This window comes from Phocoena phocoena, chromosome 1 (assembly GCF_963924675.1).
Source record: "Phocoena phocoena chromosome 1, mPhoPho1.1, whole genome shotgun sequence".
NCBI lineage: Eukaryota > Metazoa > Chordata > Mammalia > Artiodactyla > Phocoenidae > Phocoena > Phocoena phocoena.
The window spans coordinates 106,840,825-106,970,505 of NC_089219.1; the positions used below are offsets into that span (position 1 = coordinate 106,840,825).

Below are 129,681 nucleotides of genomic sequence, written 5' to 3' on the forward strand. Positions count from 1 at the left end.
ACTCTCAACCACTGCGCCACCAGGGAAGCCCAAAGCTGGTTCTTTGAGATAAACAAAATTGATAAACCATTAGCCAGACTCATCAAGAAAAAAAGGGAGAAGACTCAAATCAATAGAATTAGAAATGAAAAAGAAGTAATAACTGACACTGCAGAAATACAAAAGATCATGAGAGATTACTACAAGCAACTCTATGCCAATAAAATGGACAACCTGGAAGAAATGGACAAATTCTTAGAAAGGCACAACCTGCCAAGACTGTATCAGGAAGAAATATAAAATATGAACAGACAGATCACAAGTACTGAAAATGAAACTGTGATTAAAAATCTTCCAACAAACAAAAGCCCAGGACCAGATGGCTTCACAGGCGAATTCTATCAAACATTTAGAGAAGAGCTAACACCTATCCTTCTCAAACTCTTCCAAAATATAGCAGAGGGAGGAACACGCCCAAACTCATTCTATGAGAACACCATCACCTTGATACCAAAACCAGACAAGGATGTCACAAAGAAAGAAAACTACAGGCCAATATCACTGATGAACATAGATGCATAAATCCTCAACAAAATACTACCAAACAGAATCCAACAGCACATTAAAAGGATCATACACCATGATCAAGTGGGGTTTATTCCAGGAATGCAAGGATTCTTCAATACACGCAAATCAATGTGATAAACCATATTAACAAATTGAAGGAGAAAAACCATATGATCATCTCAATAGCTGCAGAGAAAGCTTTCGACAAAATTCAACACCCATTTATGATAAAAACCCTGCAGAAAGTAGGCATAGAGGGAACTTTCCTCAACATAATAAAGGCCATATATGACAAACCCACAGCCAACATCATCCTCAATAGTGAAAAACTGAAAGCATTTCCACTAAGATCAGGAACAAGACAAGGATGCCCATTCTCACCACTCTTATTCAACATAGTTTTGGAAGTTTTAGCCACAGCAATCCAAGAAGAAAAGGAAATAAAAGGAATCCAAATCGAACAGGAAGAAGTAAAGCCATCACTGTTTGCAGATGACATGATACTATACATAGAGAATCCTAAAGATGCTACCAGAAAACTACTAGAGCTAATCAATGAATTTGGTAAAGTAGCAGGATACAAAATTAATGCACAGAAATCTCTGGCATTCCTATACACTAATGATGAAGTATCTGAAAGTGAAATCAAGAAAACTCTCATTTACCATTGCAACAAAAAGAATAAAATATCTAGGAATAAACCGACCTAAGGAGAAAAAAGACCTGTATGCAGAAAATTATAAGACACTGATGAAAGAAATTAAAGATGATACAAATAGATGGAGAGATATACCATGTTCTTGGATTGGAAGAATCAACATTGTGAAAATCACTCTACTCCCCAAAGCAATCTACAGATTCAATGCAATCCCTATCAAACTACCACTGGCATTTTTCACAGAACTAGAACAAAAAATTTCACAATTTGTATGGAAACACAAAAGACCCCAAATAGCCAAAGCAATCTTGAGAATGAAAAACAGAGCTGGAGGAATCAGGCTCCCTGACTTCAGACTATAATACAAAGCTACAGTAATCAAGACAGTATGGTACTGGCACAAAAACAGAAAGATAGATCAATGGAACAGGATAGAAAGCCCAGAGATAAACCCACGCACATATGGTCACCTTATCTTTGATAAAGGAGGCAGGAATGTACAGTGGAGAAAGGACAGCCTCTTCAATAAGTGGTGCTGGGAAAACTGGACAGGTACATGTATAAGTATGAGATTAGATCACTCCCTAACACCATACACAGAAATAAGCTCAAAATGGATCAAAGACCTAAATGTAAGGCCAGAACCTATCAAACTCTTAGAGGAAAACATAGGCAGAACACTCTATGACATAAATCACAGCAAGATCCTTTTTGACCCACCTCCTAGAGAAATGGAAAAACAAAAATAAACAAATGGGACCTAATGAAACTTCAAAGCTTTTGCACAGCAAAGGAAACCATAAACAAGACCAAAAGGCAACCCTCAGAATGGGAGAAAATATTTGCAAATGAAGCAACTGACAAAGGATTAATCTCCAAAATTTATAAGCAGCTCATGCAGCTCAATAATAAAAAAACAAACAACCCAATCCAGAAATGGGTAGAAGACCTAAATAGACATTTCTCCAAAGAAGATATACAGATTGCCAACAAACACATGAAACAAAGCTCAACATCATTAATCATTAGAGAAATGCAAATCAAAACTACAATGAGATATCATCTCACACCAGTCAGAATGGCCATCATCAAAAAATCTAGAAACAATAAATGCTGGAGAGGGTGTGGAGAAAAGGGAACACTCTTGCACTGCTGGTGGGAATGTGAATTGATAGAGCCACTACGGAGAACAGTATGGAGATTCCTTAAGAAACTACAAATAGAACTACCATATGACCCAGCAATCCCACTACTGGGCATATACCCTGAGAAAACCATAATTCAAAAAGAGTCATGCACCAAGATGTTCATTGCAGCTCTATTTACAATAGCCAGGAGATGGAAACAACCTGGGTGTCCATCATCGGATGAATGGATAAAGAAGATGTGGCACATATATACAATGGAATATTACTCAGCCATAAAAAGAAACGAAATTGAGCTATTTGTAATGAGGTGGATAGACCTAGACTCTGTCATACAGAGTGAAGTAAGAGTCAGAAAGAGAAAGACAAATACCGTATGCTAACACATATATATGGAATTTAAGAAAAAAAATGTTATGAAGAACCTAGGGGTAAGATAGGAATAAAGACACAGACCTACTAGAGAATGGACTTGAGGATATGGGGAGTGGGAAGGGTGAGCTGTGACAAAGCGAGAGAGAGGCATGGACATATATACACTACCAAACGTAAGGTAGATAGCTAGTGGAAAGCAGCCGCATAGCACAGGGAGATCAGCTCGGTGCTTTGTGATCACCTAGAGGGGTGGGATAGGGAGGGTGGGAGGAAGGGAGACGCAAGAGGGAAGTGATATGGGAACATATGTATATGTGTAACTGATTCACTTTGTTATAAAGGAAAAACTAACACACCATTGTAAAGCAATATACTCCAATAAACATTTAAAAAAACAAAAGAAAATGTGGCACATGTTCCTCTTTCGGCTAGCACCATAACTAGATGAATTGATGAAATAGCAGAGGATATTGAGGCGCAATTTTTAGAGAGGACAAATGAGTCACATGGTACACAATCCAGGTTGACGAGTCTACCAATGTTGACAAGATTACATGTTTGTTTTGTGCAGTATATTTTTCAGGAGGATGGGCATGAGGATAAGTTATGTGCACTTTTGTTGCCAACCAACACCACAGCTACAGAACTAGTCAAGTCTTTGAATGATTACATATCAGGAAAACTGAATTGGTCATTTTGTCTCAGAATATGCATGGACAGAGCGGCTGCTGTGACTGGACTGCTTTCTGGTTTCACTACTTGGGTCAAAGAGGTTGCTTCTGAATGGGAGTCTACGCACTGTGTCATCCATAGAGAAATGCTGACTAGCCGGAAAACGTCGCCTGAATTTAACGTTTTGCAGGATGTGATTAAAATTATCAACCCCATTAAATACATGCCCTTAACTCACATCTGTTGGCGCAGCTCTGTGAGGAGATGGACACAGAGCACACACGTCTTCTCTGATACACAGAAGTGAGATGGCTTTCTAAAGGTAGATCACTGGCCAGGGTTTCTGAGTTACAAGCGTCGCTCCAGAGATTTCTTTTAGAAAAACAGTCACCACTGGCAGCACATTTCAGTGACACAGAATGGGTTGCAAAACTTGCTTCCTTGTGTGACATATTCAACCTGCTCAACGAACTCAATCTGTCACTTCAGGGGAGAATGACAACTATGTTCAAGTTGGCAGATAAAGTGGCTGCATTCAAAGCCAAACTGGAATTACGGGGGTGACGAGTGAACATTGGGATTTTTGACATGTTTCAAACATTAGCAGAGATTTTGAAAGACACTGAGCCAGAGCCTTCTTTCTCCCAGCTGGTGCATGATCACCTATCTCAGCTTTCAAAAGAGTTTAAGCATTACTTCCCAACCACAAAAGACCCCTGAACTGGGAAGGAGTGGACACGATCCATTTGTGAATAAGCCAGGTGAATCAACATTGTCCGTGCTAGAAGAGGACCAACTGCTTGAGACTGCAAATGACGGTGGCCTTAAAAATATGTTAGAGACAGGGCTTCCCTGGTGGCGCAGTGGTTGAGGGTCCACCTGCCGATGCAGGGGAAACGGGTTCGTGCCCCGGTCCGGGAAGATCCCAAATGTCGCGGAGCGGATGGGCCCATGAGCCGTGGCCGCTGAGCCTGCGCGTCCGGAGCCTGTGCTCCGCAACGGGAGAGGCCACAACAGTGAGAGGCCCGCGTACCGCAAAAAAAAAAAGAAAAAAAAATATATGTTAGAGACAACTTCAAATCTCCGTATGTTCTTGGATTAAAGTCAAGGCGGAATGTCCTGAGATTGCCACAAAAGCACTGAAAAGCCTGCTTCCATTTCCAACATCCTATCTTTGTGAAGCAGGGTTTTCTGTAGTGACAGCAACCAAAACGAGATTACAGAGTAGACTGGACATAAGCCACCCACTTCGGGTGTCACTGTCTCCCATCACCCCCAGATGGGACCATCTAGTTGCAGGAAAACAAGCTCAGGGCTCCCACTGATTCTGCATTATGGTGAGTTGTATAATTATTTCATTATATATTACAGTGTAATAATAATAGAAATAAAGTGCACAATAAATATAATGCTCTCAAATCATCCCGAAATCATCCTCCCTGCCAACCACCCCCACCCGAGTCCGTGGAAAAATTGTCTTCCAGGAAACCAGTCCCTGGTGCCAAAAAGGTTGGGGACGCTGCCTTAGAGCAACAGCAAGGCATGCAGCACTGAATGCACAGGAGGCACAAATGAAATGGAGCAGGGCCCTATGGTCCTCCCCCCAGCACCATGTCCTCTGACTGCCTTTTGTTTGTAGAAAAAATTAGTCAAAGTTGAGCCTGTATATACTCACTTGCAAATTTGCAGTTAGAGAAAATTTGAGTCAATGTTTAAAATTTTTTACAAGTAATTTCACAACAACACAAAACATTTTGCCAAGTTTAAAAGTAATTAATTATAAAACGTAAAGTAGTAGAGCATTAAAATAAAATTACATTTTAAAAAATTAAGTTTTAAAAGTAATTCTTGTATTGTTCTGAAATTGTAAAACTGATTCAGTAGAGACAGATTAATATTCAGTTTATAGAAGTACTTAAGAGTTTTCCTATAACTAGGTATCTCTAGTACATTCAAAATTATCCAATTTACAAATTAATTTATAAGTTAAACTTCCAATAGGTAAAATGGTTGCATTAAAACACTTTTCAGAATTTTATTTTTAAAAGTACTATTATAGTATAATCCACATTTATAACTGAAAACTTTTATGAAGATATCAGTCTTTAAAAAGTTACAGGCCCAGGGGCTTCCCTGGTGGCGCAGTGGTTGAGAGTCCGCCTGCCGATGCAGGGGACACGGGTTCGTGCCCCAGTCTGGGAAGATCCCACATGACGCGGAGCAGCTGGGCCCGTGAGCCATGGCTGCTGAGCCTGAGTGTCCAGAGCCTGTGCTCCGCAACAGGAGAGGTCACAGCAGTGAGAGGTCCACGTACCGCAAAAAAAAAAAAAAAGTTACAGGTCCAAAGAATATTGATACTAATATTAATTAGGGTTGTCTAAACAGCAAAATTAAAAATTCAATAGCATAAACAAAATAGCAATTTACTTATCTCTCATGTAAGAGTCCAAGATTAATAGATCCAGATTAGAAGATCCAGTCATTTAGGGCCCCAATCTGATAGTGGACCTACTTCAATACATAGTTCCCAAACATCTCTCTGTTATCATTATTCTAGGCTATAGGAAACAAGAGTGGACAGAAGTCCAGGGAAAACCATTGCCTTTTAAATGGGTTAGACAGAACTTAGTGAGAACTTAATCATATGGCCACGTGCAGCTGCAAGGGAAACTGGGAAATACTGTTGCTATTTGGGCAGCTCCATCCCAGCTACAGTCCTATAATGCTGTAATAGGAGGAAAACAGATTTTAATGAAGAGTTAGCATTGTCTGACACCCCTCTAGCCACTAGAATTCTCTGTTCATCCTTCTCCTGTTATGCTCATCCCCACCCCAAGGGAGACAACTCCAAATTCCATCCAGGTGCTACATCCAGCTCAGATTCTGGGATCTCTGGGTGACTTGCAATCATCTCCCTCAGACTCAGATTGGCTTTTTGTGGTCCAGCAACTCATTAACTCAAAGGAAGTCACTAACTTCTCCAACAGCCAATAAACCATGGTCTAATAGAAACAGGATGATTATATGAGAACTTCTTGTTCTTTAGTATTCAGTGGCCCTTCTGCTGCCATAGATCTTGGGGAGGGATAAGACAAGAGATTAATATTTTTGAAATCTGAAGGGAGATGAGTTTAGGCAACTGGAAAAAAAAAAACCCTGTTTTTTCTTTCTAAGAGAAAGTAGCATTAGACAGAAGAAAAGATATTTGGTGACAAATGACATTCTATTTCATGGTATTTGACGGTGAGGACACAAGTTAAATAGGGGATTTCTGGAGCAAAGTGAGAAGAGAATCCAGAACAAAAGTAAATAGTAGCTTTTTTTTTTTAAAGAAAAATACGAACTTTTTCATTAGCTTGTCTTAAGAAGACTATTGAGAGATTAATGACATTTTGATAATAAGAACCATATCAAAAAGACAGAACCACACCAAAAAAACCCACTTTAATTACTGAGAAATATATATAACTCCATCCTTAAGCTTCTTTCCCTTTATTCTCCCATTAGGGTATGTTGATGTCCTGTATTCCCCACTGTGTGCATGTGTGTGTGTGTTCATATAATTCAGACCACATTTTGAGCAGGAGTCTTACTGATGGAGCCAAATGATTTCCAGAACCAAAGATCTATTTTTATTTTTATAATTTTTTTTTTTTTGCAGTACACTGGCCTCTCACTGTTGTGGCCTCTCCCGTTGCGGAGCACAGGCTCCGGACGCGCAGGCTCAGCGGCCATGGCTCACGGACCCAGCCGCTCCGCGGCATCTGGGATCTTCCCGGACCGGGGCACAAACCCGTGTCCCCTGCATCGGCAGGCGGACTCTCAACAACTGCGCCACCAGGGAAGCCCCCAAAGATCTATTTTTAAACATATTTTAAAGTAGTTGAAATAAGGAAAGCTATGCTCAGCTAAAAGCAGTTCAGCTACAGTGTAAACTGTAAAGGCAGGAGTTAAGCAAAGGATAAGGATGCAATAGAGAGATGAGAAATGGACAAAGGACTTGTGGATAAATAAGATGTAAATATATCCTCATAAAGGAGCAGTATATATAGTGTTTGAAGCCAAGGCCTGAAGCCAGACTGTCAGGTGTACCTCCCTGTCTTTTCACTTACTTGCAGAAGATGTGTTTGATAGTACTTTCTGCATAGGATTGCTGAGAGGAATTCCTGTGTCCCTTCCTATTCTGCCTTTCGCACCATTAAAAGGTAAACCCTTGAGAAATAACCATTGGTCTGGGAAGGATACTTCTGGGGTGAAGTCAGTAAGTCAAACCCAGGGCTGGGGACTTCCCTGGTGGCACAGTGGTTAAGAATCTGCCTGCCAATGCAGGGGACATGGGTTCAAGCCCTGGTCCAGGAGGATCCCACATGCCGCAGAGCAACTAAGCCCATGCACCACAACTACTGAGCCTGTGCTCTGGAACCCATGAGCCACAACTACTGAGCCCACGTGCCCCAACTACTGAAGCTTGCGTGCCTAGAGCCCATGCTCCGCCACAAAGAGAAGCCACCACAATGAGAAGACCACACCACAACGAAGAGTAGCCCCTGCTCACCACAACTAGAGAAAGCCCTCACACAGCAACAAAGACCCAATGCAGCCAAAAAGAAATTATTTAATTAATTAATTAAAAAAAAAAAAACCCAGGGCTGGCATTATTGGCAATAAATCATCTTCAGCAAAGTTGACTCAGGCATTAGTAAAAGTGAAACTGATAGGTGGTGTTTTGGTGGGCTCCAAGGAGCTCCAGTCCCTTACATCTCAACGCAGAAAGAATTCAGTGAGAGGTAAAGTGATCGATAAGAAGTGATTTATTAGAATAGGATGCTTGTAAAGCTTATAAGCGGGCAGGCCAGAGGGGGCCATGCCCTGAGAATTTAGTAGGCTACAGTTTTATAATCAAAGGAAAAGTAGGGAGGGGGAAAAGACCACCTTGTTCCTCATTCTTTAGTAGACATCATGCTTGCATCATCAGCTCCTCCTCCAGGCTGGGCAGGGGAATTTTCTTGTGCCTATATGGTCAAGCTATGACTGTCGTGGCACTATGGAAAAATTATTTCAGGTCTCAGTACAATGAGTGTCTTTCATTTTGAAATGTCATCTTTCCATAAATTATTGTTTTTTAAGTGTGCAGAGAGCATGTCCTAGGGGTCATTAACTTACTGAGCTCACTGGGCAGGATGTGGGTCTCATACCACCACTGTTTTATTGTTTTGGGACATGTTTTGTCTTATGCTTCTGCTGCATGGATTTTGTTGCTGAACAGGCCTGCTTGGTTTTGTGGTTAAGCAAACCTGCTTTCTTGAATGATCATTAACTTACAGGGGTCACCCATACTTTTTTCTTTACTTACAATCCCCTAGTGGGGTTAACTATTTAATTAACTAATTTGTCCCTTTACTCTGTCCCTAACATAAGGGGCACAAAGATGCATAGCTTCAGGCACAACGCGTACCTCTCCCAGAACTCCTTACACCTGTCAAAACAGATTCCTGGGTTGAATGAGCCCTGATTCTGACCCAATGTGTGAAATCTTATATCCATTACATTGGTCTTTCATGCATGATTTTGTATTTGAAGAATTTGTTACATTTCTAAAGTGGATATTTTGTGTTTGTAATCACACAGGTAGCTTTGTGAGGAAAGCGCTTTTTACAGTATTTTTATTTTTTTGAAATTATCTGTTTGTGTTTCAGCCTTCTCTACTAAACTATAAGCTCCTCTAAGTAGGAAACTTAATCCCCTCACTCCCCACTGTACCCCAGCACCCAGCTCAGTGCATGGGTATTTTAAAGTAAATTTCTTCCCGTAGCACGGAACCAAAGATTCGATTTGTGGGGTTGGGGGTTGGCTTGGAGATGTGGACGAGGGGCCGGGATGTGTTCTGACAGATCTCCTGAAAGACAGATGTTCTCCGCTTAAGCTTTTGAGCAAGACTTGCTTCGGGGTTGTTGGTGACAGTTTCCCTTCACCAGTAGGAGTCTGTCACTATAAGACAACACCAGGAAGTTAAAAGTGAATGGGAAGGACGGGTGATGGAGATTCTGGCCCCTAGGGTCTCCCCTGAGAGTAGCTGAGAGTGTGGGCGACTGCAGGTGAAAAACAGAGAGGTCGTAGGGTTAATTATTTCTGCCCAGAGCAGGTTTGGCCCACATTTTCTCCCCTCTGTGGGGTAATGGGTGCTGCGGAGTGGGCGGTGTGTTGGCTGAAAGGAGGTGGAGCTGAACAGCCCCTCCACATTGGCTATTGCTGCTGTTTGTACTTTGTTGCTTTATATTTCTTTGCAAAGAATGGAGGGACATCCCTGGTGGTACAGTGGTTAAAAATCCGTCTGCCAGTGCAGGGGACACAGGTTCAATCCCGGGAAGATCCCACATGCCGAAGAGCACCAGAGCCCGTGCGCCACAACTATTGAGCCTGCGCTCTAGAGCCTGAGAGCAACAACTACTGAAACCCATGTGGCTAGAGGCTTCAGTTTACTTTCACGTAGTAAAGTTCTAAAGTGTATATGTGATATAATGTAAAATGAGGCATATTTAATACATTTTTATATAAAATATAAAATTAATAAATAATATTTAATACATTTTTATATAAATATAAAATTAAGTAATAAACACCCTTAGATGAATAGGTGCTTTTAATTCTTAAATATATCAACCCTCCCCACCACCATCAAAAACACAACTGAATGGATACAAAAATACTTAAAAGAGTAACTGTAGAGCAGTGGCTGTCAGCTTTAGCTGCAACACTGAACAATCTCCTGGGGAACTTTAACAAACTGTAACACATACTGATATCAGTCCATCCAGATTCTGATTTTATTGGCCTGGGTGCCAATAAAGCTCTCCACTAGCTATTTCTAATGCGCAGCCAACATGGAAACCTTTGCCCTTCAGCTTCTACCCCAGCTTTCCCAGGAGATAAATGAGGATGACATTGCATCTTTAAAACAAAATCGATAACAGTTCATTGAACAAACATTTCTGAAGCTCAAACTGTGTTAGATGGTGTGGAGATACAGAGTTATATAACCTCCTGCCACTGCCCTCAGGCACTCTGCAGTTTAGCTAAGGATGTGTGGAGAAAAAACTTCTGAGGTGGATGGGATAAATTCTGGTGCCCTGAGCTTTCCTGGGCCACCACACGACCTCTTACCAGCAGATCTCAACCTTGTCTACACATTAGAGAAGGAGCAATTAAAACAGGGTCTCTGGGAGTAGGGACCAGGCATTAGTATTTTAGAGTTCCCCAGGCAAGTCCAGTGTGAAGACAATGCTGAGAACAGTCCTAAAACAGCTCTGTCCCTCAGGATTCTGAGAGTTTGTCAAAGGAACAGAAGCTCCACACTGTTCTCACTCCTGCCACTGACGGGGAGTCATTTTTCTCCTTTCTTCTGCCCTTACTATTGTCTCCAATCCCTTCAGTTCCAATTACACTACCCTACATCCCTGGTTCTCTTTTCTCATATGAACTTCCTACTCAATGAGAATAATGTGCTTAGGCAGGAAATACAATCAAGGTACATCTCTAGAGGGCAGATTATTCACTGATGGTAGGAAATACTAAAGTGCAGGAGCAGAAGCTTCTTTTTCCACTCACTGACCCAGTACTGCTCTGCCCTCACTCTCTTTTATATAGCAGTGAGTTGACAGTGATGAACCCTACATAGGGTACAATCAGGTGTTTAGAAGGGCTTGAAGGTTTTTGTTGACACACAATAACACTTTGTTGTCTTAGTTACTTGAAAAATAGTACAAATATATGATTATTGTCACAGAGGTAAGATCTGTGATTCATTTAACTCAGTGACCCCAACACACCTGCTGTGGAAACCATGGTTCTACTCCTTGTATTAAACTTTGAACCCTTGGAAAACAGGGACAGACTTGTCATTTTTAGCATTAATATAGTGTTTTTATTATAAAGGGACTTCAGAAATATCTACTGACTGAATGAATGAAGTCAAATTTAATAGTTAGGAATGTGTCTACCCCTGCCCCCTCACATCTTGGTTTCAAAGGACCCTACCACTCATTAATGTAATTAAAAAAAATAACTGCTATGTACACACAACACGTTTAAATAAATTTGAATTTTAGAACTGTGTTAGATTTACAGAATTACTAGGAAGATAGTACAGAGTTCCCATATACCCCATGCCCAGATTTTTTTTGAATTTTATTTTATTTACTTTTTATACAGCAGTTTCTTATTGGTTATCCATTTTATACATATTAGTGTATATATGTAAGACCTAATCTCTCAGTTCATCACACCACCACCACCCCACCCCACCCGCCACTTTTCCCCCTTGGTGTCCATACGTTTGTTCTCTACATCTGTTTCTCTGTTTCTGCCCTGCAAACCGGTTCATCTGTACCATTTTTCTAGGTTCCACATATAGGCGTTAATATACGATATTTGTTTTTCTCTTTCTGACTTACTTCACTCTGTATGAAAGTCTCTAGATCCATCCAAATCTCTACAAATGACCCAATTCTTTCCTATTTATGGCTAATATTCCACTGTATATATGTACCACATCTTCTTTATCCATTCGTCTGTCAGTGGGCGTTTAGGTTGCTTCCATGACCTGGCTATTGCAAATAGTGCTGCAATAAACATTGGGGTGCATGTGGGTTTTTTTGGGTTTTTTTTTTGCGGTATGCGGGCCTCTCATTATTGTAGCCTCTCCCATTGCAGAGCACAGGCTCTGGACATGCAGGCTCAGCGGCCATGGCTCACGGGCCCAGCCACTCCACTGCATATGGGATCTTCCCGGACCAGGGCATGAACCTGTGTTCCCTGCACCGGCAGGCGGACTCTCAACCACTGCACCACCAGGGAAGCCCAACATGTGTCTTTTTGAATTATGGTTTTCTTTGGGTATATGCCCAGTAGTGGGATTGCTGGATCATATGGTAATTCTATTTTTAGTTTTTAAGGAACCTCCATACTGTTCTCCATAATGGCTGTATCAATTTACATTCCCACCAGCAGTACAAGAGAGTTCCCTTTTCTCCACACCCTCTCCAGCATTTATTGTTTGTAGATTTTCTGATGATGCCCATTCTAATGGGTGTGAGGTGATACCTCGTTGTAGTTTTGATTTGCATTTCTCTAATAATTCATGATGTTGAGCATCTTTTCATGGGCCTCTTGCTGATCTGTATGTCTTCTTTGGAGAAATGTCTATTTAGGTCTTCTGCCCATTTTTGGATTGGGTTCATTTTTTAAATATTGAGCTGCATGAGCTGCTTATATATTTTGGAGATTAATCCTTTGTTCGCTAATTTGTTTGTAAATATTTTCTCCCATTCTGAAGGTTGTCTTTTCGTCTTGTCTGTAGTTTCCTTTGCTTTGCAAAAGCTTTTAAGTTTCATTAGGTCCCATTTGTTCATTTTTGTTTTTATTTCCATTACTCTAGGAGGTGGATCAAAAAAGATCTTGCTGTGATTTTTGTCAAAGAGTGTTCTTCCTATGTTTTCCTCTAAGAGTTCTATCGGGTCCAGTCTTACATTTAGGTCTCCAGCACATCTGAGGTTATTTTTCTGTATGGTGTTAGGGAGTGTTCTAATTTCATTCTTTTACATGTAGCTGTCCAGTTTTCTCAGCACTGCTTATTGAAGAGACTGTCTTTTCTCCATTGTATATCCTTGCCTCCTTTGTCATAGATTAGTTGACCATAGGTGCATGGGTTTATCTCTAGGCTTTCTATCTTGTTTCATGATCTATATATGTTTTTGTGCCAGTTCCAAATTGATTAGATTACTGTAGCTTTATAGTATAGTCTGGAGTCAGGGAGTCTGATTCCTCCAGCGCCGTTTTTTTCCCTCAAGACTGCTTTGGCTATTTGGGGTCTTTTGTGTCTCCATACAAATTTTAAGATTTTTTTCTTCTAGTTCTGTAAAAAATGCCATTGGTGATTTGATAGGGATTGCACTGAAACTGTAGATTGCTTTGTGTAGTATAGTCATTTTCACAATATTGATTCTTCCAATCCAAGAACACGGTATATCTCTCCATCTGTTTGTACCATCGTTAATTTCCTTCATCAGTGTCTAATAGTTATCTGCATACAGGTCTTTTCTCTCCCTAGGTAGGTTTATTCCTAGGTATTTTATTCTTTTTGTTGCAGTGGTAAATGGGAGTGTTTCCTTAATTTCTTCTTCATATTTTTCATCATTAGTGTATAGGAATGCAAGAGATTTCTGTGCATTAATTTTGTACCCTGCTACTTTACCAAATTCATTGATTAGCTCTAGTATGTTTCTGGTGGCATCTTTAGGATTCTCTATGTATAGTATCACGTCATCTGCAAACAGTGACAGTTTTACTTCTTTTCCAATTTTACTCCTTTAATTTCTTTTTCTTCTGATTATCATGGCCAGGTCTTCCAAAAGTATGTTGAATAATAGTGGCAAGAGTGGACAACCTTACCTTGTTCCTGATCTTAGAGGAAATGCTTTCAGTTTTTCACCATTGAGAATGATGTTTCCTGTGGGTTTGTTGCACATGACCTTTATTATTTTGAAGTAGGTTCCCTCTATTCCCACTTTCTGGAGAATTTTTATCATAAATGTGTTTTGAATTTTGTCAAAAGCTTTTTCTGCATCTATTGAGATGATCATACGGTTTTTATTCTTCAGTTTGTTAATATGGTGTATCACATTGATTTGCATATATTGAAGAATCCTTGGATCCCTGGGATAGATCCCACTTGATCATGGTGTATGATCCTTTTAATGTGTTGTTGGATTCTGTTTGCTAGTATTTTGTTGAGCATTTTTGCATCTATATTCATCAGTGATATTGGTCTGTAATTTTCTTTTTTTGTAGTATCTTTGTCTGGTTTTGGTGTCAGGGTGATGGTGGCCTCATAGAATAAGTTTGGGAGTGTTCCTTCCTGTGCAATTTTTTGCAAGAGTTTGAGAAGGATGGGTGTTAGCTCTTCTCTAAATGTTTGATAGAATTCACCTGTGAAGCCGTCTGGTCCTGTACTCTTGTTTGTTGGAAGATTTTTAATCACAGTTTCAATTTCCTTACTGTGATTGGTCTGTTCATATTTTCTATTTCTTCCTGGTTCAGTCTTGGAAGGTTATACCTTTCCAAGAATTCGTCCATTTCTTCCAGGTTGTCCATTTTATTATCAGAGTTGCATGTAGTAGTCTCTTAGGATGCTTTGTATTTCTAAAGTGTCTGCTTCTCTTTTTTCGTTTCTAATTTTATTGATTTGAGTCCTCTCCCTTTTTTTCTTGATGAGTCTGGCTAAAGGTTTATCAGTTTGTTTATCTTCTCAAAGAACCAGGTTTTAGTTTTATTGACCTTTGGTATTTTCTTTGTTTCTGTTTCATTTATTTCTCCTCTAATCTTTATGATTTCATTCCTTCTACTAACTTTGAGTTTTGTTTGTTCTTCTTTCTCTAATTCCTTTAGGTGTAAGGTTAGATTGTGTATTTGAGATTTTTCTTGTTTCTTGAGGTAGGCTTGTATTGCTATAACTTCCCTCTTAGAACTGCTTTTGCTGCATCCCATAGGTTTTCGATTGTCGTGTTTTCGTTATTTGTCTCTAGGTATTTTTTGATTTCCTCTTTGATTTCTTCAGTGATCTCTTGGTTATTTAGTAACATTTTGTTTACCGTCCATGTGTTTGTGTTTTTTACGTGTTTTTCCCGGTAATTGAGTTCTAATCTCATAATGTTGTGGTCAGAAAAGATGCTTGATATGATTTCAATTTTCTTAAATTTACTGAGGCTTGATTTGTGACCCAAGATGTGATATACCCTGGAGAATGTTCCATGTGCACTTGAGAAGTAAGTGCAATCTGCTGCTTTTGGATGGAATGTCCTATAAATTTCAATTAAATCTATCTGGTCTATTGTGTCATTTAAACCTTGTATTTCCTCATTAATTTTGTTTGGATGATCTGTCCATTGGTGTAAGTGAGGTGTTAAAGTCCCCCACTGTTATTGTGTTACTGTCGATTTCCTCTTTTATAACTGTTAGCAGTTGCCTTATGTATTGAGGTGCTCCTATTTTGGGTGAATATATATTTATAATTGTTATAATTTCTTCTTGGATAGATCCCTTGATTATTATGTAGTGCCTTTCCTTGTCTCTTGTAACATTCTTTATTTTATAGTCCACTTTATCTGATATAAGTATTGCTACTCCAGTTTTTTTTTTTGATTTCCATTTACATGGAATATCTCTTTCCATCCCTTCACTTTCAGTATGTATGTGTCCTTAGGTCAGAAGTGGGTCTTTTGTAGGCAGCATATATATGGGTCTTGTTTTTGTATCCATTCAGTGAGCCTGTGTCTTTTGGGTGGAGCACTTAATCCATTCATGTTTAAGGTAATTATTGATATGTATGTTCCTATTATCATGTTCTTAATTGTTATGGGCTTATTTTTATAGGTCCTTTTCTTGTCTTGTGGTTCCCACTTAGAGAAGTTCCTTTAGCATTTGTTGTAGAGCTGGTTAGGTGGTGCTGAATTCTCTTAGATTTTGCTTGTCTGTAAAGCTTTTGATTTTCCATCAAATCTGAATGTGATCCTTGCCAGGCAGAGTAATCTTGGTTGTAGGTTCTTCCCTTTCATCACTTTAAATATATCATGCCACTCCCTTCTGGCTTGTAGAGTTTCTGCTGAGAAATCAGCTGTTAACCTTATGGGAGTTCCCTTGTATGTTATTTGTTGTTTTTCCCTTGTTGCTTTCAATAATTTTTCTTTGTCTTTAATTTTGTCAATTTGATTACTATGTGTCTTGGTGTGTTTCTCCTTGGGTTTTCCTACCTGGGACTCTCTGTCCTTCCTGGACTTGGGTGGCTATTTCCTTTCCCATATTAGAGAAGTTTTCGACTATAATCTCTTCAAACCTTTTCTCGGGTCCTTTCTCTCTCTCTCCTCCTTGTGGAATCCCTATAATGCGAATGTTGTTGTGTTTAATGTGTTCCCAGAGGTCTCTTAGGCTGTCTTCATTTCTCTTCATTCTTATTTTTTATTCTGTTCCATGGCAGTGAATTCCACCATTCTGTCTTCCTGATCACTTATCCGTTCCTCTGCTTCAGTTTTTCTGCTATTGATTCCTTCTAGTGTATTTTTCATTTCAGTTATTGTATTGTTCATCTCTGTTTGTTTGTTCTTTAATTCTTCTCGGTGCTTGTTAAACATTTCTTGCATCTTGTTCATCTTTGCCTCCATTCATTTTCCGAGGTCCTGGATCATCTTCACTATCATTATTCCCAATTCTTTTTCTGGAAGGTTGCCTACCTTCACTTCATTTAGTTGTTTTTCTGGGGTTTTATCTTGTTCCTTCATCTGGTACATAGCCCTCTGCCTTTTCATCTTGTCTTTCTGTGAATGTGGGTTTTGTTCCACACGCTGTAGGACTGTAGTTCTTCTTGCTTCTGCTGTCTGCCCTCTGGTGGATGAGACTATCTAAGAGGCTTGTGCAAGTTTCCTGATGGGAGGGACTGGTGGTGGATAGAGATGGGTGTTGCTCTGGTGGGCAGAGCTCAGTACAACTTTAATCTGCTTGTCTGCTGATGGATGGGGCTGTGTTCCCTCCCTGTTTGTTGTTTGGCCTGTGGCGACCCAACACTGGAGCCTACCCGGCTCTTTGGTGGGGCTAATGGCAGACTCTGGGAGGGCTCACACCAAGGAGTACTTCCAGAAATTCTGCTGCCAGTGTCCTTGTCCACACGGTGAACCACAGCCACCCCCGCCTCTGCAGGAGACCCTCCACACTAGCAGGTAGGTCTGGTTCAGTCTCCTACGGGGTCACTGCTTCTTCCCCTGGATCCTACTGCACACACTACTTTGTATGTGCCCTCCAAGAATGGAGTCTCTGTTTCCCCCAGTCCTGTCGAAGTCCTGCAATCAAATCCTGCTAGCCTTCAAAGTTTGATTCTCTAGGAATTCCTCCTCCCATTGCCAGATCCCCAGGTTGGGAAGCCTGATGTGGGGCTCAGAACCTTCACTCCAGTGGGTGGACTTCTGTGATATAAGTGTTCTCCAGTTTGTGAGTCACCCACCCAGCAGTTATGGGATTTGATTTTATTGTGATTGCGCCCCTCCTACCATCTCACTGCAGCTTCTCCTTTGTCTTGGATGTGGGGTATCTTTTTTGGTGAGTTCCAGTGTCTTCCTGTCGATGATTTTTCAGCAGTTAGTTGTGATTCTGGTGCTCTCGTAAGAGGGAGTGAGCGCAAGTCCTTCTACTCCACCATCTTGAACCATCTCCCAGATATTATTAACAGCTTACATTAGTATGATAAATTTGTCCTAATTAATGAACCAATATTGATATATTATTGTTAATTGAAGTCCATGCTTTATTCAGATTTACTTAGGTTTTTTCCTAATGGCCTTTTCCTGTTCCAGGTGTTCCCATCCAGGACAACACATTACACGTAGTTGTCATGTCTCCTTAGGCTCCTCTTGGATGTGACAATTTCTCAGACTTTCCTTGTTTTTGATGACATTGACAGTTTTGAGGATTACTGGTTAAGTATTTTATAGAATGCCCCTCAACTGGGATTTTTCTGACGTTTTCATCATGGTTAGACTGGGGTTATGAATTTTGGGGAGGAAGACCCTAGAGGCAAAGTGCTATTCTTATCACATCATATCAATGGTACATGCTATCAAACTGATCACATTGACTTATGTTAACCTTAACGACCTGGCAAACAGGGTTTACTGTAAAGCTGCTTTCTTTTTCTCCCTTGTCATACTATACTCTTTGTTTTGTTTTTTGTGGTACATGGGCCTCCCTCATTGCAGAGCACAGGCTCCGGACACACAGGCTCAGCGGCCATGGCTCAGGGGCCTAGCCACTCTGTGGCATGTGGGATCCTCCCAGACCAGGGCACGAACCCGTGCCCCCTGCATCGGCAGGTGGACTCTCAACCACTGCACCACCAGGGAATCCCATACTATACTCTTTGGAAGAAAGTTACTATGCACAGTCCACACTTAAGGACAAAGTTGGCTATTCTAGGCCTTTTTTCTTTCCACATAAATTTTAGAATCAGTTTGTCAATATCTACAAAATAGCTAGCTGGGATGTTGGTTGGGATTGCGTTGAATCTACAGATCAAGCTGGGAAGACTAACATTTTAACAATACTGAGTCTTCCAATCTATGAGCACAGCATATCTTTCCATTTATTTATATCTTTGTTTTTCTTCTTCTCTGTTTTATGGTATCTGCATATAAGTCTCATACATATTTTGTTAGATTTTTCCTAAGCACTTAATTTGGGGAGTGTTATTATAAATAGTACTGCATTTCAAAGTCCAAGTTTTCATTTCTGGTATATAGGAAAGTAAGTGACTTTTATATATTAACCTTGTATCCTGCAACACTGCTATAATTGCTTATTAGTTTCAGGAATTTTTTTTTTAATTCTTTGGGATTTTCTACCTAGACAGTCATATCATCTGTGAATAAAAATCATTTATTTATTCCTTACCAGGCTGTATACTTTTATTTCCATTTCTTATCTTATTACATTAGTTAGGATTTCTAGTACAGTGTTGAATAGAAGTGGTAAGACAGGATGTCCTTAACTTGTTCTCAGTGTTATAGGGACATTGTCCATTTTCTCGCTATTAGGTATGCTGTTAGCTGCAGGTATTTTGTAGATGTTCTTTATCAAATTGAAGATATTTCCCTCTATTCCTAGTTTGCTAAAGTTTTTTATCATGAAGGTGTTATATAAACAACGTTTCTACAAAAATAAAGAAAAAAATCATACCTCCTTAATAAATCAATTCGTTTTTCCTATTTTCTAGTTTTATTGACTTTAAATAAATAAAATAGGGCTTCCCTGGTGGCGCAGTGGTTGAAAGTCCGCCTGCCGATGCAGGGGACACGGGTTCGTGCCCCGGTCTGAGAAGATCCCACATGCCATTGAGCCACTGGGCCCATGAGCCACAGCCACTGAGCCTGTGCACCCGAAGCCTGTGCTCCTCAACAGGAGAGGCCACAGCGGTGAGAGGCCTGCGTACCGCAAAAATAAATAAATAAATAAAAATTAAAAATAAATAAAATATACTTGTATAACAGGGGAGAGATTATACAGTGTGTAATTATATAAACATGGGTAGACATAGGTATACAATTGCCCCAGGCACACATAATATTATATAGTTGGTGATTAGAATGTGACCTTAATTTTGTAATATTACTTTTTCCACTTAAATTTATATCATAGGCCATTTTCAATATTCATTCCTACACAGATTTCAAAATCATAGTTTTAAGTGTCTCCAAATTCAATCTCTTTAATTCACTCATTAATTCATTTCAAAGTATTTATTAACCATTCACTATACATCAGGTACTATGTTGATGACAGAGATACAAAAAATAAAACCCATTATTACTTTCGGGTACCTCACAGTCATAGAAACAAATTCAGAATATCGTGTGTTCTAAGTTGCCTTGATGGCAATATGAGCAGAAAGATTTGGCAGCTTGGAGGTTGAATGCGGCATTTAACTCTGTGGAGAGGACAAGAAATATTTCACCAAAGAAGTGAAATTTGATGTGACTCTTGAATAGTAGATAGGAATTTTCCAAATGAAGATGCAGTACTGTAGTGTTACAAAAGTTTAAAGATTTGAAAGAGTCTGGAAAGTTTCAACAACAATTTAATGACTCAGAAGCTTGAAATTAATTGAGGAGAGCACTAAATGAAGATACAAAGGTGGATTGGGATAGATTGTGAAATATGGTGAATTTCAAAATAAGAAATTTGGTTTTCGAAATGGAATCAGTCAAAGCCATTAAGTAGTGGGGTGAAAGGATGAGCTGTGAATTTAGCAGGATACTTAAGGAGAGGCATGGAGACAAATTCTGCATCATATTGAGATAACATAACTTGCCTATTGGGGGGACATTTTACAATAAGTGGTTTCTAATTCATTGCTATTTTAAATAATACAAAATGAATATCTTTATGCATTTGTTTTTATATTATTTTTCAGTTTTCCTTACAACAAATTCTTGTGAATAAGATAAAAACATCTCATTTAGCTGTTTTTGAAATGAATTTTTATGTATTTCATAGTTTGTTATGCATTTTGTGAAATTTACTTCCTTTTTCTATATATATCTTTCTCAATATAATTCAACATACATCTATTAAGTATCTACTAAGGGCTATTTATAATTTTATATGCTGTGGGGAAGATCATGCATACAAGTCAAGGGACTTACAATCTAGCTGGGGAGATAAAGAATAGACTCTAAGACATTATGGAGGTCTTTGAATCCTAAGCTGAAAAATATAAACTAGAGAAAATGGGGCAGTATCCAAAATTTTAATTAGGGCAGAGATACAACGATACCCTAGAAAGAATACTTTGGTTGAAATAGATAGGTAGATTAGAAAAGACTTGTGAAAACATTATTAGTAACCAAAGGGAATGAGATCTTGACGTATGGGGCAGAGAAATTCGAATGATCTATTCAGGATTCTGAAACTGAAAATTTCTTCTCTAAAAATGGAAGGAAAATCATCTATAATGTGGGCAAAACCAATACACACTCTCCTTTGTGGCCATTTAATGTTCAGTAACATCCAAATATCTTTTTCTGGAATAAAAAGAGAAGAGGGGGTCCAAGTTGGTTAAGGTAATTTTCCATAATCAAAACAATTTTTAAAACTTCTAATAGAGTTGAAAAGTCATTGTTTATGATATCTCAGTGACAGACTAATATAACAATCTGGGTAGCTATGGCGCTATTTTATGTGATCACTACAACACCCCCATGAGGTAGTTGTTAGAAGTTTTTGAGGAAGCAAAGAAGATAACCTTGATGGGGAAGGAAGAGTGAACTGGGGTTTAATGTCAGCTAGAGCAATGCTTCTCAGCTTTCAGATGCATCTGAATCACTTGAGGGTTTTGCTAAAACGTAGATTCTGATGCAGTAGGTCTCGGATGGGGCCTGAGAGTCTGCATTTCTACCAGTCTCCCAAGTGATGTCCCTACAGCTAGTCCACAGATCATACTTTAGGTAGGAAGGATCTGGAGCAGTGGTTCTCAAATTACAGTGTATTTTGTGGGGCATTAAATGGTTCTGAGACCAATGCCAATGTGTGTGTATGTGCGTGGGCAGGGGGTGGTACGCAGATACCAGCAAACAATTCTCAAACACTAGCAGGATATTCAAGAATTCAACTCAGTTCTGATGCTTACCTACCCAGATATAACATCAGATTCCACGAATTGAGGGATCAGTCCTACAGGACTGCCCCCTCGAACCCACTTCAGACACCAGTCATAAGCCCTGGTTATTACCTGGGCTTCTGACCAACCAGCTATAGATTGGAGGTTCCAACAACCCCCTCCTTGGATTTGGACTTCAGATGCCATTCTCAAGGCCAGGTTGTTACCTATGCTTCTAACCAACTGACTATAAAGCAGAAATTCCAACAACCCCTTCCTTGGGTTTGATTAATTTGCTAAAGCAACTCACAAAACACAGGAAACCCATTTACTCACTAGATTACTGGTTTCTTATAAAAGAATATAACTCAGGAACAACCAAATGGAAGAGATGCACAGGGGAAAGCACACTGAGCTTCCATGCCCTCTCAGGCACACCGCTCTCCCCTAATCTCTTCAGTTCACCATCCCGGGAGCTCACTGTACCCCACACTTTTGGATTTTTATGGAGACTTTATGAAATAGGCATGAATGATTGATTAAATCACTGGGCATTGCTATTGATTCAACTTCCAGCCCCTGTCACCTCCCCAGGGGTCAGGGGATAGGTAACTGAAAGTTACAACCCTCTTATTACAGGGTTTGCTCCATTGGTAACCAGCCCCCATCCTTAGTTGCTTTCTAAAAGTCAGCATATTAACATAACAAAGGGCACTTTTTATCACTCTCAACAGTTAAGAAATTAGGAGAGTATTGGGAGCTCTGAGCCAGGAACTGTGGAGAAAGACCAAATATATATGAGAAATATATTTTGACCATCTGGATAACCAAATATATATTTCCTATAAATCACAATATTGCAGGCATTTAACTTATTTCTTTTTTATGTTATAAATAATGCTGTCATTAACATCCATTAACATAAATCTTTGTCTACAATGCTGTATCTTTCTTTAAAAGGTTAAGTTGCAAGGGTTTCATATTCTTGTCACATTGCTGTCCAGAAAACACTGTACTAAGATCTCATTTCACCTCATTTTTGCTAACACTGAGTAAGTCTTTTAAGTTAGTAAAAACGAGGTAAAATGGGAACACATAGTGGACAGGATGTAAGTTAGTAGTGTTTCCTGGAGGACAATGTGGCAAGTGTATGAAACCCTTGAAACTTCCCAAGGCTTTGAAATATATATACTATTTAAAAGACTATTACTCAGATGGGCAGTTCTCACTTGGAGTCTTATGTCATGGCAACCAGGTGACAGCTGGGACTGGACGTGTGCTATGACCCCTCTGCTCACATACTTAGAACATCAGCTGGGATAATTAACCTTCTGCCGGCTGGCTGCACATCTCTCTATCCCAAACATGCTCTTCACGTGGCTAGCTCAGGATTCCTCACAGGATGATGATCTCAGAGTGGCTGGACTTCTTACGTGGCTGCTGACTTCCACCAGAGCAAGCTTTCTAAGAGACCCAGACAGAAGCTGCAAGACTACCTATCACTTAGTCTTGGAAGCCATTCAGTATCATTCCAACTGCATGCTGTTGGTCAAAAGCAAGCCATGAAGACAACTTAGATTCAAGGGAAAAGACTGTATGAGGGCACAAATACTGGGAGATGTGAAGGGTTGTGGGGAGGGGACTTTTTTTTAATTGGCATTTCTTTCAGAAAACATTTTCAAATGTTTGTTGGCTGTTTATAAACCATGACCTTAATTCTCAAGTTGCTATGAATGCTTTTTATTTACTGCAGGAAGAACCTGAAGAAGGAAGGGCCAGTATTTACAAGTCAGTGGTCATCAACACTTCTAAGGAGATGATGTGCTTCAGTGACTATCCCGTCCCAGATCACTATCCTAACTACATGCACAACTCCCAGGTCCTGGAGTATTTCAGGATGTATGCCAAAGAATTTGACCTTCTAAAGTACATTCGATTTAAGGTAGGGAATTTCGTGGGTATCTCTGTGTTCTGAGTTGTTTGTCAAGTAAATGAATAACTGGTCTTATTTACCAGTGCTTAGATTGGTTTGATATGCTCATGTATCTATCCTATCCAGACAGATTCTACTCTATGTCTTCTCTATGTCTGAAAATATTCATGGAAAGGTCCCTCTTCTATGTATTTTGACTGCAGATCCAGGAAGCCCCCTTCATTTCATTGCCTTCATTCTATATCATTTGATTACAATAAAACAATGAGGGGAACTGACAGGTATGGGAACTTTAAAACCTTCTGTTTCCACAACTTGCTGCTTAGCCCTTTTATACTTTCTGAAGTACTTTCCAGTGCATTATTTATGTGACCACAACAACCCAGTGAAGTAGGTTTTGAAAACTTATGAGGGAACAAATAAGTTAAGTCTGGCGTAGAGCGAGGAACACTGAATTGGGAAGCAAAACCTTGAGTTCTAGTCTTTGCTCTACCACTAACCAACTTGTGACTTCAGACAAGTAAGTTCCTCAACGCTGATGTGTCTTCAGTTTATTTGTAAAACAAGATGACTGTACTAGATCACTTCACTGGTTCCTTCCTGCTGTAAAGTCTTCTGTGATATTCCTATCATTCTAAACCATGACTATAAAAGAATCAATACTCTGACAGCTGGAAAAAAGCCCAAATCTTCTACCTTCTGAGCATTCTACTAAATCATGACTCTTTCTCTTTAACAACAAAATTAAAATGGCAATATCCAGTGACGACTTCCAAAGTCAGTCATTTACAGCCTAGTGGTGCTTCTCTTCACTTCTTTAAATGCTTATTGAACAGGTTTGTTACGATACTAAGCACTGAAGACACAAAAACAAAAAATTAGTGATTTCACAGTCTACTTAAGGAGACAGAAAAATGAAATTTAATTGTAAAAATAATTATTAAAAATAAAGAGTTACAGAGTGATAAAGGCCACTGAAATCTATTCATTGCAGCTCAGAGTGGGGACACTTAACCCATCAGGGCATGAGGCATCAGGCACCAGGGAAATTTTCTTAGAGGAGATAATACCAAGCTAAATGTTGAAGGGTGAGTATCTCCAAATGAGGAAAGAATAAAAGGATGATCCAGGCAGAAGCACGAGCCTGTGTAAAAGTAAGAACGTGATAGAGAAGAACAATAAATAGTATAGGATGGCTCGGGTATACAAGAGTGGTATCTATATTAGTCAACCAAGACATTATGGTCATAAACCCAGAAGCACATAGAACACATTCTTAATGTTTCCTTAACCTGGGTAGAGTAACCCATATTTATTATTATTTTTTAAAGCTAAAAATTGTGCCACTGACTATCCCACCTCACACCTTCTTTCTTTATAGTTACTTGTAAAATGGGCATTTATGGGAGTCAGAGAGGTTCATTTACAGAAAATATGAGCCACTGAGATGTTTCTCTACTCTGTTAGGAAAGGGAGCCCTCTAGCTCAGTCACAAGTTTAAGGCCAGACAGTGAGAACGGGACTTGAGGTAAGAAGGCATCAGAGGGTCTCAGGATGTCTCGGGGTATGGGGAGGAATAGGCATTTCGTGCATGGAGTGTCTCAGAAGCACAAGAGAAGCCCAAACTTTATTCCAGTATCACATTGCCCTAGGTATGGTCCACGAGAACTAGTAATTTGCACTTTTCTAGAAGCAGAGGAAAGTGCAACATTAGTCTGCCAACTCTGTTTTATTTAGCTTTGCCTCATGGAAGTTTTCTCACTCTGACCACAGCCCCAAACAAAAAAGTTCTGATTTGTGGAGTATGAAAATCAAATACCCGTGCATGAGGTCTGTTATGTGGTAGCAGCCCTTTGTTTACCCTCAAGAAGAGTCCTGTCAGGGAAGGTGTCCACTATTTAGGCTGTGGTTATAGTACCCTGTGGCTACCCCTTTTCTTTACAGACCACCGTGTGCAGTGTGAAGAAGCAGCCTGATTTCTCCACTTCAGGCCAATAGGAGGTGGTCACGGAATCTGAAGGGAAAAAGGAGGTGAATGTCTTCGATGGAGTTATGGTTTGCACTGGCCATCACACCAATGCTCACTTACCCTTGGAAAGCTTCCCTGGTAAGCAGCCTACAAGGAAGGAAGACACTGGAACTATGCCTGTGACCTGATCCCTAAAGAATGGGAGGATTGTTGTCTGAGTGATTCCTACCTTGGGATGAAATAAGGCTTATCCTAATTCTGCATATTCTCCTGAAAGATGTTGGGGTAACTTGTATTAATGCTATTTAGGACGCAGAGATAACAGTAATTTGGGGGACTAGAGGAAAATTAGAAGGCTCTATATTTAGTTTCACAATGATTTTTGTTTTCCTAGGGATGATAAGAGTTGATCTGCATTAGGTTGAATGAAGGCTTTTTTAGCAACTGAAGTAACAAACAGAAATATTGAGTTTCTAAGGAAGAAAATAAAGAAAGCTTAAAGAAAGAGTTTAATTACAGTCTTTGGCCCGGATTTTCATTCTGAGGGGAAAAAACTACTCTATGCATACTCTAGAGTATGTAAAAACATATATACTCTCATTGGAATGGAAGTAGGTATTTAGAGAAGATGAAAAGAGGGGGTGGGGGATGGGCAAAATAGGTGAAGGGGATTAAGAGATACAAACTACCAGTTATAAAATAAATCAGTCACAGGGTTGTAATATACAGCACAAGGAATATAGTCAAAAGACTGTAACATTGTAATAACTTTGTATGTTGCATAATCTATAAAAATATCAAGTTCCTATGTTGTACATCTGAAACTGCTATAATATTATAAGTCAACTACACTTCAATTTAAAAAAATAGAGGATGAAAAGGCAAAAGAGAATGGAGATTTTCTGAAGCAGTTTGGATTTGTGAGTCCACAGGTCCAAAATACTACCAGATCCTGAATTAAGCAGACTACTTATGAAAAGGAAATCACAAGGCTCCACTCTGAGATGATGGGAAAAGAAAACAGGCAAAAATATTCAGAAAGGCAACAGTGCACCTGAGTAAAAGGAGAACATACAGAGAATATATGCATAAACCCTACACACACCAAAAAAAAAATGAATGATTTAACAAATGATATCAGATAAACCAACACCCAGGAATTATTTTCCCTTCTCTTGCAGGAATTGAGAAGTTCAAAGGACAGTACTTCCATAGTCGAGATTATAAGAATCCAGAGAGTTTCACTGGAAAGAGAGTCATTATAATTGGCATTGGGAATTCTGGAGGCGATCTGGCTGTGGAAATTGGCCACACAGCCAAGCAGGTTTGAATTAGTAAATTATTTACTTTGCTTCACCAAGGAAGCTGCAGGTGGACCCAACAGAGTATATGGATACCTGCACACAGCCCATCAGTGCCAATGGCAAATGCAGGGCTTTGTTTCACTGCCTCAGTTGGCAACATTTTGATTGATGATGTGATGGAGCCAAGGTTACAAGTTAGATTCCCATTATTCACTTGGCCTCAAACTAAGGAATTTGGTCATGATCACAAACTTTGCTCATAATCTCACTCAGCTGTCTCTTCAGAGTGTGCCTCTGGCTTTTAAGAAGACCAGGTGATTGCTGGGAGAGCTTGTTAGAATGCAGCATTCAGAGTGTGGATCACCTGTTGGCCAGTAGAAGTGATAATGCTCTTATCTGAAGGAAAGTGTACTCAGTCATTGAAAACTTTTCACTCCTAGGATGGTGGGGGAATTGTCTTCTTTACTCCCCAAATGGAAAAAAGAAGCAATCTAATCCTTCTAAAGACAACAATTCCACTACAGGGCATATACCGTGAGAAAACCATAGTTCAAAAAGAGTCATGTACCACAATGTTCATTGCAGCACTATTTACAATAGCCAGGACATGGAAGCAACCTAGGTGTCTATCGACAGATGAACGGATAAAGAAGATGTGGCACATATATACAATGGAATATTACTCACCATAAAGAGAAATGAAATTGAGTCATTTGTAGTGAGATGGATGGACCTAGGGTCTGACATACAGAGTGAAGTAAGTCAGAAAGAGAAAAACAAATACCATATGCTAACTCATATAGATGGAATCTAAAAAATAAAAAATGGTACTAATGAACCAAGTTGCAGGGCAGGAATAAAGATGTAGACATAGTGGACTTGAGTACACCGGGTGGGAGGGGGAAGCTGGGGCGAAGTGAGAGTAACATTGACATATACACACTACCGAATGTAAAACAGATAGCTAGTGGGAAGCAGCAGCATATCACAGGGAGACCAGCTCCGTGCTTTGTGACCACCTAGAGGAATGGGATAGGGAGGATGGGAGGGAGGCTCAAGACGGAGGGGATATGGGGACATACTTATGCATATGGCTGATTCACTTTTGTGTACAACAGAAACTAACACAGTATTGTGAAGCAATTATACTCCAATAAAGATCTATTAAAAATAAATAAATAAATGAAAGTATCTTCTAAAAAAAAAAGACATGTTCTCAGAACGAGGAAACAGTTCAACAAACAGTACCAATGAATTAATAAAGAATTGCACCACTGGATAACGTACACATTTTTATACATTCCTATCTATCTACCTATCTAATTTATAGTGATTTTTTGTTTGTTTGGTTGGGGTTTTTTTGATGAATTGGCTGCCTCTCACAGGCAGGAAATGGACCTCTTCCTCCATAATGTTTTTAGTTAAGAGAAGTAAAAGTTATGGTTGTACTGTGAGAAATAATTTGCAAATCAACTCTCAAAATGCGTTTCATGAGCCTCTTAAGACCTGTGATTAACCACGAATGAAGCATTTCAGTGATTTCTCATTGACTTATGAACATACATAGTAATTCCCAAGGCTAAAATGAAAAGAACACATGGCAAAGCACAGAAGGCTATTTCTTGAGTGTTGAATTTGTCTCATGTTTTAAGAGGGACACACCAGGATAGTTACTAGAGTGTGCCCAGAGAAGGGTAACTAATGTGGCAGAAAATGTGAAACCTGTTATATGGGGAACTGTTAAGGCTTTAAGGCTGATAATGAGAAGACGTAAAGAAGTTATGATGGTTGTTCTCAAATGGTTCAAACGCTGTCATTTGTTAATACTAGACTCCTTGGCCCTAGAAGGCAGAGCTAAGTCCACTGGTGCCAGTTGCATGGAGCCAGGTTCTGGGGTCAATGAAAAGAATAATGTTCCAGCAAGTAGAGCAGCCAAACAATTAAATCATCTCCTCAGGTGATGAGATCCCCATCACCAGAGATATTTAAGGAGGAATGAGATAACCACTTGAGAGTACTTGTAGAGAAGGATTGTATTAGGTAAGATATATTCCCATTCTAAAATTACACATTCCAGAATTTTGTGGAATAACACTTTAGAGTTGGGTGTGGCTAAAGTTTTCTACATGGCATAGTGCCTTTAAATCCGGGCATAAAGCTAGTCATTTAAATTGAGAGTTGTCTATGTCAACTTAAATACTATTCTACCTTTGTCTAGCCATGTCCTTGGTGTTAAATTCCTGCTACTGGAACTGTTCACTGGTGCTTAAATTTATCTGTTAAGATTGGGTATTATGAGTTGCCCTTGACCTTACCCCTCACTCTCAGTAAATAAAAATTTTAGAAGGTAAGGCTTATCTTCCATGGAACTGTAGGCATACAACAGGACTGAGAGTTTACTTTTACTTCCTTCTCCCTGTGGTATAAAGCCTCTTTGTTATTAAGAGTACAAGTACAGGTGTGTTTCCCATATTCCCCCCGCCCTTTTACTTTGTACCTCATTTTCCGTATACTTTTAAGGCCATTTATCATTTCCTCATGTCCATATTTCATTTCCCAATTGAAAGACTATGTTAGGGAGGAGGCAGGTATTGGTTGGAAAGCAGATTAGGAGAAATATCTTCCAAAGACAAAGTAGAAAAGAGTAAACTACTGAGGTTAATATGATTATATTCTGGTGGTGGTAGGGTAAGGTGATCAAGCGAAGGTGTAACCTCCTTGGTACAACTAGCCTGTATTCCTTTGAATTCTCCATAGCATGGTAATTGTTAATAGGATTAGTGTTCATACTGAGGTAATTTTAATTTTACACTTAAAATTTTGCTTTTTCTCTTTAGGGATAAAGACATTGCCCTCACAAAATGAAATGATAAAAGAAATAGCTAAGGTTCGAGAGGATATGGCCAAAAGGTAAGAATTCTCCTAGGAAGATAGGTGGTTATTTTTTCCCACTTCTTTCTTAATAAGAGCAATGTTGTACTGTATTTATTGTCCTCGTGTCTGTTTAAGGATTTAGAGTATATTTTGAAGGAAAAGGAAATAATAGTTTGTGACAATAGAATAGAGAAATACCACCAAGTGGTTTGAATATGGATGGGAAAGGAGAGAAAAGCTTAAGAAAATTCTATGTTTAGGGCCTAAAAGAAAAGTCAAGTAGTAAAAAGCACATGGTGAGAAAACCAGGCATATTATTTTGGCAAGGATTACTTGAAGGGCTATTAGAGCTGCCAGAGGAAGGAAGGGCAGCGATAAATTAATGAGAGGTAGATATGGTTAAGTTACAAATCTGTAGGTAGAGTTACAAATCTGCAGGTAGATTTACAAATCTGCAGAGGCCACTTTGCTGGCTGTCATGTGACAACATACTCAGGTCACATTGGCTCTTGGTATGAGTAATCTGTAGGATCTGGGAAGGTGGTACCATCAGCCAGTATTTTAGTGCTTGGGTGGACACATTTAGCAATCTGAATTTCAGAACTTGTGCTTATTCACTTGGTGATCTTTATTGAACAATGTTGATATTGATGAAGTTCCTTAATTTTTGTGGAAAAGTCAGAGGCACAATCATCCCATGCCCAAAGATGTGGTTTTCTTCAATTGATTATACCAGCATAACTCTCCCTTCTGCAAGGAGGAGAAAGACATTTTTTTATTTAACCCTGATACCCTTTCTAGGTGCTCTCCTATTTTCCTCCTTCCTTTCACTGCCAAACTCCTACAATAAATATTCTACATTATATATATTGACTTGTAATACTTTCCTCTTTGTTCTCAGCTTATCTATTTCTTCCACATCCTTCAAGGACTTATCATAGCTCTATTTTAACTACACTCTTCTACATTTTTATTTAGCAGTCTAAAACCACATGATTTACCAAAAGTCTTACATTTTTCTCTGTTTCATATGCATCTATCTTATCTAGTCCAGTGGATTATAAGGCCCTTAAGGATAGAGACAGTGTCTTTCTTCTCTATTTTCTGCAGCTCCTAGCCCAATATTGAGCCAAAAGCAGATACTAAGAAAGCATTGATTGATTGATTGATTGACTGAATTCTTAATAGGCCAGGGTTTCCCTCTTCTCCGCTTCAGGTATGTGGACAGTGAACCGCATAACATTCAGGGAGACTAATTCGAAGATGTCAGTTATGTAATAAATTAGGATTGATGATAACAAAATATAGAGGGTATTCTGCTTATAACAGTTCTTCTTATGTCAGACATTGTAGTTATGAAAAACAAAGCAAATAAAATGAAAACCAGGGACTCCAGTTGACGTCCAAGTGCTGCTGTTGATTCTGTTTTCTCACTCATAGAACTTTTGCTCTGTTCTTGTCTTTCCAAGAAGTAAACTAAGTGTTAGTTGTTGGGCACACTGAATTTCATGAAGAAAGCTACTGGATGTACCGGCCAAGTGCGTTCATAAATAATCTACGGTGTAATACTGTTTGGGATTGCTGCCTATTGCTTAACCAAAGAATAAATTTGAACATCTGAAAGAACAACATTAGAAATTTTTATCTCTCCCAAGGTACAATAAGTACGAGAACCAGAAATGTGAGAATGACAACTTCCTCTTAATCATATAACTATTTGTACAATTCCCTGCTATTTTGCCTAATTACACCTGTGGAAATACTTTTTGAGTATTAGAAGGTCTTTTTTCTTCCATAGTCCTTGTGATACTGGGGATTTATCCTCTATTAAAATGGACCTACTATCTTTTACTCTGCAGAATATTCTGGTTCAAAAGTAAATTGAAAGCCGCTTCTTTTTCATTTCCTTCTTTTAACATATAAATTTGCCTCTTTCAGCATGGAAGTTTTTTGAATGAACAGTCTTTTGATAATATAATTCCTAGTTATCACTAATAAGTACCCCAGTTTCCTCTTTAAATAAAAGGCATGTAATTCTCAGTTCACTGATGCTCTCATTTTACTTATAATATGAAAGGTTACCAAAAAAAAAAAATCATTGGTTAAATTCTAAACCAAGGTAACAGTAGGATGTGAATAGGAAAGTGAACTCTAAACAACTCAAGATACAAAGCCCTACTTACGGATGAATGTGTATTAATATTCATCAATTTACAACATCTCGCTTCTGTAATTATATTGAGAGGTTATATCATTTTCCCAATTATATTATAGAAGAAAAAAAAATGCTTTCTTGTAGTGCCAGAAAGTAAGGAAGTGCTCAAAAAGCAAACTGATGAGGGTATGTCACAGGGACACAGGAACCAACTGAAAGTGGTTCCAAAGGCCAAAGCTGGAACAATTTGAACAACAATATAAATAACCTAGTATTGGACTATAATATAAAGTATAAAAAATACCCATGAGTCCATACTGATATAAATAAGTGATAGAATAATAAGAGGGGTAGAATAGAGAAAACTCCCATACGGAAGAATTTCAAACAACTTACATAAATATTCTGCCCTCCAGGAGTTGGAGCATAACTCTCCATTCCTTAAGTGTAGGCTGCATAGAGTGACTTCCTTCCAAGGAGAATGTGTGAAATCTCGGCTTCTGTACCCCGGTGCTGAATAGAAATGTGGAGAGAGAATTTCGGAGGAAAGAGAAATAGTAGCTTTATTTCTTTGCCAGGCAGAGGGAACACAGCAGGCTAGCGCCTCAAAAACTGTGCCCCACCCACCCCAAACCCACCTCCGGAGAGGATGGTGAGAAGTTTTATAGTAATTGTTCAAAGAGGGCGTGATCAGCTTGGGGACATTCTTCTGATGGGTTGGTGGTGAGATAAGTAGGAGTCAGCATCATCAACCTTCAGGTTCTAACTGGTGTGGGGTCTATGTGCTTGTGGGCAGCATACCATCGTTAATCCTTAACTTCTTCCACGTGGAGGGGGTTTCAAGTATCTGCAAAACAGCTCAACTATATCTTTGTGTGTATCTGTTGGATGGAAAACCAGGACCTTGCCCCAAGGCTTCACTATTGTTTCTCTTGACTGTTTCTCCCTGGTCTCACATACCCTCCCTTCCCTAATTAGCAACTGCTTGAATCTGCCCGTTGGAAGGTCAAGGAGCCTGAATGAAGGCTATTTCCTGTAATCGAAGAAATGGGGGACACAGAAAGGCTTTGTGCCCAGGAGCCCCACAGGGCCCTGCTCAGTATCAAACCCAGCTGGCAACAGCAGCCACCAAGCAACAGTGATATATTTGCACTGCACTTGGCTCAGATTACCTGAGAAAATAGAGTAGTCGTAAAATAGGAGAGAACAATCATAGGATTTAAGCTTTTCCAGGATGTCACTTAAGTCAATGAGTGTGAACTCACTTGAAGAAATCTCTCAATAAGGGGTTGATTGTTGGCAAAAATAAATGGTAGGGGGCTTCCCTGGTGGTGCAGTGGTTGGGAGTCCACCTGCCGATGCAGGGGGCACGGGTTCGTGCCCCGGTCCGGGAGGATACCGCGTGCCGCGGAGCGGCTGGGCCCGTGGGCCATGACCGCTAGGTCTGCGCGTCTGGAGCCTGTGCTCCGCAGCGGCAGAGGCCACAGCAGTGAGAGGCCCGCGTACCGCAAAAAAATAAATAAATGGTAAGTACAGAAGCTATTCCGTGTGGCAAGAGTATGAAGAAAAAGAGTATTCTCATAAATGATTGGAAATATGAATTGGTAAAGCATCTTTTCAAGGAAATAGGGCAGGCATTAGCAAAATTAGATATGTATGTACAAGTATATTTCTAAACTGAGCAATTGCCTTTACAGGAATAGCTATTAGAGAAATACACAAGCAGTGATGGAAAATAGTTGGCCCTCAGTATCCATGGGTTGGTCATCCAAAAATTCAACAAACCATGGATTAAAATATTCAGAAAAAATTTTCCAGAAAGTTCCAAAAGCAAAACTTACATTTGTCGGGCGTATTTATTTGCTTTACCAAGTCCAAGCTCGCTCTGCTCGCCTCATGACAGGCCAATAAATCAGAGACAAGGTGTCGAGGCATGGAATATGACTTTATTTGGAAAGCCCGCCAAATTAGAAAATGGCAGACTAGTGTCTCAAAATAACTATCTTATCGGGGTTTGGATGCCCATTTCTTTTATAGAATCAGAGAGGGAGAAGCTGTGAGGAAGTAAAAAGACCATCAGTCTTGCAAAACATCTGGAATGGCCAGCCTCAGGGAGGGGATGTGTTAATTTCTTCTTTCTTGCAGCCATTCACAGCTGGGTAGAGTTCCCTGAGTCAGGCCATTATGTATGATTATAATAACAAAAGCAACGAAAAGCAAAGGCTAAAGTCAAAGAAACAGATCCAACATGGAGTCAAAATTGGCTCTTCCCTGTTACATTTGCCTAGAATTTACATAGTATTAGGTGTTTAACTTAAGTAATTTAGAGATGATTTAAAGTATACAGGAAGATATGCATAGGTTACATGCAAACACTACACCATTTTATATAACGAATTTGAGCATCTGCAGTATGAACGGGGGTCCTGGAACCAATCCCCGGAGTATACCAAGATATTACTGGATTAGATATAGACACGTAGATGTCCCCTGCAGTATTTTGTGTATAAATAAACACTGGAGTCAATTTCATGTCCATCAACAGGAGAACATTTATTTATAATAATCCATTCATACCCTGAACGGGTCTGCAGTTATTTAAAAGAATAAGGCAGATGATAAAAATGCTGAGAGTGATGGACTGATAAAAGCTAACATGTATTGAGTATTTACTATGTGCTAGGCACTGGGCTTAATGCTTTACCTGCACTTCTCATTTAAAACCTAGGACAACCCACGTAGGAAGAACTCCTATTTGTCCCATTTTTAAGTGAGAAATTGAGCTACAGAAAATTCCAGAAACTTTGTTAAAGTCACTCTGATACCCAGTCAGGTTTGCACCTACAGCTTAAAAGACCAGAGTGCTCTCTTTTCTTGTTCTCTGTTATAGGGATTTCACAGCCTGACTGATTTGTTCTCATGTTGGAAAAAAACGATGTCAGATACAGAATATCAACTTCAGACAGGCTACCTCAGAATTTTGTCCAGAGAAAAACAAGGTCACTGTGCAACCTACAAAATTTTAAACATCTTCCTCTTTTCATAAGGAAATGACTGTTACTTTCTTATTCCAATCATAGAATTGCCCATGCTAACAGTATTCAACATGGAGCAAACCCTGCTTCCTCCCATCTTCCCACAAATCACCCAACTAAAGCCCAAATCCTATAATAGGATTACACCTGACCACACCTTGAAACCACATCCCCTTAACAACAAGTTCCTCTGGGGAGTTTATTTTTAACCTATCAAAAATATTATTCCTTTTCTTGTCTGACACCTTTGTTCCTCTCAAGACTGAGGAGTATCAAAGAAAATGGGGCACTGAAATTGAGCAGGACCCTGTGGGTCTCTCCCATGTACAAAAGCCTTTCCATGTCCCCCATTTCTTGTTTGTAGGAAAAAGGTTTCAGCCTCCTCACGGAGTTCCCAAGCGCAGATTCAAATAGTTACTAATGAGAGGACTGAGGAAATGCAGAAACAAAGGAAAGGCTGTCAAGAAACAATAATGCAGCCACGGGGCAGGGTGCAGTTTCCTCCTCAAATATACATAACTATCTGATACAGGTCTCTTGAGGTCTTCTACAGGAACTAGGGACCCACCCGGGTCGGGAGGATGGTAAATTCACAGTGGGTGCAAGAACCTGGACCCCCGATTGGTTGGAACCAGAGGCTGATTGAGATTCCTAGAACACCACCCTGTCACCTCGCCACCAACCAGTCAGAGGAAGGTCACACACTCTACAGCCACCCCCGCACCCCAAATTTTGCCTATAAAAACTCTTCCCTGAAACTGATCTCTGAGAAGCAGCAGTGAGTGGGGGGCGTGAAGCAAGATCTTAATTCCCTGCCCAGGAATTGCACCTGGGTAGCCTGGATGAAAACTAGGAATCTTAGCCACCACGCCCCCTGGCTCTTGCCCCCAGTGAAAAATGAATTTCTCATGGAGGTATAAGTGTAGAAACAGGTACAAAGTTTATTATTCGAGACATAGCACAACAACAAGTGGGAGAGCACACAGAGAAACTGTTTAGTGAAGATAGAAGCAAGGCAGAGATGCCCACCCAGAGAGGAAGGGTGTGGGCGTGGGCGTCCTCCCTAATGAGGAGGAGCGCAGTAAAGAGGCCGTTAAGTCATTTATATACTGCAGTTCTTCCAGGTCTTTGTTTACCTTTGGCCAATTATCTGGTTTCTTTTTCCACACCTGACCTGCCCTAGGACGCTCCCCAACACACGTGAGCAACTTTTTTTCCAAGATGGATTACAGCCCAGAGGCCTTAGCATTACATGGCTTTAGCATCACATATTATGGGGTGGTGCCCCCTCCTTTTTGACCCCCCAAGGTGCAATGTTTCCCTTGCCCCAAGGATGGGAAATGGATGACCACTTGATCTTTTAATAGGGTTTAGTCCCACTCTGTCCCTGCCATAAAAACATCCAGTGTCTGGTTATTTACCCTATTTCTATTGCTAGAATTTTTTGTTTTGTTTTTTTTTGTGGTACGTGGGCCTCTCACTGTTATGGCCTCTCCCGTTGCAAAGCACAGGCTCCGGACGCGCAAGCTCAGCAGCCATGGCTCACGGGCCCAGCCGCTCCACGGCACGTAGGATCTTCCCAGACTGGGGCACGAACCCGTGTCCCCTGCATCGGCAGGCGGACTCTCAACCACTGCGCCACCAGGGAAGCCCTGTTGCTGGTTTTTATATTGAGGTACAGATCTCGAAATATAGACAGGAGTCAGGTCATAAATATGTAGTCCTGGAGCCCGTTTGTCTCTTGCTTCAGTAAATGTAAACTGGGGACTGGTAATGAATGTCGGGCCTGGAGCCCATCTTCTTCTCACCCCAGGAGGTGTAAACAGGAGGGCACTTTTAAACGTGTAGCCTGGAGCCCATCTATCTCCTGCCTCACAACCTATCAGGGAGTTTGGGTCTTTTGAGCAGGAGTCCCCTTTCTCCGTGCGTGGCCCTGCAATATACCTTCCTCCAGCATTTCCTTTTGTTTGGCCTCACCGCGCCTTCAGCACAGGACCTTGTGTCACATAACCTGGCAGGCCATGAGCCGCCCTGGGTACTTGCAGTGCGACGTGTGCGGCCGGATCCCCCGGCAAAGCCTCCAGCACCCAGCGATTCTACCCTTGGACCTGTGGTCCCAGGGAGGGGACATCCCACGAAGTCCCAGGGGCTGTTCTGAGGGTCTTCAGAGCTCCCAGGGCAGCGGGAAGAGGACACTTGGAAAGAAGAGGAAAGGAACCTTTTTTTTTTTTTCCTCGCGGGAATTTTACCTCAGGGCAGAAAACTCTAGAAATGCCGGCAGAGCAGGTGGATTTGGGGGAGCCCTAAAAGCCCTTCCCTGTAGCTCACCCCGAATGGATTTCATCTCATTCCACGACAAACCTGAAGAGACGGCCGAGGGCAGACGAGTCAGGCGCCTCCTGGCGTCGCGGAGGAAGCGGGCTCGGGGCGGAGTGACGAGAGCGCCCGGCGGAAGGCCGCTCCTGGGCTCGCGGGGCTGTGCGCAGCCAGGCTCAGTGGCGGGAGCGGAAGAATCCCTGGCAGAGGGTTCCATGGTGTAATGGTGAGCACTCTGGACTCTGAATCCAGCGATCCGAGTTCAAATCTCGGTGGGACCTTTCTCTTTAGGCAGCGCCCAGCCGTCTTTTACTCGGTCTCCTCCCGAAAGCGAACTCGCGCCTCAGAGGCGCGCTGCGTGGACGCGCTTTCCCGCCCCCGCGTCCTCCTCAGTCCTGCTCTCGGACCCGACCGTCTGGGTCACGAGAAGGAGGCTCCCCGGACCCGCGACCCTCCTGCCGCCGCCCACGCCTCGCAGCCGCGTCCCCCGCGCTCTGCCGCCTCCTCCTGAAGAGGAGCTCCACGCGGCGCGCCCCACGCGGCCGCCATGGCGGGCAGGTGGGGGGACGAGTCCGCGGCGTCCCCGCTGCACCCTGGCGACTCTGCCCGTCGCTGGCCACCGGAGGCCCCGGCCCCGCCGCCCAGGGGCGCAGCGACCGAGCCGGTGGCACCCCCTCGTCGGGTCACCCTGGGTCTCGGGGGCAAAAGGCAGAGGCTGCGCCCACTGACTCCTGCCCCGCAAGGGGGGTTCGCACCGCACGTCTTGTAACTAACTGCGCGCTGGTCCCTGTGAGTAAAGGGTCGCGGTGCGGGGCTGTGACGTCGCTGAGCAGCCAGGGTGACAGCGTCTTGGCTTTCGGGTCGAGGGTTCCAGACCTGGATGGCAAGTACTGTATTGTATTCAGGTGCCCTATTTATTATTCCGAATATTGGATCCTATCCCAGTTTATTACCATTTTATTCAGAATTTCTCGCTCCTAAGTCTCCGTTGGACACGGAAAGCCGCTGTTAGGCTAAGATTTGAACCTTCACTCCAGGAAACCTCGTCCTTTCGTCCCAAGCTCAGCCAGAAGGAGGAGGAAGGCCAAGGATTCCGGTGTCTGAGGAGACCAGGGATCCCTGACCCATCTCCACCCAGGCCTTTGAGATACTTGCAGATCTTAAGTCCAGGCTAGACTATAGTGAATATGCCTTGTTTGGTTTGATTTGAGTTGGAAACCACATTCATTTTTTTATCATTATAAAATTAAATTAATTTTTTAAATGTCACTTCTAGACATTGAAAGCACGATGTAACAAATGAACCTGTGTATGCCTTTTGTGGAACAAGCATATGGGTAAGAACTCTCCCAAGAGGCTATAAAACACAATAATTTATATGAACCCCAGGACAGTGGCAGAATTAAAAAACTGCTTTCCTCAATTGTGTTGTTATTGGCATTGTTAGTATTTCTTTATTCTTTTGTCCATGTAATGTAGGAAAAAGCAAAGGAGACTGTATGAAATATCGTATTTCTATTAGTCCCAGTGTCCTTAAAAACAAAAATACTGGTATTAGAGAAAAGAGATGCAGATGTACGATAGACATTCAATAAAAAGCCTGTAGTTCTGAATTTGAATTGTGAATGTGGTTATATGTGAATACATGAATACATACAAATATGAGTATTTCCTAGCTCTGTCCACTGGAAAGACCTAGAAATAAACCAATTCCAATGGGTATCTTTAGGTTACACAATTTGACTTGAGAATAATGTTTTGCACAAAAAGAAGCCAGAGATTCTTAGAGAAATGACTGAGTCCAACTCAGGGGCAGAAAATATTCAAGATGAGACAGAAGCACCTTGTCATACTGATATCAGGAAAGTTCTCAAAGACTATTAGGATCTTATCAAAAGGATGAAGGAGCCAGCTTAAAGTCACTTTCACTACTGAAAGAGAGGATAATTGGAGTGTTAGTAAAGACTATATTGCCATGAATTGAAATACTTCAATGTGTTTGAAACTTTGAATTCATATTAGCACAGGGGAAAAAAAAGAGAAATAAACTAACTGGTGACCACAGAGGATACTTGAGGAATTGCTCATTAAGCTACAGTTTTCTTTACAGAGGGTACTACTAAATAACTAAACAGTATTTAGGGGAAGTTTCTTTTTATACAAGTGTTCCAGTTAAATAATACATGATGATGGAACATCACCCTTTTGCTCCATATAATCAGTTAATGGATCTAGGCCTTGAACTCCAAGAGCTGCTAATATTATTTGAAGAAACACACAGAACTTGATGTGCCTCCTGATCAGAGAGCACACACCACTTCTGAGGTACTCTTGCCAAGATATCAGACGTGAATCTCATCAGTCTCTGTATCTGCCAGGTCCAAAATAGGGGCCACTAGACACATATGGCTGTTGAACACTTAGAATGTAGCTAGTAGGACTGAGGAACTGGATTTTAATTATATTTAATTAATAATTCATGTGAATGTAAACTTAAAAACTGAAGACATGCACAATATTTTTCTATTAAACACAGCTTTAAAACTGGTAGAATTATATTTCCTTTACTGTGTAGCATTAACTAGCTGTGTATTGAATAGGTCATATTTATATTATTGTGTGATTATACTTTTTTAGCTTGCAGTGTAGCTACTAGTAAAATTTAAATTACATGTGTGCCTTGTATTTTCTTTTTATTACAGCACTGCTCTAGATTCTACCACCAAAAAAGAAATATGGAGGACAAGAGAATTTATGAAAGTACACCCAGGTATTCAATTTAGACTGCAGGAATGCTACAGAACAAACAGCTCAGTTTCTTCAACAAATGAATGATTAAAAAAAAAAAATGACAGCAAGAGACCAAGAGAGAGCTGGAGCAAGAGAGAGAGAGGAAGGAAGGAAGGAAGGAGGGAAGGAGGGAAGGAAGGAAGGAAGGAACTGAGGGTAAACATATATGTAAATACTTAAACACATATCCTACTGATTACAATTTGTGGATTTTATTTGACTCCCAAGAAAGGATACTAACTTAAAAACAATAACTGGGAATTTGAACACTATTTTATGATATTAAAGATTTTAAATTGATTTATGAATAATTGTAGTGCTGTGATAATACTTTCAGAAAGAGTCTTCATTTAGGGAAACATACTGGCATAATTACAGATGAAATATGATGTCTGAGATTTGCTTTAAATAATATAGGAAAAGATAAGTGGGTGGAATTGTAGTAAAACAATTTCAGCCATAAGTTGATAAATGTTGAACGTGGCTGACAAAGATGGGGATGTTCTATTATATAATTCTGTCAATTTTGTGTACTATTGAAATTCTTCATTTGAAAAAGAATGATAGGAGACCACAGATCCACCTAGGATAACAGCAGCTGAATCTATCAACACATATTTCAGAGGGCTAGAGACTTAACAGAGAGAGTCAAAGACACCACTCATAAACCTGCCCTAAACAACCAGAGGCCAGAGAACACTGTGGATGCCAACTGGTTTGTTTTCACCCAGGTCTTGGAGCCACACAGCAGTAGAGGGATCAGCAAAGACTCTGCATATAAAGGAGAGGAGAGCAAGGAGGACATACTCAGGAGGGAACCCAGGTAAAATTACTCACAGAAAGAGCATGTGGATAAACTCAGAGGATGCCTAAGACCTGGTCGTATATAGCTCTGGTGTCTGGGGAATTGACAGGAAGGGGTTTGACAGTGCAGAGAACCAGAGGGTGACAATTTTGAGGAGGCACAATTACTGGGATCAAGTGTGAGAACTAGATGAAGGTTGCATCCTTTGGAAGCTTGTGGTGAAGAGAAAGAATGAAGTAACTGGTAGGAATTAAAGCTCCTACTGGAAGAAACAGAATCCCAGAATCAGGAGATACACCATGCCTTTCCCCAGAACCTTACATCTGCTAAAATAATTGCACAAGACAGATCTAGAACTAAGAAATCGACTAAGCCACTCAGAGCCCTAATCTGTTCCTACCTAGAACTGTTCCTACCTAGAAACTGCTGTTTCTTGTTCAAGTAAACCCAGTCATGTTAAAATGAAAATCATACAACAGACATTTATTCTAAGATGACAGGGTAAAAAACATAAATAGTCAAAAATTTCAGGTCATGAAAAAATTCCCTTCAAAATCCATCACAAAACATAGGAAAAGTGTAAAATGGCATCTGTATCTGAATTGTTTGTGAACAAAGCATTTGTAGACACACACACACACACACACACACACACACACACACATGGGGAAAAGCCCCAAAACTTCACATAACAAATACACAACACAAAATAGAAGTAGACAAGAAAGAAGAAATGAGAAATTAGAATTGGCAGAGATTAGAAAAAATTGAAGGAAAAGAAAATTCTCTGGAAAAGAGGCTAAATGACAAAGTACATAAGGGATCATATTTGTCTGAAATTAGAAGGGACATTGAACGAAAAAATGAAAGCATCAAACAGAATAGTAATGAATAAAAGATAATGAGAAAGGATCAGAGAGAAAGTCATAGAGACCTGGGAGAAATAGACCTGGAATGGTCAACTCTAAGACCTATCCTATTAGAGCTAAAAGATTTTATTTTATTTAATTAATTATTTATTTTTAAGATTTAAAAAAAAATTTTTTTTTCTGTGAAGCTCCAGGCCTCCCTTTGCCCTCAGTGGAGAGAAAGTTACATTCTACATCTCAATAGAACATAGAAAGCAAGAAGATGTTTCTTAAAAAAATCAATAAATTCATTGTGGACAAGTCCTTCGTATTCAGTCAAGCTGTCCATGTATCAAAGCAATAGAAAACAAGTATTAAATATGCCAAACTTAGGGAGTCCTTACTCCATCATGAGGAATCTTTAAGGATGAACTCCACTCATCAAGAGCTGACTGAGGAAACTTTGAGTTTTGTACAGCTGGTCATCATTGAATATATGTAATTGTAGATTTAAGCCAGTGTGTCATGGACCCTGCTCTGGGGGCAGCCTGGGCATACCCTCGGGCCTCTGCAGGGAGGCTGCTGGCACTCCCAGGGTGGGGCAGCCATCCTGTGCCACTAGGGGGTCTAAAGGGCCTGGTGGGCCCCTCCAGCTCCTACCCCTACCTTGCCGGTTCCCGCATTAAAAAAAAAAAAAAAAGAGGTGGGGACAAGGTGGGAAAAATCGAATGTAAAGGGTATACATTTGATTGGGTTGAAATAATACTGTAAGAAGTGGTAGGTAAAGACAGAAGAAAAGAGAAAAGTAGAATAATGTCCTTGATCATCACAGTGGTAAAAGTTGAAGTTGAGAGATGTCATTTAAAACTTATATTCCAAATATTAGAAATGTGCCAACATACTAAGGGACTAAGGGGTCAAAAATTTTAGTGCACTAGCTAAAATTAGTGCATTTAGCCAGTCCTTTGTAAATACCAAACACACACACACACACACACACACACACAGATAAAATAACACAGAAAACAAACACAGTAAATACAATCGACTACAAATGGTAAATATAACTTAAAAAATGTGGGAGAGTTTAAGATATAAAGATGAATAGGAGAAACAAGAATATTTATATTAATTTATATCTATACCCACTAAAATAAATCATGATAATAATGGATTATAACACTGAATTTTAAAAACGCATGAGTCCACAGTGAAACTCAAAAAAACTTTTAATGATATGGAAGGGGTATGGATTGTCTTTCCCACAGCACAAGGCCAGGAATACAAGTTTACAGAATGATTGAATTAAAAAATGTCCAGGGTACAAACACAAGTATGATAATTGACATACATGAGGGAACAATAAGGGATGGTAAAATATTTAGAGAAAGAGCATCACGGAACAAGATATTCATAAACTCTCAAAGTACCACTAATCAAGTTACTGATTATAGACAGAAAACATGTCTTTCCAGTGAACGGATCTCATGGCCCCTGCATAATAAAGTGTCCAATGCTAAAATGACAATAGTGGTGACAGGCAAAGTGGACACTCTTAGTCTCCAAAGGGGCTGTGCTTGGAAGCACACAGCATGCAGTAAGTGGTGTTCTTGGCAAAAAGGGTTCAACTGAACCCTTGAGGAAATGATCAGACAACTGCAAAATGTAGACCCTTGAGCCAGACAACTGACCTGTCCTCTGCAAGCAAGTCAATGTCACCACCATTGAAGACAACCACAGAAAGCTGAGGAGAGGTTTTGGGTTCCAAAGGACTAAAGAAATATACTGACACAATCTTTTTAGTCCTTGGGAATCCAAAACACCTCCTTTTTGTTGTCTTATTTGTGGAGACGTTGACTGTTTGAAGAAAGACAGGCCACTTGTCTTGTTCAATGGCCTAAATTCTGCAGTCATCTGATAACTACCTCATGATGAAACTCAGGCTAAACAGTTTCAGCAAGAACACTGCATAGTTAATGCCCTCAGATCCTAGTACAGTCCATCTAGTGGCAAAGAATGACCGGGTTGACATGTTGCCTTCTTCCAGTTGCTCCTGATGCCGGTGTGTGGAGGATGAACATTGAGACGAGCAAGAGTTAAGGTCTCTCCAAACTGTGTGTCCATCAAAGCATTGGTCTCCTTATCAATTAATCACCCTTGGAGGCTGATAACTGGGATTTCTTCCATCAGATCTGTGTCTTGGAGTGTGGAGAGTAGTTGTTGGTTGTAAGGTTGATTCTCAGGAAAGGATCCCTCCAGTGTTCTATTTGGGCTTTAACTTGACTTGCTGCTGTAGATTTATTTTCATCAAATGGAAAAGGTACATTTTATAATGTGGTTTCTTCCAAATTGGCGATATCTTTTCTTAGTTCCTAAAGTAATTGGTATCTGTGAAAGACAGAGAGAGAGAGAGAGAGGGAGAGAGAGGAGAGAGAGGGAGAGAGAGAGATGAAATGTGAGTTTTGTTAGGTCCTGCTGATAGCTGAGCCTGGAGGGATGGCTACATGGTGACAGAGGCCAGGGGCAGGCTGAGCTCCTGTCGACAGGAGGAGCTGAAGGGGGAGCCACAGGCTGGCTGAAGTGGAGAGTGAGGTACATGAGTTAGAAGAAATACCTCCCTAAACTTTCATCCAGCCTGTGGTGCAGAATCTAGGGACCCCTGTCCTCACCCCACCAGTGCTTGGTGAGATCCCCGCTCAAAGCTGCTGCAAAGCCTTAACCGAATCCCCACCACCCAATCCTCAGCAGCCACGTACATCCCTCTTGAATCCCCTTCATCTGGACCGAATGATGACTTTCTCACATGTACCAGGATGGATGTGCTTAGCATCCCTTGTACACTTTCAGAAACAGACTGCTATGGGAGCAGAGGATCCTTGGTAGAGAAACACACCCTCTTCTATCTCTATGTCCCTGCCTTCTGAGGAGGAGGGGCAGGCTACAGGGAAAGCCCTGGAATGTGAGAGCCAACAGGAACCTCAGAATGTTTCCAAGTCCAGTTCCACCTTTTACAGATGAGGAGCTATGTTTCCAAGGGGCTAGGGACTAACTAAAACCACATGGCCTGTTATTGACAACCCTGGCCCTAGAACCCAGGCCACAGGCCCTTTCCATACATTTGGGGAAAGGGAGAGGAAAGGCTCCAATCTGGAGGTGTCAACAGTTAATGGAGGTTGTTTGGTCACCCTCCTGGACAGGAATAAGGCTTTGCAGAGAAATCCTTCTCCAAAGGGGCTGAGGAACAAATGAAAAAACTGGAAACTCAAAATGAAATTAGCAAAAGGAGAGCAGGGAGTGTAACTGTGGCCCAACCCATTTGCATCCCATGGACACCAACGTTCTAGAAAGGTAATTTCATGATGGATCCACCTTAGGGCATTTCTAGGAATATTCTCAACATGTAGAAAAACAAAACTCTGAAGTAAAAGTGAAAAAGCATTAGTTTTAGTTATACTAGATTCTCATCACTTTCTTCTCAAACTTTTCCCAAAGAAAGAGTCTCTCCTACTCTTTTATGCTAGTGCATAAAAAGCGCATGAAAAAGGATAAACATAGGAGAATGAGGCCTAAGATTCATTATGGGGTTTTTGCATAAGGAAAAAATTAAGTGGAAAAAAAAATCAATTTGTTGAATCTGCAGTTCTGAACCCGTTAGGGAAATCCATTTAGTGAATAGCGAACTGCAAGTTGCATTTTAACAGTAGAAAAGGAAACACTAAATTTCATTATTGTGGGAAGGGGAGGTACTATTTTATACTCTGGGTTTTTATGTAATTTTTTTTAACTCTATCTTGTACGATAAAAATTGTGAGAAACTTGGATCCAAACAGAGATATTATATATCTAACTTATCTACCTTTTTTCTGTTTTCTCTTCCCTGAGCTGTACAAATAGTTCTGTTGAGAGAAGAATGCAAATTCCCCTAATGGCTGATATTCAGGTTTTCTATGAAGTAGCCACACAATGGACGTTGCCATACTGGTTACTGATACCCTACCAGATCCACAGTCCTTCTAATCCCTAGATGCAAATTAGCAGAGTTTTTAAAAATACTGATACCCAAACTTCACTGCAGAACTTTAGAATCAGAATTTCAATGGACTGGGTTAAGGCATTCATGTTAGATAAAAACTCACCCAGTTTTTAATTTATAATAGCATGATTTAGAACTACTCATTAGACCTACACTATTTCACACCATTCTTTTTCTTCTCTCCATCTACTCCAGCATGGACTTCTTTCCCACTGGCCCTAAAGATTTTTTGATCTTTCTCTGACACTCTCATATAAATAACTTGCCTTCTCAATTAGATTTGTGTGAAGCAATGATCATCTTGTATTCTTGTGTATCTCCCTGGGTCTTCATAAATCTGGCCCAAAGTTAATTCACTACCATGCTCTCCTACATTCCCTGGCCTCAGATTCCAACTCAATTCATTTCTTCTGGATTTTTACTGAACATGTAGAAGGAGTAATTTTAAGAAAGGGGAGAGGTCTGAATGCCTATGCACTTTATGCTATTATGCATATTGAAAACCTGGCCTCTGGATCTCCTTTTGGCCAATGTCCCTTTAGGGTGCCATCTACTGTCCCCCACCTACTGCCAGCTCCAGTGAGTCCCTGGAAGCCCCATGCACGGTAGCACAGAACTGCCCACCTGGGGCTGAGGGGAACCTGACTGCAGCCCAGTCCAGCACTCCCACCTATGACCCAGGTTCTTACTTAGATTTTGTAATCAGTGCTCTTTTTCCTGTTTCATTTCTTCTTATTCATGTGCAGAAGTTGAGAATTAAGGGTTTTCCAAGATAAGGTTCTCCAAAAGCCAACCCAACATGCAAGTGATTCATTAACACATGATCCTGGAAGAAATAGGCAGTGGAGTTTGGGAGCGGGGAAGGGAGAATAAGGCAAAGAAACCAAGGAAGTGTGTGAGATCAGGCGAAGGACTATGTGTTCAGTGGCCTAAATGATGCTCTTCTGATGAGGAGGACCATGGATCTGGGCTTCCCTGTGGCTAAAAGGGAAGGTCAGAGGGAATATTAGGACAGCAGCTATAGGAACTCAACAGAGTTTAGAGTGCAAACAGGAGATGGAGATGGAAGGGCCATGGCAGGGTGGCAGCCCCCATGGAAAAGAGAGGAAAGACCAGACGAGGTAGCATCAGCTGTTGAGTGAACAAACGAGGAAGAGAAAAAATAGTGGGAGACTGAGCTATAATCTTAGGTAAAGAGTATAAGGAAGAAGTACACATAAGAGCCTCAAATGTGATTACCTCTGTACCCTAAGCTTGAAGGCCAGGGAATTGGCATGCTAGTCTCCACTTGCTGAACAGCAGTTTTCTTGTGATAATCTTCTGTTTCAGGACACTTAAGGCATTAATCTTGCTACAGACCAGACACTCATGTTTGCTGGCAGCTAAGACCTCACCTTCCAGCTTGGGAGGGTTCTTCATTCCAATGGAAGCATCCAAACCCAGCTCTGAAGATAAAACCACAGCCAACAGGATCCGTTGTTTTGCATGATCTTACTATGACTTACTCCCGCACGCAGGAGGGTCATCAAGTGAGGAAAGTGTCCAGGAACAAGGAAGGCCATCTGAAAGTCTATGGTGAGTGGAAACCAATGGAGACATTTTTATATTTGCTTTTTGTTGATCTTCCTAACACTATCCAGTACTGGTAAGATTGCCATGGGGCAAACATGTTCCCAAATGCCAAAAGAAAAAGTCAAGAAAAATAAAACTGATAAAAAAAAAAAAAAGTTCCTAGGTAGAAAAGACTAAGGCATGAAAATCATGCTGGACATAGGCTGTACTGATGGGAGGGAAGAGATTGTACAGATCAAGAAAAGTCAAAACTGAAGGAAAACCTCATGATAGAAAAGAACTGGGGAAGTCTGAAACTAGAAAAAATTTCAAATGTGCATCAATATATATTTCACATATATGTGTATCCATACTATGTGTAATACATATATATACTCAATCTAAATACAGCATGGAAAATATGATAAAAATGCAACCACACAAGTGTTTGTGTGTATAATGGAACTCATTCATGAGGGTGTTGAGATACTGAATGGACTGCTCTGTTATCCTCCTGATGAGCTGAATTTGGAAAAGAAAAACAAGAAGAATGAGAGAGAAGCTCTGGTGGGTGACAGGAGCTATTAGATATGGCGGGCAGGAATCACTGGGTGGAGGAGTGTGAAAATAAAGGGCATTAAAATTATCCTTTGCTGCAAAATCTCCTGTGAAGCCTGGATTCATCTCAGGCCTCCGTGGAAAGTGAGCGGGAGACACAGTGGCTGAGCCAGTGGGGTTAGGTCTTGCCTGGGAATGTGGGAAGCCAAGGACAAGAAGAGGAGGGACTAGAGGGAAGAGAAGACAACTAAATACCACAAGACCTAATGGCTCTTGTCAGGGCTACGCATCCCCTACATTCCCTGAGCACTTTCTATGAGACTCTCCATGGTGCCACAGGGGTGCTCCGTCTTACCTCACCTCCACCTGAAGACATGGGTCTCTCCTCATTTCTCAGATGAGGTCATCGCCTAAGGGATGAGCACCAGGCAGCCCCAGGCTCCAGTGCAGATGTGGAGAGAGGTGGAGGGTAAGATGAACATGTCCCAGGAGAAATGGGTGTGAGGGTTTGGAAGCTCTTTTAAGAAAATCTGAGCAGAGGTGGATCCCAAGGAGAAGAAAACTGAGGACATGGCCATGGGGATGAGTGAAGATGATGAATTAAATGGAGTTTCATAAAATAGACAGATCAGTACACCTCATGGGTGAGGGTGGACCTTTATTTTAAAAAGAGGGGAAAAAAGGAAAATAACCTGGATATGAAAACTAAACTGGAGGCTGAGTTGTGTGGCCAGGGTTTACATTGCTACAGAATGTTACTAATACACTGTTACTGAGAGCACCTAGGAGGGGAAAATTGACTTGAGGGTGGATGTTGAAAGGAGAGGAAAATACTGGCCAACCTATCTTTCTGAGGAAGCAAGGGAAGACGGGTCCCAGAGAAAGTGGGGATCAAAAAAGTGCTCTACCTCAGAGGAAACAACACTTGTGTGATCATTTTGTAAGTGTTAAAGCACCAGAAAGACACAATGGTTAGATGTTATATATTCATAGTTGTTATCAAAACCATTTTTACTGATCAGACTTTCTGGACATCATGTTGCTTAATATTCCCAACAACCATGGAATGGGGATATAATTTTTCAAGAGTTCAGATGAGGGAGGTGAGATGTGAATACCTAACAAGATAAATAACTTGGCCCAGTGAAACAATCAGCAGTTTGCAAACCCAGGGCCTGAGGCAGAGCTGGTCCTAAATCCTAGGCTCTTGCTCACCTCACTCTGGTAGAGCATCACAGACTTCAACCAGACCTACAGTGGGCGTGGGAAAGGCCCCATTGCCCCCTCCACCCTCAACCCTGAGACAACTAGAGCTTCCTAATCCCCTTTTATTTTTTACCTAGGAAGAGTGGTCCTTGGCTTCCAGAATTGGGGTTAGCAGTAAAGCCCCAGATGGTGGAGGAAACACCGAGTGTGGCTTTGCTGTGCCCACAATTGAAATGCTGGTCCAGCTACAGTTGTAGATAATTGGTCATGTGGGTGCTTTTCTGCAGCTGTGCTTGTGAAGTTTGTACCCCTGGGCCTTGGAAACTCAAAGGCCTTTGGTGACAGTCCTCCCAGGTGTCACCTGAAAGGAAAAGAGGGTTCAGTAGGACCAATCCAAGTTTTCCTGAGCTAATCCCTCCCAGAACACCCATTTCTGATGTCCCTGCCTATGAGTGAAACCACCCAATAACCCAGACAATAAAGGCAGACATCACGTACATGAAGGAGATGTCATTTTTATGGCTGTGCCTGGGGATGCTGAGATGGCAGGTGCTAGGCTGCAACATCCTTGAAATGAAAAATCACCCACTTGAATCTAGAGGATTTTGGATGGCATATGAGGTCACGCCTATTATTCAGCTATTAGCCTTAGTCCTGTAGCCTAGAGAGAAGGCTCTAAACAGGCCTCAAGGCATGGGGGAGAAAGAGTTGTTGATATCTACCCACAAGAATAAAAGAAAAGGGGAAGAAGTATGGCCTAAAGCCTTCAGGTACCAATAGAAAAAGGAATTGAGAATCTACAGGATGTGGACCAAGTTAATAGTATGTTTCACAGTTCTGGAACCTTTCGAACTTCCTTACGTTTAATTTTTGTCTACCTTTCCACTCACCCATACATGTGTATATTCTATTGCCACATGGGGCAGTGGGGACGGATGGTATTAGCAGGTAGAAGTAGTGTAGTAGAGGCCTGAATCCTTCATTGGAAGCTTAGGTACAGAAGGGCGGCAGAATCAGAATTTGTGTTTCTTTAGATTGATGATACAACGCACACTCCTTATGTCACACTCCTCCAGTGGGTTCTGGAAAGTGCTCCTAATCAACTATTTTGATATTTCTCCTGTGAAATGAACACATATTCTCAGAATGTGGGCTAACCAAAGGTATGAAGTGCCCTCATCCAGTCCAGGTCAGGCTCAGGTGGGGTCATGGCCCACAGGACCTGCTCCACATTGCTGTGCCCCCCCCACTTCCCCCCATATATCCTCATCCTCAGCGAGGTTTGTTTAACTGTTTCTTTAAAGTGTCTCTCATATATCTGTTACCACTTAGTCTTCCAGAGAGCATCCATGTCTGACTCTCATCAACGATTCATCCAATCTCCTTCTAACTGCTTTCTCTGATTCTGTCCTCTCCACACTACCCAAGGTCACCTGTCTTATTAACCCCAAATCCTGTTTCATCACATGCTCCTCGGCTTGTGGAAATTCATCCTCCCTCCTCTACTACACAGACTCTAAACTCCTCACCTGCCTTTGTAGTCCTCCTGTCTTCTGCCCCTCTTTCTTCTGCAACATCACTTCCCACAACTCCCTTCTACAAATCCTCCTGGACTCGGCTGCCCCCCCCCCCCCGACCCACACCCTGCACGAGGAGCCTCTCTGAGCTTCCAGGGCTTTTTCCACAAGCACTTCTCTCAGTCCAGCATGCCCTTCCTATTTCTTCCAGGCAGAGTTCATGAATCATTAATCATCAATTTTAGGACACTGAATCAGATTTTATGATAATTCACATTGGGCTGAAGGGTAAAACCTCTTAACAAATCTGGTGGGTGAAAGAACTGTCAAAACCTGGTGTTCCCATTCTCCAATGTGATTTTGAGTCAATGTCTAGGACTGTTTTTAATTCTCACTGTGTAATTTCATCATGTAACTTTATTTGTCTACCTATGCTTGGAATATTCTTTGCATTTGCATGGGAAAAGGACAAAACATTTTATCAAACATCGACAGTACTGACCAATATTATTACTGTGTGGGGAAGCCTCCAATAGAAGGTCAAGTTGTAATTTAAAAATCTAGTGTTAGTATGGTTTCTACAGGGTTTCTCCTTGTACGGAGAGGATGGGGGCAGACCCAACAACCTGTGCCCATGCTGCTGCATCACAGCTAGCCACACTGTCCTCAGGTTATCATCAGAACCCAGACACAGGTGGATCTGTGTATCAGTTACATGTTCCATTCATTCCTCTCAGCCCATCTGTGGGGGGGAATTTGGCCTTTCCTGGCCCATTGTGAATGATGGCCTGGCAGGGCTGTGCCATATCACACACATCTCACTTCTGAGACGTGTGTCTGAGAATTTCTTCTCCTCCTCATGGAAACTCAGACCCGGCTGTTGGTGTTTCTGAGATAGAGCTCTGCACCTTTTTAAGGGCACCAGCACAGCAAATTCAAGGCCTCCCTGGACCCTGAGTGAGAGCAGATAATTCTGGGGGCAGGAGGCGCTGAGAGACATGGACCTCTCAGCCCTTGCTGATTTTCCACGGAGAGCCTCGTGGAGCTGTGGCTTCGCCTGGAGGGGCTGGATGAGCAACCGGCTCTGCTCATGGGACAAAGTGCACTGATGGATTAGGAGCTGGCAGATCTGAGCGAGGGACCACAGGAGTGCTCTGCGCCAGTCTGGCAACTTTGTGTTTAAGATTCAGACAGTTTCAAATCATTTGGTTCAGGGCAAAAAGGAAAACGTGAGCAACATCCTCTCTTAGTCGCTGACGGATCCAGCTGCTGAGAGGAGCGAACAGAGCCTGAGCCAGGGAGTCAGGCCAAGGAGAGGCCAGTGTCCCACAGCCCAGTGGCCGGGAGTCTTGGGCAAGTGAAGGGACCTTGCTGAGCCTCAGTGCCCTCGGCTCTACCATGAGATAACACACCTAACCTGAGAGTGTCCCCCGAGGACTGGATGGGTTATGGCTCACATGGAGCTTGCTTAGTAAGGTGCATGGTATACAACAGGTGCACAATAACCACGTGTTCCATTTCTGGTTTGTGAACTACTATAATCCTGAGAAAGCCTTTGCTTCTCTGTACCTCAGGAGGAACGGGAAACAGGAAAGAGGATGGTCCCAATGTGAAAAGGCACACACTGAACAAAAATGATTTTTCATGGCCAATTTAATTATAAAAGAAGACAGATATAGTCCGATACACAATGGGGTTTCTTCTACTTTTTCAAGATGATTTTATGAGTAAAGCTTCTAACAATGCAAATGCTTCTCATAGAAGAAAAGTCAAAAACATAGCCCAAGAAGTAACGCAAACCAGGTTTTAATCTACACACCCTATGAACTGCTGCCCAAGGGGAACTTGCTCATAAATTAGGCCAATAACCCCATCAGGTGTACAGGTTGCAGATAGTTTCCATGAGATTATACCACTGAGACTACACACACGATTGAAACTATAACCCACACGTGGTAGGCTCACTGTTGCTACACAAAGGAGGAGAACCATGGCTATTTCTGAAGGATGGGACACCAGAGACAGATCTTTGGCTTCCTGGAAATCACAGGGCATGGACAGGATTTTATATTCAGGATCTGGTATGCAAATGCTTCCGAGGGAGGTAGGCAGCCCAGGGAAAAAGCCTGGAGCTGGTGAATAATATAACAGACACTGCAAATATGGAGCAGACTGAAAACGTGTGGAAAGCCAGAGACTTTGTAAGAAACTTCAAGAAATAAAATTATCAACATAATTTCATGAGTATGAGGATCCTCATCTTGAAAAAATGAGGTCCATTACACAAATTCCTGCAGGTGAGACAGTGGCAGCCGAGATCCTGCCCTTACCCCTCCACTTCCCCTCTCTAGCCTGACTTGATACCGAATGCCTGCACTGGTGAGGGGGGTCCAGGTGACAGAGGTCAGCCTGGGACAAGAAGAATGAAAAGGCACATGATGGATGCCTTTTAAAAATTAAATCCAAGAATGCTTCCCTGGTGGCGCAGTGGTTGGGGTCCGCCTGCCGATGCAGGGGGCGCGGGTTCGTGCCCCGGTCCGGGAGGATCCCGCGTGCCGTGGAGCAGATGGGCGTGTGAACCATGGCCGCTGGGCCAGCGCCTCCGGAGCCTGTGCTCCGCGACGGGAGAGGCCACGGCAATGAGAGGCCCACGTACTGCAAAAAAAAAAAAACAAACAAACAAAAAAACACATTAAATCCAAGAATGTAATTCAAATCATCATGAGTCTGAGGACCTGTTTACAGGGATGCCACTCATAGCCTGTACTGGTTGTTGGATACAAAGAATATAGATGCTACCTCATGACCTACTAGAATCTTAATGTTCTTTATAATGGGAGTACTCACCATTTACATCTAGAACTGTGGAGACCTCCCTTTTATCCGATTGGAATGAGGCACTGTGTAAGACATACAGGAGTCTGACAGATAATGGCCAATAGAACCAGCCAAATCACATTCATCCAGTGAGTCCTGCTGGACTTCATTCTCTTCTACCGCCAGCAGCTCCAGACTTGAGCTTTGTGGGGTCGGGAGGACTGATGATTAAACAGCAAATATTCATGAACACGGAGTCCTGGCGGGTTTTGATGGGAGGGTTAAGGGACCAGTTATGTTATGGGTTTGGTGTGCGTTGTGTTGGAGAATTTTAACCGAGGAGGTCAATAGACGAATCTGGACCAGCCATCTCGGTCCTTGTAATATTAAGCCAAGAATTGCAGATGAACACTTCGGGTACAAGTTCAAAGCAAAGTTTACTTAAAGCATAGACACATTCTGGGAGAGAGAGCGGACTGGCTTCTGCGAAGTGAAACCAGCCCAGCTATAGGGGCGTGGGGTGTTTATAAGCGCTTTGAACCTAAGGGTAGGAGTTGGGTTAAGATCCAGTGACAAGGTCCCGTCACGTGAGTGACGGGTTATATTGCACATGCTTTTACCCATAATTCCATGTTGTCACCCAAATTCGCTAAGAAAAGCCCATGGCGGGGGGGGGGGGGGTTGAAACCACATGTAAATTCTATTATAATGATGACATAATGAGGTTGGGGTTATCTACGGTTATCGCTTGGCTCAAACTGCGCCTGCGTGCCTTGGGGAATTCCCCTTCGGCCAGGTGCTTCCTGCTGCTTCAGGACGTGCTGACCGCAACCTGTGCCTCAGACCCTCCTTGTTTGGCTCACATATCCTGAGTCTCCACCTCTGCCTTCCCCTGCTGCTCATCTGTAGCTAGCTGCCTAACAGTCACAGAAAAGAAATGGGAAGTCCCCATAAAGGGAGGTATAACAATCCTCTCCTATCTGGGGCCGGCGGGTGCTTGCAAAGGGAAAGGGAGAGAGAGGGAGGGGGAGAAAGTGAGCATGACATGCTCTGAGCACTGATCAGAAACAAGACCAGGAGGAAGGAGACTGAACTACCCCAGTACACAGCAGTCACATCACACACGCCTTCAGAAACCGTAAAGGCAGCTTCAACTATAGCATAAGTTTTTGGTGAAATTTACATGTAGCAGCCAAGTGAACAGGCTCTAGCAGCATAATGGGCTCCTAGAAGTCCTGTGTCTTCAAGGCCAAATTCTCTAATACTGAAATGTGACACGAATTTTTTTCTCGTTCCTTTCCTTGCCATCAAATACCTGCCAGTGTGGTAAGGCCAAACGGGCAGAGGCAGATATGCATCTCATGCTGGTTTTAATAAAAAGGAGAGAACAGGAGACTGCAAGAAATCAGGTGGCTGATTAGTACCCCTGCATCAACTGACTGTAGGTTACTATAATTGAGAGGGATTCATAAAGGGGCCTATACAAGTACCACAGTGAAAACAGACAACATTATTAAAAGGGACACTTTGTGGTTGTCAGAATGGAAGAAATAGGCATATTCAGCACTTTCAGATTTCCCTGCATCTGATATGACCAGATGTCACCACTGAATTAAGACCCATGTTTCTTCATAGTTACCTAGAACAGATAAGGTCTTGGTCTTCCTCTTCCTCAAGAACAGTACGATTTCCTATGGATAAATTCAGACAGGGCTGGTAACATTAAGCAGATCATCCTGTGTACGATAATAATCCAGTATCCAATACTACCATGGGGACAAAAACATCACCAGTGGAACGATAGGATATTTTAAGAAGAATATTCCAGGAGGCCTCAGGTTGTGTCTTGTGTACTTGCCTTTGTTTGCTTTCCTGAGCCATCAGCCAAGATCTCCCTGACCTGGTAGATCCTCACCACAGTATCCTCTTCCAAGTCTGAATAAAAAGTTAAACACGTCTTTCCCCCACAGATTCTGGGGAATAGCTCACCTGCATTCTAACAGAATACTGTAATATTCAGGCTTTTCTCATAATATGCTGGCTGGTTTAGCAGAATGATGGATGGAATCTACAAAACCTTGAATCAGAATGAACGTTTGTTGCTACACTGAATCTTTGGCCATTCGTGGGGTAGGGAAATGCCAGGGCTCTGCCTTGGTTCATGGAAACATACAAACAAGGTGATGGTAGAGGTCTTCGTTTCCTGGTGCTCAGATGACTGCTTCACTAAGACAGCCAACTTAGAGGAGACAGACACTGGGGATGACAGCAGGGACACCAGGGAAAAAACAAATCCAAAAATCCAAGCCCATTGAAAGTCTTCTGTAAACGAACCAGTGATCATTTTTAAGTGATATGTGAGCAGACCACAGCTGTGCTAAAGCCTAGTCTGTGTCTTCACAGTGCTTTAGAATATGCATATGTTTGAATAAATGTGTGATATATATTTATATATGTTGCTATAATGATATGTTGAAGGGTTACATAAATCGTGGACAGGGTCAGTGAGAGGAAATGAAACAACCTTTTTGGTGGCTATTAAAACAAAATGTGGAGATAGCCTAATCTACCAGAGGGCAGACAGCAGAAGCAAGAAGAACTACAATCCTGCTGCTTGTGGAACAAAAACCACATTCACAGAAAGAGATAGACAAGATGAAAAGGCAGAGGGAAAAGGAACAAGATAAAACCCCAGAAAAACAACTAAATGAAGTGGAATGAGGTAAGCTTCCAGAAAAAGAATTCAGAATAATGATAGTGAAAATGATCCAGGACCTCAGAAAAAGAATGGAGGAAAAGATCAAGAAGATGCAAGAAATGCTTAACAAAGAACTAGAAGAATTAAAGAACAAACAAACAGAGATAAACAATACAATAACTGAAATGAAAATTACACTAGAAAGAATCAATAGCAGAATAACTGAGGCAGAAGAACGCATAAGTAACCTGGAAGACAGAATGGTGGAATTCACTGCTGCGAAACAGGATAAAGAAAAAAGAAGGAAAAGACATGAACCAGCCTAGGAGACCTCTGGGACAACATTAAATGCAACAACATTTGCATTATAGGGGTCCCAGAAGGATGAGAGGGAGGAAGGACCCGAGAAAATATTTGAAGAGATTATAGTCAAAAACTTCCCTAACATGGGAAGGGAAATAGCCACCCAAGTCCAGGAAGTGCAGAGAGTCCCATACAGTATAAACCCAAGGAGAAACACACTGAGACACATAGTAATCAAATTGGCAAAAATTAAAGACAAAGAAAAATTATTGAAAGCAACAAGGGAAAAACAACAAATAACATACAAGGGAACTCCCATAAGGTTAACAGCTGATTTCTCAGCAGAAACTCTACAAAGCAGAAGGGAGTGGCATGATATATTTAAAGTGATGAAAGGGAAGAACCTACAACCAAGATTACTGTACCTGGCTAGGATCACATTCAGATTCGATGGAGAAATCAAAAGCTTTATAGGTCTCAGGGAAGATGGTGAAAGAGTAAGACATGGAGATCACCTTCCTCCCCACAGATACATAAGAAATACATCTACACGTGGAACAACTCCTACAGAACACCTACTCAATGCTGGCAGAAGACCTCAGACCTCCCAAAAGGCAGGAAACTTCCCACGTACCTGGGTAGGGCAAAAGAAAAAAGAATAAACAGAGACAGAAGAATAGGGTCGGGATCTGCACCAGTGGGAGGGAGCTGTGAAGGAGGAAAGGTTTCCACACGCTAGGAAGCCCCTTCGCGGGTGGAGACTGGGGGTGGCAGAGGGGGGAAGCTTCGGAGCCACGGAGGAGAGCGCAGCAACAGCGGTGCGGAGGGCAAGGCGGAGAGATTCCCACAGAGAGGATCGGTGCCAACGGCACTCACCAGGCTGAGAGGCTTGTCTGCTCACCCGCAGGGGCGGGTGGGGCTGGGAACTGAGGCTCCAGCTTCGGAGGTAGGATCCCAGGGAGAGGACTGGCAGCATGAACACAGCCTGAAGGGGTTAGTGCACCACGGATAGCCGGGAGAGAGGCCTGGGAAATCTCTGGACCTGCCGAAGAGGCAGGAGACTTTTTCTTCCCTCTTTGTTTCCTGGTGTGCAAGGAGAGGGATTAAGAGCACTGCTTAAAGGAGCTCTAGAGACGGGCGCGAGCCGAGCCGTGGCTAACAGCGAGGACCCCAGAGACGGGCGTGAGACACTAAGGCCGCTGCTGCCGCCACCAAGAAGCCTGTGTGTGAGTACAGGTCACTATCCACACCGTCTCACCTGGGAGCCTGTGCAGCCCACCACTGCCAGGGTCCCGGGATCCAGGGACAACTACCCCGGGAGAACGCACAGTGCGCCTTAGGCTGGTGCAACGACCAACCAGCCTCTGCCGCTGCAGGCTTTCCCCGCATCCCTCCCCCTCCCTCCCCCCAGCCTGAGGGAGCCAGAGCCCCTGAATCAGCTGCTCCGTTAACTCCATCCTGTCTGAGCGAAGAACAGACGCCCTCCGGCGACCTACACGCAGAGGCGGGGCCAAATCCAAAGCTGAGCACCGGAAGCTGTGCGAACAAACAAGAGAAAGGGAAATTTCTCCCAGCAGCCTCAGGAGCAGCGGATTAAATCTCCACAATCAACTTGATGTACTCTGCATCTGTGGAATACCTGAATAGACAACGAATCATCCCAAACTGAGAAGGTGGACTTTGAGAGCAAGATTTATTGTTTTTTCCACTTTTCCTCTTTTTGTGACTGTGTATGCTTCTGTGTGAGACTTCGTCTGTATAGCTTTGCTTTCACCATTTGTCCTAGGGTTCTGTCCATCCGTTTATTTTTTATTCATTTATTTATTTTTTACTTAAAAATTTTTTTTCTTAATAATTATTTTTATTTTAATAACTATTTTATTTTATCTTACTTCATTTTATTTTATTCTCTTTCTTTCTTTCTACCTTTTCTCCCTCTTATTCTGAGCCGTGTGGACAAAAGGCCTTGGTGCTGCAGCCAGGAGTCAGTGCTGTGCCTCTGAGGTGGGAGAGCCAACTTCAGGACATTGATCCACAAGAGACCTCCCAGCTCCACGTAACATCAAATGGTGAAAATCTCTCAGAGATATCCATCTCAACACCAACACCCAGCTTCACTCAACGACCAGCAACCTACAGTGCTGGACACCCTATGCCAAACAACTAGCAAGACAGGAACACAACCCCACCCATTAGCAGAGAGGCTGCCTAAAATCATAAGGCCACAGACACCCCAAAACACACCACCAGACGAGGACCTGCCCACCAGAAACACAAGATCCAGCCTCAGCCACCAGAACACAGGCACTAATCCCCTCCACCAGGAAGCCTACACAACCCACTGAGACAACTTTAGCCACTGAGGACAGACACCAAAAACAACGGGAACTACGAACCTGCAGCCTGCAAAAAGGAGACCCCAAACACAGTAAGGTAAGCAAAATCAGAAGACAGAAAAACACACAGCAGATGAAGGAGCAAGATAAAAATCCACCAGACCTAACAAATGAAGAGGAAATACGCAGTCTACCTGAAAAAGAATTCAGAATAATGAGAGTAAAGATGATCCAAATCTTGGAAATAGAATAGACAAAGTGCAAGAAACATTTAACAAGGACCTAGAAGAACTAAAGAGGAAACAAGCAACTATGAACAACACAATAAATGAAATTAAAAATACTCTAGAAGGGATCAATAGCAGAATAACTGATGGAGAAGAACAGATAAGTGACCTGGAAGATAAAATAGTGGAAATAACTACTGCAGAGCAGAATAAAGAAAAAAGAATGAAAAGAGCTGAGGACAGTCTCAGAGACCTCTGGGACAATATTAAATGCACCAACATTCGAATTATAGGGGTCCCAGAAGAAGAACAGTAAAAGAAAGGTACTGAGAAAATATTTGAAGAGATTATAGTTGAAAACTTCCCTAATATAGGAAAGGAAATAGTTAATCAAGTCCAGGAAGCACAGAGAGTCCCATACAGGATAAATCCAAGGAGAAATACGCCAAGACACATATTAATCAAACTATCAAAAGATAAATACAAAGAAAACATATTAAAAGCAGCAAGGGAAAAACAACAAATAACACATACGGGAATCCCCGTAAGGTTAACAGCTGATCTTTCAGCAGAAACTCTGCAAGCCAGAAGGGACTGGCAGGACATATTTAAAGTGATGAAGGAGAAAAACCTACAACCAAGATTACTGTACCCAGCAAGGATCTCATTCAGATTTGATGGAGAAATTAAAACCTTTACAGACAAGCAAAAGCTGAGAGAGTTCAGCACCACCAAACCAGCTTTAAAACAAATGCTAAAGGAACTTCTCTAGGCAAGAAACACAAGAGAAGGAAAAGACCTACACTAACAAACACAAAACAATTAAGAAAATGGGAATAGGAACATACATATTGATAATTACCTTAAATGTAAATGGACTAAATGCTCCCACCAAAAGACACAGATTGGCTGAATGGATACAAAAACAAGACCCTTATATATGCTGTCTACAAGAGACCCACTTCAGACCTAGGGACACATACAGACTGAAAGTGAGGGGATGGAAAAAGATATTCCATGCAAATGTAAACCAAAAGAAAGCTGGAGTAGCAATTCTCAGATCAGACAAAATAGACTTTAAAATAAAGACTATTACAAGAGACAAAGAAGGACACTACATAGTGATCAAGGGATTGATCCAAGAAGAAGATATAACAATTGTACATATTTTTGCACCCAACATAGGAGCACCTCAATGCATAAGGCAAATACTAACAGCCATAAAAGGGGAAATCGACAGTAACACATTCATAGTAGGGGACTTTAACACCCCACTTTCACCAATGGACAGATCTTCCAAAATGAAAATAAATAAGGAAACACAAGCTTTAAATGATACGTTAAACAAGATGGACTTAATTGATATTTATAAGACATTCCATCCAAAAACAACAGAATACACATTTTCCTCAAGTGCTCATGGAACATTCTCCAGGATAGATCATATCTTGGGTCACAAATCAAGCCTTGGTAAATTTAAGAAAATTGAAATTGTATCAAGTATCTTTTCTGACCACAATGCTATGAGACTAGATATCAATTACAGGAAGAGATCTGTAAAAAATGCAAACACATGGAGGCTAAACAATACACTACTTAATAACGAAGTGATCGCTGAAGAAATCAAAGAGGAAATCAAAAAATACCTAGAAACAAATGACAATGGAGACACGATGACCCAAAACCTATGGGATGGGCTTCCTTGGTGGCGCGGTGGTTGGGAGTCCACCTGCCAATGCAGGGGGTGCGGGTTCGTGCCCCGATCCGGGAGGATCCCACGTGCCGCGGAGTGGCTGGGCCCATGAGCCATGGCTGCTGGGCCTGCGCGTCCAGAGCCCTTGCTCCGCAGTGGAAGGGGCCACAGCAGTGAGAGGCCCGCGTACCGCAAAAAAAAAAAAAAAAAAACCTATGGGATGCACCAAAAGCAGTTCTAAGAGGCAAGTTTATAGTGATACAATCCTACCTTAAGAAACAGGAAATATCTCGAATAAACAACCTAACCTTGCACCTAAAGCAATTAGAGAAAGAAGAACAAAAAAAACCCAATGTTAGCAGAAGGAAAGAAATCATAAAAATCAGATCAGAGGTAAATGAAAAAGAAATGAAGGAAACGATAGCAAAGATCAATAAAACTAAAAGCTGGTTCTTTGAGAAGATAAACAAAATCATAAACCATTAGCCAGACTCATCAAGAAAAAAAGGGAGAAGACTCAAATCAATATAATTAGAAATGAAAAAGAAGTAACAACTGACTCTGCAGAAATACAAAGGATCATGAGAGATTACTATAAGCAACTCTATGCCAATAAAATGGACAACCTGGAAGAAATGGGCAAATTTTTAGAAATGCACAACCTGCCAAGACTGAATCAGGAAGAAATAGAAAATATGAAGAGACCAATCAGAAGCACTGATATTGAAACTGTGATTAAAAATCTTCCAACAAACAAAAGCCCAAGACCAGATGGCTTCACAGGTGAATTCTATCAAAGATTTAGAGAAGAGCTAACACCTATCCTTCTCAAACTCTTCCAAAATATAGGAGAGGAAGGAACACTGCCAAACTCATTGTATGAGGCCACCATCACCCTGATACCAAAACCAAACAAAGATACTACAAAATAGAAAATTACAGACCAATATCACTGATGAACATAGATGCAAAAATCCTCAACAAAATACTAGCAAGTAGAATCCTGCACCACATTAAAAGGATCATACACCATAATCAAATGGGATTTACCCCAGGGATGAAAGGATTCTTCAATATATGCAAATCAAACAATGTGATACACCATATTAACAATTGAAGAAGAAAAAGTATATGATCATCTCAATAGATGCAGAAAAAGCGTTTGAGAAAACTCAACACCAATTTATGATAAAAACTCTCCAGAAAGTGGGCATAGATGGAACCCACCTCAACATAATAAAGGCCATATATGACAAACACACAGCAAACATCATTCTCAATGGTGAAAAACTGAAAGCATTTCCTCTGAGATCAGGAAAAATACAAGGATGTCCACTCTCACCTCTATTATTCAACATAGTTTTGGAAGTCCTAGCCATGGCAATCAGAGAAGAAAAAGAAATAACAGGAATATAATTTGGAAAAGAAGAATAAAACTGTCCCTATTTGCAGATGACATGATACTATACATAAAGAATCCTAACGATGCCACCAGAAAACTACTAGAGCTCATCAATGAATTTGGTAACGTTTCAGGATACAAAATTAATGCACAGAAATCTCTTGCATTCCTATACACTAATGATGAAAAATCTGAAAGAGAAATTAAGGAAACACTCCCATTTACCATTGCAACAAAAAGAATAAAATGCCTAGGAATAAACCTACCTAGGGAGACAAAAGACCTATATGCAAGAAACTATAAGACACTGATGAAAGAAATTAAAGATGATACCAACAGATGGAGAGATATACCATGTTCTTGGATTGGAAGAATCAATATTGTGAAAATGACTATACTACCTAAAGCAATCTACAGATTCAATGCAATCCCTATCAAATCACCAATGGCATTTTTTACAGAACTGGGACAAAAGATCTTAAAATATGTATGGAGACACAGAAGACCCCAAATAGCCAACGCTATGAGGGGAAAAAAACAGATCTGGAGGAATCAGACTCCCTGATTTCAGAGTATACTGCAAAGCTACAGTAATCTAGACAGTATGGTACTGGCACAAAAACAGAAATATAGATCAATGAAACAGGATAGAAAGCCCAGAGATAAACCCACACACCTATGGTCAACTAATCTATGACAAAGGAGGCAAGGATATACAATGGAGAAAAGACAGTCTCTTCAATAAGTGGTGCTGGGAAAACTGGACAGCTACATTTAAAAGAATGAAATTAGAACACTCCCTAACACCATACTCCATATACAAAAATAAACTCAAAATGGATTAGAGACCTAAATGTAAGACTGGACACTATAAAACTCTTAGAAGAAAACATAGGAAGAACACTCTTTGACATGAATCACAGCAAGATCTCTTTAGATCCACCTCCTAGAGTAATGGAAATAAAAACAAAAATAAACAAATGGGACATAATGAAACTTCAAAGCTTTTGCACAGCACAGGAAACCATAAACAAGACGAAAAGACAGCCCTCAGAATGTGAGAAAATATTTGCAAACGAATCAACTGACAAAAGATTAATCTCCAAAATATATAAACAGCTCATGCAGCTCAATATTAAAATAACAAACAACCCAATCCAAAAATGGGCAGAAGACCTAAATAGACGTTTCTCCAAAGAAGTCATACAGATGGCCAAGATGCACATGAAAATCTGCTCAACATCACTAATTATTACAGAAATACAAATCAAAACTACAATGAGGTATCACCTCACACCAGTTAGAATGGGCAGCATCAGAATATCTACAAACAACAAATGCTGGAGAGGGTGTGGAGAAAAGGGAACCCTCTTGCACTGTTTGTGGGATGTAAATTGATACAGCCACTATGGAGAACAGTATGGAGGTTCCTTAGAAAACTAAAAATAGAATTACCATATGACCCAGCAATCCCACTACTGGGCATATACCCTGAGAAAAGCATAACTCAAAAAAACACATGAACCCCAATGTTCATTGCTGCACTATTTACAATAGCCAGGTCATGGAAGCAACCTAAATGCCCATCGACAGACGAAAGGATAAAGAAGATGTGGTACATATATACAATGAAATATTGCTCAGCCATAAAAAGGAATGAAATTGGGTCATTTGTAGCGACGTGGATGAATCTAGAGACTGTCATACAGAGTGAAGTAAGTCAGAAAGAGAAAAACAAATATTGTATATTAACGCATATATGTGGAACCTAGAAAAATGGTACAGATGAACTGGTTTGCAGAGCAGAAATTGAGACACAGATGTAGAGAACAAACTTATGGACACCAAGCGGGGATAGTGGCGGGGGGGGTGGGGGTGGAGGTGTGATGAATTGGGAGATTCGGATTGACATGTATACACTGATGTGTGTAAAATTGATGACTAATAAGAACCTGCTGTATAAAAAATAAATAAAATTAAATTTAAAAAATATGTGTACAAAGAAACAGACTTTTCCCCCCTACTTTGTTTCTAATTTCTGCACGAGTCCCTAGGCTGAGTGGGGAAGAATAGGAAAGACAAACTGTCACGAAGAGCTCACCTCACTGTCTAACGCTTGAAGTCTAAGTTGAAAAGAATGATTTACTCTCTTGTCATTTTGTAACAATCCCCTATCTAAAAGTACTAAAGGGCAGTTCTTACATTTAGAGTGCCTCAGAATCAGCTGCGGAGATTACAGATCCTCCTTCCTGGGCTCCAATCCCCAGAGGTTTCGTTGGTGTGAGGCCCTAGAGTCTGCGTTTTTCACGTAAACACAAACCACATGTTTCTGATGCGGGTGGGCTGCAGATCCCAGTTGAAAACCTATTGTTCTATAAGACTGATTCAAACCTATAAATAAGCTTGTTTTCCTTTAAGAATCTTTAATTGAAAAGTGTGTAAGTCATACCACAAATTGACATAAAGATCTCAAAGCATTTCTTGGGAAAAGTCCTTAGCTATGTTCTTTTGCCTGCCAGAATTAAAATCAAGCACTCACTGCGCAATTATTTCCTAGTAATGGTTGAAAAATTAAGCAACAACATGAACAAAAAACTCAACCATTGTCACCACCACCACCATCAATCACAAAAAGATCCATCAAAAGACTCAGGCCTGAGGTAGACACCTGCTCTCCTTTCGTAGTAGATGAAGTGACCTCGACTTCTGCTTTTACACTTGGTTATTTAAGTATTTTCCATGAGCGCCTTTAGCTGTCACTACAGAGGAACTCACTGGCAGAGTTAGCAGAATGGATGAAAAGTCAGCCAATCTATGAAGTATTACTTAAAGATAAAGTATTAAAATTTGAGGACCTCTTGCCCTGTGGTTATTCAAGCATCCCAGCAATTCTTCCTTCATCCCTGTCTGCCAGGGCTGGAAGGCATTGATTGTGTAATCAGTAGTCAATGGAGAACTCAATATTACTTCTAAGAACTTCATTTTATGGATGTAACATTTATGAAAACAACAGCATATGAACCCAGTAAATCTCAGACCTGGTCAGGATCAATTACTTTTAGTAAAAATTCCTAAAAGGCATTCTTGTGTTTCACCTTTGAAAAGTAGTTCTTCACCCTAAAAAGAAAAAAAAGTTGCAAAAAATGTATCTTTGGAATGGAGGATTCTACAGTATTTAACTTTCCATAAATTATATTGTTTCCCTCTACATGTTAGAACCTGTTCTTAAAAGCAAATGTGTCGCCACCAATGTCTTCAATTTGCTGTAATTGCAATGAGAACCATCTTGGGTACACCTGAGCAGGAAACAGGGTGAGAGTTCTTTACGGAAAAAAAATGGAAAGGAAAAAACATACCTAATGTAATGCTTCAAACATGTACCAATATGTCTTGACTTGTCAGCCAAAGACAGACAGACAACCTGCAGATTTATACAGTGTTCATACGTCCCCCATCTTATTATGCTAAGGTGAATGTACTAGACACTTATTGAATTGGTGTTCTATGTCTGCTGTAATAAGTGACCATGAGTTTAGTGGCTTAAATGAACACACATTTACTATATTACAGTTCTGTAGGTTAGGAGTCCAACAAAGGTCTCACTGGACTAAAATCAAGGGGTCAATAGGGCTGCCTTACCTTCTGGAGACTCTAGGGGATAATTTGTTTCCTTGTCTTTTCTGAAAAGGTTTTAGAGGTCACCCACATTCCTTGGCTTGTGCCCTCTTTATCCATCTTCACAACCAGCAGCAGCAGGTAGAGTCCTTCTCACTTTGCATCATCCTGACCTTCTTTTCTGCTTCCCAATTTTAAGGTCCCGTGTAATTACAGGGGGCCCATCTGAATAGTCCAGGATAATCGCCTCATCTCAAGGTCTTTATCCTAATCACAGCTGCAAAGTTTCCTTTTCTATGTAATGTAATATATTCACATGTTTGGGGAATTACAACAGGGACAACCTAGAGGGGGCATTATTCTGCTGCTGAGAACACTACTAACTAAGGTGCCAACTAATATTGGAATAAAGAAAAAAAAATTTGTCTACTTTCAATAAAGTTTAGTAAAATTAAGACAGTATATGAAAGTGCAATGTAGAACAGCAAAGCAAGACAAAGTCAAATCAGAACCCTAGAAACACTCCATTGATGACCATACTATTGCACAAGAAGTAGTCAGCTTAGGGCTTCCCTGGTGGCGCAGTGGTTGAGAGTCCACCTGTCGAGGCAGGGGACACGGGTTCATACCCCAGTCCAGCAAGATCCCACATGCTACGGAGCGGCTAGGCCCGTGAGCTATGGCTGCTGAGCCTGTGCCTCCGGAGACTGTGCTTTGCAACGGGAGAGACCACGACAGTGAGAGGCCCGTGTACCGCCAGAAAAGCAAACAAACAAAAAAGAACTAGGTTAGTTAGGTTTCTTTTCCCAGATTAGTTTTCTTTTCCCAGATGTTGCTTCCCCACCCTCCCCCCACCCCCAGGTTGACTTTGATGGTGGAAATCTCATCCAAGACTAAGTGCCTGTGGTAGAGGAAGTAAAGGTGGTGGTGGAGTCGGTGCACCTGGGACCCCTCTAACTTCTGACTATGAACTTTCAGCTGGTCTCCATGGAACAGATGGGTTTTCTCAGACCCACCCTTGCATAAACACCAGGTAGATAGGGGGGGACTCCATGCCCCTTTCCTTGGACCTTGGCCTTGTAAAGAAGCAGGCCTCAAAAGGTTAACCTGTCTGGGGCCTCCTGGACCAGATGTTCCAGGTCCCAGTAGAGAGCTTCCTGACTTTTGGTCACACATCCCCAGGGTCGGCCTAAGGCCCGTGCTGCCTGGGTTGGCTGTGGAGGATGAGCTCCTTAGGCAGAGCCATCTTGCTCTGTCTCCTCCAAACCAGGTTCTGACCAGAGAGCAATGTGTTCGTGGTTCTCAGGCTGGTGGAAGATACTCCCTCATCGTCCTCTCAGACTGGGGCAGCCCCTCCCCATGTTGGCCTGCTCTGGGGGTGGGGGAGAAGGGATGGGAGGATGGGAGCAAGAGGGGCAGGGACAAGGAGGAGGAGTGGGAACAAAAACACCTGGGGAGAAGGTAGGGGAGGATGGCAAGGAAGGGGAAGGCGGAAGCTGAGGAAGAATAAGGAGGACGATGACCAGAGCGTGAATGCCATGGAGGTTCTAGCTTCTGGTCCCAGAATGGCAGCTGCCTTCTCTTGAACTTCCCCTGACCTCATGCTGGACACACACACACCCCAGCCTCCTCTCTCATCCTCCAGACTCCTTTATTCCCACAAGAGCAGCCTCCCATGCCTTGATTCTGGGGATCTTTCCTTTCTCCCTAGGTTTCCCCAGAGCTAGGCACAGATTCCTCACCAGCAACCAAACCCTGGTCTGTGGTTCTGGAGAGTCCAAAGCATGGAAATCTCTCATGAGAAAAGGAAATGAAGGCCACATGGGGTCATGGGGTCACTCTGCAGAATCTCAATCCAGCTGTCCAAGTCATGCTAGGTTGATATTTGGGAACATGTCAAACTCGTTCAAAAGAAATTCTAAGAAGATCCTTGGTGCAGGTCATTGTTACATGGAGTAAATTGCACTATGAAATCCTAAACCAGGTGATCAAACTTCATTCTAAAGTCACCGATCAGCCCTAACAAGGGCAAAACAGGTTGTGAGTACTAATTACAGGGAATGAACAAAACTGGGGCAGATCCCACAAAGGCCAGGTAGGAGAAACTTCTTGGGCCAATGGCTAAGTAACCTCCTATATTAGTCAGCTTGGGCTGCCATAAAAAATTACCATAGACTGGGTGGCTTAACCAGAAATCTGTTTTCACACATTCTGGAGGCTGGAAGTCCAAAATCAAGATTGATGTTCTTGCCAATTCAGTTTCCAATGCGAGCTGTCTTCATGGCATGCAGATAGCAGATGCCTCACTGCGTCTTCACATAGCCTTTTCTCCTTGCTTGAGCTGGGGTAGGGCAGGAGCCCAAGCTCTCTGGTATCACCTCCTGTAAGGACACTAATCCTATCAGATCAGGGTCCCAAGGCTATGACCTCATTTAATCTTAATTACTTCCTTAAAGGCCCCTTCTCCAAATACAGCCCTACAGGGATTAGGGTTCAAGATATGAATTTGGGGGGCGGGTGGTGGAACACATACATTCAGTTCCTAACACCTTCTCCAGCCTCCTCCTCCCATGAAGGCATTTGCAGCTCTCAGCTCTGGTCCCTGGGAACTTCTCAGGCACTGGGGCCTCAGATTCCTCTCCCCACAATCTTTCTCCTTCTCTCTCTCTGACTCAAACGCCTCAACACGGGGCACAGCTGTTGACTGGCTGACACTCAAAGGCAGTGGACTCAGTTGCTTTCACCTGGCTGACTTTCAGAAGAGAGGGGCCACCACTGACTGATATGTTTGCAGAAATGTGTTCACTGAGGAGACTGGCTGCGGCGGCGGAATAATGCTTCCCCAAAGATGTCCACATCCTGGTCCCTGGAATTTGTGAACATGTTACTTGACATGGCAAAAGAGACTTTGCAGGTGTGATTAAATTAAGGAACTTGACATCGGCGGGGGGGTGGGTTATCCTGGTGGGTCCAATGACAAGGGTCCATATAAGTGAAAGAGGGAGGAAGGAGAGTTGGTGTCAGAATAATGTGTTTTGAGAACAACTTGATCAGCCGTGACTGGCTATGAAGATGGAAGGGGGCTGTGTGAGTAGAATGTGAGCATCTTCTAGAGGCTGGAAAAGGCAAAGAAAGAGGTCCTCCCTTAGAGCCTCCAGAAAGAACCTCAACTCCACCGTCACATTAATTTTAGCCCAGTGAGGTGCATCTTGGACTTCTGACCTCCAGAACCATAAGATAATAAATGCGTGTTTTTATAAGCCACTAACTGTGTGGTAATGTGTTACAGTAACAACAGGAAACTCCTACATTGGACATTGGTGGATAGAGAGGATTTAGAACCAGTTTTGGTGGCTATTTCTTACCATGGCTTTAGATCAATTACTCTACCCCCAGAAATATGAACTTTCAAACTTTTCAATTCTCAGTGGAGATAATGTAAATAATACTGGATGATGTACCCACCATCCCTGTATAAGAGGTTGAAACCCTCATCCTGTGCTCAGGGATAAACATCTAGTATGCTCCGAGGTTGGGTCGTGTACACGTGTATATTTGAGGCAGGGTTGCAGTGGCTTGGGCACTGGATTTATAATGTTATCCACAGGGCTGGCTGCAGGGTGTTGGGTACAGGGGGGTCTTTTGCCATATCTAAGCCATCTAGTATCTGAGCCCCCTTTGTATGAGGAACTTCCCACATTCTGCAACTTTTAAGGATCACATACTTGCTTTCTTAGTTTTCCTAGGGGCTAAGATGTGGGTCTATTACCAAAAGCTGGCCAATCCCCATCAGCAACAACTACTCCAGCATTTGACAGGAGTTGAGAGACACAAGGAGTAGGCCCTGGAGAAATTTTTTCTGTCCCCTGCAACAGAAGAATCTCCCTACCTCAAGATCCTTAGTTTAACACCGACCAGGTGCAGCAGAAGTCATGGAACCATTGGAGGTGTCTAGTGTCCAGGGCCAGTAGTGTCACCTGTGCAAAGCTACAAGGTCTGTCACTCAGCAGGGGGCACTAGTGTCCTTCCCATTTGGTCTGTGTGCTCCCTTCCATTGGCCTTTCTTATTCTTCCCTGTTTGTACAGTCTGGTTCTCCAGTTTGCTGGAGATTCTCTGAGCTATTACTATCCCTGGAATAAAGCATATTTCAGATGAAATGAGCCAGAATTTATTTCTGGTGGTTGCAGACAGAGAAAGGAGGGGAAAGGGGGAAAGCAGGGGAGGAAAGGAAGCTTCTTCCTGGAAGTTAGCTGGGTGCTGAGTTCCTTTGTTGTTGACTCCAAGATTCTCCAGAAGAGTCAACTTCCCCCTTAAGCCAAAGGCACCTTCAAGGATCAAGTTACACCACTCCTTGCTCTCTGGTTGAAAACACAAGTTAGCTGCTTTCTGCAGTCTTCCCCCTCCCCGCCCTCAGGTCTAACCCAGTCTTACCCAGTAAGAGAAAACCAACCAACCAACCTCTCTTCAAGCAAACAAGTCATCTTTCTATCCCTTATCTTGGTCATCAGCTTCTTTTTCAGAATCTTCATTTCTTGTATTCTGTATGGGGGGGGGGAAGGAAAAACATGGTCCCTGGGATACCACGAGATTGAAGTATAGAAGGACGTGCACAGAAAATGCACCGAGTAGCACTCTGAGATGAAACCCTGAATCTGTATGTCTATACACAAGATACATACATATATACTTGTATCCATTGTTTTACAACTTCTTTAATACTTAAAAAATTTTTGGATCAGCATAACACACGATCCCAGAATTCCTTTCCCCGGCGTGTAACGCAGGACAAAAGGTAAGAATTCGAGGAGACTGGCAAAATCCGGCTGTATCTCAGATAAAGGATAAGAGGCGTGTTACCTCGGCTAGGTGGGCTCCCGAAGTGGGCGGACATTGTGGCGTCACTTCCCCTTCAGCAGCCGGCCCGCCCATTGGTCATCTCGGCAGGGCGGGGACAGGGCGGGGGTTGGAGGAGAGGAGCCGCCTTAGAGGTCAAGAATGGGGCTTGGCTTATGTAAATCTTGCAGCTTATGGGTACAACAATTCCCCGCGAGCCACTTCCCGGGCTGTGGAAGTTTTCGGGAGAAGTTGCTTGGATTTTATTAGCAGAGTCGTTTGGAGGGGCTGAGAGGTGTGGAAGGGGAGGGGGTGCGGAGGGTGGGTGGGGAGCGTGTGTGTACAGTGTAGGCGTCTAAGGCTGTACGGGGAGGCGGGGAAATTATTTCATACTTACCTGGCAGGGGAAATACCATGATCATGAAGATGGTTTTTCCAAGATGAGGCTCACCCATTGCACTTCGGGTGTGCTGACGCTTGCGATTTCCCCAAATGTGGGAAACTCGACTGCATAATTTGTGGTAGTGGGGGACTGCGTGCGCGCTTTCCCCCTGCAATTGGTGGTTAATAGTAGAAATATTTTCTGTTGCTTGTATAATATGCGGCGCGGGTTTCTGTGTGTTTATTTCGGTCTTTGTAAACCCGTTAAAGAGTAGATACCGGGTTTTCATAATGGCATAGTGTTTGGGGGGGGGGTCCACCTGCTGGCGTGGGGGGTGTAGGCTCGTGCCCGGGTCCGCGAGAATCCCGCGTCTCGCGGAGTGGTGGGGGTCTGTGGGCCATGGCCGCGAGACGTGCGCGTCTGAAGCTTGTGCTGCGCGGGAAAAGGAGCCACGGCGGTAAAAGGTCCCCATATTTAAAAAAAAAAGTAGATGTTGTATGGGAAGAGTAGGCGCGGGCTTTATTTCTTTTTTTTGTGGGGAACCGCGTATCAACTTTCCAAGCAAGTGGTGAGGTGTTTACAGAAAGCGTGATTGAAAAATTATTTTAGTCCTTTAGTTTTTTAGTCTGATTGCTCCTTACTCCGCAGTAAAGAGGGTTTCCGCAGCTTTTTTTTTTTTTTTTTTTTTTTTTTTTACAAGTTGGCTTTCGCAATAAAAATCTCCCAGAAGTTTTGAAACACAGGTTTTTTTAAAAGGCGAGTAGTATGCGGGTTTTCCTGGCAGTGCAGTGGTTAAGGTTTCCCGCGCGGCGCGGAGTACGGGGGCGAGCGTACCAGGTGTCCCCGTCTTGGAATTATTGTACTCTCTGCACTTGAAGACTTTGCTCCGCAGCAACAAAAGCCACATCGTCAGAAAGTACGGCGATGAGTAGTAGCCACCGCTATCGCTTGCCGCAATAAGAAAAAAGTCCGCGCGTAGCAACGGCGACCCAACGCAGCCGGAAATCAGTGAAATTAATTTTTTAAAAAGTAAGAGACTAAGAGTCTGATGAAAAATGGTAGTGAGTTTATGCTGAGGAATGGGAAACTATGGGTCCAATTTATTGCTTGGAGAGTTTGCAGTCAATACGCACGAGGGCAAACTGAAATGGAGCCCAGTGGACCTTGTTGTAGTTGAGAGCACGGAGCAGACAGCAGGAAAACCGCAGGAGTTATCTTTCAGCAGACAGACTCACAGAGATGAGAAAGATACTGAAAGTAAATTAGAACTGCAAAGGAGAATCTGTTCATCGTGTAGCACAGTACGGAGCAGTGCGGCCGTAGGAGGAAACTCCCTCAGGGCAGGAGAAATCTTTGACAAGATCAGACTCACACAGGTCGTGCTTCTTACAAGCAGGTAGACTAAGGGGAAAAACAACAAAAATTCGTAATTGTACGCTGTATACCATCTTGCCTGAGTAGCGGACGCTGGTTAGCCCCAGACGGAGCGCTGCTCGGAACCACTTCGCAAATCCTAAAGCAATACCTTGAAACGATCAAGCTGTTTGCAAGTAACTTAACTGCATCCGTCAGCAAAGTTCAGCGTTTACAGGAACACAACTGTCCAGCTTCCAACAAGGCACCATTCACAATGCCTGCTCTATCAGAGATTTTGAGGTAGCCAAAGAGGCAGGAGGAATGACCCATAATGCAGAGACACATCGGTCATTTGCAAATGACCCAGAGCTGATACAGATGTTAGAATCACCAGAGGAGGACATTAAAACATTTATTCCACCTGTATTCCGTAACTTAAAACAGTTAAATGTACACACGGCAAAACATTAAAAAAAAAAAAAAAAAAAAGACCCGCTCTAACGTAAAGAGATGAAAACTACACTGTCTGAAAGGAAACGTACGTACTACAAGGGATTAACAATGAGCAATTCGAAAACACAGAAGAAAAAATTTTGAATAGGAATTGTCTTGACTTTGCAGAACACTTGGCGTAGAAAGCGACAGTCCCAAACGAAAGGGCGGAGGCGTCCTGAGATGGGGCGGTGAATACTCCGCGCGGGTGGTGCCATGGAGCTTGATTTATGACGTCGCAGCTTGAGTAAGGGATGGCCGCCACCCGTGTGCGTGTGCCTTCATCCTCTGGCAGTTGTCCTGGAACGTACAAGGCAGATGACTTAGTGAGGGCAGCCCTCAGGTGGTGCAAAGAGACCAGGGGGTACCAGGTAAAAACCGGGAGCAGGCGGAGATCAGCTGAGTGGAGATTTCGGGAAAGGGTCTCTGGGGAGGAACTGAAAGGGCAGACGCATAAAAGCGACAGCTGAGACCTCGCTCATCGCATTCTAAGACCAATCTTCGTCCCTGGGTGGGCTCGAACCACCAACCTTTCGGTTAACAGCCGAACGCGCTAACCGATTGCGCCACAGAGACGAGCGGCTGCGAGGTTTTCTTGTAATATCCTGGAGTCAGAATGTATTCCTCGTCCCTTCCAACGCCAGCGGAAAAGAGATTCAAATGTATCTTGTCCAACCTCGCTGGCGCCATAGACACTGAGTCTCGTCGTCGGGCACGTCCGGCCGTGGACACCGAGCCCGAGTGAGCTGGGGTCTCCGACGAAGCCACGCCGGGCCCACGACCATCCTCGCCTGCTCCTGGCTGCCTCGAAAGCGGCCCCTCTACACGAGACGACTGCCGCCTCTCTCGGGCTCAAGTCCTCCATCTCCCACTCGTGATCGGCCTCACCCGTCGCGCTCACCGCAAGTTCCCCTCCAGGCCCGGGTGGTCGTACGGGGGAAGGACAGCAATCGGCTGTGCCCCCACCGTTCTGCCCCCTCTGGGCGCCTCCAGAGAAGGGCTCCACGAGGCACAACCGGGAGTTTGTTCACCAGGCAGCCCCTCGCCCGGAGCAGGGCCTGGCATTCAGCAGTCGCCCAATAAATGCCTCGCGGAGGATGCATTCCGCCGCCGGGGCCCGGTGTGGTGGGTAGACCAAGAATTCTTATGCCACCTGTAAGGTTTTAGTCCTCGAGGAACCTAGATTTTTCAGATCAGCTGTTCTTCAAAACCTTTCTTCTAGCAGCTGATTTAGAACCAGATAAAAGTCCTAGAAAGGCCAGGAGGGCACCACCCCGTCCGGCTCTGAACTCCCCACCCAAGGCGGTGCTGCGGCCTCAGCCTGCGGGCGCAGGTGTCGGGTCTGAGAGCCGTGAAGCAGGAAAGCTGCAAAGGAGAAAGACGGCTGGGCTAACGTGGATCCGACCACAGCTCCGTAGGTCCCTGGTGGAGCACAGTGGTCGTGGTGTGATTGGTGCGGTGATGGGAGCCTGCCTGCTTGGGTATGAACTCGAATCCTAACAGAAATCCAGCCCGTGCCTGATCACCCCCGGCAACACCGTATGGTTCTACCTTTTGGACTTGGTGCCTTGCCCCCTACTGGCCACAGAGCAGGCGGGAGAGGTGGCGAGGCGCACACCTCATCGGAGGACTCCACGTTCTGAGGACGCCCAAGACTCCGCCCGAGACCCCCACGGCCTGGAGTCAGCATTCCCTCCAGCTGCGCCCTCGCTGACGCTCCCGGTGCCGCCCACTCTGAGGAGAGCGCCTGCGGCTCCAAGAACAAACTTCTCCGCTAACTGGGGGCATTTGGCTGGGTTCATTTGTTACATTGTGTTTTCGATGTCTAGAGGCGACATTTTAAAAATTAATTTTATAATGATTAAAAAAAATGAATGTGGTTCCCGACTCAAACCAAACACGGCATATTCACTACAGTCTAGCCTTGACTATAAGATCTGCGCGTGTCTCAAAGGCCTGGAGGGAGGTGGGTCAGGGATCCCTGCTCTCCTCAGACGCCGGAATCCGCAGCCCGGGCTCCCCTTTCTGGCTGAGCTTGGGATGAAAGGATGAGATTTCCTAGAGTCCAGGTTCAGCTCTTAGCCTAAGAGTGCCTTTTCGTGTCCAATGGAGACTTAGGAGCGAGCAGTTCTGAATAAAATGGGTATAAACTGGGATAGGATCCATTAATATTCGGAATAATAAATAGGGCACCTGAATACAATACAATACAGTACTGGCCATCCAGGTCTGGAACCCTCGACCCGAAAGCTAAGACGCTGTCACCCTGGCTGCTCAGCGACGTCACAGCCCCGCACCGCGACCCTTTACTCACAGGGACCAGCGCGCAGTTACAAGATGTGCGGTGCGAACCCCCCTTGCGGGGCAGGAGTCAGTGGGCGCAGCCTCTGCCTTTTGCCCCCGAGACCCAGGGTGACCCGACGAGGGGGTGCCACCGGCTCGGTCGCTGCGCCCCTGGGCGGCGGGGCCGGGGCCTCCGGTGGCCAACGACGGGCAGAGTCGCCAGGGTGCAGCGGGGACGCCGCGGGCTCGTCCCCTCACCTGCCCTCCACGTCCGCGTGGACCGCGCGGACCGCGCCTCTCCGGGACGCGGGAGCGGGAAAGCACGTCCCATCTGAGGAGTAAAAAATCCTTCTTCTAACTGAACAGAAAGGTCCCACCGAGATTTGAACTCGGATCGCTGGATTCAGAGTCCAGAGTGCTCACCATTACACCATGGAACCCTCTAGCGGCCGCTCCGCTGCTCCCTCCACTGAGCCAGGCCGCGCACAGCCCCGCGGGCCCAGGAGCGGCCTCCCGCCGGGCGCTCTCGTCGCTGCGCCCCGAGCCCACTTCCTCCGCGACGCCAGGAGGCGCCTGACTCGCCTGCCCTCGGCCGTCTCTTCAGGTTTGCTGGTCATAGAATGAGATGAAATCCATTCGGAGTGAACGACAGGGAATAACTTTTAGGGCTCCCCTAAATCCACCTGCTCTGCCGCCATTTCTAGAGTTTTCTGCCCTGAGGTAAAATTCCCGCGAGGAAAAAAAAAGTTCCTTTCCTCTTCTTTCCAAGTGTCCTCTTCCCGCTGCCCTGGGAGGTCTGAAGACCCTCAGGACAGCCCTTGGGACTTCGTGGGATTGCCTCCTCCTCCGCCTCCGATTCTACTCTCGAGAGCCCTCTCTTGCTGTCTTCCTCCTCATCTTTCCCGCTTCCTGCATCTGCTTTGCTATCATTCGTCCTCACTTTCCCTGCGCCCGCCCCAGTACACAGCTTAGGCTATAAGAACATGGGGAAGAGCGGCCACAGTGTGACAGGAAGGTGAGGAACATTTTCCATCAACGAGAGAAGCCCGACTGCTTCTCGGGTCAGGACCCTTTAGGGGACTTTGCTCGAGGGAGTGGCTGAGCGTCTATAGCCAGTGCTCGAGGCCTGGGCAGCGCGGGCCTTTTGCCCGCCCGGGACTACCCTGGAGCCGGGGTGACTCCAAGATGAAGAACTTTGGGTTCGGCGCAGCTCCTGGGAGATTGGTCAAATGCCACGAAAGTGAACCGTCAGCACTCTTCTCCTTTAGACCTTCAATTGGGAATAATCAGTGGCTCATATCGCCCCCTCGTGGCTACATCCAGTACCGCGCACAATGATGGGGTGCAGTAGATACCGGAAAATTCAAAGAACGCTGGGCGATACTCAGGACTTTGAAATTAAAAGTCCGACAAACTACCGACTAAAATACATTCATGGAGGGGAAAAAAGCATGCTCCTCCCTTTTGGCTACAAGCCAAAAAAGGGCTTGAAAAAGCAACTTTCTAATGTTTTAGGATTCAGGCAGAAGAAAGATGAATGGGTCATAGAATGTCCCACCTTTCGCAGCCAGCCTTCTCATTTTAAAATTTCCAGTGGCCCAGAGACTCTGCTGTAGGTCTCCCACCACCATCTGTGCACAACCCAACATCTGAGCGTCTGGACACTCATAACTCTTGAGTAGAGAGTGGGATCTTACACTCATTGTGTGGAAAGGGAGAGAAGAAGAGAAAAGGTCTTGCCCCTTAGACTGAAGTATATTAGTCAGATTCAGTGGGGAATTATAAATGAGCCAGAGCTGTGGTTTATGTCCTGTTAACAGCGGTTACTCTTAGGGAAGTTAGTGTGGAGGAGAAGAATTGAAATTTTTCCTGGTACATTCTTTTATCATGTAACTTACAAAGAATATATACAGGTGTAGCTTGGGTCTAAGAAAGAAAGGAAAAGAAAAAATGAAAGAAAGATGCTTCAGATGCCAGCGCAGAGGCAATTTAATTGGGGAGGGGGAAGGAGAGCCTCTTTGGGGAGAGAACTCGGAGAGGGTGCCAGAATTCTGAGAAGATCCCTGGGGATAAAGCTGGAGCTGCACTAGGACCAACTGGGGCAGAGGAAGGAGGTTTGGCTGCTGGGCTGAGCAGCATTCGCCTACAGCTGGGTTCTTCTGGGATCTATCCCTGCCCTCATACTCTCCTCTAAATCAGATGGCTCTCAAAACCACGCTCCCCCTCCTAACGCTGTCTGTGCTTGTGAAATGAGTGTGATCACAAAGGTTGATGATTTCATAATGATTGGACCCCATTTCCCATACTTAAGAATGACCAGTTAATACATAACATACCTAGAGTACTTTGCAGCCATAAATGTGAGGAATATCTCTATGAATCAATATGGATTTATTTCCAGAATGTGTTTTTATGTGGAAAACAAAAGGCAAGGTACAAAAGAGCAGGTACACAGTGTTACCAATCCCGGTCTTTGGACTTTTCAGTCAATAGAAATTGATGAGGCCAGATGAGAATTTCAGGCAAGGCTTTACTGGGGCTTGTGCTGCAGCACAAGGGAGTGAAACCTAGAAACAGGTGCCCTTGATTGCTCCCAGAGAGAAGCTGCTTGGGTCGTTAAAAGGAGTAACAACAGGGGCAGTCCATGGATTGGTCAGGGGACCTAGTTTAGGTGGTCTGCCCACCCCCTTGGTGGTGTTGTGTGCAGGGATCAGGTGCAGTACCCTGCTTTTGCTCCAGGCACCTCAGAAATGGCAGTTGGTTTGTGGCCTTTTTGTAGCGTATTGTTCATAATTGTCCCAACAGTGAAGGTGTGCAGTTATTTTTAGTCAATTATAGCTTCTTTGTATTCTGTTGCTCTAGGAGATGTTTGTCCAGGTGCAAGCCCTCCAGTAAAGGGTCCTAGGTCCCAGCCTATCTCAACAGAATGCTATCTTTTATGTAAGGAAAAGGGGAAATAGATATGCTTATCTTGCAGGAAGGATAGGCCAGAAACTAATGAAAATGTTTTTATCTAGGGTTGCACAGGAATGGAGTCTAAGATATGGAGATGAGAGGGGATTTTTTCTAAGTGTATCTTACAGTTTTCATTTTTTAAACGATGTCACTGTTTTACATATTCCAAAAGAGGATGAAAAAGCTAATCTTAAAATTTAAAAATAAAAGCAAAACAAAAGAATTTAATTATATATCAAATGATAGTATAACCACATAGAATATAATTAATTCAAGTAAATTTTGAAAGCAGTGCTTGTCTGTACACCCATAGTGGGATATATCCTAAGGACATCTTGAACTTTACTTAATAGGTTTAAGGTTGGTCGTAGAATTGGTATAATAATTCTGAAGCTGTCTTGTGTGTATAGTAGGATAGAGCAAATAAGTAAAAATGTTGATATTGTCAGGAATCAAGGTTATCAACTTGGGAGATGGAGGACAAAATTGTGAAATGGGAGGAGCTGAGGAAGAACCTTATAGTGTTGGATTGGAATTGGAGATAGCCGTATCAACTAATTGGTACCGAGTCCAAGCTCTCCTACCATGTACTGCACAACAGGCCAGTAAATTGAGAGATGAGTTGTTAGGACAAGAAAAAGCGACTTGATTCAGAAAGCCAGCAGACAGAGAAGATGGCAGACTAATGTCCCAAAGAACCGTCCTATGGAGTTAGAATTCAGGCTTCTTTTATACTGAAAGGGGAGGGAAAGTGATGGGTTACTGAAAATTTCTTGGTGCCAGAATCATTTGTTCTTGCAGCTGTCTGAGTAGGTCTGATCACAGTGTTCCTATAAACCTCCAACAAGACATTATGCCTTTTAAAGTTCAGAGCCTTGAGAATGGGCTGTCTTTATATTTCAGGCTATAGGCAACATTATTTTAGTTATTAACTTGTAGCAAAAGCAATAGAATACAAAGTTTAAAGTAAAAGAACCAGATCCAATCTGGAGTCAAATTTGTTCTTCCCTATTACAAAATGATACCCACTGATAAGGTCTAGAAGCAGTGATACCTCACAGCAATGAGCTCATCTAGTGGTCAGTTTCTAAATACCATTTGTCTGGGATCCCTTGTAGAAATGCCTGATTTTGTGTTGGGGGAGAAAAGTATAAGTGAGCCTGCAACATTTTGTTGTGTCCAAAGACTAGTAGAGACATGTCAAAAGATCACAGAAGCCAGCCTGAAAAGTTCCCCTGTTTAAACTGGAGACCAATGCATCAAAAAGAATAATGATTATATTATTACATACTGAATGAGAGAGGAATCCATATAATATATATGTAGTATACACATAGTATAATCCATGTGCTATTCTTAAAGAAAAGATGGAGGAGGGAAAGCTGTATTTTATAGAAGAATAGCAGTTAATAAGTGTGGAAGGAAAAATAAGGTTGTTTGTTAGAGTCCATGTTTACAAGAAATGATTAAGTTTTCATTTTTGCAGGGGGGAACCAAAGCTAAACTGGGTGACCACAGGTTTTCTGTTTATCTCAGGTTTTAGATGTGTTTATTTTCTTGACTGCAGATGGTGTAAATGTTTATTCATAATGGTGAAAGGGCAAAATGTCAGTTTTACTACCCTAGTTCCTCTCTGTAGTCAGATTTCTACCTGTAAGGCATGGTTCCATTCACCTAAGTGCTTGGCAATTTTCTGGTTCAATACAATTATTTTGAATTTTTATTTTATTTGACAAGTTTTATTTGCATAGATGTAAAAAGAAATGTTGATTAATGCCCATAAACATCCTTGTTAACATATAGTTAATATAATTAGATACTAAGGCTATGAGTTAACTTCTTTCTGGAAGCCTTGTAAAGCCTCTGGGGTTGTAATTTATTTTGGAGGGAATGCAAGAAGTATTTTATTCTCTTACCAGTTTTACTGAGATCAAGAACTAATAATTATCCAGACTACCTCTACCAGGATTTATCTGTTGCACCTAAAACTGTATGGGTCCTCTTTCCCTAAGATCCCCATACTTGTCAATGTTGTGGCCTATAGAAAGGGACATCTTTTAGTATCTGTAAGCCTGGGATTCCATAAGCCGTATACCAGGTAAGAGACCATTTTTCTGAAAGGACTTTGTAGGCATCATTTCTATAAGTGAAGTATGGCTCTTATGCCTTAAAGTGAGTTTGCACACCAAATTTAACAAGATCTGTTGCATGGTCATATATTACAATGTAATTACAATATAATATATTATTATGTTCTGGTAGGAAGAATAAGGATTCTTACTGAATATTTGTAAGTAACTACAAGATCATGAAAAATAAAGGAATTTAATAAAAGCATTTTCCATTATGTTTAACTATTGTTACATTATGCTGAATAGTTTTGTAAGCCAATCAACACATATGTTTTTTTTTTTCTTGGCCGTGCCACGTGGCATGTGGGATCCTAGTTCCCAGACCAGGGATCGAACCTGTGTCCCCCTGCAGTGGAAGCATGGAGTCCCAACCACTGGACCACCAGGGAATTTACCATATTATTTTCTATAGAGTCATTATTCTTAGATTTTCTTGATGTTTAATTGGCTTACAGTCTATAGTAAGACTTCCCCAGGATGTCTTTTCAGTATTCCAAAGACTCAGGTATCATGAAATACCTTTTAAACAATGTTTCATTTCAGTTTGTACAAATAGACCCTGTTAAATTGAGGAATCAAGGTATATTAAAAAGAAAAAGAGTTTTCTCATATGCACACTAAAGAGAATATTAACCACAATTTGATTAGTTCTTTTGGTACATTTAGACCCAGTAATTAATTCATGTTTTGTTGATCTTGGGTAAATAATCTACTTCCTTACAAAGTCATCTGCTTCTGGGTAAAAGAGTCCTGGAAATCCTTGCAGGAATCCTTGTACAAGTTGGAGTTACTTGCACAGTCTGACAAATGTCTGTCTGAGGTGATGATGTTAGCTTACACTGGAAGCTGTACCCATGAGTCTATTTCCTGTACTATTAACAGTTAAGACTAGATACAGTCTTTTACTGAGGCTCTTTTGATGTTTCTTTCAGAAGCCTCAATTTCTCTCTAATCTGTAGTTTGTAGGAGGGACATTGCATAAGGGAAAAGCAAAAATCACTCTGTATGAAAAGACTGAATGGCTCTGGATAATTCTATATTATAACCAAAAATCTCAGTATGGCTAAAAGTGCAGTTGCCTATAGAAATATACACAAAACGAATTAATTAGAATTTAATCATTGATTACCCTGAGACTTGCATCAATTAAGCCATTAAGTTATGTCCTCCTTGCTAACATAGGGAGTTTGACAGCATTCATGATTGGGGGTATGCAGGTAAAATGGTGTTCAATCTCTCTCTCTCTCCCTCTCCCTCTCCCTCCCCCTCCCCCCTCTCCACCCACATACAACTGCCTTATTTGTACAGATTTACTATAAATAGCTTTATGCATTTAGTAAGTTACAAGCCAATAAATTCAACTGAGCAGTTGTGAAGTCTAACATGCAAGAGCTTGACTTAAACTTAGACAGTGATTCACGATATTTCTGACATGTCTTCAACTGGTGAAAGAGAATATTTGGTTTCCTTCTTATTTTCAACGTGTTATTTGACTATCTTCCCAATGAACATATTTCATGTTCTTCTTTACCATTCTTGTTTTTGCTTTTGGATCAGAAGCAATATGACTTGCATATACTTAAGCCCAAATAAAGCTCTTATATTTCTGTTGAACAGTTTCAATGCCTGTCAACATATTTTGCTGAAAAGTCAAGATTTTCAAGTCTACCTTGGTTATATTTAATTTCAGCTTCCTGCTGACAGCATCCCTAGATCTGACAGGGTGTGTTGTGTGGATTTGTCACCATAAGCTCCTCTAAACTAAAGGCTTCTTTGCATAATTGTGTTCATTGATGTATAGTTCTACAAGTTTACGCTATGCTTCTTTGTCCCCAACCCAGATTCTTCTAAATACTCATTCATGTTAATTCTGAACAGCTTTCACATTTCCCCAGGGTGTTTGAATTTCAATTTTATGTTTTCTTATAAAAGTATCAGCTGGATCTTTTGTAAAATTGGGTCACATACCTATATAACATCATTATATCTTTCCATGGTGTCAGATTTCACTTGACTCTGTGACTGCCAGGAAACTTCAACTCCTGAAGGCAAAACAATGCCAAGGCATACTGACCATAGCCTAGGGCTGCAATCATTACCTATTCACATATTATCCAACTACCATCTCCAACCATAGAAGCATATTCACTAATTAACTCTTAAACTTTTACCATTTGACCACTATTTCAGGAAATTTGTTCTTTCCTTTTTTTCATTTTATCTCACATCTTCTTCCTAAAGCTCAAATCTTCTAAAAGATAAGACCTTTGTCATCTTTCCAGGATCTAAAGGCAGCTGTGCACTTTCCCTGGAGAATTTTAAAAATTATAATCTTGTGATCATTTTGTTTTTCATGTCATCATTCTTTTTTTTTTGAATTTTATTTTTTTATACAGTAGGTTCTTATTAGTTATCCATTTTATACATATTAGTGTATACATGTCAATCACAATCTCCCAATTCATCACACCACACCACCACTACCCCCCTTCCACTTTCCCCCGTTGGTGTCCATAGGTTTGTTCTCTACATCCGTGTTTCTCTTTCTGCCCTGCAAACCGGTTCATCTGTACCATTTTTCTAGCTTCCACATATATGCATTAATATACAATATTTTTATTCTCTTTCTGACTTACTTCACTCTGTATGACAGTCTCTAGATCCATCCACGTCTCTACAAATGACCCAATTGCGTTCATTTTTATAGCTGAGCAATATTCCATTGTATATATGTACCACATCTTCTTTATCCATTCGTCTGTCGATGGGCATTTAGGTTGCTTCCACGACCTGGCTATTGTAAATACTGTTGCAATGAACATTGGGGTTCATGTGTCTTTTTGAGTTATGGTTTTCTCTGGGTATATGCCCAGTAGTGGGATTGCTGGGTCATATGGTAATTCTATTTTTATTTTTTTAAGGAACCTCCATACTGTTCTCCATAGTGGGTGTATCAATTTACATTCCCACCAGCAGTGCAAGAGGGTTCCCTTTTCTCCACACCCTCTCCAGCATTTGTTGTTTGTAGATATTCTGATACTGCCCATTCTAACTGGTGTGAGGTGATACCTCATTGTAGTTTTGATTTGCGTTTCTCTAATAATTAGTGATTTTGAGCAGATTTTCATGTGCATCTTGGCCATCTGTATGTCTTCTTTGGAGAAATGTCTATTTAGGTCTTCTGCCCATTTTTGGATTGGGTTCTTTCTTTTTTTAATATTGAGCTGCATGAGCTGTTTATATATTTTAGAGATTAATTCTTTGTCCATTGATTCATTTGCAAATATTTTCTCCCATTCTGAGGGTTGTCTTTTCATCTTGTTTATGGTTTCCTTTGCTGTGCAAAAGCTTTTAAGTATCATTAGGTCCCATTTGTTTATTTTTGTTTTTATTTCCATTACTCTAGGAGGTGGATCAAAAAAGATCCTTGCTGTGATTTATGTCAAAGAGTGTTCTTCCTATGTTTTCTTCTAAGAGTTTTATAGTGTCCAGTCTTACATTTAGGTCTCTAATCCATTTTGAGTTTATTTCTGTGTATGGAGTATGGTGTTAGGGAGTGTTCTAATTTCATTCTTTTAAATGTAGCTGTCCAGTTTTCCCAGCACCACTTATTGAAGAGACTGTCTTTTCTCCATTGTATATCCTTGCCTCCTTTGTCATAGATTAGTTGACCATAGGTGCATGGGTTTATCTCTGGGCTTTCTATCTTGTTCCATTGATCTATATTTCTGTTTTTGTGCCAGTACCATATTGATTAGATTACTGTAGCTTTATATCATTATCTGAAGTCAGGGAGTCTGATTCCTCCAGCTCCATTTTTTTCCCTCAAGACTGCTTTGGCTATTTGGGGTCTTTTGTGTCTCCATACAAATTTTAAGATTATTTTCTTCTAGTTCTGTAAAAAATGCCATTGGTAATTTGATACGGATTGCACTGAAACTGTAGATTGCTTTGGGTAGTATAGTCATTTTCACAATATTGATTCTTCCAATCCAAGCATATGGTATATATCTCCATCTGTTGGTATCATCTTTAGTTTCTTTCATCAGTGTCTTATAGTTTTCTGCATACAGGTCTTTTGTCTCCCTAGGTAGGTTTATTCTTAGGTATTTTATTCTTTTTGTTGCAATGGTAAATGGGAGTGTTTCCTTAATTTCTCTTCCAGATTTTTCATCATTAGCGTATAGGAATGCAAGAGATTTCTGTGCATTAATTTTGTATCCTGCAACTTTACCAGATTCATTGATTAGCTCTAGTAGTTTTCTGGTAGCATCTTTAGGATTCTCTATGTATAGTATCATGTCATCTGCAAATAGTGACAGTTTTACTTCTTCTTTTCCAATTTGTACTGCTTTTATTTCTTTTTCTTCTCTAATTGCCATGGCTAGGACTTTCAAAACTATGTTGATTAATAGTGGTGAGAGTGGACATCCTTGTCTTGTTCCTGCTCTTAGAGGAAATGCTTTCAGTTTTTCACCATTGAGAATGATGTTTGCTGTGGGTTTGTAATATATGGCCTTTATTATGTTGAGGTAGTTTCCCTCTATGCCCACTTTCTGGAGAGTTTTTATCATAAATGGGTGTCGAATCTTGTCAATTTGTTCTTCTTTCTCTAGTTCCTTTAGGTGTAAGTTTAGGTTGTTTATTTGAGACTTTTCTTGTTTCTTGAAGTAGGCTTGTATTGCTATAAATTTCCCTCTTAGAACTGCTTTTGCTGCATCCCATAGGTTTTGGATTGTTGTGTTTTCGTTGTAATTTGTCTCTAGGTATTTTTTGATTTCCTCTTCAATTTTTCCAGTGATCTCTTTGTTATTTAGTAACGTATAGTTTAACCTCCATTTGTTTACTTTTTTACATTTTTTCCCCCTGTAATTGATTTCTAATCTCATAGCGCTGTGGTCAGAAAAGATGCTTAATATGATTTCAGCTTTCTTAAATGTACTGAGGTTTGATCTGTGACCCAAGATGTGATCTATCCTGGAGAATGTTCCATGCGCACTTGAGAAGAAAGTGCAATCTGCTGTTTTTGGATGGAATGTCCTATAAATATCAATTAAATCTAGCTGGTCTATTGTGTCATTTAAAGCTTGTGTTTTCTTATTAATTTTCTGTTTGTATGATCTGTCCATTGGTGTAAGTGAGGTGTTAAAGTCCTCCACTATTATGGTGTTACTGTCGATTTCCTCTTTTATAGCTGTTAGCAGTTGCCATATGTATTGAGGTGCTCCTATGTTGGGTGCATATATATTTACAATTGTTATATCTTCTTCTTGGATTGATCCCGTGATCATTTTGTAGTGTTCTTCCTTGTCTCTGGTAACATTCTTTATTTTGAAGTCTATTTTATCTGATATAAGTATTGCTACTCCAGCTTTCTTTTGATTTCCCTTTGCATGGAATATCATTTCCATCCCCTCACCTTCAGTCTGTATGTGTCCCTAGGTCTGAAGTGGGTCTCTTGTAGACAGCATATATATGGGTCTTGTTTTTGTATCCATTCAGCAAGCCTGTGTCTTTTGGTTGGAGCATTTAATCCATTCACGTTTAAGGTAATTATCGATATGTATGTTCCTATTACCATGTTCTTAATTGTTATGGGCTTATTTTTATAGGTCCTTTTCTTCTCTTGTGGTTCCCACTTAGAGAAGCTCCTTTAGCATTTGTTGTAGAGCTGGTTTGGTGGTGCTGAATTCTCTTAGCTTTTGCTTGTCTGTAAAGCTTTTGATTTCTCCATCAAATCTGAATGTGATCCTTGCCAGGTAGAGTAATCTTGGTTGTATGTTCTTCCCTTTCATCACTTTAAGTATATCATGCCACTCCCTTCTGGCTTGTAGAGTTTCTGCTGAGAAATCAGCTGTTAACCTTATGGGATTTCCCTTGTATGTTATTTGTCTTTTTTCCCTTGTTGCTTTCAATAATTTTTCTTTGTCTTTAATTTTTGTCAATTTGATTACTATGTGTCTTGGTGTGTTTCTCCTTGGGTTTATCCTGCTGGGGATTCTCTGTCCTTCCTGGACTTCGGGGGCTATTTCCCTTCCCATGTTAGGGAAATTTTTGACTGTAATCTCTTCAAATATTTTCTCAGGTCCTTTCTCTCTCTCTTCTCCTTCTGGGACTCCTATAATGTGAATGTTGTTGCATTTAATGTTGTCCCAGAGGTCTCTTAGGCTGTCCTCATTTCTTTTCATTCTTTTTTCTTTATTCTGTTCCATGGCAGTGAATTCCACCATTCTGTCTTCCTGGTCACTTACCCATTCTTCTGCCTCAGTTTTTCTGCTATTGATTCCTTCCAGTGTATTTTTCATTTCAGTTATTGTATTGTTCATCTTTATTTGTTCTTTAATTCTTCTAGGTGCTTGTTAAACATTTCTTGCATATTCTTGATCTTTGCCTCCAGTTTTTTCCCAAGGTCCTGGATCATCTTCATTATTCCCAATTCTTCTTCTGGAAGGTTGCCTATCTCCAATTCATTTAATTGTTTTTCTGGGGTTTTATCTTGTTCCTTCATCTGGTACATAGCCCTCTGCCTTTTCATCTTGTTTATCTTTCTGTGAATGTGGTTTTTGTTCCACAGGCTGCAGGACTGTAGTTCTTCTTGCTTCTGCGGTCTGCCCTCTCGTGGATGAGGCTATCTAAGAGGCTTGTACAAGTTTCCTAATGGGAGGGACTGGTGGTTGATAGAGCTGGGTGTTGCTCTGGTGGGGAGAGCTCAGTAAAACTTTAATCTGCTTGTCTGCTGATGGATGGGGCTGTGTTCCCTCCCTGTTGGTTGTTTGGCCTGAGGCAACCCAATACTGGAGACTACCCGGCTCTTTGGTGGGCCTAATGGCAGACTCTGGGAGGGCTCACGCCAAGGAGTACTTCCCAGAACTTTTGATGCCAGTATCCATGTCCTCATGGTGAGACACAGCCAACCCCTGCCTCTGCAGGAGACCCTCCAACACTAGCAAGTAGGTCTGGTTCAGTCTCCTATGAGGTCATTGCTCCTTCCCCTGGGTCCCGATGCACACACTACTTTGTGTGTTCCTTCCAAGGGTGGAGTCTCTGTTTCCCCCAGTCCTGTCAAAGTCCTGCAATCAAATCCCACTAGCCTTCAAAGTCTGATTCTCTAGGAATTCCTCCTCCTGTTGACGGACCCCCAGGCTGGAAAGCCTGATGTGGGGCTCAGAACCTTCACTCCAGTGGGTGGACTTCTGTGATATAAGTGTTCTCCGGTTTGTGAGTCACCCACCCAGCAGTTATGGAATATGATTTTATTGTGATTTTGCCCCTCGTACTGTCTCATTGTGGCTTCTCCTTTGTCTTTCAATGTGGGTATCTATTTTGGTGAGTCCCAGTGTCTTCCTGTCGATGATTGTTCAGGAGTTAGTTGTGATTCCTGTGTGCTCTCGCAGGAGGGAGTGAGCACACATCCTTCTACTCTGCCCTATTGAACCAATCTCCTATGTCATCATTCTTAATGCCAGTCCTTTTATCCTGAATCGTCGCAAAATAGCTTGCCTGGCTTAAGTTCTAAAAAAATTTAGGTGTGTGATATTTTGGACAAGTAAAATGCAGCTTTGTTCCCACATTAAAACTACAATTGAACCATATATTATGATGGATTATTTTCTTTATTTCTCACAATTACTGACTTAAAACACCAATTTGTTTAATTTTTCCCACAGTCTTGAGGATATCTGATAATACAAAATATAGAATCTCCCTAATGCACAGCCTTACCTGTCAAGGAGTTATCATTGAGCTTTGTTTTTTATAGTCTATGTCTTAAAAATAGTGGGCTTTTTTCGAATATCTTTTCTCAAACAATACATGTGCCTCTTTCTCTCCCTCCTTCACCCTGATGTTGTTTCAACACCTGTCATTTCTTCCTTCTTATTGAGAAACTCTGTCCTAGTTATTCTGTTCCCCATTCCCATGTTTCAAAGCATTTTTCCTTGATGTCACACCAGTCACTAAGCTTCCTGCTCTGAGACTGTAGAATCCTGAGAAACCTAATTTAGGGGCTGAGCTAATCACTGGTCATCCAGGAGATAATTCTTCAGATTTTGAACTACGTATTTACTTTGCTTCTTCAGTGGTGGTATAAGAATGACCTAGGAAATTTGTGGAAGAAAGAAGCGTCCTGTGCCCTATCCCTATGCCCAGAGAGTATTAACAAGTTCCTCATGTGATTTTGGTGTAAATGATCCCTAGGTCTGCAGCCCATGCACCAAGGATTGGAGAAAAAGGAATTCATATTAACTGAGTGACTTCTCAGACACTGAACTTAGTAGTTTGTCTGTTTGTCTGTCTGTCTAGCCACACACACACACACACACACACACCCATACATACACAAACACACACACATATTTAAAATCATCCAAAAGATCTATACGTAATGTTATATTCTCTATTTTGTAAAATGGGATAATGAGGCTCAAAGAGATTAAATAAATTGTCTACTATTGCATATTTAGTTAGTGGTAGATCTGGTATTCAAATCCAATAATATCTTTTCCAAATCCATGGTTTTATTTCTTCAATCCAGCCCCAGTAAAGGATTTTGTGAGGAATACACTTGGAACTAAGGAATATTGGTAAAAATTAGCTGTTAATAAAATAAAAGTTCATAATGACTTTTATTCATTCATTCAACAAGTATTTATTGACTATTCTATGTGGCAGGGACTTGTAAGGACATGGGGGGAACAAGACAGGTCCTACACACACAAAGATTGTCTTCTAACAGCCAAACATTATATAGATAATTACTAAATATATTGTAATTGTAATGAGTGATAATTATTATTTACGTGTTCCTTCATCTAGTTTCATCAACTAGGGATGGAAAGCTGACTGAGCATAAAAAATAGACCCATGGAATCCATGAGAATATATTTTTCCTTGGCAGGAATCTTCTGATTTTTTCATCTTAAAAGTGAGAAAATCACTGTTTATTCCACTCTGACATTCTAATATGAAGCTGTATGGCACAGTGCAAAGAGCACTAACCTGGAAGTCTTGAGGTTCCCAGATTTATAAAGGTACCTCTGCCACCAACAAGCTGTGGGAGCTCTAGCAAGTTTCTTAATCTTTGTAAGTCTCAGTTTCTTCATCTATAAAATTAGGTTATTGTCCTTCATTTTTCCAGTTTTGCAAGTTCCCTATAGAGGAACGGCCCCGCCATGCTGCCCTGGAAACCTTTGTATTCACATAGTTCACACAGGCTTAAATTGCAGCTAATCTGAGTTTTGGCAGAATGCGTTTTTATCCTCTGGAATGCAAGAGGATGGGAGGCTTGTGAGAAGTTGCCTTGAAGATCCCACTAGTCTCCCTGTTCCCCTGTTAATCTCTCATGAGATAGATTATCAACACCTACCAGGTTTTGATGAGATATGATGCTTTCTGCCTGCTTTTCTCAAGGTACAGCTGAGACTACAAAACCAATTCGTTCCAGTCTAGAATTGGCTCCTCAGCAGTGGGTGTCCTACAACTCACATTGCAGTCGTCAGCCCCTTTTGTTTTGGTGTTGTACTTTTTGATATGTAAGACAACGGCCCAGGGAGCTTGTACGTTTGACTACTCTTTTTTCACTGTCTATATAAGTAATAAACTGCATCTAAAAGTGGCTCATTGTATTTTTGCCAGCTGAGTCAGTCAGGCCTTGGTCTTATCTTGTGTGCTTGACAGTTTATTCCTGCTCCAGTGTTCTCTTTGAGCTGTGATGAACTCAGTGTGTGTTAAACGGTCATTAGGAACTGCAACCAAGACCAGGCCGTAGTCCTTGGTGTATGTATTTGCTGAAAAAACATTATGCTTAGCCTATGCCCTGAGAACATATAACTGAGGAACTAGCTGGAAGAGTGTCTACATGTTTAGAGAATTATAAAAGCATGTTGAAGGATGAGCTGATGGTAGTCTTTTGGTAGCCAAAGGGGATGAAAATAAGGACAGTATTCAGGCTAGGTTAGGAAAGCTTGAGGGGAAAATAAGAAATGCCTACAACAATATCCAACTCCTTAAGGGGCAGCCCAAGCTGAGTGGTGTGGTCTGAGAGAATAGCTTACCCCACAGTGAATTGTGCACCTGGCCAAGGAGGTCCACAGAATGGACCCAGGGCTCATTATACTGCTGGGGAGCATCACCTCCAGGGGGAGGAGGATGTAATCATGAGGCTGCACACTTCAGAATTCAACCTTGGGGCTGTCCTTACAGTAGATGCCTACCAAATAACTTTTGGATTAGCAGGAATGAAAGATGCTTGAAGATGTATAATGAATTTTACCTTAATGGATCTTCTTCATAGGATCAGAAGGGGCTAAGGAAAAAGGATCATTGCATGTAAAGAAATATAGTAATAATCATTTTCTTCTGTACTTTCAGTTTACAAAGGTGTTTTTTTGTTTTTTTTTTTTTTGTTTTTTTTTTTTGCCGTACGCAGGCCTCTCACTGTTGTGGCCTCTCCTGTTGCGGAGCACAGGCTCTGGACGCGCAGGCTCAGCAGCCATGGCTCACGGGCCTAGCCGCTCCACGGCATGTGGGATCCTCCTGGACAGGGTCACGAACCCGTGTCCCCTGCATCAGCAGGCAGACTCTCAACCACTGTGCCACCAGGGAAGCCCAACAAAGGTTTTTATACACATTGTTTCATGAATATTTATTGAGTAATTAATTTCCTGACTCCATGCTAGGCACTGGAGTCACAGAGTCAGTCAAGTTCTCCAAATTGGTAGGAAATAAGTCTCAAAAACAGATACTTTTATCAGAATGTGGCAACTGTCCTAACCTTTGGATATTATAGCAGCATAGAGGAGGGGCATGTAGTACAAGACAAGAACATGTCTTGCTAATGGGAAGGTGAAACAGTGAGAATTTTCAAGGACAATCCTATTCTCATCATAGTTCACCACAGGCGAATGTCCTCAAGAATGGATGGTATAAGTCAGGGTCTTTCTAAGGAAGGGTCTTTGCTGAATCTTTGAAGAATGAAAAGAATCCCTCAGAGGATTCTTGGTATAAAAATGCAGGAGCTAAAAGCCATCTAAATTTTAAAAGGAGAAGTAAATTATCTCTGTTCACAGATGACATGATCTCATATGTAAGAAATGCTAAAGATTCCACACCAAAAAAAAGTTAGAAAAAATAAATGAATTCAGCGAAATAGCGGGATACAAAATCAACACACAAAAATCAGTTGTGTTTCTATACCCTAACAATGAACTACTAAAAAAAGAAATTAATAAAACAATTCCATTTGCCTCAAAAAGAATTAAATACTTGGAAATTAACCAAGGAGACGAAAGACTTGTACAATGAAATTACAAAACATTGCTGAAAGAATTTTAAAAAGACAAAAATAAATGGAAAGTTGGCCAATGTTCATGGATTAGAAGATTTGATATTGCTAAGATGTCCATACTGCCCCAAATGATCTGCAGATCCAATGCATTCCCTATCAAAATCCCAACTTTTTTCACAAAAATAGAAAAATCCACCTTAAAGTTCATATGGAATTTCAAGAGATCCTGAATATCCAAAACAATTTTGAAAATGAAGAACAAAGTTGGAAAACTCATATTTCCTGATTTCAAAACGTACTACAAAGTTACAGTAATCAAAAAGTGTGGTATTGGCATAAAGACAGACATGTAGACCAATGGAATAGAATAGAGACCAGAAATAAACTCTTACGTATATGGTCAAATGATTTTTGACAAGGGTGCCAAGACCATTCAATGGATGAAAGGACAGTCTTTTCAACAAAGAGTGCTGGGGGAAATGGATATCCACCAGCACTAGAATAAAGCTGAACTCTTATTTAACACCATATCCAAAAATTAACTCAAAATTGATCAAAGACCTAAATGTAAGAGCTAAAACCATAAAACTCTTAGAACAAAACAGGGGGAAAGCTTCATGACATTGGATTTGGCAATGATTTCTTGGCTATAACATCAAAGGCACAGGCAACAAAAGAAAAAAATAGGTAAATTGGACTTTATCAAAATGAAAAATTTTTGTGCATCAAAGGACTTCTATCATCAGAGTAAAAAGGCAACCCACAGAAAAGGAGAAAATATTTGCAAATCATATATCTGATATGGGATTAATATCCAGGAAATATACAGAACTCTTAAAACTCAACAACAAAAAACATAGAACCCAATTTAAAAATGGGCAAAGGACTTGAATGGACATTTCTTCAGAGAAGATACACAAATGGCCAATAAGCATGTGAAAAGATGTCAACATGACTGATCATCAGGGCAATGCCAATTAAAACCACAATGAGGTTTCACTTCACACTCATTAGGATGGCTATTATAACAATTTTAAAGGTCTCTAAACAAGAAAACAAAACAAAACAATTTCTACTACAGAGGTTGAGAATGTTTCCAGGAAAATTATGTACTCTATGATACCCCCTCTATCTCTTCCTGAGCACATATATGAAGTTACTTTCTTACAGAATAGCCTTCAAATTAAACAAAATTCTTTATGTTCTCAAGGGCAGTGTTTTCTCTTACCTAGTCTGGCAATCTTAATCTTTTAGTTCATTGAAATTTAATATAATTACTATTATACCTGGGTATATGTCTACCACTTTATTACTTGGTTTCTATATTTACCATATGTTTTATGTTCCACTTTCCCCTCCTTCTTTGCTTTCTTTTTGATTAGACAAATATTTTATGTTATTACATTTTCTCCTCTTAACTTACCTTACCATTCTTTAAGAGTTTACCTTAGAAATATCAACATGCAACATTTTTTATTTAGTATATTTTTATACAAATGATTACTTTCACAATACTGCTAGAATTCCAACTAGGATTATTTTCATTCTTTCATAAAAAGTAGTTTTAGAGCTTCACTGGTGGCGCAGTGGTTGAGAGTCCGCCTGCCGATGCAGGGGACGCGGGTTCGTGCCCCGGTCCGGGAAGATCCCACATGCCGCGGAGCGGCTAGTCCCGTGAGCCATGGCCACTGAACCTGTGCGTCCGGAGCCTGTGCTCCGCGACGGGAGAGGCCACAACAGTGAGAGGCCCGCGTACTGCAAAAAAAAAAAAAAAAAAAAAAGTAGTTTTAGTATGTTTGTAATAGCCTTTGCTGGTGAGTCTTCTCAGTTTCTGTTTGTCTAAAAACATAGTTATTTCACCGTCATTTTTAAATTCTTAACATTTTTTGATTTATTGAGGTATAATTAACTACACATATTTGAAGTGCACACTTGATCTGTGACGCATCACCACACTCATGATAATGAATATGACCATCATCCCCCAGAGTTTCCTCCTGCTCTTTCGTAATCTCTCCCTCTTTCCTATCCCTACCATTGATACCTCCATCCCTAGATAATCACTGATCTGATTTCTGGATCGTATGGTATATGTTCTTTTCTGTTGGCTTCTTTTGCTCAGCCTAATGTTTTAGAGATTTAACCATGTTATTATGTTGTGATGGTTTATTTTATGTGTCAACTTGACTTGCCCAAATAGGATGCTCAGAGAGGTGGCAAAACATTATTTCTGTGTGTCTGTGAGGGTGTTTCTGGAAGAGATTAGCATTTGGTCTATTAAGCTCTATCTCTGTGCAGCTTTCTCCTCCTTGGTACTCTACCCCGTGCATTCTGCATTGTTGGTCTTTGCAGACTTACCAGGCTGGAAATTCTCAAGGTATTCAGCCTGGGCAATTAAAGTGCTCACTTCATTTGTTTCCTGTATTTCAGGGATTACTGTCCTTCACTGCTTGTTTTTGAATGTCTAAAAACCATTATTTAATATATTTTGTCTGGATCTTTGGTTGTTTTAGATGTGAGGATAAATCTAGTCCCTGTTATTCTATTTTGACCAGAAATAGAAGTCTCTTGGTAATTTTTGATTGGATGTCAAATATTGTGACTCTTTACATTGTTGAGTGCTGGATATTTTTGTACTCCTATAGGTATTCTTGAGTTTTGTCTTGGCATGCAATTATTTGGGAACCATTTGACCTTTCAAGAATTTTTAGTATAGTTCTTTTGTGTCCCATCCCGCATTAGTCCAATACTTGACAATGTCTTGGGACCATGTGCTTCAATCAAGCCCCTTTTCTCTAGTTAGTCTTTACTACCTCAGAACCAGGAGACTTTGGGACATTTCACTCTGCTTTTTATAAGCTCTCATGCTAGCTCTTAAGCCTTCCATGCAGTCCAGACTTCAGTAAGTGTCCTTTAGGGAAAACTAGCTGTGCATCTGATGCCCTTCAAGTTTTCAACTCATCCCTCTATCACCACATACCCACTAAGAGCTTTGTTGGTTTCACTTTACCCCCATCAGATACCCTCTGCCTGGGCAAAGCTCAGTCCTCAGCCCATGCCCAGAATCAGCAAATAGCTACAGGGAATAAGATGGCTAGTGATCTCAGTTCACCTTGGGCAGTTCTGCTTTCCCTCCTGAACATTAGATCATTTAGTCCTGGCTGCAGCCACAGTTCTTTGTTACATCTAAAAATAAGATGCCACTCTCAGAATCCATTCTGTGCTCAGACTGGCTCTTGATCAGGTAGATCCCTGGATTGTCAAATTCCTTTACTCTCCTCAGATATCCTAACTCTAGGTCATTCTCCCAGACAACCTACAGGAACCAGCTCTGCTAATTGGGGGAGAAAAAGAAACACCATCTTCAGGTTGCCACAGATGTTTCCATTTGTGGATACAACAAAAGACCCCAAACATTCAAAATATCTCCAGTCTGTCCCCTGACCCTCAGAAATATTTTCTGAGATCCTGTTGAATGTAACACCCATTCCACTACCCAATCCCAAAATGTAACTTGTAACTGTGACCCAGACTATTGTAATCGATGACAAAGATCCCTGAAAACAAGAACTAAGTTAGGTCTGTCGTCATAGTTTTGAGGATCAGTTGGCCTGGAGTTAAGACTTTTACCCCTAAGATCCAGGTATACAGGTCTGCAGTAATCTTTGTGGCTCTTTCAGGTGTTTAGACTTCTCACCTGATGTTCTCCTCCTAAGCTGTCACTAGCAGGAGGGCTTTGGAAGTTGTAGTGAAGGGAAATTAGTTTTGGAGTAGTTGAGAATTTGGTGAAAAACTACTTTGGGTTTTAAAATATCATATAGCATATGGCCTTCTGACAAAGAACCTTGCCCTCCTCCCTAGAAAGTCAATGAAGAGAATACTCTCAAGACAGGAGTCTCCTTCAGCATATGACTGAGTGCCTGAAGAATTCTTACTGGTAAAAGAGTGCAGAGAAGTTCATCTGTAAGTACCCTGGAGCCAGGGAACGGGTTAGGGAAAGGGAGGTGGTACTCCAGATCTGCATATGTGCTGCTGGATGAATAGGGACCAGATAGGGCAGCGGAGAGACTCACAATGTCTCCCAACCACCTGTGTCATGGGTAATTGTCGATGCAGGGGAGGAGTTTGTAAGGGATACAACAAAAGACCCCAGATCAACTGGGCCAGAAGGAAGCACTTTGGGAAGCATATGTCAGTGCAAGTGTGGGTCTTGACAGAATTCTGGTGCCATTTTATTGTTTCAGTGACCAGGGTACATGATGTTCAGGAGACCATTCTGTTAGTGCCTGAGTCCACGTTACACCTACCACTGTCTACCTCTGGTCTGCAGGCAGTCTTTTGACCTGCTGTTGAGCTTTGAGGCTAACTGTTTTGGTCCATTTCTACTATCACATGTCTTCATTACCTGTCCTTCTACTTTACATCTCCACTTCTCTCTTCAACTCCCTCTATTCTTCTCACCCTCTAGTCACTCCCACAGTATCATTCCCTTCTCTCCCTTGAGGAAATTTAACTCAGTTGAATCTTTACAGCAGCAAATACAGGGTAGCCTTGTTGTGTTATCTGATGAAAAGTCCAGAGACCAGCTATGTAAAAACCCCATGACATAAAGGGATGGAAAATAAAAAGGATACTATCATCATGGCCCTGAACAGAGACATCTGAGGGAAGTGATTGCTGTCAGAATGAAGTATCTAACCTGCTTTCAAGTACATATCTGACGGAGAAAAGAAGGAGTAGGGAAGTTCCAGGATCATGGATACATATATCTCTGGATATATGTTAGAATCACCTGGGGAGCTTAAAAAAATATAGATACCTGGATCCCATAGCAGAGATTTTCATTTAATTGGGGTGGAGGTAGTAGAGTGGGCATCCGTATTTTTCTAGAACCTGTATAGGTAGTATTAATGTCAGCCAGGGCTGAGAATCATTAGGCTGGGATCTCAGCTAATCCAGCACAGGAAGATGGCTAAGTGTGCGGCTTACAGAAAGTGCTAAAAATCCGATCAGAGTTTGCATTCCTCTAGTTAACGTCGGCATAGCCTGGGACAAAAAGAAGAGGAAAGGTGGCAGATGGAGGGACGACACCATGTGTCCCATATACCTATTACTTTCCTCTTTATTCAAAAGTATCTGTGTGGCAATTTACATTCTTTAGATCCTGAGGCTAACTGAGTGCATAGGTCTTGATAATATAATCAGTAATCAGTGAAGAACTCAAATATTATTGCTGTATAATACTTTTATTCAACAGTTTCACGGGAAAAAAAAACCCCTCACATTTCTGTATGTGTTATATCACATAATTTTCAGACATGTCAGAGTCCAGTGAAAAATTACATTTGGAGAAAAGCTTTAAAATTCATTCTCGTATGCCACTCCTTTGTGAAATACCGAAAAGCAGCTCTGTACCGCAGCACTAAAGGTTACAAAAAGCACCATTTAAAGGAGGACTCACATGTTTAATTCCCTTTATAGTCTTATTCCCCCTTTGTAACAGAGCTGTACTCACTCAAAATGCTTCAGTGTAGTAACAACCAACATTCTCCAATTTACCAAAATTTAAACAAGTTTCACATATGGGGCCCAGTGTGGAGATTAGGACTAATCAACATTAGTGAGCTTTGGCTGTTCTAAAACCACAACCTGGGTAGGTGTTCTGTAGATGGGAATAGAAAAGAAATAGGACGATGAACACATAATGTGATACTTAGAGTAGGTATCTCCTCGACCATTTTAACCTGACTATAAAATCCACATAGCATTTAGTTTTTCATATCAATCGTACTGCAAAAGCACTGTGCTACACAAAATTCGACTCCAACTAATGTTGGAACTAAAACAAAAATTTTTAACAAAACGTATTCATTCAAAGCACAACTGAGGGGCTTCCCTGGTGGCGCAGTGGTTGAGAGTCTGCCTGCCGATGCAGGGGACACGGGTTTGTGCCCCGGTCCGGGAAGATCCCACGTGCCATGGAGCGGCTGGGCCCGTGAGCCATGGCCGCTGAGCCTGCGCATCTGGAGCCTGTGCTCCGCAACGGGAGAGGCCACAACAGTGAGAGGCCCACGTACCTCAAAAAAAAAAAAAGCACAACTGAGTAAAGCAAATCAAGACAAAGCCCAAATTTGAATCCTAGAGGGATTCCACTGCGAAGAATTGGATTTCGTAAGTAACAGACTCTTGGAATTCTTTCCTTTTCTTTCTGTTTTCTTATAATTTTTAAAGATTTGGCCTTTTTACTCCAAAAGTTTCAGTTCATTTCAGAAATCACAGCCCTTCAACCTCCAGTTGTGACTGGTGCTTAAGGAGAGACAAATGCCTAGATCCAGAGTTTTAAAAGACCCTAACTCCTATCCCTCCCAGGTCCTCCATCCCATGGGTAACTAGAGTCAGCAGTTCCTAGAAGACAGCAACAACTTGGCTTTAAGGATGAGTCACAATAATGCAGGAACCAACTGTGTATCTGCTCTTAAGCCTAGGCCCCAAATCACTAGAACGTGAGGATTTAGAAATCTCTGAGAATAGAATGTATTTCAAACATACGCAAACATAGACTACTGCATATCATTTTTAGTTGAGGTCAAAAATTTAAAAGCTCTACTTCCCCAATTAAAAGCAGGGGATTCTATATCATTAATGTGCCTCCTTCATTTATACCCAGATTAATGTAAGACCAGTCCAGAGGTAACACTTCTTTCTGAATTTACCTTCATTTTAGTAGCATATGTGGAGTACCAACACTTATCAAAGATTTTATCTCAGATCCATTAGGTCTACGAGACTAGAAATAATTGGGGTGAAGTGAGCAGGCCTGGGTTTGTAGGATCCTGTCAGAAACCTCTCTTGGATTCTTCTTTTACAGAGCTTCTTTACCATATATAAGCACTGTTTTAAAAAAAAGCCAACACTGTTGAGGCCAGGTATGACCTTCAGGGGTTTTGCCTACAGTGATTAAATCTCATTCAACTCTAAGCTTAAAACAAGCTAATAACCATAACACAGAAGTTCTCCTTACCAGCAAGATGACTAATATTTGTTTTAGGTAATGTTTGACTTTAGACCCTGGTACAGTCTGCCTGACACATGAAGTTAAAGCACAACATAGGAGAAAGTGTAGAAAATAGAAACAAGAAAAAGATTTTTTATACTGTAAATTCTGTACAATGAGATCCAAAGACACCAGTATACGTTTGATTTAATTTAAAAAAGGATATTTTTAGTTCCGAGTTACTTAAGCCTTAACTTTCCTAGTACCACTCCTCAGCTCAGTTACTCTTTCTTTTTCCCATAACTCCTAAACCATGATACAGTTCAAGAGTCAGCCCTCCCTAAGAATTACATTCTTACTTTGACTGTGAAACTCTTATAGGCAAAACACATTTTAAAAACCCTAAAAAAATCTTTTTCCTGTATTCGTTTTCAAAATCTGTCAAATTCTTCTGTAGAAAATAAACCATCCCTTTAACCAATATAAAAGAATGAGTGAACTGTACTCTTGGGTACCTTCCTCCCTCCCTCGCAACCTTCTAGAACAGTTTCTAGGGGACAGACTGAGAGTATGATAGGAATTCTCCAGGCCGTGGTATGTTAGTCAGCAGTACAGAGAAGGGACAGGGCTGAATGAGTCATCATCCAATTCCTCTTACTGATCCCTTTCCATACCAGCTGGTAGGCTCCAGTTTCACATCTGGCTGAAAGATTACCTCAGAATTTGGAAAACTGACACTTTCTACACATTTCCAGATTAGAAGGATCTGAAGGTCACCAGCACCAAAACCTACTGTCACTGGAGACAGACCCATTTCACAGAAGCCTCTGGCCTGAGAGAAACTGAAGGAATCTCTTTTCCTGCCACACTCTAATTATCTGTGAATAGAGATTTTAATACAGGAACACAGAGACAATTACATGTCAATACTGCTGACAAGACATATGAGTACAACAAAATCCTCTAGGTGACAACCAAGATTTTAAATCCTCCTAAGTGGCCCACTTGTTTAATGGGTAATGGAAAAAACAAAATTCTAGTATAACTGAAGACAATGTAGATCCTGAGAGTTGGTAGTAACAGAATTTGGCCTGGATTTTTAAAATGGCACACCATTCTAAAAGTGATTGGAACCATAAAACGTTCTCCACAAAAGCCTTTTGAGGCGGATGGTGGCCTTGAGTGGCTAAAGCAGTATTTACTCTCAGCAATTAACCACCAAAGCACTTAGCAATTTACATTCCCAGCAAGACAACAATCCCATACCCTACTGCCTCACACACAGGATCTAAGAGTTCTACATACTGGAAGACAACTGTATCATCAGCTTTACGTGGGAAAGACAGGAGGTAGCTAATTTACCTGTGGGTGCCCTTTCAGTGGGGCTGGGTTCATCTTAGCAGTCAAGGAGCCTCTCCAGCAACAAGTTTAGCCTCCTTCAGTATTGAATGTTTGGCTTGCATTTATGTGTAATGGAAGAGCCACAGAAGCTTGGGGAAAAATATCTTATCTCTGAATCTCAAGAGTGGAGTGAATAGATACTTTTTACTCCACAAATGGAAGTCACTGACCCCACTTCATCAACACTTTCTGGAAGATACAGAAGAACAAGATAACTGTTAGCATTTAGTGCATGAAAGGGATACTTTTCATGGCTGGGAACACCAAGGGTAATTTCTTGCCTCTTGAATCCTTAAGTTGAGGGACACTTTTAGGTGCATAAAATGAGCCTGAATGGGTCTGTATCTAGAGCAATGTTTACTGTAATGATGTATACAGAGTCAGCCTTATTAATCTAAGACTGTACGGGACCAGACTAGAAAAGAAAATATTGGGAGCAATTTATCATAAGCCTGAAGTTCTCCAAATGCAGTCTCTTAAGACCAATGAAAAGGCTTTTTTTTTTTTTGCGGTACGCGGGCCTCTCACTGCTGTGGCCTCTCCCGTTGCGAAGCACAGGCTCCGGACACGCAGGCTCAGCGGCCGTGGCTCACGGGCCCAGCCGCTCCGCGGCATGCGGGATCTTCCCAGACCGGGGCACGAACCCGTGTCCCCTGAATCGGCAGGCAGACTCTCAACCACTGCGCCACCCGGGAAGCCCGAAAAGCCATTTTCTGATAAAAGAAAAACGTAGACACATAAAAATCTTCCAAGGATGAAAGACATGAAAGTTTTCCCTGGCTTCACTCCCACCTTCAAAGCTATCTGCTCTGTGAAAGAAAACATGGAAGCAGGGCCAAACCAGGTGGGAAAAAGTATGGGAATGTGCCAATACAGCCTAAACTGTGGCACCAAAAACCAAAACAAAAGAGTAGACTTGCATTCTGCCTTCCATATAAGGCTGAGCCATATTTTCTTCAGTAGAAGTTAAAATAAGTGGTGACAAAGTGTCATGGGCCTGTGCTGAGCTTAAAAAGGAGACTTTCTGGCCACCCTAGTCTGTAAGGTGGGTCAGGTCTCACACAGCCTTTTGTTTGTTTGTTTGTTTGTGGTTATGCGGGCCTCTCACTGTTGTGGCCTCTCCCGTTGCGGAGCACAGGCTCCGGACGCACAGGCTCAGCGGCCATGGCTCATGGGCCCAGCTGCTCTGTGGCATGTGGGATCTTCCTGGACCAGGGCACGAACCCGTGTCCCCTGCATCGGCTGGCGGACTCTCAGCCACTGCGCCACCAGGGAAGCCCTCACACAGCCTTTGAAAGGGGTCACTTACCCACTGAGTTTTGTGTTAGGCAAGAGTCAGATATAGGATCTGAAGGAGGTTAACAAAGCGAGAATGTGAAATGAGAGGAAAAAGGGTTCTTGTGGGGTACCTGGTATCATAAAAAAAACACAGATTGTGCACATACTCTGGGAATATGGAGAACCCATGCAAGAAAAGCTGCTCCTGCAAGGAGACAGCTGTAAGTAGGGCAGCGCTCTGGCACAAGTCCATTCCTTGGAGAGCCAAGGTAGCAGTGATAGAATCTCTACCCAACAAGGATCCTGAGAGTTTGCTCTTCATTCACTTTAGGAAAAAAGCTTCCTGTAATGGTTCTTCCTGCAGCTCTCCCCAACAGATCTTGGTGAGTTCCCACAGGCAGAGAGAATACATCTAGCTAGGAGGCTTCCATTAACTTTCCTCTCGTGTGTGTGTGTGTGTGTGTGTGTGTGTGTGTGTGTGTGTATGTATATATATGATTTTTTCTTAAAATAAATTCCATGAACTCCTAAAGCTCTCATTTGCAATCAAATGCAAAAGCAGAGCATCCTACTCAGAGGCTCTGAAACAAACATATTAGCCTCAAAGCAAATCAGCCTTCCAGTCCCAGGTAAGACTGGTCTAGTCCAGAAAGGCAAGGGAGACGCTTCTCCTGAATCCTGGGAGGCAGGAAGGAATCCCTTCAGATGGGCTTGTACAGCAGAGTAGTGACATACTTCTTCTTGTAGCGATGCGTCGCGCTAAGGACCATCACACTGTCCTGCAAGGGAAATAAACATATGTAATTCATTCACTAGTTCAGGAAGTAGGCAGCTGTTCCCAGCTATTAATCCTTCACAACCGCTCACTTTTAACAGAGTTAGTTTGATATTATAAAAAAAAGGTTGGTTTTGGATTCAAATCAATTTAAGTTTTGATCCTGACTCCTACTGTTACTCTATTTGTGACCCTGAGTAATCTACTTAATGTCTGTAAGTTTTTTCTCATCATTACAAAGGACAACACCTACCATTAATATGGCTCTGATGATTACATGAAAATATCTGACAGAGAAAGTAGGTGCTGAAAAAATTAATTAGTCTCCTACCTCACTTCCTTCCCCACCTCACATTCAAATATTGGGCTTAAAACTATGATGGAAAAAAAGGGCTTCCCTGGTGGTGCAGTGGTTAAGAGTCCGCCTGCCGATGCAGGGGACACGGGTTCGTGCCCTGGTCCGGGAAGATCCCACATGCCGTGGAGCCGCTGGGCCCGTAAGCCATGGCCGCTGAGCCTGCGCATCCGGAGCCTGTGCTCCACAATGGGAGAGACCACAACAGTGAGGGCCCGTGCACCACAAAAAAAACAAAAAACAAAAACAAAAAAAAACAACTATGATGGAAAAAAAGAAATATCCTGATATCTATCTCTAGAAGGAAGTCCTAAAAGCAATGAGAAAAAAGGGCAGTGATCCTTTTGAAAAACCATTTCCAAGCCCCATTTAATACCAGGGATGAACTTTAAAAAAAGTCATCTCTGATCAAGAGGGGACTCAGGAATCATCTTCTATCCTTGAACAAACTGGACCCTAAAATCCTCCTTGGAAAGACACTCAATCCAATGGATCAATTCCAAACAGCTTAAACAATCTGAGAGAACCAGGGATAGGTCATGGCCAAGCTGAACCACAACAATCAAGACCTTGACCTGGGTCAGAACCAGTGTGAAGAGTAAGAGGTACCATTTCCCAAGCAGTGTTACAGACCCTGGGTGTACCATAGAAAGAGATGGCAGACCTGTGGACATCACCTGATAGCCAAAGAGCAGATACAGGAGGCAAAATTCAGTTAGATCACAAAGAACCCAAGCAAATCCAATTAAGAAACCAGTGCCTCTTCCTATTTTCCTCTATATTGTATCATCTACAATGAATACTTCTCAGATTGACATTCTGTGACCACAGTATGCAGATCACAGCCTAAAAATGATAGAAGCAAGGCAGGTAAAAAATTCAACTCCAGGAAGAGTTTGGTGGAAATGAGAAGTGGGTGAGAGAAAGATCTACTTGGAAGAACCAGCACAATGGTCTCTAGGAAAGGACATGGAATAAGGATGGGAGGACTGGACCTCAGTCCTCTCTCTTGTACTTATTGGCAATATGACCTTCTATGAGCCTTAGTTTCCTTATCTATAAAACAGGGTTAAAAAATAATACTTAGCCCACAAGGTTATTATAAAAATTAAATTCAATAATATACATTTAGGGGCTTCCCTGGTGGCGCAGTGGTTGAGAGTCCGCCTGCCGATGCAGGGGACGCGGGTTCGTGCCCCGGACCGGAAGATCCCACATGCCGCGGAGCGGCTGGGCCCGTGAGCCATGGCCGCTGAGTCTGTGCGTCCGGAGCCTGTGCTCCGCAACGGGAGAGGCCACAACAGTGAGAGGCCCGCATACCGCAAAAAAAAAAAAAAATAATATACATTTAGTAAATACCAGGTAATCTGTTAAAGACAGCTGTATCAGTGACTTCCCTAATCTGGCTGCACATCTAAGAAATATAAGCAGCTTAAAAATATTACTGAGGCTCATCCTAGATGCACTTATTCAGAATCCCTGGGGATGGAGCCTCTGAATCTATATTTTCCCAAACTTCCCCCAAGTGATTCTGATGATGTTCAGCTTAGTTTGGTAACTACAGAACTATGTAAAATATTATTCCAATAGCCAGACCACAAAGACATGACAAGACTGAACAGATATTTTCAATCCAGAACCTAAAGCAGCAGAGAAACCAAGAAGCATTCTAAGAGCTGGAACGGGGATGTGGGGGGACAGGGCAAGTCTGGTCACATTTCTCCTTTAAGTAGTGGATAGGAAAGATGCAAGCACTTGAGTATATATGACTCAGGCAGCTGAAAGCAGCTCATGTCCACCTCTAAAAAAGTGGAAGCCTTGGGCTTCCCTGGTGGCGCAGTGGTTGGGAGTCCGTCTGCCGATGCAGGGGACGCGGGTTCGTGCCCCGGTCTGGGAAGATCCCACATGCCGCGGAGTGGCTGGGCCCGTGAGCCATGGCCGCTGAGCCTGCGCGTCCGGAGCCTGTCCTCCGCAACGGGAGAGGCCACAACAGTGAGAGGCCCACGTAACGCATAAAAAAAAAAAAAAAAAAAAAAGTGGAAGCCTTAATATCACATTCAAGCATTCTTTGAACTGGAAGGTAAACTTGCTTTTTCTGTAAATGAAATCCTAGTACTATGAACTCAAACTTAATTAAGTAGGTGGTGCAAAGGTTATAGCAACCCAGAAAGAAACCAGGAAGCAAAAAAGTCCATTCAATCACAGCGCAATTCAGCTAGCCAGAACTCAGATATCGAGACTAAAATTTAAAACAAACAAACCCACTAGTTAAAGAAAGAAACTTCTTCTCCTATAAATTGACCATTATTGCCAGCTTCAGCTTCAGTTAAGTAGCAGAGCAAGTAGCCACTAGGGAACACGTGTTCAACTCTTCCCCTCCCATTTTGGGGAACTATGTGAAGAACCAGGCCCACCACTTACCTTAATGGACAATGCATAGAGATGGTTCAGCATAACATGATTGGGCTCGGGGAGCAAGGCTGGATCACACTAAGAGGGGTAAAAAAAAAACAAACCCAAAAAAACACCACTAAATGGGGTTAAATGCACAATCCTAAACCAGTTTATTCTTCCTCAGAGATCTTTGGGACTGTTGAGAAACTCAAAACTAGAATGTATTATTTCCTTTAAATAATGCACTCATCCTAGTATATATAAATAATACATTCTCATTACAGAAAATTAGGAAAATTCTGAGTCCAGAGCAGAAACCCTTAGCCTCACTACCTAGTCATCCTCTTTAACAGACCTTGCCCACAACACATATAGAAGATTTGTGTAAGAGGCAAAAATAATCTTAGTGGGAATCAAGTGAATTGACTAGAAATGTAAATTATATGCAAAATATACTTCTTTTGGATATCCCCAAATGATAAATACTCCTTATCTTATGTTGGAATAGAAGTCTTAGAAACTGGTTCTAGCAATCCATAGCTCTGAGCCTGATATATTAGGACCAGAAGACAACTATGAATTTAGGTAACAGTATTTGGAAAAGTCCCAACTCAGCCCTGGAAAAAGGAACTTGTAAAACTACTGATACGTATATGATTTATACTCAACACACCTTTGTAATAATCCCAACCTCTAGGATTACTACACTGTAGCTCAAATGGTCTAGTAACCCCCAGATGCCCCAGCAATACTCTTAGGATACTCACAGATATATTAGTGTCCTTGTTAAGAATAACTTGGAGAAGGTGAGGAGGCAGGATGGGTGGGGATTTGAATCTCTCCTCTGATCGAAACACATACATTTCTTGACCATAAGGCCCTGGGGGTGAGCTGGAAAGGTCTGGAAGATATTTATTCAAATATAAGGGAAAGTTGGAGAGCTATTAAAGATGCATGAAAAAACTGTCAGTAAATGGCAGCTAATATTAAATATGGTAGAAGTCAAGAATCAAACGTGTGACTTGTTGGGTCTACAACTGTAACGCAAACAAAGAAAAAGTCTATGTCATCCTGAACATAAACCGTGAAGTTCCTCAACATGGTAACATGACGTGAAGGACAGGGGAGGAGATGAGGGGTAAAAGATGTAGGTTCAGGGAAGAGCTACTCCATTTATCAATTGTATGACTTGGGACAAATCCCTCTTCTATAGTCAGTTTCCTCATTCATAAAATGAAAATAACAATCTCTGCCCTATTTCACAGCGCTTTTATAGGAATCAAATGAGACAACAGATGTGACAATGCCTTATAAACTATCAAACAATATGAGAACATTAGATTTGTTCTTTTTTCCAGTTAAGCAGCAAGGTTATAAACTCTAAGACTACTGATACTACGATGACTGCAACAAAAAGGAAAAATTAATAACAATGTAGTAGTCATTAGGGGAATGCAAATCAAAACCACAATGAGATACCACTTCACGCTCATTAAGATGGCTAGAATAAAAAAAGACAGACAATAATAATTATTGGCAATGATGTGGAGAAGTTGGAACCTTTTTATTATTCCCATTGCTGGTTGGAATGTAAAATGGTGCACCACTTTGGAGAACGGTTTGGCAGTTCCTCCGAAAGTTAAGCACAAAGTTACCATATGACCCAGCAATTATATTCCTGGGTACATGCCCAAGAGAAATGAAAACATATGCCCACACAAAAATTTGAACACAAATGTTCATAACACCATTATTGGTAACAGACAAAAAGTGGAAACAATCCAAATGTCCGTCAGCTAATGAATGGATAAATAAAATGGTATATCCATGGAATGAATTATATATATTACAACATGGATGAACCCTGAAAACATTATGCTAGGTGAGAGAAGCCAGACACAAAAGACCACGTAGTGTATGATCCCATTTATATGAAATGTCCAAAATAGGCAAATCCATAGAGACACAAAGTAGATTTGTGGTTGCCAGAGGCGGAGGGAAGGAGGCAATGGGAAGTGACTGCTAATGGGGATGGGGTTTCTTTTGGGCGTGATTAAAATACTCTGGAATTTGGACTTCCTTGGTGGTCCAGTGGTTAAGAATCCGCCTGCCAGTGCAGGGGACACGGGTTTGATCCCTGGTCCAGGAAGATGCCACATGCTGCGGAGCAACTAAGCCCATGTGCCACAACTACTGAGCCTGCACTCTAGAGCCCACAAGCCACAACTACTGAGCCCATGTGCCTAGAACCCGTGCTCTGCAACTAGAGAAGCCACTTCAATGAGAAGCCCACACACTGCAACGAAGAGTAGCCCCCACTCGCTGCAACTAGAGAAAGCCTGCATGTAGCAGTGAAGACCCAGCGCAGCCAAAAAAAACAAAACAAAACTCTGGAATTATATAGTGATGATGGTTGCACAACTCTGTGAATATACTAAAACTTACTGGATTGCACACCTTGACAGAGTGAATTTTATGGCATGTGAAATTATATCTTAAAAAAATGGAAAAAGTGTATGCAGACAGAATAGAAATACACAAAAATGCAGAGAACTATAATTTTTTGCTTAAAAATTTTTAATGTTTTTTACAGTTTCTAGTAAAAAGGATTTTAATAACCAGTTCAGCATAAGAACTCAGATTTCAATTAAATATACCGTGGGACAAAAGAAAAGAGTAGCAAAAATACTGTTATATTAAACAATATCTTAAAAATGTATAGAACTTGAAACTTTTCAAAGTACTCTCAGGTATTTTATCATAGATTCACAAAAACACTCTTTCCAAGTACACAGAACAGTTTTTTTTTTTTCCCCTTTCCATCAGAAAAAAAAATGGTTAAGTCATTTACCCAAAGTCACATACACGGCAAAGATGGTCACTGAGTGCAGATTAAAACCCATTATCTGAAGATTCCTAATAATATGTATTCTAAACCCTACCTCAGTGGATCAGGAAATTGGGTGAAAGTGGGAAGAGAGAAATATCAAAAGTATGCTAGTCCTCTTTGTCCATAATTATGATTATATGTCTATTATTCATTGGTTGCTTTGCTAGAATCATATAATACAAAAATTTAGAGTAACTAGTGGCCTCATCATTCAATTCAGTATTTTTAAACTCTTTTAAATCTCTGCACCACCAGTTAAGAACAATGTCCAGCCTTACTTTCTGAGCTTATATAATGAAAACAATATCTTTGTAATTTTCCTAAACAATTATTATACTATTGCTTATTCTTTTAGAAACTGTATAAGCCACTCTTGCGTCCTGAGATTCTAATATGTCTCACTTCAGGTACTGTGTCTCCTCAGCTGTGAATCGCTGAGAGTCTAAGCCTCTGATTTTACTGATAAGGAACCAAGAACCAAAAAGGTTGATGGAGTTGTCCATGATGCAAAGCTAGTTAGTAGCAGAGGCAGGCTTTGAACTCACAAGGGAGAAGTGTGCTTACTGGAAATACAGTTCTTTAGACAGTCATAGCCTTTATTGTAAAACAACAAAATTGGTAACTGTGAGTATGGATAGCAAATCACTTTTCTGGTTTTATAGCTAAAGTAAGGAGAGATGAAGGCCCTGGAAAAAGCACTGGGAGAAACAAAAGGATACAAGTCTTTTCCTCTACAAAGGGATTTTTTTTTTTAACCCAAAACTTACAAAACTTCAGTTAACATATACACAAAAGAAATGTGAGGTTTGGGAACTTCCCTGGTGGTCCAATGGGTAAGACTCCACGCTCCCACTGCAGGGGGCCCGGGTTTGATCCCTGGTTGGGAACTAGATCCTGCATGCATGCCGCAACTAAGTCCACCTGCTGTAACTAAAAGATCCTGCATGCCGCAACAAAGAGGCTGTGTGCTGCAACTAGGACACAGCACAGCCAAAATTAATTAATTATTTAAAGAAATTTTTTAAAAAAAGGAAATGTGAGGTTTTTATAACCCTTTTCCCCCAAAAAACTGCCATATATGTAGGGCCCTATAAAATTATAGAACTGCCAACTGAGCTATCAAACTGGCAGGATTAAGCTGAGGCAGCTAAACAAGGCATATGAGACACAGCTAGCCCCTGCTAGTTGATACTCTCAAAGGTCAATGAAAAACTTGAAATATTACTAGAAATAGCTTTTTAAACTATAGACCATAGCCTATTAGTGGTTTATAAAAAGAAGGATAAAATAGAAAATAGAGTACTTTACATGTAAGAAAGGCAAATATTATACTGTAAGACTTGTGTTACTGTTGTGTGTGTGTGTGTGTGTGTGTGAGTGTGTACTGGGTTACAGTGTAAACCTACTGGTTAAAAAGTTTGAAATCAAATACACTAGACAGATTTTTTTCTTGAAGACGGGTACCTAATGTTTATAGGAGAAACATATACATACAATTCATAAGATTCCTAAGGAGAAAATGAAAAAAACAAACAAAAACCACTCTTGGGAAGAAACACGCATTATAAGAAAAACAGATCAAGAAAGAGCAAATACTACAAAATTACCTCGACAAGATGTCTCTGAGCTTTCCATTGAATCTAGCTTTAAAGCATCAAACACCTCAAAATCAGATTTCTTGACATGGATCAAATTGTTAATTGTGCCAAGCTGACTGGTAACCACAGGCTGAAACAATGAATGGAAAAAAAATTCATGAAACCCCATTTCAAATACATCTCTTCTATTCAACTCTCCTCTTTTTAAAAGGGATTATATTTGGCACTACCACCTTTTATCAAGAAACAAATCCAACAGTATAGGAGCCTATCAGTCCTGACTGCAATGATGTTTGACACCAAGGGGAATGATAGTTTAAAGGAGACTGTTAAGTCAGTGGTTACCCTCGGAGATCAAGGCCTTACCTCTGATGGATCATGAACCCATTGTCCATCCACAAAGAACTTGTACTGGTGCTCTCCCTCAGGGAGGTCCAGGATGGCAACAAAGTCATTATGGCTATAGAAGAAAACAGAAAGTTAAATAGGCCAAATTTCTATTAGAAGACAGAATATAAATGTAAAAACCACGAGGCAATCACAATATCATACCAATGATCTCCCGCATTCTTAAGTGATTGCAACCCCTGTAGTAAAAAATAATTTATAAACCCATTCTCCTTTTTTATATCACCTTGAGCATGTATTTGCTAGCCCCTCCCAATAACTTTAGCTCTTAACTAATATCTGGAAAAGAACAATAAAGATGTTAATCCTCCCGAATGTTCCACCTTAGTACAACTATTTTGCTTCAGCAAAACGGATCCCTCACGAATGTAAATAAGATAGCAAGTAGGTTCAGGATAAGAAGTGCCTCAAGGTACCCTTCCCATATTTTGGTGAGCAGATTCTAGAAAATTACCTATATACAAAGGGCCATAACCAGTTACATAATTCACTGTTGCTCTGAAAGCAACAAACATTACTACCTAGAACTTTACAGTGTGTTTTGTTTTAGTGCAGAAGTCAGAGCAACTGGACTCAGGCAGTTATGGAAGACTTCCCACAAGCATAGAAAGGACTTGTGTTAACACAGTCTTAAAGAAAATGACATTCTAAGTGGTAAAACATCTCTGACTCACTATGAGGTTAGAAAAAAATGTCACAGATATACTTATTGGTCACAGAAAATATTCTAGAGAGAGTCCCTAGCAGGTGGAGAGGAGTAGTCCAGCCAGGTCTCTCTCCTAAGAAAGGAAATCAAGTCTCTACTCCTGGACCCTGTAGACTCAACCAAGACACTTGTCTTCACCTCTTAATCAGTGGAATCTTGGTGCTCCAATTGTTGAAGGACCCAGAGATGAAGACCTCCTTGCCTCCTTCAGACCAGCGGATAACAGTGGGCCGGGCCTGCTGTGTGGGCTTTACGGAGTCCTCCAAATCCTGCTGCCATGATACAAACTCTTTGTCCCCAGGGAGCTGTAAGAAGGATTAGGTCATCCCTAAATTGTGACCCAGGAATTCTGAAAAGGTCACTCTCCTCCCTAGGGCAGAGAGGGGTGCTACGTTTCTGCTAAGGATTAATAAGCCTTGAAATTAGCAACTAAATCAGATTTTAAACAAACTATAGAAAAGGAACTCATCTAGGACCAAAATGGTCAAATGGCTTATGCTCAAAGGCTACCCAAATCATAGCCTAACTTCTGAGTCTGCATGTATCACTCATTCTTTCAGAGCCTTAGGATTTCCCTTAAGAAACAAACAAAAAACCTTACTTGCTCTTACCAGATTAACTCATAGGCAGACAATTATGATATGCTTCTGAGTGTCTCTTAAGAGAAAAAATATGAAAATAAAGTATGGTTCTACAAAAAATAATTAAGTTAACCACATGCAAATATGAGCAGCTCCCAAGTTATCAGTTGTAATAGAAATTAGAGATGCTAAAATTCATAAGTAATTCACAATCTCTACTTTAGTTAATAGGTTACAAAAGGAAATTAAAAATATAAAAATCAGGGCTTCCCTGGTGGCACAGTGGTTGAGAGTCCGCCTGCCGATGCAGGGGACGCGGGTTTGTGCCCCGGTCCGGGAGGATTCCACATGCCGCGGAGCGGCTGAGCCTGTGCGACCGGAGCCTGTGCTCCGCAGTGGGAGAGGCCACAGCAGTGAGAGGCCCGCGTACCGCAAAAAAAAAAAAAAAAAAAAAAAAAAAAATATATATATATATATATATAAATCAGATCATTGGTTTCATAAATTTTGAGAAATGGTTATGAAATGTTACTTGTTCACCTATGCCAGGTTTGTACTAGTTATTTCAGGAGTAGGGATGAAAATTCTGGAGCCCCAAGAAGCATCAGATCAAAAACACAGTTTCCTTTAAAAAAGTGGTTCCAATATCAAATGAAGTATGTAGGATTCCGGAAAAACAACTGACTCCTTACTTAGTTTCTTTTCATTACCATCCTTCAGAACAGGAATTGGCAAACTATGGCCAGTGAGCCAGATGCTTTTACAAATAAGGTTTTATCAGAAAATAGCCACACTCATTCACGTACTCATTTTCTACAGCTGCTTTCATGCTACAATGGCAGAAGTGAGTAGTTGTGACAGAGACTGCATGGTCCGCAAAGTCTAAAATATTACCTACCTGGCCCTTTATAGAAAACGTTTGCTCACCCCCACTTCAGATTGGCTTAAATAACTTTGGTAAATGAGACTATATGGTACCAAGCCAAAATATTACCAAATAAAATAATGTGGGTTAAAAAAAAAAAGGACTAGTTTATTCATTTGGGCTTTGCTTTCAAAATGGCTGAGGCAGACTACCTTCCATACTCTCTCTCAATATTCCTCAAAACTACACTATGAGATACCAGTAGCAGCATAACCCAAAGCAAGCAGAGAAAGAGAATTGAAGGAACTTTCTCATTATATAAGGAAGTGGCTTAAGAGAAAAGTTTGATCTCCATTTTCTCAAAGCAATGAACTCTTATTTGACAGGCTGCATTAGAATTACAGAAATGTTTACATATGCCTAACAATTACATATGCCTCAGATTCTGATTCAGATATAAGGTCCGGGAATCTACTTTTAAAAAGCTTCCCAGACAATAATACTGAAATTATATTAAAAATAAAGAAAGAAACCTCATCTTTAGAGATACATCCTAAAATATTTACAAATAAAGTAATTTGATATGATGGTCTGGGATTTGCTTCAAAATAATTGGTGGAGGAAGAGTGGATTGGGGTATAGGTGACATAAATTCATTCATGATTTGATCATTGTTTAAACTGGATGACAGTTAATACAGGAGTTCATTACACTGTTCTCCTGACTTTGAAACATGAAAAATGTTTCAAATTTTCTATGCAGTGTTCAAACAAATCTCAGGTGAGTCTAATGTGCAAATAGGACTGAAAACCATTGAACTAGTAAACCAAAGAAGGCTGGCCTTTGAAGCAATGTAGGCCCGCCTGCCACTGTTTCTATTACTTACTTGTATGATTTAATAGTTTCAGTTTAGAATTTGAAAGCTACAAACTATTAATATGCCTAGCTTTGGAAGAAAGCCCTTCCACGTATGATATGACATTTCTGTGGTAGGCATGAGTGCAGCTGACTAGCAAAAAGACTGTTTACTCCAAGTTAAATAGTCAGCAAAATCATCAGGAAAAGAGGCAAAACAATTAGAATTATAATTGAAAAATGTTTAAGTGAAACATTGAGGGAAGAAATAGAGTAGATTGAGAACTATGAAATCTTAGATTTGGAAGTGACCTTGGGAATTATTTGAACCAATTTTCTTATTTCACAAATGTCAAGATTGAGGTAAGGGAAAGAATGATCCAAAATAGGCTCCATTTCAGACAGAGCAACCTGGCTTTTATTCAGGACGCCAATTACTGCAGTCACAGTTTGACAAATACACTGTACTTAAATCCTGAGTCACCAAAGTAGGAAACTGGTAAAAATACAATCACCTTGAGAAAGCTCTGAAGAAGTAAATGGCTGAGGAGCATAATCTCTTTGTGATTATGTTCTCAATTGTGATCCAAGAAAATAAACAGTAGAATCCACATGTTATCAACTCGGCAAATTATTCTCTATTTACAAGAGTAAATAAAATAAAACCCCAGATGGGTGGGACAGGATGAGTGATAACATCAAACCTACCCCAATCTCCCCAACCCCTCCACTTTTCTACTTCATTCTAGTCAGACTACCAGGAGGAATTAATGTATTTAATGCCTACAACTCTGAAAGCGATTAGAAACATTCGAATAGTAATTACATTGCTGTCAGCTCCATCTATCCTTTCTGTAGGGTGAATACAAGTTGCCACTTTCCTGAAAGTCCTTGATTGAGAGCAAGGTCTTCAGGGCAACTGTGGGTTGTCCATTTTCAGCCGCGGTAACATTATGAAGCACTACCGGAAATTAGAGAAATCCTGGAATTATTTGCTCTCCCACTTGAGAAGCAGCTGGACGTGAAAGAAGCAGCTCAGCCAAGACTACTGTAAAGTATGAGATGAAAACTAAGCAGTCAACCAAATAATGTCCTTTATTGATCCCCAAGACTAGAAGAAAGTATTCATATTAGCAAGTGGTTGCTGCTCACAGCCATGCCAAAGGGGAAGAGGATCTGAAGTGATGAGCTCTCAGAAGGGCAAAAATGATACTGATACACAACAGTTATCAGGAAAAAGAAATTCATTTACCTACCTCAAGGCAAATGTGAGGAAATGCCGCCTATGGTCAGCAACTCGGGAAACCTACCCTCTGAAGTTTTTCACCAGGGCTCACAACCTACAAATTCATCAGTACTCTAGAAGAGGGTGCCTGTTAGGAGAACCAAGGGCGACCGGCCGGAGGTTTGTTGGCCTCATCCTAAAAATGTGGCCAAAAGAGTAGTCGAGTAACAAGAACTCCGCCTCTATCCTACTTTGAGACAGCACCGCGAAAGGAATTACCACTCAATATCTCCGTCCCCGAAAAAAGCCTTTAATTCTAAAAACCGTAACCCAGGTCAGTGTGATAAGAAAAAATCAAAATAGGGAGGAGGTGCCCTGACACCCAGACTACTGCAGCATCGCCACCAACTGGGGGCCTGGGGACACTCACCTTGGAATCCGGCAGGCTGAAGACGCTGGGGTCATCGGTGCTCCCCACCATGATCTTATGTTCCTTGCCCGGGGCATGGCTGCCGGCGCCCTCGGCGCGCGCAGCCTTGGCGCCGTGGCGCTCCCCGGCCACCCGGTCGCTGGTGGTGTTTCCCATGGCGGTGCAGCTCGAGTCGGGGGCCACCTGCCGTGCGGAACAACACGGGGCTAGGGACACCCCGGCGGTCGCGTCTGGGGAGCCCCTGGCCCCGCCCCTGCGTCTGGGGACCCGGGCAAGGGAATACCCGCCCCAGGAAAGCCGCGCGCAGGGGAGCCCGCCCGCCCTCCCTCCCTGGCCGCCAGGAACCCCCGGAACCCCGTAGTCCCCCTAGTTGCCCGCTGCTCAAGAAACCCGCTTTCAGAAACTCCCCCGCACCCTCCGCGCTCACTGCCCAGGGGCGCTCCCACCCCAATCACCTCCCGCGATGCTCTGCCTCCTCCCGGGACCAATGGTGCGATGGCTGTTCTGCGGATAAGGCCACCAATAAAGTTATTGAAATTGAAGCCACGCCCCGGGCTAGCGACCCGGGTTTCCTCCTAAAATGGCTACAAGGCCAGAGACGCGGGGTCGCCCCGCGCGCGTTCCCTGCGGCCGCGCCGCGGCAGCGCCCGGGGCCCGCCGGCCTCTCTAGCCACCGTCGCCTCGATGGTGGGCAGCCGCGCGCAGCCTTCGGCGCCAGGCGGGGGCGCCGGTTCCGCAATCCACCGCGTGCGGGGCCAGGACTGCTTCGCTGGCGAGACTGCGCCGAGATCTGTGGTTGCTTGAGCCTCAGGGATTGCCATCGGGTGGGGACGGTCACCGAAGGACACGGGGTCCCCTCACGGGCTCTGGTGCGCACCCGGTGGAGCGGCATTGCTTTTTTCCCTGCTCCCTCACCTGGCCTCAGGTTCGCCAAACGTTTTCATTTTGTAGCGTCTTTTCGACAGGCATCCCGGAGAGGTGAGTTCCTATAGGGAATAAGAAAACGGACTTGCAACTGAAAGCTAAGGAAGTAGTAGTGAGTAGTGGTAATTGCTCGAGGGTAAAACTAAGTGCTATGGGGAGCAGACAGCCTGACTGGGTCCCCAGGGAAGAGGGAATAATTAGGAGATAAATCTTTTTTTAAAAAATTATTTTTATTTATTTATTTTTGACTGCATTGGGTCTTCGTTGCTGCTCACGGGCTTTCTCTAGTTGCGGCGAGCGGGGGCTACTCTTTGTTGTGGTGCTCGGGTTTCTCATTGTGGTGGCTTCTCTTGTTGCGGAGCACGGGCTCTAGGCGCACGGGCTTCAGTAGCTGTGGCTCTTCGGCTCTAGACCGCAGGCTTAGTAGTTGTTGGTGCACGGGCTTAGTTCCTCCGCGGCATGTGGGATCTTCCCAGACCAGGGATCGAACCCATGTCCCCTGAATTGGCAGGCAGATTTTTAACCACTGCGCCACCAGGGAAGTCCCAGGAGATAAATCTTGACAAATTGTTAAAATTAGTGTAAGGAGAAGGAGAAAGCTATTCTAGGCTAAGAAACAGCACTTGCAGTGAGCAACCCCAGAAGAAATGAAATTCAAGAAAGAGAGCAACAGAACCATCAGAAGGAATACTTAGGTAGAAAAGGGCAACGACAGTCTTGTTGGAGCAGATTCAGGTTTCTGCTGACAATTAATGGGACTTATGTGGTATTTACTAATTCTTACTTTGTATTATGATTATATGCATATCTCATTACCTACTAGAAACCCTTGTCACTCAGCATGTGTTACAGTGACCAGCAGTATTGGCATCACCTGGGAGCTTGTTAGAAATGCTGAGTCTGAGGCCCCATCCTACAGAATCAGATTCTGCATTTTAACAAGATCCCCAAGGGAATGTGTATACACATTAAAGTGTAAGAACCACTGCATTGACAACTGGCAGAGAGCAAATCTAGGTTTGATTCTTCATGTTCTTGCATGCACCTTGAACAGAGTAAACATCTGCAGAATGAAGGGTACATGAATACTGTTTACTACATTTATAACAGGATAATTGCACTTAGTCTTAAACACAGCCAGTAATGGGGAACCCCAAGTCACACAAGGCCACCTTTTCTGAATGAGCAGCTCTATTTGTTGAAAAGTTCGTTTTATATTAAGTTGAAAACCCATCCACTTAAGTCCAACAAATCCTCTGCTCCCCCTTTTGTTTTTGCTCTGCCCCTAATAAACTCAGTTATTCTGTAGCTCTTAACCAAAGACAGTTTGCAGAAAAAAAGGTACATTTTTTTTTACTGCAACCTTTTGCTCACCCCTCCAAAATCATTACTGTCTAGTTACCTCCTTCTTGGATAATCTTACCCCCGCTTATTCCCCGAGTTCCTTTCAATCTTTCCACAGGACTCTGAAGCAAGGCCCTTGAAGGACTAATACAATAAACATTAACTTGTGTACTGTTCAGCTTTCTAGCCCCAGGGTGGTTTCTCCATGCCAAGTAATATGTCCCTAGTATGTATTTCCTTACAAGCGTCAAATCAGCATAGGAGAAGCAAATCTGCTTTGGGGATTATTCATGACACTGTTCTGCTCTAATTAAACATTTATAAATCGGTCAGTAGTTAATAATAAAAGTCAACTTTGCATATTGTGTATTTTAGACATAAGACAAAAGTAATGTGACACTGTAGGAAGGATTAATTGCTTCTCCCTAGTCCCATGTTTGTTTGTTTTTTCCTTATACTCAGGAAAGACTAGGTAAAGAAACATCTCTTAACCAACACCAGTATAATTTCTCTCTTCAGACTTAATGCTGTTGCCCCAGTGTCCTATCCTTCCTTCTAGAGGGAAGGAAAAGAAGGTAATAGGCAAAATAATTGGTGGGGGTTCTCTTGATGTTACTGTATCTCAGATGCCATTGCCACTCGTCTCCTCAGATAAGCCATTCTGCCGGATAAACTGAGGAGAATAATGGAGAGCATGGGAGGCTTCACAACACAGTATACTTTTATGCATGCTGCTAAAGCTGTCCTACTTCCTCTGAGAGGTGAGGATGGGGGAATGGGGGAAGAATATATCGATTTTACAGAACTGGATGACGGGTTAGTTTCGGCATCTGGAGCTTTACTTTCCTGTCTCTGCTCCCCAGTTTGCATCCCTACTTGTGATCAGGAATGAGTGTGACGTCTCATCTTGGTGATTTCCATTTCAAAAACAATCTGATCTTTTTTATAAAGTTAAACATACACCTAACATGCAGTTTAGTAATCCCACTCTTAGGTATTTATTCAAGTGATATAAGGACAGGTTCACACAAAAACCTGTACATAAATATTTATTTGTACAAAACATATGTGGCTTCACTCATTTTCACCCCAAAAGGTAAACAACACAAGTGTCTTTTGCCTGGTAAATCTATAAACAAAATGTGGTACAGCCATAAATGGCTCAGAGTTCATAGCTCAGCAATGAAAAGGATTAAACTCTTGATACACACAGCATGGATGAATATCAAATGCATTATGGGAAGTGAAAGAAGCCAGAGTCTATTTACATGACATTCTGGAAAAAGCAAGACTTAGGGTCAGAAAACAGATCAGTGCTTTCCAGGAGTTGAAGGTGGGAAGAGGCGTTGACTACAAAGGGGCCTTAGGAAATTTGAGGGAGTTATAGAATACTTCTGTATCTTGATTGTAATGGTGTTATGCATCTGTCAAAATTTACAGAACTGTACACTAAAAAGGGTTATTTTATTGTATGAACATTATACCTCAATAAAAAATAAAAACAATTTAATACTATTTAAAATATCAGCTTTAGGAACAGGAATGATACAAGTTTATACACAAAAGAGACTACTCAACCATTGTGGAAAGTAATTATTTTTAAAAACAAATGCCATTGATATTAATTTTTTCCACCTTTATTGAGGTATAATGATAAAATTATATATATTAAAGTATGCAGCATGATGACTTGATGTATGTGAACACTGTGAAATGATTCCCACAATCAAGGTAATTCACATCTATCACTTCACACCTCTGTGTGGGAAAATGCTTAAGATTTACTCTCTTAGCAAATTTCAGGTATATAGCACAGTATTATTAACTATAGTCACCATGCTGTGCTTATTCATCTTATAACTTAAAGTTTATACCCTTTGACCAACATCTTCCCATTTCCCCTAACTCCTGACCCCTGGCAACTATCATTCTACCCTCTGTTTCTCTGAGTTTGACTTCTTTTTTAGATTCTAGGTATAAGTGATACAATATAGTATTTGGCTTTCTCTGACTTATTTCACTTAGCATAATGCCCTCAAGGCCCATCCATGATGTTGCACGTGGCAGGATTTTCTTCTTATGGCTAAATAGTATTCCATTGTGTATGTATATGCTACATCTTCTTTATCCATTCATCTTTAAACAGATACTTAGGTTGTCTCCATATCTTGGCTACTGTGAATAATACTGCAGTGAACATGGGAGTGCAGATATATCTTCAAGATCCTGATTTCCTTTCCTTTGGATATATACCCATAAGTGGGATTACTGGATCATATGGTAGTTCTATTTTTTAATTTTTGAGGAATCTGCATACTGTTTTCCACAGTGGCTATACCAGTTTACATTCCCACAAAAGCATGCAAGGTTCCCCTTTTCTTCAAGTCCTTGCCGACTCTTATCTCTTGTCTTTTTGGTAATAACCATTCGAACAGATGAGGTGATGATATCTCATTGTAGTTCTGATTTACATTTCCCTGATGATTAGCAATGTTGAGTGCCTTTTCCTGTACCTGTTGGCCATTTGTATACCTTCTTTGGAGAAATACCTATTCAGGTCTGTGATATCATGGTTTATAATAGGAAACATATATTTGGTCTTTGTCCCTCTTTATGAAATCCCAAAACCCTTGGCATTTCCTAAGTGATGAGAGCATTAAAGGTGTTTCTTGTTAGGTTAACAAAATGCCTTTTGGACTGAACCTAAGGATGGGAGCTGTTGTCAGGAAAACCAAACACGTGATTAGAGGGTTGGAACTTTCAGTCCCACACCCTGACCTCTGGGGAAGGGAGAGGAGCTGGAGGTTGAAACAATTGCCAATGGACAATGAGTTAATCAATCATGCCTGTGTACTGAAGCCTCCACAAACCCCCAAAAAGGACAGGAATTTGGAGAGCTTCCAGGTGGGTGAACATGTGGAGATTCACGGAGAGTGGCTCGCTTGGAGAGGGCATGGAAACTCTGAGCCCTTTCCCCATACTCTGCCCTCAAGGAGATGGATCAAAACTGTCTACCCCTTAAGTATGGGTGGAGTATATTAACTTCCTTCCAAAGAATACAATATAGAAAAGGGGAAAAAAGGATAACTTTACAGTGGAGAAACTTAATAAACACAGCCTCAGCCAGCTTAACATCATTAGTGGGAAGTCAGTAGCAGTACCTTTGATATAAGGTGATGAGAATAGCACTTTACCTCTGTAGTTTTCCTCCTGACAGCCCAAACCCCTAGACTAATCATGAGGAAAAAATATCAGACAATCACAAATTAAGGGATAGTCTACAAAATACTTAACTAGTACTCCTCAAAACTGTCAAGATCATCAAAAACAAGGAAAGTGTAAGAAACTGTCACAGTCTAAAGCAGCCTAATGATAAGGAGTAATGTGATACCCTAAGTGGGAGCCTGTGATAGAAAAAACATTAGGTATAAAGTAAATAAATCAGAATAAAGTATGGAACTTAGTTCTTTTCAAATTGTCAAGTTCCTGAAAGAAACAAAACACTGAAGAACTGATGAAGATTAGAGGAGATTAATGATACATAACAACTAAATGCAATATAAGATCCTGGAACCAAAATGGGAAATTAGAGGGAAAAGTGGTGAAAATTGAATAAGTGATTTAGTTAACAGTTTTATATCAATGTTAATTTTCTCGTTTTGATAATTGTTGTAATGTTATGTGAAGTCTTATCTTTAGGGAACCTGGGTAAAGCTTATACAAGAAGTCTTTGTATTTTTTTTGCAACTTTTCTGAAAGAATGAAATCAATTCAAAATAAAAAGTTTAAAAAATTACTAAAGTAATCCAAATAGTAAAACACATGAGGAAGCCCAGTGACATGATCTTGAGTCAGAAGACTTTTTTTTTTTTTAATTTTTGTCTGTGCTGTGCAGCATGTGGGATCTTAGTTCCCCAAGCAGGGATCAAACCCGCAGCCCCTGCATTGGAAGTGCAGAGTCTTAATCTCTGGACTGCCAGGGAAGTCCCAGCAGACTCTTCAAATGACGTTTTCACCCAAAGAAATAGAGAAAAAGAATACTCTGAAGAGAGCTTTAAAATAAGTTTATTTAAAATCCTCAAGGAAGGGAAGATACTAGTTTGAATACACCCCAGCTCCACACCACTCTCATCCCAACCCAATTTTCATAACTCAGCATCTGTTGGTTCTGGTAGATAGTAGAGACCTCAGAATCTGTTCAAGTCCTGACAGAAAGAGCAATTACAGGTCTTCCTCGCCTTTTGGCTAAATCGGTGGTTCTCAAACTTTACCATGCATCAGGAGGGCTTACTAAAACACAGATGACTGGTGACTGGAACTTCTGATTCAGTAAGTCTGGGATGGGGTCTGAGAATTTCTATCAAGTTCCAGATGATGCTGGTGTTTCTGGATCAAGAACCAAATTCTGAGAAACAGTGGGGCAGGCAACAGTCTGGAGACCAGTACTGGAGATCCCTAATAAAAGGCAGTGTGAGGAAAGAGGTAGCTGACTCTTGGAACCATAATAGTGCTTCCCATATCTCCAAAAATAAAGAATTAAAACCAACCAGAATATGGGCAACAAATCTCCTATACAGAAAAATTCCACATTTATGTATATATTGCCTTCTCAAGGAGGTGGAGCATAACTCCAGGCCTGAGATTGCTTATCCTTCGGAAGGCCACCTTGCATCTTTGGCCAATGGCTGGTGTCTGGGAATTTGGATTTGGGGAGGGTTCTTACCACCCCAACTGATAAGAGTGGCTCTCTGTGCCTATACTGTGTAACCGTGTGGTTTATACTGAACACCTGCTCTCCTTCTGGGAGTCTGGAATTTTGAAATGGGCAGGCAGAGGGTGCCTGTGGACTAGCCCTATTACAGACCTTGGGCACAGAGTGGAAAGATGTGAAAGTCTTCTGATTGCTTCTATTTTCTTAGAGAAAAAAGAAACAAGGTTTAGTGGTCATGAATTTAAGATGTCAAATGAGCACAGTGATATTTTTCTCTTGCCATATTTAAGTGTTTTAGTGCAGGCACATAACTAAAGGTAATGTTTAGCCAAGCAAGTATGGAGGAAAGGGCTAAGGAATTGAGAGTGCATGGTAGGATATGATTATAATGTTGGCCCATGGCTTATAGACCAGGTGGGCTAGGAACTGAAGAGAGAGCAGGTTGATAGAGGGCATGAAATGGAGTCAAAAAACTGTGGAGTTAGAGTACTGGAGTGAATGTGCTGAAGAAATAAGAGACGGTTTTGGAGAGTGGGTTGCTTGAAATCGAGATTTTGGTGGTAATGACATAGGTAGATTATAAAATCATTGGAATAAGAAGGTCATTGAAGTGAGAGGCCAGGTGGTAAAGGTCTACCTCAACACTCATACTCATTCTTCCCTCCTCCTTAATAACAGAACCTTGATTTTACCTGGACACATTGCCTCTCTGTATAAAGACACATTTCCTAGCCTCCCTGGATATATGCTAGATATATGTGACAAAATACTTCCAATGAGATCTAAGTGGAAATGTTATATGGAACTTCTAGTAATTTTCCTTAAAAGGGTTGTGGCCTTCTTCTATATTTCTTTTTCCTTCTGTGTAGAATGTCCATATATTGGCTGGAGCTCCAGCAGCCATCTTGGACCATAAGGTAGAAGCCGTATGCTGATAGTGGAGCAGAAAGAGATGCTGTGGAACTGTTACACCACTTCAGGACTATCTTCCTCTAGAGTTTTTCATATGAGAGGGGAATAAACTTAAACCTTTTTTAATCCATTGTTACTTTGGGTTTTTCTATTATATGCAGTGGAATCTAATCCTAACTAATACATTGGATTGGTGAAAGTATTACCTACACAGATGTGAACTACAGAATAATGCTGCACATCCATGTTCATGGCAGCATTATTCACAATAGCCAAAACATGGAAACAACCTAAGTGTCTATCAGTGGAGAAATAGATAAAGAATATGTGGTGTATATACCAAATGGTATATTATTCAGCAAAGAAATGAAGGAAATCCTGCCTTTGCAGCAACATGGGTGGACCTTGAAGGCATTATGCTAGGTGAAGTAAATAAGACAGAGAAAGGGAAATATTGTATGATCTCACTTCTATGTGGAATCTAAAAAACAGAACAAAGTACCTGAATTCATAGATGCACAGAACAGATTGGTGGTCGGCAGAGGCGGGGGGTGGGCAAAATGGGTGAAGGGGGTCAAAAGGTAAATACTTCCAGTTATAAGATAAACAAGTCCTGGGGATATAATGTACAGCATGGTGACTACAGTTAACAATACTGTACTGTATATTTGAAAGTTGCTAAGAGAGTAGATCTTTAAAGTTCTCATCATAAGAAAAAAATTTGTTAACTATTTGTGGCCATAGATGTAAACTAGATTTACTGTGGTGATCATTTCATAATATATATAGAAATCATTATATTGTACACCTGAAACTAATATAATGTTATATGTCAATTATATATCAATAAAAAAATTGAGATTAAGAAAACTGCTGAAAAAATTAACTACAGGAGTAGTTATATATATAGAGAGGGGGAAAGCTTGGTGCTAAAATCTTCACTGAATGAAGAGGAGTAAATGGGAGGTCCATAAGTAATTTCAAACAGAAGAGGTAGTGGGTGATTTAAAGAAGCTGGGGAATTTGAGAAAGCAGGGAGAAACAGCAGTGAGGACCAAGGCAGCAAGGAGGATCAAGGAAGACACGCACCCCACCTTTGTTCCCGCGCTAAGATATTGCCTTTTAAAATCCTGTGTTTGATTGAGGAAATAAGATATGGATAGGACATGTCACTTGTGTTTCAAACCAAACAATATTAGAGATGACATACTGACTCAGAACAATGATCTATCCCAGAATATTTTCTGGAAGAACATGCTTGCCCCACAGACATTTCAAAATGTTAAGCACCCCGTAATCTCCTCAATAACTTTTTAATAAAATAGTGAAGTATTATTCACTATTTTATTTACTCCTTTAAAAACTCATCCATATTTTTGTCTCCCACACTGAGCTTAATTAATTAATCATTTAATTAATCATTGATTTACTGAGGTCTTACTGTGTTTCAGGTACTATATTAGGCACTAGGAACATACAGATTAATTACAAAGTATCTTTCTCAAAGGAATTTACTAGTTCAAGGAGGAACTAGGTGACAGAAACAGTTGACATTATATAGTGTGACAAATGATAGTCACCACATATAATTGAGCAATATACCAGGTGTGGTGTGAAGCATAAAGATAGGTCACCTATTTAATCCTGGAGGTTTCTAGAACAGATAACAGATTACGTGAATCTTGAAGGTGAAATAGGTTGGGCAAGGGGAAACATAAGAATGTATATAGAAACATGGAAAAACACAGCACTTTGGGAAATTCCAAGTAGGCAGCTTGGAGGATGTTAGTATAGTATTATATGTTATATTACTACTGACAAAAGTAACCATGCACAGATCCAGTACTGAGTAAAATTATCTCATTCATGAATATACTTGTTATTAATATACCGTACATTTTGCTAGTGGAGACTATTGGCTTAATGTGCTCAGCTATAAGAACTTACCTAAGTATTTTAAGAAAATGTGTCTTTTGACCTCATATTACCATTTTCTCCTCTCTACAACTGTAGTCTATACTTATTCAACAAAGGAACAAAATTGCCATAGTAAGTAATAGTATGCTTTATTAGAAGAACTTAATTTGTAGAGTAATCAAGGGAAAAGATAGTAATTTAAATGAATGGTACTATCCAATATTCTTCCTCCTCTGAGAAAATTCCACTAGACTATGCCTCTGGGTCAAATCCTGAACCAAAAGAATACATTTCTTTTTTAAAAAAATAATTAAAAATTTTTAGAATAGTTTAGATTTAAGAAAAACTTGGGAAGTTAGTACAGAGTTCCTGTGTATCCCACACACAATTTATTTTATTGGTAACATCTTATGTTACAGTGCTACATTAGTCACAACCAATAAACCAATCAGTACCTTGTTATTAACCATAATCCATACTTTATTAATATTTCTTCCATTTTTACTTAATGTCTTTCTATGTTCCAAGATCCCATCCAAGGTACATTACATTTAGACATCAGGTCTTAGGCTCCTCTATACTATGACAATTTCTCAGACCTTCCTTTTTTTTGATGAGCTTCAGTTTTGAGATGGTCAGGTATTTTGTAAGATACTCCTGAACCTGGGTTTGTCTGATGTTTTCCTCATGGTTAGACTGGGTTATGGTTTTAGGGAGGAAGACCACAGAGGCAAAGTACCCTTCTCATCACATCATATCAAGAGTACATACTATCCACATGACTTTACTGTTGATGTTAATCTTGATCACCCAGCTGAGGTAGTGTTTGTCAGATTTCTCCACTGTAAAGTTATTTTTCTCCCTTTACTGCTCTTTGGAAGGAAGTCACTCTATGCAGCCTACACTTAAGGAATGGGGAGTTATGCTCCAACTCCTGGAGGGCAGAGTATTTATGTAAGTTGTTTGAAATTCTTCCATATGGGAGTTTTCTCTATTCTACCCCACTTATTATTCAATCACTTATTTATACCATTATGGACTGATGGGTATTTTTTATACTTTATATTATAAACCAATACTAGGTTATTTATATTGTTCAAATTGTTCCAGCTTTGGCCATTGGGACCACTTTCTGTTGGTTCCTGTGTCCCTGTGACATTCCCCCATCGATTTGCTTTTTGAGCACTTCCTTACTTTCTGGCACTACAAGTAAAGCATTTTTCTGTATAATATAATTGGGAAAATGATACAACCTTTTAATGTAATTACAAAAGCAAGATATGGTAAATTGATGATTAATACACATTCATCAGTAACCAGGGCTTTGTATCTTGAGTTTTTTGAGTTCACTTTCCTATTCGCATCTTACTTTTAGCTTGGTTTAGAATTTAACCAATGATTTTTTGGGGGGGGGTAAACTTTCATATTGTAAGGAAACTGAGAGAGTCAGTGAGCTTAGAATTACATGCTTTTTATTTAAAGAGGAAACTGGGGTACTTATTGCTGATAACTAGGAATTACATTATCAAAGGGCTTTAATTCAACAGACTTACACGCTGAAAGAGGCAAATTTATATGCTGAAAGAATGAAATGGAAAAGCGGCTTTCGATTTAATTTTGAACAAGAATAGTGTGCAGATTAAACGATACTAGGTCCATTTTAATAGAGGATCAATCCCCAGTACCACAAAGATTCTGGAAGAAAAAAGACCATCCAATTCTCAAAAAGCATTTTCCACAGGGAAAATTAGACGAAATAGCAGGGAATTGTACAAATAGTTATATGATTAGGAGGAAGTTGTAGTCTCACGTTTCTGGTTCTCTTATTTATTGTACATTGGGAAAGATAATGATTTCTAATGTTGTTCTTCCAGTTGTTCAAATTTATTTTTTGGTTAAGCAATAGGTAGCAATCCCAAATGTATTACACCACAGCTTATTTATGAACACACTTGGCTGGTACATCAGTTCCTTTCTTCATGAAATTAGGTGTGCCAGACATCTAACATTTAGTTAACTACTCTGACAGACAAGAAGAGAGCAAAACTTCTAGGGATGAGAAAACAGAATCAACAGCAGCACTTGGACATAAACTGGAGGCCCTGGTTTCATTTCATTTGCTTTGTTTTTCATAACTACAATGTGTGACATAAGAACTGTTATAAGCAGAATACCCCTATATTTAGTTATTAATCCTAATTTATTACATAACTGACCTCTTCAAATACTTACTACTTAGACTCTCTGTGTGAGAGGGTGTGGAGGGGAGAAAGTAGGAGTTGGGGGGAGATAAATCCAATCACATTTGTAGGCCACACCACAGCAGTTGATGGCTACTTATAGTTCCTAAGTTAAAGTCTTGTATCCTAATATGGGAACTAAGAGATCAAAAAAGACTGGACAGCTCATTTGAAATCCCAATTTTTCCAGCCAAGTTGAACCTGCTGGTAGCTGCTAGATTGTTAAAATGATCCATGAGCCTAGAAAGTTGGAGGTAGTTTCTTCATTGAGAAAATAGAGATGTGTTGCTTAGAGGAAAAGAGTGAAAAATGACCAGGTATCAGACAGACTAGTGAACAGCTAGTGAAACAAAGTGTTTAAGTATCTATATATCTTATCTTAGGTATATACAACTGTTATAAGACCATTATTTCTCTTATCTCTGAGGAAAAATACATTTAGTTACAATATTAAAAACAAAAGATTAAAAGTCTAGTAGAAAACCAAATCCTGTCAGAAGCACAATTACATGGAATCTCCCATTTCTTATGTAGATATTGGCTCATTCTTCCCACCATATTATTTGATAAATGACAGCAAACATTTAAGCACCTACCACAAGGGCAGAGTCAAGATGATGGACTAGGAGGACGCGGAATTCGCGTCTCCGCATAACTAGGGCACCCACCATACACTGGTGGGGGACCACAGACAACTAAGGGGAATGGGAGGAACCCCCAGTGACAGGGTAGGATGTGGGGCTTGTGGGGGGGAGTGAGGGAGGAGGAGAAGTGGAGGTGGGATAGGACTGGTGCCCCTGAGGGGCAGCTGTGGGAAGGGAAGGGATCCCATGCACGAAGGGGAAAATTGGGGGACCATTGGGAGGGCAGAGGATCAAAAGGGAGCATGCCCAGGTTTTCCCTGCTCTCTTGGGCCCCTGGGAGCCTGCTGAGATGCCAGGCCTGATCCTCTGCCCACCGAGGCCCCCTCCAGCTATGCGGGTCCTGAGGGAGTGGGAGGAAGGTAAGGGGGAGCAAAAGTAAAGGCTGACATACAGGACCGGCATCCCTGAGGGGTGGCTGGGGGATGGGAGGAGTTCCTACACCCAGTGGGACCGACCCACAGTTAGGGGGGATGGCAGTTGCGGGGACACCCTAGAGGGTGGCGCAGAGGAATGGAAGGGAACGTGGCCAGCGCTTTCCCTTTCCACTTAGGCACCAGGGAGCCTGTTGGGCTCCTAGGCCTAATCCCCTCTTACTTTGGAGCCTCCTTCCTGCCGTGCAGAGCCCAAGCCCAGCCCCTACACCCCACCAAGGGCTCTACCTCTACACTCGGAGACCCCCTCTGAGAGCCCCTACAGCCACACTGGGCCTAAACCCCACCCACACACCCTCACCCTTACCTCCAAACTCCAGAACTCCACACTCCAGAGGCCCCCCTTTGGATGTGCTGCCTCTCCCCTTCTGCGCAGACCCTAAGCAGAGCCCCTGCCCCACGTTTGAACGGAGCCTGCCTAGGCCCTGCCCCCAAGGCCTTTTCCGGCTGCATGGGTCCTGAGCCTAGGCCATGCCCCACTCCCAAAAGTCACCCATCTCTCGCCTAGGTTCCCCCACCCACGCTAAAGCCCACCACTGCCTAATTTCCACCCACTGAAACTCTGTGCCCCATAGCCAAGGCTTTTTTCTTTTCTTTTCTCTTTTTCCTCTTTTAGATTGAGGTTCTGTTTCACCTTGATTCATTCTTGTTGATTCATGTATATTTTTATTTTTTCTAGTCTTTTAGTTTAATTTTATTCTTTATAGTTTGTTATTGTTCTGCTCCTTTTGGCTTGTTCTCCCCCATTTTTTCCCTTTCTTTTTTCTGTTGTGGTTTTGTTTTATCTTGTTGCAGTTGTTTCAATTATATATTTTTTCCTAATATATTTTTTATCTTTCTAATTTTATTTTGTTTTTTATTCTTTGTTCTTGTACTGCTTTTTTTTTTTTTTTGCTGCGCCACGTGGCTTGCGGGATCTTGGTTCCCAGGCTGGAAGTCAGGCCTGACCTCCTGTGGTGGGAGTTCTGAGTCCAAACCACTGGACTAAGAGAGAACCTCAGACCCTAGAGAATATTAATTGGAGTGAGGCCTCCCGGAAGTCCTCATCTCGGCACCAAGACCCGGCTCTATCCACCTGCCTGCAAGCTCCAGTGCTGGATGCCTCAGGCCAAACAACCAGTAACACAGGAATACAGCCCTACCCATCAAATTAAAAAAAAAAATGACAAAAAAGTGTTACAGATGAAGGAGCAAGGTGAAAACTGACAAGACCAAATAAGTGACGAAATAGGCAACCTACCTGAAAAAGAATTCAGAGTAATGATAGTAAAGATGATCCAGAATCTCGGAAACAGAATGGAGAAAATACAAGAAACATTTAACAAGTATCTAGAAAAACTAAACAGCAAACAAACAGTGATGAACAACACAGTAACTGAAACTAAAAATCCTCTAGAAGGAATCAGTAGCTGAATAACTGAGGCAGAAGAACGGATAAGTGAGCTGGAAGATAAAATAGTGGAAATAACTGCCAGGGAGCAGAATACAGAAAAAAGAATGAAAAGAATTGAGGACAGTCTCAGAGACCTCTGGGACAGCATTAAATGCACCAACATTCAGATTATATTCAAACATTCAAATTATAGAAGAAGAGAAAAAGAAAGGGTCTGAGAAAATATTTGAAGAGATCATAGTCAAAAACGTCCTTAACATGGGAAAGGAAATAGTCAGTCAAGTCCAGGAAGTGCAGAGAGTCCCATACAGGATAAACCCAAAGAGAAACATGCTGAAACACACATTAATCAAACTATCAAAAATTAAATAAAAATAAAAAATTTAAAAGCAGCAAGGGAAAAGCAACAAATAATATACAAGGGAATCCCCATAAGGTTAACAGTTGATCTTTCAGCAGAAACTCTGCAAGCCACAGGGGAGTGGCAGGACACATTTAGAGTGATGAAAGGGGAACACCAACAACCAAGATTACCTGGAAAGGATCTCATTCAGATTTGACGGAGAAATCAAAAACTTTACAGACAAGCAAAAGCTAAGGGAATTCAGCACCACCAAACCAGCTTTACAACAAAATGCTAAAGGAACTTCTCTAAGCGGGAAACACTAGAGAAGAAAAAGACCCACAAAAACATATCCAAATCAATTAAGAGAATGGTAATAGGAACATCCATGTTGATAATAACCTTGAATGTAAATGGATTAAATGCTCCAACCAAAAGACACAGACTGGCTGAATGGATACAAAAACAAGACCCTTATATATGCTGTCTACAAGAAACCCACTTCAGACCTAGGGACACATAGAGTGCAAGTGAGGGGATGGAAGAAGATATTCCACACCAATGGAAATCACAAGAAAGCTGGATTAGCAATACTCATATCAGATGAAATAGTCCTTAAAATAAAGACTGTTACAAGAGATAAGAAAGGACACTACATAATGATCAAGGGATCAATCCAAGAAGAAAACGTAACAACTATAAATATTTATGCACCCAACATAGGAACACCTCAATACATAAGGCAAATGCTAACAGCCATAAAAGGAGAAATCAACAG

The 129,681-nt window shown here is 41.6% G+C and overlaps 1 protein-coding gene, 4 non-coding genes and 2 pseudogenes across 5 annotated transcripts; 3 read left to right on the forward strand and 4 right to left on the reverse strand.

Annotated features, from left to right (window-relative positions):
• The first annotated feature begins 22,671 nt into the window (after nucleotides 1-22,671).
• On the forward strand, nucleotides 22,672-26,818 carry LOC136135723 (flavin-containing monooxygenase 5-like; annotated as a pseudogene).
• Nucleotides 26,819-37,381: 10,563 nt separating this feature from the next.
• Nucleotides 37,382-37,453, forward strand: TRNAQ-CUG (transfer RNA glutamine (anticodon CUG)). The gene has a single exon. It is a non-coding gene; the product is annotated as a tRNA-Gln (tRNA).
• Nucleotides 37,454-70,794: 33,341 nt separating this feature from the next.
• On the forward strand, nucleotides 70,795-70,958 carry LOC136140507 (U1 spliceosomal RNA). Its single transcript, XR_010657625.1, has one exon. It is a non-coding gene; the product is annotated as a U1 spliceosomal RNA (small nuclear RNA).
• A 2,179-nt stretch (nucleotides 70,959-73,137) lies between these two features.
• Nucleotides 73,138-73,211, reverse strand: TRNAN-GUU (transfer RNA asparagine (anticodon GUU)). The gene has a single exon. It is a non-coding gene; the product is annotated as a tRNA-Asn (tRNA).
• Nucleotides 73,212-75,286: 2,075 nt separating this feature from the next.
• TRNAQ-CUG (transfer RNA glutamine (anticodon CUG)) lies at nucleotides 75,287-75,358 on the reverse strand. Its single transcript has one exon. It is a non-coding gene; the product is annotated as a tRNA-Gln (tRNA).
• A 6,124-nt stretch (nucleotides 75,359-81,482) lies between these two features.
• On the reverse strand, nucleotides 81,483-82,572 carry LOC136135858 (ER membrane protein complex subunit 2 pseudogene; annotated as a pseudogene).
• An 18,873-nt stretch (nucleotides 82,573-101,445) lies between these two features.
• PRKAB2 (protein kinase AMP-activated non-catalytic subunit beta 2) lies at nucleotides 101,446-114,252 on the reverse strand. The gene is made up of 7 exons (XM_065882476.1): nucleotides 114,045-114,252; nucleotides 110,227-110,393; nucleotides 109,341-109,434; nucleotides 108,984-109,104; nucleotides 105,254-105,387; nucleotides 104,514-104,582; nucleotides 101,446-101,741 (listed from the first exon to the last, which is right to left on the reverse strand). The coding sequence occupies exons 1-7, from the start codon at nucleotides 114,198-114,200 to the stop codon at nucleotides 101,664-101,666; spliced, it is 819 nt and encodes a 272-aa protein (XP_065738548.1). The 5' UTR covers nucleotides 114,201-114,252; the 3' UTR covers nucleotides 101,446-101,663.
• Between the last annotated feature and the right edge of the window lie 15,429 nt (nucleotides 114,253-129,681).

Bases quoted from the DNA above. Each gene is read 5' to 3' on its own strand.
- PRKAB2 (XM_065882476.1), bottom strand. From the start codon at position 114,200: ATGGGAAACACCACCAGCGACCGGGTGGCCGGGGAGCGCCACGGCGCC. The intron at 109,435-110,226 runs GTGAAGACAAGT...TTTCTTCTATAG, and splicing joins AAGATTCCACTGATTAAGAG to CCATAATGACTTTGTTGCCA. The intron at 109,105-109,340 runs GTAAGGCCTTGA...TCATTGTTTCAG, and splicing joins GGGTTCATGATCCATCAGAG to CCTGTGGTTACCAGTCAGCT.